Source organism: Chanodichthys erythropterus, chromosome 8 (genome assembly GCF_024489055.1).
Source record: "Chanodichthys erythropterus isolate Z2021 chromosome 8, ASM2448905v1, whole genome shotgun sequence".
In the NCBI taxonomy this organism is placed as follows: Eukaryota; Metazoa; Chordata; class Actinopteri; order Cypriniformes; family Xenocyprididae; genus Chanodichthys; species Chanodichthys erythropterus.
The window spans coordinates 41,820,622-41,942,096 of record NC_090228.1 but is presented as its reverse complement, the minus strand read 5'-3'; the positions used below and the strand labels follow the sequence as shown (position 1 = coordinate 41,942,096).

General features: G+C 37.4%; 4 protein-coding genes and 1 pseudogene across 6 annotated transcripts; 1 reads left to right on the top strand and 4 right to left on the bottom strand.

The window, feature by feature from the left end:
- Positions 1 to 10,033: 10,033 nt before the first annotated feature.
- Positions 10,034 to 19,181, bottom strand: LOC137025264 (ensconsin-like). Its single transcript, XM_067393281.1, has 3 exons — positions 18,700 to 19,181; positions 17,023 to 17,138; positions 10,034 to 10,522 (listed from the first exon to the last, which is right to left on the bottom strand). Exons 1-3 carry the CDS (start codon positions 19,106 to 19,108, stop codon positions 10,034 to 10,036), a joined length of 1,014 nt encoding a protein of 337 aa, XP_067249382.1. The 5' UTR covers positions 19,109 to 19,181.
- Positions 19,182 to 27,095: 7,914 nt separating this feature from the next.
- LOC137025262 (zinc finger protein 585A-like) lies at positions 27,096 to 42,670 on the top strand. The gene is made up of 8 exons (XM_067393280.1): positions 27,096 to 27,396; positions 28,609 to 29,445; positions 33,025 to 33,157; positions 33,202 to 33,307; positions 33,420 to 34,347; positions 34,487 to 34,635; positions 40,020 to 40,104; positions 41,439 to 42,670. Exons 1-8 carry the CDS (start codon positions 27,312 to 27,314, stop codon positions 42,623 to 42,625), a joined length of 3,510 nt encoding a protein of 1,169 aa, XP_067249381.1. The 5' UTR covers positions 27,096 to 27,311; the 3' UTR covers positions 42,626 to 42,670.
- A 946-nt stretch (positions 42,671 to 43,616) lies between these two features.
- LOC137025261 (uncharacterized) lies at positions 43,617 to 49,641 on the bottom strand (annotated as a pseudogene).
- Positions 49,642 to 54,690: 5,049 nt separating this feature from the next.
- Positions 54,691 to 110,158, bottom strand: LOC137024952 (uncharacterized). Of its 3 annotated transcripts, XR_010895801.1 has the most exons (11): positions 110,116 to 110,158; positions 109,295 to 109,662; positions 106,250 to 106,978; positions 105,691 to 106,161; positions 104,218 to 104,387; positions 103,877 to 104,131; positions 103,518 to 103,795; positions 100,832 to 101,086; positions 55,922 to 56,039; positions 54,847 to 55,166; positions 54,691 to 54,743 (listed from the first exon to the last, which is right to left on the bottom strand). XR_010895801.1 is itself a non-coding variant. In XM_067392925.1 (8 exons), the coding sequence occupies exons 2-7, from the start codon at positions 109,632 to 109,634 to the stop codon at positions 103,538 to 103,540; spliced, it is 2,223 nt and encodes a 740-aa protein (XP_067249026.1). In that variant the 5' UTR covers positions 109,635 to 109,662; positions 110,116 to 110,158; the 3' UTR covers positions 96,871 to 101,086; positions 103,518 to 103,537. The 3 variants fall into 3 exon arrangements, 1 of the variants encoding a protein (XP_067249026.1); XR_010895802.1 differs by lacking the exons at positions 54,691 to 54,743; positions 54,847 to 55,166; positions 55,922 to 56,039 and adding an exon at positions 95,521 to 96,025; XM_067392925.1 differs by lacking the exons at positions 54,691 to 54,743; positions 54,847 to 55,166; positions 55,922 to 56,039 and having other exon boundaries at positions 96,871 to 101,086.
- On the bottom strand, positions 100,599 to 101,081 carry LOC137025260 (gastrula zinc finger protein XlCGF49.1-like). The gene has a single exon (XM_067393277.1). The coding sequence runs from the start codon at positions 101,079 to 101,081 to the stop codon at positions 100,599 to 100,601; it is 483 nt and encodes a 160-aa protein (XP_067249378.1).
- Positions 110,159 to 121,475: the final 11,317 nt, after the last annotated feature.

Genomic DNA, 121,475 nt, shown 5'->3' with positions numbered 1-121,475 from the left:
ACAGCAGTGAACTCTAGAGTGGACTCATGGACTGAGGTGGACTCTGGAGTGAATTTGTGGACTGGAGTGGGCTCAGCAGATTCAAAGACTGGAGCTGTCTCTGAAGCAGATTCATGGGCATGAGCAGATTCAAGGACTGGAGTGGGCTCTGGAGTGGTAGGCAGTAACGGTAACAGGTAAACAGTCCACAAGAAAACGCTTAGAAATGATCACCAAGGCAAATCAAGACTTTGCGATGTGTAAGTGTGTGTGTGTGTCTTAAATAGTGTGAGTGTGATCCAGTGCAGGTGTATGTGCAATCAGTCCCAGGAATGAGGGCCTATGGGTAACGTAGTCCAAATGGGAAGTGATCAATATTGCGGTCATGGCTCCCTCCGGTAGTCCGGAGGAGGAGCCGCGGGAGCCACATTCGTGACAATATTTTTAAGTGTTTGGTGTTTTACAACAATACCCATAATTATAAAAATATTGAAATCAATTATATCAATTAATTATATCAGTTATTATATCAACCTCTCCAGAAGAGATGTGTGAACACATGTGTGAAATGTCTATAATTTACAGTGAATTCCTACAAATAAAATGTTTGTTCTAAAATATATTTAGAATTATTACAATTATATGTAGTCTAAAATATATGTATACACTACAAAAGATAAGCATTTTGGAGAATGGATGCTTGTTTACAGAAATGGAAATCATTCTTAAATCAATCACACATTTACATTAAAATAAATTTTATTAAAGAAATATTTTATTTTTTTGCAATAATCTCAAGAAGGCGAAGAAATCGTTCTTTCCTTGGCCTCTCTCTCTCTCCTTTCCTCTCTCTCTATTGCTTCTTGATGTCTTCTTTCTTCTCTTTCTCTGGCTTCTCGTTCCCGTTTGTCCTCTCGCTCTTGTCTTTCTCTCGCTCTTTGTCATCCATCTTCCTAGTGTTATTCCTGCTCATTTGCAGGGTCCGCTTCACACACACACACACACTTTGATTTTGCACAGGTTTTATGCCGAATGCCCTTTCTGACGACACACAAATTTCTTAAATGTTGCTGTTACTTGGCCTTTAAGGTTTTGCTCCACAAAAGCTCTGCATAAAGTGATCAGAAATCAAGAATCAAAAAGTGTTGGAATAACTCTGCACATTTTATATATTACTTATGTTAGGGCTGTCAATAGATTTAATTTTTTAATCGCGATTAATCACATGCTTCTGTGTGAAAAATAGCAATTAATTGCACTCTAAATGTGAAATTAAGCATTCACCATTTATCTTCTTTAACACGATCATTTTGTCAGCATTTGCTATATTGAGCAAAATAAACCATCAGATTGAAGGGTATTTTATTATAATTTATTTTTACAAAACTGTATTTTCTGCAAGCTTTTTAAAAAAATAAACACTTGAAGCTCCCAAAAGGACACCAAATTACCAAATTATATAAGGAGTCCATATAATTCATAGATTTATGCACACCAAAGCAAAAAAATCTTTTTTTTTTTTTTTTTTTTTAAAATTTCTCAGTGTATAGTATGTGTAAAGTGCAACAGCAAAGAGCTTGTTTACATACTAGAAAAGTTGCAATACTGAAAAGGACTATGTTTGCACATCAATATAACAGACTCGCACGTGCTTTTTGTATGACTCCTGTACATCACCGTAGTCGTCTTTATACTGATTGCAATTATATTCCATCAAAACTTCATTGGCAAGACGCTGGTTTAATTCATAATTCCCTTTCGAGTTGGTCGATTAACATCGCATAAAGGCTTAAACTTTAGTGAAAATCCTTCGCTGTAGACCTGCAATCCCCTCCTGTGATCCGGAGAATCAATGAAATGTCCATCCGAGGATGACGCGTGTCTGGCGGGCTAATAACAGTTTTTGGATTTGCACAACGGCTTCGAAGCAAACATTCGAGGATCTGATTGCCACTTCTGTAGGACCTGCTTATCAATATTCTCTGCACGAGGCTCGCTGTTGTGCTCAACGCAGAGAGGATACGAACAGCTCCTTCAAGAGGCTCTACTGATGAGATAACACCAGTCCAGCACCTGCGTTCTCATCACCCACCAGAGCCCCAGATCTCCTATACTGATGGGATATGATGTCCACCAATTACAGGGTTGAGCACTGAGGATGGTGAGCTCACAGCAGCATCCTGGAAGATGTTATGCTGCCATGGATGAGGAAGTTGGGGGCAGACCTTCCATTAGTCCGCCTACCCTTATTGCTGACATTCAACGGCGATCGTGCAGGTGTTTCAAACTAGACTCTGGAAGTTCCTAGATGAACGTCATTTCGTCAGCAGTGGATCTCACCCTGTGTGCAGCGAAGAAGGTCACCCAAGGAGTCAGGCGTAGCATGTGTAGTGCTGCAGCAACTGTGGCTCAGAAATGTTTGACTCAGATAAATCACAGCTGCTCAATGCCCAGTGGATCCCCAAGGCCTCTTTGGTTATGTCGTACCGGCGTTCTCAGAGAATATTTTGGAGGTGCAAAAACAGGCTAAAATGATGACCCACTTCCTTCCCAGGCAGGCCGACGCGCAACAGAGGGAGATTGCTCCAAGCATGAGCTTGCAATGTGATCCTGAACCAGTGATTCGTCAGAACTAACAAGAAGTCCCGTTAGGGTGCGAAACAAGTCCAGTTACCTAGTGGACCAGAAGCAGACCTCCTGAACGCCCAACGGAGAAGAAGAGAACGATGTCCATGGAGAGAGAAGGACCGCCTTCCAAGAGAGCGCGTTCGAGTTGGAGCAAGCAATGTTTAAAGGTGCCCTAGAACTTTTTTTAAAAAGATGTAATATAAGTCTAAGGTGTCCCCTGAATGTGTCTGTGAAGTTACAGCTCAAAATACCCCATAGATTTTTTTAAATAAATTTTTTTAACTGCCTATTTTGGAGCATAATTAGAAATGAGCCGATTCAGGGTGTGTGGCCCTTTAATTTTCGTGCTCCACGCCCCAAGAGCTCGCGCTTGCCTTAAACAACATAAAAAAAGTTCAAACAACTAATATAACCCTCAAAATGGATCTTTACAAAGTGTTCGTCATGCAGCATGTCTAATTGCGTAAGTACAGTGTTTATTTTGATGTTTACATTGATTCTGAATGAGTTTGAGGCTATGCTCCATGGCTAACTGCTAATGCTACACTGTTGGAGAGATTTATAAAGAATGAAGTTATGTTTATGAATTATACAGACTGCAAGTGTTTAAAAATGAAAATAGCGACGGCTCTTGTCTCCGTGAATACAGTAAGAAACGATGGTAACTTTAACCACATTTAACAGTACATTAGCAACATGCTAACGAAACATTTAGAAAGACAATTTACAAATATCACTAAAAATATCATGTTATCATGAATCATGTCAGTTATTATTGCTCCATCTGCCATTTTTTGCTATAGTCCTTGCTTGCTTACCTAGTCTGATGATTCAGCTGTGCACAGATCCAGACGTTCTGCCCTTGTGTAATGCCTCAATCATGGGCTGGCATATGCAAATATTGGGGCCGTACATATTAATGATCCCGACTGTTACGTAACAGGCGGTGTTATGTTGAGATTCGCCTGTTCTTCGGAGGTCTTTTAAACAATTGAGATTTATATAAGAAGGAGGAAACAATGGAGTTTGAGACTCACTGTATGTCATTTCCATGTACTGAACTCTTGTTATTTAACTATGCCGAGGTAAATTCAATTTTTGAATCTAGGGCACCTTTAAATGTTGTTTTACCACTGCAAAGAGTTGTAATAAACACAAAAACAAACATACCTCAATATTAGAACTTTTTTCCACCTCAAAATGCTGTCTACGGTATAAGCAAACCTCCCTCCAGGGCCACATTTTGCAGAACGAAATCTCGGTGCAGCTTGAGGTGACAGATTTGAATAACTCTGTGCCTCGAGCTGTGGATCCATTACCTGTCATATGTACTGAGGAAACACAGCCCTCACTGTGGCAGACACCGCTTAGGTATCAAGCTACCTAAGTGCATGGCACTCCCGGCAGTGTCAAATTGGGTTGTCAAGAATGCCTATACACTTCAATTTGCTCGCATAGCACCGCACTTCAGCGGCATGATCATATCAGAAGTGCTGGAGCAGAGCACTCCGCTTTTACTTGCAGAGATTCTCTCTCTCCTGGCCAAACAGTATAAATAGCAGTGTGTCCCACACATAGACTTTACTTGGGTGGGCCGCCCAGGTATATAACCACCGCCCAAGTATATTTGGAGACACATTTATGCTTTTTATTATTTTTAGGGAACTGCATGTTTCACTTTAAGATCACTTCAGGCTGCTTCAAAGTGATTCTCAATTGCTGAAAAGTGCAGATTTATGTCAAGCGATTGCTAACTGAAGTTGTTGAATTATTACAATGTCTACTTTATGACCTTTATGTAAAATGTTTTAGACAGTTGTAAGAATCTGAAGGATCAGCCTGCAATTGTGTAGACATTTCAAAATAAGAGTCCCTGTATATTTCAGGCTTGTTTATAATTAAGAGTCACACGCTAAGTTTTTTATTTTTCTTTTGGGTATTATTGGTATTTTGGTTACACAATAAATTGTATTTAGTTTGATTTCCATTTAATTCATAGTAAATTATTGTCTCCACCACAGGAAGAAAATACTAAGAACATTATTTGACACATATTGTCACAATCACTGTCAGTTCCTGTCACTTCCCGGACTCCAATTCCCATCATCCCCCTCTGCCAGTCACATGCTCATTACCACACCAATCACCTATCGCCACATACAGCTTTGCACATCACTTGGACTATAAAGGACTGTCACACACACCACCTCACAGCGAAGTCTTGTTTCCCCAGTGTACAATTCCAAGCGTTATTTCCCTGTCTGCCTGTTTGTTACTGTTTCTGCCTGATTCCTGTTTTACGACCCATTGCTGCCTGCCTCGATCCTTTGCCTGTACCCTGACTATGACTCTGCCTGTTCCTTATTGCTCCTGTTTGTTCCTGTTTGACCCTGCTTGTACGACCACGCTCACTTTTAATAAAACGCTGCATTTGGATCCTCTGCCTGAGTCCAGCATCATTACACATATATTATTCATTACATAAATTTTAAGAATAAAATCTGTCCCATTCACTGAGAGAAACACTATATGACAGCAAAGAGAACATAGGAAAAGGAGAACCATTTAAATGCTGTAATTTTGCATAATTTATAATGCATAATATTAGTATGTAATTAAATGTAATAGTATGCTATTTAATTCAAATTAATTTCAATAATTAAAAATACAGTTAAAAATCACACATTATTTGTTTGTTACATGTAGTAGACCATTTTTTGCCGTGGATAATAGGAGGATTTTTCACCCGGCTACCACCGCAAGTATATTTCAAACCTGTGGGAAGCGCTGAATAGTGCCCAAGGAACAACGGGAATGTTGTGGAAAATGGTGGTGTTATGTGCCCAATCTTGGATTTAAGACCACTGAACAGAGTGCTGGCAGAGCGCACATTCAAAAAGATCACAGATTCTCATGCTTATTCAGCCTGGGGACTATTTCATGGCAGTGGACTTGCCTACTTTCATATCCAGATTGCCCCTCATCACAGGCTCTTTCTGGGGTTTGCATTCAAAGGTTTCGCTTATCAGTCCAAAGTCCTGTTGTTCGGACAAACTTTGGCTATTCGTACTTTCACGAAGTGCATGAATGCTGCCTGATTTTGAACTCACGCTCGATGGTCGTGCATTTGACAAAAGAGAGAATTCAGACTATTCTCAATGTCCTGACCTCTTTTGCGCATTAGCTTGATCCAGCCTGAAAAATACCTTTTTGTGTCACAATTTGAGCATTTAGAAACCAAATTTATGAGACAGTTGTTGTCAGATTTCATTGGTGATTTCAAATATGAAATTTAATCGAAAGCTTGGTAAATAGCTTTGGAGAAATAGAAAATATATTTAGTTTCAACACTCACATATTGTATATTTCAAAATGTATTTTATGGGCAAGAAATTCAATCTTACAGTAGCCTACATTTAGAATAAATGCAAATGTGGATGGAATATTCAAGACATTAAAACTACATTAGTAATATTTAATAATGCTTATGTATAAAATTCAGCAAAGAACATACTTTACCACTTTAATATCTTCAAAAAAATACTAATACTAATATGACCTACTGGAATGTATTTTCTTAGATTAAAATATACAGTGCAAAATATATTTTTCAATATTCTTTTTTAATATTTCAATAAATGTATTTTAATTTTTTTGGTAGAAAATATATTTACGCAAATATATTTTTGGCCATTTTATTTTGAAATATTTCAAAAGATTTCTTATATTTTTTGGTTTCTCACATTTTAATAAAAAGTGATCAATATTTTCTTAATTTAGTATGTTTCTTCATGCTACATGCTGGGCTCTATGTTACATGGGAATAGATGTGCATCAGTGACCTGTTGAAATACATCAGTGAAATATTATTAAATGTTGTTTTAAACATTTTATTTTTTAAATAATTCGGTCATACTAATTTAAAAATTAGTCACAATATTGACACAGTAAATAAATATATGTTTTAGAAAACTAGGCTCTATCACTCATTTTTTGGGGGGTCGGCCAACTGTTAAAATAGCTTACAGTTTTTTTCAATTGCTAACATACTTTTGTCCAATCTGTAGTCACATTTTCAAAAATAATATCTGGGTGAGGGAGAGGAATTGATGAAGGAGGAGAGGAGAAGTTGGATCAGGACAAGTGAGAAGAAGAGGTAGAGGAGAGGAGGAAGAATGTGTGCTGGATTGTGCATCTCTATGGTTTTCCCCCTTACACATGATGAACCTATGAAAGCTTATTTCTGCCATAAATAGAAAATAAAAAAAAGATAATTACCTTTTATGCTTTTTTATTCTGTGGTGGAAAAAAAAACTTCCATAATAACCAAAGACCATGTATGTTGGATTTGTTGTTGATCAATGGCAGCAATTTCATGTTTTCATTTCAGTAAAAGATTTATACTACAATAATTCCACAACCATTGTTCCATATTTACAAAATATGTGGTCTGCACAGGGCACTAGCTAAGGGGCACTAAGTGGACACCATCCCACCCTCATGAGTGCACCATCAACACCACCCACCCACCCCCAGAAAGAGATTTCAACCAAGAGGGACACTATAGTTCTGCATAAGGGACTCATTTGACCAGTAGTTGCCCTGAGCAATTCTGTTACTTCTTCTTCTCTTTTTCTACTGCACATTCTATAAAATAATGACTCATTTCCTCTTGCCAAGAATGCACACATTCAACACTCAACCAAACATGTAGAATGGCTTACATGCATTATACTTTTACTGCAGGAAAAGAAAACTGAATTTTAAAAAATATGAATTTCATATTTTCTGCAGGTAAAACTGAAACATGACAGTAATGCAGTTTTCATAATTTTTACAGTTTTCAGCTGTTAGTATTTTGACAGTCATTGCACTTTGATTGACAATATGTTCATGTGGATAAAAAACTAGTGCTAGTGTTTGACAGAACGACTCGATTTTGAATCAGGTTTGCTGTGTTTTGATAGAGTTAGTATGTGTAGAAAAAGGTTTTTAGCATTTTGAAATGTAGAGTTTGTGTTTATTTAACAAAATATGATTCTGAGCAGAAAATTAACTATTTGGCTAATTGTGTGATGTAGGTGCGTTGCTGTGTTAAGAGATTAGAAAAAGTACTTTAAGTATTGGTAAACGCTTATTAGCAATTGTAAAAAACTGTAATATATAATCAGACAGATCCATGTGTCATTATTGACATTTTACCAAAAATCAAGCTGAAATGAATTTAGAAAGTTTTTCACCAGTGAATGTTGGACACGTGTTTGTCTGTCATTAGAACGGCAGCATTTGAGGCAGTAAGTTCATCACATTACTTTCATCAACTTAAAAAAGTGAGTGCCCACATAGCTACAATAAACTTTAAGCAATTCTGCCAAAATATTATTCTATAAAAGAAAATGCTGTATTTATTAAATCAACCAGTTCTTTATTTATCCTTGCATATCAAACAAGACAGACCAAAATGTGTGCGGCACTTAAAAGATATTGAAGCGGCAGTGGATTCAGAATACAATACCCTTCAATATTATATAATTATACACTGTAAAATAAATTCAGACCACTCCAACTCAACATTTTCTAGTGATTGATCACATCTAAATTTTTCAATTGGCCTAATTGAATTTACATTTGCCATTTCGTAACCATATAATTTAAACACGTTGAAAATCTACCTGAAAATCAGACAGATACTAGACATGTTTCAGACTACTGTGTGCCTAATGATGATGAAATAATGCTTTTTAATGAATGAAAGTAAACTGCAGCTAATAGAGATATTCACGCTTTTTTTTTTGTAAAGCACATTCCACAAACAATTCAATCCTACTGTTCATTTGCTAGCGATAAAACACCAAATATAAACATTTATTCACAAGACCAACACACTAATCCACAAGAAACTGATTAACATGAGCTGTAACCGACTGTCATAAAACTTTGAACGGTGGACACTGATGTCACTGCCACATGATAGGCTGAGGTGCATCACATGATCCAAGTTAACCGTTACACTTTTTCCAATGGTAAGAGATACAGACCCTCTCATCTCCCAATAATAACACAATATGCTTGTTCGGCAATATGCACAGACCGATTGGCGGCCAATGCATGCTGGTTATAAATGTTATATATTTTGAGACAGAATGCATGTCGGGGGGAAGTCGTGAAGTCAGACACTTTTTAGCTTCCCATACTGACGCCTGCATTGCGTTTGCATATTTTATCACAAAAAAAATGCAATATTTGTCAAAAATACAGATGACATTTTCATTCAATACTTTATGTACTGCTTACAGTGTCTGTTTGTACAAGAATAAAGTTCAACATAATCATATATTATTTAAATACCAAAGTGGGGTCTACAATTTTATCAGTTATAGTCGTCAGAGTTTGTGCTATGGTGAAGCTGCGCAGGATGAACCATATGCCTTAACAAGTAGAACAACTGAATTACATATAAAATTTCTATCCAGCATGCACTGCTTCAAGTCAGCCGTGATCTCTCTGCGCAGCGCTGCATGAAGTCAAACAAGCCTAATCTCTGGAGCAGCTGAACCTGACTGCAGAATCTGGTGCTGCAGCTTCACTCACTCATATTTAACTGTGATTTTCTGCTGTTACAAACACTTTAACTGGTAAAATCCTCAGAGGGGAAGTTGTGCAGCGATTATATAAGAATGGAAAGACAGTCTCTGTGAAAACTTTTCCCTTCCTTTGGTTGGATGCTGTGGTTATTCCAAGAATATTAAATAACCAAAAAATAACCTTCGCTTTAAATATTAATTTTAAAGCAGCCTACTTCAGTGTAATATTTACCATATCATCTCGCTTAACACTGAGAATTTGAATAATTGTAATGTGACGATCATGATTTTCAATGTGAAAATCATGGCTGCGGGTGGGTGGATGTTTTGCATTTAACTGCAGATTTGCGTGATGTTAGAGCAGATTCACACATCTCTAATACACATTAACAGACTGTGACTCTCACATCATCTTATCGCCACCTGAACACAGCTGTATTTTGATGAGGAAGGTGATCTCAGTGCTGAACTCTTTCTTTCTTGCTTTCTAGTAGTCAGATAAAGCAAATAATAAACATGTTTTATATTTTTAAGTGTTTGGGGTCTTACAACAATAATGTTCAGACAACACCCATAATTTTAAAAAATATTTAAATTAATGTTCTTATATCAAACTCTCAAGAAAAGACTGGAAAATGTGAAATGTCTATAATTTACAGTGAATTCCTATAAATAAAATGTTTGTTCTAAAATATATTTCTAATTATATGTGGACTATAAAATATATGTATTCACTACAAAAGATAAGCATTTTGGAGAATGGATGCTTGTTTACAGAAATGGAAACCATTCTTAAATCAATCACACATTTACATCAAAATAAATTTTATTAAAGAAATATTTTATTTTTTTGCAATAATCTCAAGAAGGTGAAGAAATCGTTCTTCTCTTTCCTTGGCCTCCCTCTCTCTCCGTTCCTCTCTCTCGATTGCTTCTTGATGTCTTCTTTCTTCTCTTTCTCTGGCTTCTCGTTCCCGTTTTTCCTCTCGCTCTTGTCTTTCTCTTTCTCTACGTTCCTCCCTCTCCTCCATTTCCTGCCATCGTCTCTCCTCCCTCTCTGTTGCTTCTCTCACTCTCTCAGCCTCCCTTTCCTCCATCTCTCGGATTATGTCCGCAAAGTCTTTTCTTTTTGTCCCAGTTCTCTCTGGCTCTGGGCTCACTGAGGCTGATGTGCTCAAAGCAACATCTGTATCAGATGAGGCAATAAGGGAAGGTGGACTAAATAAAGGTCTGCCTCCAATATCCTCATCCATGGCATCATACCACTTCCAGGATACTTCTGTGAGTTCACCATCCTCAGTGCTCTCCTCTGTCTTTGGACATTTGAGATCCTACAGAAATTTTCAAACAGAATACAAAGTCAGTCATTTTAATTACACAATTTAAATAGTCATTAACTGTTGCATTAGTACTGACAAAATTCATCCATCTCTTCCTAGTGTTATTCCTGCTCATTTGCAGGGTCCACTTCACACAAACACACACATTTTGATTTGGCACAAATTTTATGCTGAATGCCCTTCCTGATACAAACCAGCACTAACAGTGCTTGGACACATTCACACACACTCCTATATTTCCCTTTAGGATTTTCCCTTTTTTTCATAAATGTTACTGTTACTTGAGCTTTAAGGTTTTGCTCCACAAAAGCTCTGCAAAAAGTGATCAGAAATCAAGAATCAAAGTGCTGAAATAACTGCACATCTTGTATATTATTTATATTTATATGTGTTAGGGCTGTCAATAGATTAAAAATTATTAAATCACGATTAATCACATGCTTCAACATATATTCAACAAATTGAACCATGAGACTGAAGGTTGATTCTCACAAAACTATTTTCTGCAAGCTTTTTTCCTAGGTAAATTCAGGTATCTTTAAAAAAAAAAAAAAAAAAAAAAAAAAAAAAACCGAACAAAAAAAACCCAGCACAAATAACCAAATGATAAGGAGTCCATATAATTCATACATTTATGCACACCAGAGCAAAAAATCATTAAAAAAAAGTTTGTGTATTGTATGGGTACACCCAGGTGAAAAAAAGTACATCTCTATAAAGTACTTAAAGTACTCTATTTTGACACACTAATTTAGTACTTAATATACTAAAAATTCTTCTTTAGTACTTAAGATAATTAAGTGTACTCTTAAGTGTACACAACTGTAATATTTTGAGACAGCATGAAATATGAACTAAAATGTGCTTTTAATATACTATCAATGTATTTAAAAAAATGTATTTAGATACCACTTATAGTACATTTGAACCCATAGTGTACTACAAGTGGTAACTAAATATATATTTTTAAATACAGAGATAGTATATTAAAAGTACATTTTATTTAATATTTCATGGTGTCTCAAAATAGCACAGTTGAGTACATTTAGATGTTCTTAAGATTATCTTAAGTACTAAAGAAGAATTTTTAGTATATTAAGTACAAAATTAGTGTGTAAAAATAGAAGTGTACTTATTTTTCACCTTAGCAGTGCAACAGCAAATCCAGGGATGCTGCATGTCCGATGGGCCGATATGAGTTCCTGGATTCGCACAACGGCGGTGCTTGGGCCGCACCCACACCGAAGCGGAGCTAGAAGGAACTAATTGCCACTCCTTTGAGTACCTGCTTATCAATATTCTCTGTGCGAGGCTCGCTATTGTGCTCAACACCTCCCTCTCCTGCTGAGAGCAGAGATGCCACAAACAGCTCCCTCGGGATTATCTACTTATGAGATAACGCCGGCACAGTGCTCATGTTCTCATCACCCACCAGAGCCCCTGGTCTCCTATACTGATGGGATATGATGTCCACCAATTACAGGATTGAGCACTAAGGATGGTGAGCTCACAACAACATCTTGCAAGTGGTATGCTGCCATGGATGAGGCAATCGGAGCCAGACCTTCCATTAGTCCGCCTACCCTTATTGCCAACATTCAACAGCGATCCTGCAGGTGTTTCAGACTAGACTCCTGAAGTCCCTGGAACAGGAAGGCCCAGACCCGGAGTCATTTCTTTAGCAGCGGATCTCGCCCTGTGTGCAGCAAAGGAGATCACCCAAGGAGTCTGGCGCATCATGGATAGTGCTAGAGCAGCATCTGTGGCTCATGCGCACAGAAATGTGTGACTCAGATAAATCACAGCTGCTCAATGCCCAGTGAACCCCCAAGGCCTCTTTGGTGATGTCGTAGGGGCGTTCTCAAGAGAATATTGTGGAGGTGCAAAAACAGTCTAAAAATGATGACCCACTTCCTTCCCAAGTGGGCCGGGAACAGAGACCTAACAAGAAGTCCTTTTAGGGCAAGAAGCAAGTTCCCCACCAGTCCAGGCACCCAGCGGACCAGATGCAGACTTGCCCAGTGCAAGAGAATGATATCCATGGAGAGAGAAGGACCGCCTTCCAAGAGAGAGTGTTTGAGTTGCAGCAATTGGAGAGAAACGTTCAAAGGTTTTACCAATGCAAAGACTTGTAATAAACATAAAAACAAACATACCCCAATATCAGAGCCCTTTTCCACCTCAAAATGCTGTCCAGGGTATAAGCAAAACCTCTCAGGGCCACATTTTGCAGAACGAAATCTCAGAGCAACTCGAGGTGACAGATGTGAATATCCCTGTGCCTTGAGCTGTGGATTCATTACCTGTCATATCTGCTGACGGAAGCGCAGCCCTCACTGCGGCAGACACCGCTGCATCCCTTATCAAGCTACCTAAGTTGGTAGCTTGCGCTCCTGGCAGTGTCAGTTTAGGTTGTCAAGAATGCCTATACACTTCAATTTGCTTGCAGAGCGCTGCACTTTAGTGGCATGATCATATCAGAAGTGCTGGAGCAGAGCACTCCGCTTTTACTTGCAGACATTCTCTCTCTCCTGGCCAAACAAACAGTATAAATAGTGCCCAAGGAACAATGGGAATGTTGTGAAAAATGGTGGCGTTATGCGTCCAATCTTGGATTTAAGACCATTGAACAGAGCGCTAGCAAAGCACACATTCAAAAAAAAAAAAAAAATCACGATGAAATCGATCCTCGCGCTTATTCAGCAGAGACTATTTCATGGCAGTGGACTTGCCTACTTTCACATCCAGATTGCCTCTCATCACAGGCTCTTTCTCAGGTTTGCATTTGAAGGTTTCGCTTATCACTTGAAAGTCCTGTTGTTCGGACAACCTTTGGCCCCTCGTACTTTCACGTGCATGAATGCAGCCTAGAGCCCTGTCAGTCCATCATTTTCTTATGAACGATCTTGGACTCATGCTTGATGGTCGTGCATTTGTTAAAAGAGAATTCAAACTAGTGTCAATGTCCTGACCTCTTTTGCACAGGGGAGAGCCATTCCTCTGAAAACATTTCAGAGGTTACTGGGTCTGATGGCTGCTGCAGCCTCTGTTTGCTGCATATGAGGACACTGCAGCTTTGTATAGCGCCGCATCCCGCGGAGAGCGTGGAAATCAGAGCGAGCGCACACTGTAGTAACACCCACATGTCTTGACGGGCCTAAGCCCTGGCTTAACCTGAGCATGTTTGAGCAGGAAATCAGTATAAGTAGAGTGGTCAGACGAAAGGTAGCCCCTTGTGACAGCAGACCAGTGTTCAGTTCATGGACGAGTGCCCAGAGGCAGTGGCATATAAAACTGCTTAGAGCTGAAAGCTTTTCACTTAGCCTGCAGGATCTCTTGCCATTGGTAAGAAACCATGTTCTCATTCGAACAGACAATACAGCGGTGGTTGGTGCCATACATCAGTCACCAGGAAGGTGTTCATTCGTGCACAGTGCAGAGGATGGCACAACTCTTTCTACTATGGGAGATCAAAGATTCCTTTTGATCCAGGCAGTGACACTGTATTTTGAAAGTGTGCATAAATTTGAGTTACATGGACTCCTCGTATCATCTGGTTATTAGGTGTCCTTGTAGTCTTCAAGTGTCCTTTTTTGGAAAGACATCTAAATGTACCTTGAAATATGCTTGCAGAAAATAGTTTGGGAAAGGTTGTTCCACATTATTAAGCAAGTCACAGTTCTCATGCAATATGTGGAAGAAGAATAATGAAGAATAAAGATCTTTCTGAAGATGAAAAGCATGAAATGGTGCAGTGTTGTGCAAAAGGCATAAAAACAATTAATACTGTGTGAAAACTGCATGGAGATTATTGAATTATCATAAGATTTGTGAGTGATTTAGAGCACAGCAGAACTCGGTCAGATAAAGGCTTATTAATGAAGGTTTGTCAAAAAAAAATGTATTGTAATAAAAGGACAGCTATAAAAAAGCCAGTGTTGAGCAGCAAACAGATATTTGAAGCCCCTGGTCTCCATTCAGGCTGGCAGTTGTGCTTAACCCTCTGGGGTCTGAGGATTTTTGGGGCTCTGGAGAAGTTTTGACATGACCTGACATTTGTGCTTTTTTCAGTTGTTCATAAACATATTAATGGAAAAAGTGTCATTACACTGTATTCAGCACAAACTAGGCTACAATAATATGTGAGAAACATGTATGTACATGTTTGTGTTTTTGAAGGAATAACGTTTATGCATGGTTATTGAAATAAAGCCAAAAAAATATATATTAAATCTGTGTTCACAAGACTTCTGGGTATTGGAGGTTGTAGACTAGAGTTTCTGCTTCAGAATGATGTAAAAATTATGCTGCCTACTCGTTCATGTAAAACAATATAGAGATTTAAATTTTGCAAGACACTTTTTGTCAAGAAAGTATGCATGGAGGTGTGAATCATCATGAACAATGGGTCATTACAACTCGTGATTCTTTTGTCTTCTCAGGTGTAAATGACCTGCATAAATAATGAGCTCTTTCAGTCAGATAGGCTGTAATCATGTCTCAAGCTCATCATGGTGTATATCAAACATACAGAAAAAAACAGCAATATTGTGAAATATTATTACAATTTAAAATAATGGTATTCTATTATACGTTAAAATATATTGTATTTCTGTGATGCAAAGTGTCTGAACAATTATGCTACCTCTATGGCATTTCCTATAGCCTTTTAGCTTAAAAGCATGCACATTTGGAGAAATATTGATGGATTCTCATGTTTGTGTCAATTTTCTATACAGAGGAGTAATATTTATTCATTATTTACTGTCATCACTATGAATGCTGAATACTGTGTTTTCAATTCATACTTGCAGCCGGAGGGCACTCTGTACACCTTCAGCCCACAAATTAATCTAAAGAAAAACAACCATGTGACTCTCCAGGAACTAACAGAGGCTAGATATCGCTATAACATCCAGATAAACACTTTAAGACAATAAATACTCGATTGAGACGATGTATTCATGTATTGACTCAGAATTTGCGTCCGAGTAGCGCTTGCTCCGTGGGCGTGGCCGCATTAGTGGATAATGAGCTGAATCACGGACTTCTGACATGGCTCTCTTTTCATACAGATTATATAAACAGAGAATATTTGTTTTCGATTTGACTAACATGATTTAAAACCTGACATTTCAACGTTTCTTTAGACACAAGTCTAATTTTTTTTGTGATTAGTATTCACCAAGTTACAGTTCATTTTCTGAGAACTATCAGATTGGACTTCGTTCAGTGGGAGACGAGAGATCACGCATCATGTTATTTTTCTTCATTTTGCAAAAAGCACAACATTTTGTTTTTACTCTTAGTGTACACAAATAAAAGAAGATATTCCACAGTTTAAAATGGTGTATAGCAACATTGTCAGAGTATTTTGAGTCTCTTTCACACTGGTAAGAAAAAAAAACGCGGTGGTATCACCGGCTTGACCGCCGACCTGGGGGAGTTAAAGATGCATTTCAGCCACCACTAACCAAACCTCACAAAGAGAAACATTTAAAGTGGGTTTAGAAATACATAAAGACTCATTTTAAATAGTTCACTGACAAATCCCTAACTACAATAGATGGTCTAAATGGATAGATTTCTGGATGGTTGTTGAATGGCCACCACATTCCAACAAGACTGCGACGTCAGCAAGGAGCTGGCGTGTGATGACTTGGGCTTGAATATTGGGAAGTGAGATGGAAGGTCCCTTTAGGGTCTCTGAGGGTGTCAAAATGACATTTGCAAGATATGTAGAATTCATAGCAGGCTATTTTCAGCTATGGTATAAAAAGGAGGATAGTGCCTTCTGAAATACAATGCATTATGCACTATCCCATGCTGCAAAAAAAACACCACAGCAATAAAATGGTTTGAAAATGTATTTCTAAACCCACTGTAAATGTTTCTCTTTGTTAGGTTTGGAGTGGCTACAATGCATCTTTATGCACAACTGCCAGCCTGCATGGAGAGCTTCTTGAGACTCCAGAGACACCAGCAGCTTCAAATACCTGTTTGCTGCTCAACACTGGCTTTTTAATAGCTGCCCTTTTAATACAATTAATGTTTTTGACATGAACTTTCCTCAATAAGCCTTTATCTGACGGAGTTCTGCTGTTTTCTAAATCACTCACAAATCTTATGATAATTCAATAACTGCTTAATAATGTGGAACAATCTCTAAGTAGGGTTTCCATTTACCTAAGCAGACCTGGCAAATTATTTTGTCTGAGATAGATACCAGTTATCTTAAAATACATGGATAAATGAACAAACACTTTCTTAGAAAAACTAAAATTGAATGTTTATTATACTGAAATCATAGTGTCACTTGCATAATTTGGAACACAGTGTAAACACCAGGTTCTCCATTATGTCAAAGCAGACGGTGAAAGTATCGTCCACTTAGTTTGTCATAAAATTGAAGGGCACAGCGACAGTTTAGTGTGTACAGGAGAATCATAGTGGCTTGCTCTACAAGAAAAAGACTGTGTGTGTATTCAAACCTGCTCCCCCTTTGCAGTGTCCTCTTCTTGCCTGGAACCACCACGATTTTCAGGACGTGGTTTGCCGTTCTCAAACCAGTACTTTGCAATGCCTTGGACTCTATCTTTCTTGACACCTGAAATGAAAATAAAGAGGAAAATTCAAAATGTCAGAAAAACTGGGAAAGAGTAAACTACACAATCATACTTGAGATTAAAAACAGCCTATTGTGTTAAAAAAAAAAAATAAATAAATAAAAATACATAGATAACAGATACTTTTTTCTATCTATCAAATCTATTTATCTATTTATGTATCCGCTGGCTGTGAAATTTCTTAAACATGAATCAAACCAATCATGCACATATTACCAACAAATGACAAGATCAATCATGCCCATGTCTTTTTTTTTTTCTTTTTTTTTTACACTAAACTTTGTTCTTGACTAAGAATTTAAAGTCATTTAAATAAGAGTAAAATGTTTTGGAGTCAGTTTGGGGCTAAACTGCAGATATTCATCAAATTATGAGTGCTAAAAAATACCAATACTGTGCACCTATTGAAAACACACTGAACTACACTATAAAGGTCATAATAAAACTTGTAATAACTGTCAAAATAACTAATTTATTTAAATTTTTTGGGTGAACTAACCCTTTAAGATTAATAATGTCATTAATTACTCTCCCTCATGTCGTTCTACACCCATAAGATCTTCGTTCATCTTCAGAACACAAATTAAGATATTTTTGATAATCAGATGGCTCAGTGAGGCCTCTATAGACAACAATGCCTTTGAACCTCTCAAGATCCACAAAAGTTACTAAAGACATTTAAATCTGTTTGTGAGACTACAGTGATTCTAACTTAATATTATAAAGTGACGAGAATACTTTTTGTGCACCAAAAAAAAAAAAAATTCCAACAATATATAGTGATGGGCCGATTTCAAAACACTGCTTCGGAGCTTTACGAATTGAGTAGTTTAGCCGTTTGATCCGAATCACTGATTCGATTCGTAAAGCTCCAAAGCAGTGTTTTGAAATCGGCCCATCACTATATTGTCGAAAAAAGTCTTTATTTAGTTTTTTTGGCCCAAAAAAAAGTATTCTTGTCGCTTTATAATATTAAGGTAGAACCACTGAACTCACATGAACGGTTTTAAATATGTTTTTAGTACCTTTATGGATCTTGAGATTTTTAATGGCATTGTTGTCTGTAGAGGCCTCACTGAGCCATCGGATTATCAAAAATATCTTAATTTGTGTTCTGAAGATGACTGAAGGCCAACATGAGGAACAACATGAGGGTGAGTAATGACATTATTTTAATTTTTGGGTGAACTAACCCTTTAAAATGGATATTATTTTTCAATTGGGGTGATAAAACTATTAATTTCATCCTCACCAATGTCATAATATGTATTTGTTTTGCCTTTGTGATGATTCCACATTATATTCATCATCTTGTAAAGCCATAAACTCCAATAATCTTTTGGAAACGGTGTGTTTTAACCACACAAACAGCACTTAAGTGCAGTATGAACGAAGCAGAATACAGTTCCTTTCAGAGGTACAAAATTAATTTGATCAATCTGAAATTCTGCAGAAATAACACCGATTTTGAAAATGTAATTTATATAAAAAGCATGCAAAACTACAAGAAAATTGTTATGAGAAAAAAAAAATCTCACTTACAGAAAATGCTGAGGAATGAAGCTTGGCAGACGGGAACTTTGGTTTGGTCTTCTTTTAAGACGGCATACTTTACAGTCATTTCTCTCTGTCTTCTCTTGTCGGCTTCTACAGCACTCGGTCTCCTCCGCTTGCACTGCATAATGTCTAAGTGAGACAGAAGGATTGCGTCTTGTTTCACTTTGTCGTGGGTGGAATAGAGCTGGTCTTTAATGTAGGTAATGTCCGTTTCAGTGAGAGTCACAGCAGCACACGACACGCTGTTGTGTTTACACGCTATTCGCGAAATCTTCTCATTGCCACTGTAACGTTTTTCTTTAGCCAGAGAACGCGCAGAACTACGTTTTCTTTTGCCAGTGACTGAAACTAACACATGTTCATCCATTTCATCATATTCTATCTTAAACTCCATCTTGTTTAGTTAAAAATATCTTTAAACAGGATAAACACTTGCAGCTCGACGACTGAAACCGGCCCTTATGCACGCCTTGGTTCATCTTGAAATCATATGATTCGATTCGCGTCTTCTGATTGGTTGTGTTAGAGGCTTTTGCTGGCAAAGGGAAGTGACGTTTAGAGGATTCTGCCACCGAACCAGTATTTCTGAATGAACTGAGGCTGGGATTTAGCGGATTTATGCTTAAGTATTTGATAAATGTATGTTTGGTGAGCATTCTGCTTTTTTTTTTAAATTCAAAGAACAATAACATACAGTGTGTCAAGAAACAAATATCAAAAAGGAAAAGAAGAAGATAAAGAAAAAAAATAAAAGCACAAATTACAACAAATAAAACAGAATGACAGGGGGAAGTAAATATAAAAGTTCAAAACATAGATAGAAAATATATAGCCTTCAACTATGCCTACATATTCAACAAAATCATAAAATTTGTTTTCTTATTGGTAAATTTGCGACTGGTACAAATGTCTCATTCCCCCAGAAGGTAATAAAGGTTTAAAGATTTTAGAGTTATTTTGCCCTCTGTAGTGGGTGTGACCACCTTCACCAGGTCTTTCATGCAAATGGACTTCTGTACACCCGAAAAGGTGTAAACTATTCAGTCTAGGACCCTGATTAATGCAAATTTCCATTGTGAACTCATAAGAAGTTTCAGTCTTGGTCTAAGTATTTAAAGAGATGTTGCAGGAGGCTCGGGGTGCAATCCTGTAATCAGATCAGCCCATTATGCTGAGTGTCCAGGACACAATTTACTAAATGTCAGGTATGCATCTTACTCTATTTCTGAGCATTTGATGTTTTGTATTGATCATCTTTGAATTGATTATGTGATTGGCATGATACACTTACCTGACTAATAAATTGTTACATTTGGCTTTATTCTGACTTACTCTAAAATTATTGACTCTAGAAGATTACAATGTATCCGTTGTCACCACAAATCTACAACCAGGGTTAAGTACATACTAGATCTTGGGTTGTAATGGAGCATGGGGCACATCATACACTCAACGTGTATGTCTTTTCAGCGCCCCTGTGAAGTTCACTTTAATTTTTAGAATTTAGTTTAAATTTTACTTTAGCTGTGCGATTAATCTGTCTCCAGTTTCAAATGATTATTACTCTTAGATCGTGTTTCTAATTAGGAATTAATCATTGGTCATGTAGTAATTTAGATATTTGATTATTCTGGGTATCCTGTACTTTCAATTATTTGTCCATTTATGGACCCGATATTGCACAGGAAGTTACATCGTCTGATTATGTACTTCTCATGACACAAATTCACTGGTTTCTGATACTTAGTCAGAGCTTGCAGAGTTTACTAATGCATTTGATTCGAACCGACCCATGCTTGTTCATACAAAAACACAGTTTTCTTAGTCATGGCACTGCAACTTGCTAAGGGTGCGCTCACACTTGCAGTTCAGTTTGTTTGGTTCATTTGGTCTGGACCAAAAAAGAAAGAAAAAATAAAACATTTAGTCCTGGTCCGGTTAGCGTTCAGATTGGCAGTTTTATCACCAAACCAAAAGATTCCAAACCTAAAGGCATAGGGATACATTCACAACGTGATTGGTTGGATTTTATGACGTATTGCCTATTTTGAGACGGAACTTACCAAACATCCAAAACAATGTTGTGTGCTGAGGTAACTGCACTAGTGTGTGTGATAGACACTAGTATAGTCTGCATGTGATGGTATTTTGGCCAGCTGGGCCAGCTGGTCCGTGTTGCATTCGTATATCATTTGAACCACACCAGAGTTCGCTTGGAAGCGGACAGAGACCCATCTTTTCAGCGGTCTCGGTCCGCTTGTTTGTTGCGCACCAGGGTTCGAATGGCAGCGTTCACATATGTTCAAATGAAACGCACTAACCGAGCAATCGCACCAGGGTTCATTTTAATCGAACCAAACATGACAAGTGTGAACGCACCCGGTCCACCTGATGTGCAACATGCTCCTTCCATTGAGCCTACAGTTTGATCCTGACACTGATTTGCAGAAGTACGGACTCCAATAATCTACTGGTCATAATGATTTCGGAAGAATCCAGAGTAAATCAAATACAACATTTTTCAGGTAAAAATGTATCATGCCAATTACATAGTTAGACAATTAGAAGCCAATTCAGAAATAATAAATACATAACATCAATTGCTCAAAGAGGGGGGATGAGTGAGATGAGAAGTTTGGGCAAGACGGTGTCCTATTTCTTTGAGATCTTCTCTCCAGATGAGTTTTATTGCTTTATTGCAGGGTGCTTGATCTCAGCTTTTGTCTTAGGAGGAAAATCAAGTCTTACACTATTTTGTCAATTTGTAACATTTTTAACTTTTAATTATAAAATTTTTTGGTCATGAGCCGGGTTTGATTTTCTTCTTGTTTTCTCCATTTTCCCCTGCATTCATTGCTTATTTGTTTCAGCTGTTTGTCATTTCTGTCAGCGCTCGCGCTTGTTCGCGTCCGCACCTGTTGTGTGTCTTCGTTGATTGTCTTGGCTATTTCTCCCTGCTGTTTGTTCGTGTCTGTAACACAGTACGTAAATATGGGAAGAAGGAGGCAGGAACCGGCGAACATTCAAAAAAACTTTAATCTCAAAATAAACAAACAAATGAAAGTAATGCCGGCAGACCCTAGCGGACATCTGCCGGCCACACAAACATAATAAAACATAACGTAAAGTCCAGGCCTGGTCCTCTGTAGTCGCTCCTCCTTTTATGCTCCCTCCATGAGGGACTCAAGGCCGGTGCGCCTCCCAGGTGAAGCTCATTAACACTCACACCCGCGGCCTCGCGCCTTTCCCTCACGGCTATCGCCCGCCCGGGTCGCCACATACCCCCATCGCCCCTCGCAGGCCGGGGGGGTACTCCCGAGACTGTGCTCTACTCCCCCCCGGCAGCGAGTCCCCCATTCCCTGCTCCTCCCCTTTATGGCGGACGGCAGCCACCCCACCTCGTCCGAGGGGCACGGCCTCGAGCTCTACGTCCCACCTTTCACTAGGCTCCAGCACCACCGCCTCGGGCAGCCTCTTGCGGTCTTCCCACTCCCGCGCTGCCCGAACTTCGCAGCACAGTCTGACTAGGATGGCAAATGGGAACATGGTTTGTGTAACATTAGCAACACTTTATTAGCTGTTTGATAATGTAGTCAAGCAAAAGGCTAAACATATCTCAGACCCTCGCAGACGTCTGACGGCCACACAAACATAATAAAACATAACGTAAAGTCCAGGCCTGGTCCTCTCTAGTCCTTCACTGTAGTCGCTCCTCCTTTTATGCTCCCGGACGAACGCCACTCACAGGTTGTTAATCATCCGACAAAGACACTATGGCGACCAGGGCTGGCGAGAGCCATGAGGGAACGGCGTGAGGCCGGTGGCGCGAGTGTTAATGAGCTTCACCTGGGAGGCGCACCGGCCTTGAGTCCCTCACGGCTCTCGCCCGCCCTGGTCGCCACAGTGTCTTTGTCGGATGATTAACAACCTGTGAGTGGCGTTCGTCTGTGTTATCTCTCAGAAATCGTTAAACTACTGTTTTTGTATTATCACAGTCTTAGTCCCAGCTCCTGCAGCTGTCTTTTACTGCCGTCACTATGTGTAGGCAGACGTAGCTATGCAGCAAGATAAACACTCCTCCAAAAAAGACTTGAGACAGAACTGAATCCCAGTGCAATTTAATGGAAGCGGTGTAAAACTGCAAAAGACAATAGTAGAAGTATAGATAAGCATAAGCAACTTTAAATAATAAATAGCACAGCATACATAGCAATAGCGTTAACAACATTAAAGGGCACACAGCTTACATTCTCCTTAGTATGCAAATGTTCACACGAGCTTCAAAATACATCAATGAAAGATTCTTGACAATGAACACCAGATTACAACATGAATCCAACAAGCTAAGGAGTACTTTATAGCCTTGTATATACACATGTACACTCATCTAACATCTCCAAATACAACACCATGATCTAACAAAACACCAAAAAAACATTCATTTAAAAAACACTTACAGACAATGAGTTGGATGGAGATTGATATCATCTGCATGCACTCTCAAACATCTTACACAAAATGGCTGAACAGCACATGCTCTGCTTAAATATAGACGTCACCACTAAAGGTCGCTAAATTGCGAAACTGGAGCTGAGAACGGCATATGTTTCGTGGTCCGTCTATCTGAGCCCTCTGTCTGCCAGGCTTTGTGCTTCTCCATCTACAGCCTGAGGCATGCCCAGATCGGCCACCAAGCTCCGGTGCTCCGCAAGCTACCATCAGCGAGTGAATTCCCTTTATGTTTTCCTGTTTCCTCCCAGTGTGACAACGCCTGGCAGTCAGTTTTTGTTGGACTTTGAACTGTACTCTGAATCAACTCTGTTAAATCGTTCCTTTGCTTTTGGGTCTTTTGCTGACACACAACATTTTTAACATTATCTTTGATTAATGCATCCTGTTATGTTGACATAAATATAATTACTTACCATTTTACACAATATAACACATTTTAATTTTTTATTCTTTTAGCCTGGCACTCAAGCTCCATACTGTCTTGTACCTGGATGGGAGAAGTGACCTGCTTAACAGACGAACACTGACCTACCTCAGTAACACCCTCCATGAGGATCGTCACTATGGTTGAAATTCTGGTCTTCATATTCTGGCTGGAAAGTGCCACTTCTTACCAGGTTGTTTGCAGAGCATTTGATATGCCCCATTCAACAGTTCACATGATTGTCTCAAAAATGATCCTCTGTATCAAACAGAAAGTAATCCACTTCCCATCTTCAGAAGAGCTTTACGAAACCAGCACAGGCTTTGCAAAACTGGCTGACACTGTCCTGTCTTCAGTTCGGTTGCTGGTAGCATTGATGGCTGACACATTAGAATCAAGCCTCCATCTGCTGATTCTTTGTGCTAATTAAACAAAGTTATTTCAGTCCATCCAGCTACAAGCACTCTGTGACCACCAAGGTAAATACCTGGACGTATTTATGGGTTATCCCAGATCAGTCCATGACTCAAGGGTGTTCAGAAACAGGCCAGTCTACTTGTAGGCACTGTACCGTGACCACGATGGTGGTCACTTTTCTTCAAGGCCCTTGAAGTCAAGCCAGAACTTACTCCAGAGGTCAACACTTGTACTATACTGCCAACATTTGCATCACAAATGGTGACATCAAGGAGCCAGAAGAAGGAAGTTCTCAGGTTTTTTATTGGTCTGAAAGGTCAAAGGAAGTAGTCAGCCACAGGGCAGGCCTCTGGCCAATCAGTTTCTGTCCTTTTCACAGTTTCACTTTTTACAGTTTAAATGTGGTTAAAATGAGAACTGGGTGTATGTTACTTCAAGACCCATGTTTGTGGTTTCCCCAAGCCTTGCATACATGGGGAGAACGATGGAGGTTAAAGGATTAGTCCACTTTTAAATAAACTTTTCCTGATAATTTACTCACCCCCATGTCATCCAAGTTGTTCATGTCTTTCTTTTGTCAGTCGAAAAGAAATTAAGGTTTTTGAGGAAAACATTCCAGGATTTTTCTCCATATAGTGGATTCCAAAATATCGGGAAAAAACGAAACTGGCGCAGCGTTCGTTATGTAATTAGAATAGGGAAGGCGTAGAACATTCAGCATAAGTGTTTTGAAGAATGCGGAAACGGGTAGTATGTTCAAGGCGATATTTTGTGTTTATAAAACATAAACGGTTGTATTTTTTTCGAAAATAACCGATCGTTTCACTAGATAAGACCCTTATTCCTCATCTGGTATCGTTTAAAGTCCTTTGAAGCTGCACTGAAACTGTAATTTTGACCTTCAACCTGTTGGTAGCCAATGAAATCCACTATATGGAGAAAAATCCTGGAATGTTTTCCTGAAAAAAACCTTAATTTCTTTTCGACTGATGAAAGAAAGACATGAACATCTTGGATGACATGGGGGTGAATAAAAAAAATTATCAGGAAAAGTTTATTTAAAAGTGGACTAATCCTTTAATATATGCTGTGCTATTCTGCTCTGCTTTGTACTTAAATAGAAGCGTTAATGGTAACCTGTGTCATGTGGATCATTTTTAACACACTATTGGGTACAACTGCACTGCAAGCTGTCTTTAGACGTAAACAACTGCTTTTACATTTCGAAAATAATCTGGAAACAGCTCTTTTGATGTGCGGAGTGAGAGAAGAGAGGTTGCTGCAGTGTCTGTGAGAGTGTTTTTTGTGCAGTACCATTATGCAAAATATGCTCAATGTGACGGTCACAGCCCTTGCTGTCCCGAATAAAAGAGAACATCACAATCGAGTGAAATGATTTATGGAAACTGTGGTTCCTTATTATTGTGATCCAACATTTCCCTCACATCAGGTGAAGGATAATCCACTTCTTACCTCTGAGACTGTGATATGATCTATATGACCTTATTATTTATATTGTGAATTTTAGGCTTATCATTATTGCTGATCACTGTTATTGTGCTATGATATTGTAATATTTACTATTATATAATCAGAGGACAATTGAAAATTTTATGAAAATGTCACTCCAAAATACAATAGCAAAATATATAAATATGTATAGTACTTTTATATTACATTTATACCTATTGTGCGAGCTGTCTCTTTAATACTGCGTGGTTTACATACATGTTTCTGCTGATTGGACACACCTACCAAACAAGAGAAAAGGTATCTCAAACCCGTTGCACACCATTTCCAGGAAACATGTTGTTCAACCCGGAAACCGTAGCAAAATGTTGTGCACCGGTTTGAGCTTGAACATGCCCCAGTTCTTTCTCTCTGCTGCTCCTCATCCTGGTCATTAATTGCTTTTATATGACTTATTTACAAAGCCAGGGAAAAATAAATCAAGGAGGATAAACACACAGTCACAATTAATTTTGCACAATTAATACAACATATTGCAATGTTACATATTGTTGCATATTTGTCTGTTGCCCTAATAAAGGTTTGTTTTTATTGACAGCCTTGTTTATTGTATAATAATTAGTTTTTGCAAATGGAAAAATGCATCAAAACATCAATTTAAAATGTCTTGTTACTGAAAATAAAGTTACCAACTCCTGGTATAAATGGTCTATGTTTTACACAGAATCTCACGTTTAAAATGTGCCACAAACTCTTTCATTGAAAGATATTTCAGCACATCATTGTATTTTAATATGCATTTCTCTAAGAATTCAGATATAACTTTATTTATTTTTGCTATTTGTGTGTGTTTTTGCATGTACATTTCTGTACCCGTTTGTGATTGTGTGTGAACGGGACTTCTATTTTGGTCTGGCGATGTGACATCATAAGGCTACCCCGCGTCTGTTTGAGGCTGAAGAAGGTTTGTGATTTTACACATTTAAAGTGTTTAAATCAAAACATATAGTTCAGTCAGTTATAGTTTTTAGAGTCGATCTAAAATGAATTATGTATCATTGAATGAACAATTGTATCGCTTTATCTAACGTTAATAAACGTTATTTTTGTGAGTAAAGTGCATCTACTCACGAGTAACTGCAAAAGGTGCTTATTACGTTTCGTATATCGTGAATCAGTTTATCGTAAACACGAATTCGTTCACCGAAGAAATGTTATGATGATAGAAAATGAGGTTTTTGATACTCCGAGTCAATTGAATCAAATGCTTCGCAAAATGATTCAGTGATTCGAAGAGCTCGATTCACCGCACGTTGACGACACATGCTGTTCAAAACAGTGTAAACAGAAACACAAATGTGCTTTGAAAACTTTTACAAACCAACTGCAAATATTTTATGAAAGTAAAATCTATTAAATATAGATATTTACAGATATTCAATTTATTAAATAACTATGAACTCATAATTAAATATTAAGTATATGTATAATTTATGTCCTTTTAATCATTTGTACAGCTAGTTAAGTGTTTTTTTGTTTTTTGGTTAATCAGGTCAAGACCATTTAACTCTCACTCTGACTTACTTCCTTACCAATGCACTGACTACTGAACTAGGGAGCTGATTGAGACCTGATTGAGACGCACCCAGAGATTTAGTTTGGATTCATTTTCTTTCTGTTAATTATATTCATCTTAAACATGACAGTGTCCAAGCACACAGAAAAACTCCCAGTGAAGCAACAGAGATCCATGTGACATACTGTACTTATAAAGATGGTGTTTATTAAAGAGAAGTCTGAAGACATGAAGATTGAAGAAACATTCAGAGTAAAACAAGAAGATACTGAGGAACAAACAGGTTGGTTTTATTCTAAATACTGAACTCAGTCATTTGATCCTTTATTAAAATGTCCACCTCTACAGAAATGAATGATATTATCATATGAGTGTCCTAATTAAAATGGTTTTATTTGACATGGAACAGGTCGCTTCATTTGGACAGACATGTTAAAATCCAGATTATAATGCTGCCTTTAAAGTGGAAATGCAGTCATTCAAGTTATCATTATTTAAAAATGGACTTGCAGTCTAATCAAAAAATATATAACAAACATGATAAATGTAACTATTTAAAAAGGAAAAAATATGTTTTGTTATAGCATGTGTAGCCAGACCTTCAGATTGATGGCAGAAGGTCTGGACACCATAGCAGCTTTCACTGGCCAAGAACCTCCCAGAGGATATTTGACTGACATGTAAAGCAGCCAATCACAGTTTGTTTTGTTCTGCGTGAAATGTAACTTCAAAGTCCCTACAATAGACCGGTGTTTAAAACTCTTGGATGTATTTCAAAGATGCTATGCTGTGAAATTTATATACTTCACATACTTTTGAAAATCCAGCGTTTAGAAAAGATGAAATACCTCTTAGTCTCCTGGAAATCCAATAAAATGCATCAGGTGACGACTTTGAAACTCCTGAGGTGTTTCCAATTTTGTGTTTCATATGCATCAGGCGTTCATCTAACGGGCCGTGGGCGTGACATCTTGCCACTTAAGTAAATAATTATAAATGAAATATTGATCTGAGTATAAATATTTTGTTAGCTCTTAATGCGAGAGCAGTTGATTCTCATGGTGGCCAAGAGAATGTTGTGGTCTGTGTTGTCGAAAAGCTCTAATAGCACTAGAAGAAAGGTGTATCTTTAAATCAGGACAGTTTCTGTTTCTGTGCTACAATAGGTTTAAATCCTGACTGAATTTCCATTTCTTTGCCAAACTGAACATTGCGATTGGTCTATAATAAACCAATTATCCTGGGTTAACTGATAAGGGGTTTGATATTTGCCAGCTTTCTTGGACTGCAGGTTTTTAGGTGTGTCCTAAAGAAAGTGAATGGTTAACAATATTGAGAAAAGTTTCTGAGATTACAGATTCTGAAACAACTTTTTCACTTAGTGCATATAGGATCTAGCAAGCATGATGTTTAGATGCTTTTAGGTTGGTTTTGAAGTGTCTTGCCTTGTGAATATAAACCGGTGTTAACTTGTATTTGTCTCTTTTCGCTTTAGACCTGATGCCGCTGAAAGAGGAGAGTGAAGAACTAGAGGAAATAGAGAAAGATCACTATGAGAAACATCATGATTTCATGACTGGAAAAATACCCAGAGAGACTAAAAAGACCAAAACTAACTGTTACTTCACCTGCCATCAGTGTGGAAACAGTTTCACTCATAAACAAAACCTTGAAGTCCACATCAGAGTTCACACTGGGGAAAAGCCTTTCGCCTGCCAACAGTGTGGAAAAAGTTTCGCTCAAAAACAAAACCTTACGGTCCACATGAGAGTTCACACTGGAGAGAAGCCTTACACATGCCGTCAGTGTGGAAAGAGGTTCACACATAAAAAAAACCTTAATACCCACATGAGGATTCACACTGGAGAGACCGCTTTCACTTGCAAACTGTGTAGCAAGAACTTCTCACGAAAAGAAATTCTTAATTCCCACATGAGAATTCACACGGGAGAGAAGCCGTTCATATGTGCTCAGTGTGGACTGAGTTTCACACATAAAAAAAACCTTAATACTCACATGAAAATTCACACTGGAGAGAGCACTTTCACCTGCCAACAATGTGAAAAGAGTTTCACTCAAAAAGGAAGCCTTAAAAATCACATGAGAGTTCACACTGGAGAGAAGCCTTTCACATGCCCTCAATGTGGAAAGAGTTTTGCACATAAAGGAACCCTTAATTCCCACATGAGAATTCACACCGGAGAAAAACCTTTCCAATGCTCTCAGTGTGGAAAGAGTTTTACCCATAAAGGAACCCTAAATAACCACATGAGGATTCACACGGGAAAGAAGCCATTCATGTGGTCAGTGTGGAAAGAGTTTCAGATTTACAGTAATTCTTAATCACCACATGAGAACTCACTCAAGAGAGAACTGCTTACAATGCTTTTGAGAAACACAGCCCTGCACATTTCACTCTCAATAAAGGCGATTTTATTGTAATAAGTGTAAAAGAAAATATATATTTATATCATACTTACAGACACATAGGAAAAGTTATGCATATGTGAGACCCTGGCCAGAGGATTTTTTGCTCCATTTCTGTAACTGATGGAGTTTGAGTTCCTTGCCATTGTCGCCTCTGGCTTGCTTAGTACTTAATATTCAGCAAATATTATTGACAGACTTCACTGACACTAGTGAACCTACTGAGCTGGATGATGAGATCACTGTTTTCTCCAGAGCTGCTTTATAGATGAACTGAACTCATTCCATAATTGATGAACTTTTCATTTGTTATTGAATGGAACTAAATAAAATCCAATTTATTTAATCTGAATAATGACTGTTTACTTAGTGTCTTTTCATCACTGTAAATCTGCCTTCAAATAATCTGTTGTATAAAGCGCTATATAAATGAAGGTGATATGACAGCATGACTATTTCTGGAAAGAGTTTTGAATGGCTCAGCTCTTCTGAAAACGGCCTGCTGGTGGCATTTGAAAACGCTTTGGAGGCGCAGCGTTTTTCCAGCTGAGATGCTTTGGTTGATGATGAGACATGTTTATATAAAAGCTCTAGCACTGTGAATCCTCATATCAAGTTTTTTCTGATTAAATTTCTTAGACTATAAAGGTAAGAATGACACAGTGAACAGTTTCTTGATGCATTTTCCATCACACGCTGAAACGTCTGTTTATGCAATGCGCTGTCCAAAGCATGTGAATATGAGGCATTACATGCATTGGCTGTTGTTTGCAAAGCATCTGCCTTAAAGGAACACCACTTTTTTTTTTTTTTTTTTTGAAAATAGGCTCATTTTCCAACTCCCCTAGAGTTAAACTGTTTTACTGTTTTCGAATCCATTCAGCCGATCTCCGGGTCTGGCGGTACCACTGTTAGCACAGCTTAGCATTGTTCATTGAATCTGATCAGACTGTTAGCAAGAGTTTCGATATTTTTCCTATTTAAAACTTGACTCTTTTGTAGTTACATCGTGTATTTAGATGGACAGAAAATAAAAAAAAGTTGTGATTTTCTAGGCCGATAGGGCTAGGAACTATACTCTCATTCCGGCGTAATAATAATCAAGGAACTTTGCTGCCGTACGATGGGTGCAGCAGGTGCAATGATATTACGCAGCGTCTCTCACAAATGTCTTGCAAATGGTTGCAAGGCACAGTCCCTGTGCAAGCAGGGGGTCACAGCCGCTGCGTAATATCATTGCGCCTGCAGCTGGATTGAGAGTATAATTCCTGACCTGGAGATTGGCTGAATGGATTCAAAAACTGTAATACTCAACTGTTTAACACTAGGGGAGTTGGAAAATGTGCCTATTGTCAAAAAAAGTGAAGTGTTCCTTTAATTTTCTAACACTGCATTGTTCACATTGCACGTGTTTGGCACCACAGTGCAGGGTTAACAGTGCAAAAGCAGTGCTAATCCTTCTCCAGAGCAGGGTTTCATAACTTTGGTTAAAAAGTGTTGCTGACTCTTTTACGCAGTGAGAAAAGTCATAATGAGAGCTACGGACAAAACCGAGAGTGAGCGCAGTTCAGTGTTAGGCAGTAAAGGGAGAGCTGTGAGCGTACGAAGGACCAAGCACTGTCTTCCATATTTTGAGGATATAAATTAATGTTTATACGTTTTAAAATATTGAATTAATTTCGATTCATTAAATTTCACAAAGGGAATAAGAATTTTAAAGGTGCCATAGAACGTCTTTTTAAAAGATGTAATATAAGGTCTAAGGTGTCCCCTGATTGTGTCTGTGAAGTTTCAGCTCAAAATACCCCATAGATTTATTCATTTTTTTAACTGCCTATTTTGGGGCATCATTAAATATGCGCCGATTCAGGGTGCACGGCCCCATTAAATCGCGTGCTCCCCTCCCCTGGAGCTTGCACTTGCCTTAAACAGCATAAACACACAGCAAATATAACCCTCAAAATGGATCTTTACAAAGTGTTTATCATGCAGCATGTCTAATCGCGTAAGTATGGTATTTATTTGGATGTTTACATTTGATTCTGAATGAGTTTGATAGTGCTCCGTGGCTAAAGCTAACATTACACACTGTTGGAGAGATTTATAAAGAATGAAGTTGTGTTTATGAATTATACAGACTGCAAGTGTTTAAAAAATGAAAATAACGAGTCTTGTCTCCGTGAATACAGTAAGAAACTATGGTAACTTTAACCACATTTAACATTACATTAACAACATGCTAAGGAAACATTTAGAAAGACAGTTTACAAATATCACTAAAAATATCATGATATCATGGATCATGTCAGTTATTATTGCTCCATCTGCCATTTTTCGCTGTTGTCCTTGCTTGCTTACCTAGTCTGTTGATTCAGCTGTGCACAGATCCAGACGTTGACACTGCCTGCCCTTGTCTAATGTCTTGAACATGGGCTGGCATATGCAAATATTGGGGGCGTGCAAATTAATGACCCCGACTGTTACGTAACAGTCGGTGCTATGTTGAGATTCGCCTGTTCTTCGGAGGTCTTTTAAACAAATGAGAAGGAGGAAACAATGTTTGAAACTCACTGTATGTCAATTCCATGTACTGAACTCTTGTTATTACCTAATACCTAGAGAAATGAAAATGGACATCTTGGATGCCATAGCTCAAGCAATTTTTAGATTTTTAAAATTTTTAAATTTTAGCAATTTTCAAAGCTTATCCAAATAATTAAGAGTTGGAATCCGTGTCTGCTGCCTTAATTGAGAAGCATCCATGTCTCAAGGATCTGGGCTTAGGAACAGGAACAGCTGGACTATGAGCATCAAATAATAAGGTTGGCAAATACAGCCAGAAACTGCGATCAGTAGGTTGCTCTGAAGTTGCTGTAAACCAGAAAGGCACAAACAAGGATTCTAGACTCTTTAAGAAAGCAAAGAGATGCGAAATAAACTTCTGGGCAGACAGGCTATTCTCTACAAAATGCAAGAGATGCACTGCAGGAGGAATTGAAGAAGAAACAACTCAACATGGCATTTGTTGACTCAAAAATGGAACTGATATTCCTAATGAGAAGAAAGGAGATAGTCGACAAAGAACCTCTTGTGGCTGATGTCCTAAAACAATGACCAGCATTGTTTTTGGAAGATCAGGTACGTTTTTAAAGATTAATTAAGTTTGGGTGTGATTAATTACTAAGTAATCTAATTTCTGTAATTTAATTGTTTGCCCTGGGTCTTGTATTCCAGGGGGACTTGCCCTGGGTCGGGGTGTTGCTCCCCTCTAATTATGACAATATTATGGAGAACAACTATGTCAACCATGCCTGTTTATTTTCCTGAGAGTGCAGAGCAGTCCTCATCTCCTGAACTATAAGATGAGCTCATCATGACCCTTGATGCGGGGTGGTGGTGGGCAATAATGGCGGTTTCTGAGTCAGAGAATTTTGAGGGGGGAGACTCCACCTCATCTCCTGTGTCCAGTGATGCATCTGAGAAGACCCCATACTCAGGATTCTCAGATGCAACACTGAAGACCAAAAAGTAGTGGAGGCAGAAGAAGACACAGGGAACACCGTGCCTTACGAGTCCACACAAGTAGCACCAGTGCCCAACAGGAAGAACCTGTGCCTGTCAGTTCTGATATGAGGAAACTCACCTCATCCCTGGTCTTCAGTGATGCATCTAAGAAGGCCATGCACTCAGGCTTCCCAGATGCATCACTGAAGACCAAGGAGCAGCGAAAAAAACAGAGGCAGAAAAAGCCACAGGAACCAACCTGTGTCTGCTGGGTTCCCAAAGGAACCATCTGTGCCTGCTGGGACCCCACAAAGACGAAAAATAAGGATCCTTGAACATGTGATTAAGCTTCTACAAAATGCCTTTTTTGCACAGGGAGACCCTATACCTGGTGGGTCCCCACAGGGAGCACCTGTGCCCGCCAAGTCTCCACAGAGAGCACCTATGCCTGCCTCAGAAGGTGCTCACATGTTTTCCACATGGAGCACCCATACCAGACTAAGTTCCAGTAAGCAAAAATCTAAGATCCCTGGACCACTGAGGCAGGAGCTGCTGCAGCCTCAAGCTTCTTTACTTCAGGGAGCACCCTTGCTTGAACAGATTTCAAAAAGGCAAAAAAAGAAGATCCCTGAGCCGCTGAGACAGGAGCTACTGGAGCAAAAGCCACAACCTTCTTGTCTTCCGGTAGCACCCCTGCCTAACAAGATTATAAAAAGGGAAAGACTAAAGATCCCTGAGCCACTGAGGTGGGAGCTGCTACAGCAGAAGCCTGAAGCTTTTTCTCTTCAGGTAGCACTCCTGCCTAACAAGAGTTCAAAAAGGGAAAAACTAAAGATCCTTGAGCTGCTGAGAGGGGAGCTGCTGCAGCAGAAGCCTCAAGCTTTTTATCTTCAGGAAGCACTCCTGCCTAACAAGATTCCAAAAAAGGAAAAACTAAAGATCCCTGAGCTGCTGAGATGGGAGCTGCTGCAGCTGCAGCAGAAGCCTCAAGCCTCTTCTCTAAAGGGAGCACCTGTCTTTTGCACACAGGGTGTTCAGGGTGTCCCTGACAAGATCCCAGAGAGGAGAAATCTGAAGATCCCTAAGCTGCTGAGGAAGGAGCTGCTGCAGCAAAAGCCTCAAGCCTCTTTCATACAGGTAGCATCTGTGCCTACCAAGTCCCCACTGGATGCACCTTTACACAAGAGTACCCCAATGAGAGTGCCTGCGCATCTCAGGACTCCACAAGAAGCAGCAGTGCTTGTCAGATCTCCAGTCAGCAGCAGTGCTTGTCAGATCTTCAGTCAGCAGCAGTGCCCACTAGGTCAGCAGCATTGCCCGGAAAAAATTAAAAGGAAAATGGAGACTTGCTGAGCATCTGAGGGAGAATGCCTGTCACCCATTGAGCACCCATTCCATCCATAATCCCAAAAGATGTGTCTGTGCATTCTGGGCCCCCACAGACAGCACCTGTTCCACCATGTTCCACCATGTTCCCCACAGGAAGCTCCTGGGTCTCAGCATAATGTCCCCACCAGAGGTCAACAAAATCCTATACCACAGTCCCTTCCTGGATCACCCATCTCTTACCTCCAGGAAGCACCCATTTCCAGTAGGACTAAGATACAGAAGATTATCTGCTCCATGATGACAGTAAGTCCCTTCTATCTCTTGTTATTAAATATTTTCAGATTTACTCAAAAAAAAAAAAAAAAAAAAAGGAGAAAAGAAAGAAAGAAACATTGTCTTCAAACATGCTAAAATGTTTTCTAGGTCCTATTTTTGGTATTTTTATACTATATTTCAAAATGATAGAAAGACATGTCTTCAGATTTAGTCTCAGAAGCACTCATTAAACCTGACCAGCATTACATTGTTGTCTGTTATCAACAGGACAATGTAGGTGTGTCCACAGAAAAAAATTCTCACCTGAGCCAGAGCAGCCTTCAGCCCAGGTCCCAGATGACCCGGAAAAGAGCATTTGTTGGTCTCTCCATTCTCTCAATTTGACTCAGATTTAAACAATTTAACACTTTAATAATTTAATCTGGGACGAGTAACATCTTTTTTCAATTCATATAACCTTCATATAGAAATCGTAGAAGCAATATGTCTTTAGATTTTCTCTGAGAATCACTCAAATCTGCAGCATTACATGTTCCTTCAACAGGACAATGCTGGTGTGGACCTGTCCCCCAAACAAAGCAGCCGACCATCAGTCGGAACCCGTCAGCTTTGTTTGGAACCAATAGCTAAATTTGTTATTTTTGTATAAAGTTATTTTAAATGAATGTTTAATAAAATATAAACTGTGTATTATTTGCATATAACTATTATTTATTCTTTTAAAAGACAACGTTGGTCACGATAAGCAACAGATTCATGAAATATTGGTAACACAACTAAAACCAGCTGACCACCAACTTGTCCAGGCTGGAAGATCACCTTGACTACACAAACCAGGTTGGGAGATGAGCTAAACACAGCTTAAACCAGCTGAACACCAGCTAAGCCAGGTGGGACACCAATGAACACCAGTTTGTCCAGGCTGGAAGACCAGCTAAAACCAGCTACTTCCAGCTTAAAACAGCTAAGACAAGGCAACCAGCTTAGGCTGGTTTTAGCTGGATTTTTTGGCAGGGGTAAGACCTCTGTTCATCTTTGGAACACAACTTAAGATATTTTTGATGAAATCCGATGGCTCAGTGAGGCCTCTATTGCCAGCAATGTCACTGAACCTCTCAAGATCCAGAAAGGTACTAAAAAAAGACATATTTAAAACAGTTCATGCAAGTACAGTGGTTCTACCTTAATATTATAAAGCAAAGAGAATACTTTGTGCGGCAAAAAAAAAAACTAAATAGTGACTTTTCAACAGTATCTAGTAATGGGCGATTTCAAAACACTGCTTCAAAGCTTTACAAATATTTTGTTTCGAATCAGAGGTTCGTATCGCATAAACAAAGTCTTGTTTACTGAAATCACATGACTTTGGTGCTCCAAACTTTCCCACTGACTTGGGTATAACTGTTGCCACTTCGAGCCTTGCCCACAGTTTATTCTGCACATTGGCACAGAGATACACCACTCAGGAGACCCTGGAGTACGTACTTCATTCTAGCAAAAACAAAGAGAACACTGAGCCAGATGACCACTAAACCTCTGAAGAAGGTTTACAGAGGCTGAACCAGACTGTAAATCAGTGGATGAGGATTCAGAGGAAGGCCCTGAAACGTACCTCTCAAAGAATGGAGAAATACTCTGGAGTTCATCTTCTCCTACGCAGACACATGGGAGAGCACGGACAGAGGAGGTCTAAGCAGAAGATATAAAGTTCAAAACTTCTGAGTTATTTTTTCCAAGCTCAATTCAAAACATTCTGTTTGAAATGACAAATTTATAGGGGCATCTAGTGTTTGTGGAAGAATGGAGCAACATTGACTGGATTGAAATGCAAGTATTTATTGGCCTTCGGATACTTGCTGGTGTTTTAAATCAAATTATGAGGCAACACTCAGTTTATGGGATGGTGAGGGCAATTTTTAGGGCCACCATGCCACTGAAAACTTTCAACTGACTGTCAAAGGTTGTGCAATTTGATGATAAGAGGACAGGAGCTGCAAGGAGAGAAAACAACAAGCTGGCACCTTTCCATGAGATTTGTGACAACTGGGTAGAAAGAAACGTCCATTCATATACAATCCTGGTCTCAATGTCACAGCTGATGAGTGCCTGGTTGGATTCAGGGGCCGGTGTCGTTTCAAACAATACATGTCTAGCAAACCTGCAAAATATGGCAAAAAAATCTGGGCAGGCAAACCTGCAGAGTGCACTGACAAACCCAAGAGGCAGGGCTTGCTTCTCATAACTGTTTGCCTTCACAGAGACACATGCCATTGTGTCCTACAGTCTGAAAAATAAGTGCTTCTCATAAGCACCATGCACAAAGAGCCAACAGTCAGTGAACGAGAAGACAGGAAGCCTGACATTACCCCGGTAATGACCGGTAGATGTTTTCTTGATCTTTAATTTTAGATTCAACTGGGTGGGACAGTGACATCTCAGCCTTACTGTTGATCTCATATCTCCTGCCCCAACATCACAAGACCACACAAAGGAAGCAAAGATCAGTCGCCTTCAGGCAGCTTACTATCTAGTGAGATTTCTTAAGGTGTGTGTCTTAATTTATCCCTAATTTATTTGGAAATCAATCAATTTAAAAATCTAAATCTAACCAAAATAGTTTTTTGTTTGAATCACAAGATGATTGAACCTTCTTTTCCACCATAAACATTTATGTTATTTATAAAACACAAATAGCATTGTCTCGTGTTGTCTAAATGTGAACCAGCATTCCAGTATTTTTAGAGAAAGTTGGATCTGCTTCTCTTTTAAATGAGACACTGCAGGAGTTTTATGCCTCTGTTCAGTCTACCGCTGGACGCGAATACAGTGTTGCAAGTTTGATGTGTCTCAGAGCAGGTATTAACCGTCACATTACAAAATACAACATCATAAGTGATAAAGACTTCACGTCAAGCAATGCCGTCTTTAAATCAGTTTTAAAGCACTACAGGAAAAATGGAAAAGACACCAGTGTTCATCATCTGTGTATTACTGAGTTTGTCTTGGAGAAAATTAGAAATGCACCTGCACTCTCCCCTTTCACACCCACAGGACTTGTAAGAAAAGTTTGGTTTGACATACAGCTGTGTTTTGCACGGAGGGGAAGAGAAGGAAACCGTAACCTATCAAGAGTCTTTCGTTCTCCGACAAGATGAGAATGGGAGAGTACCTGACCCTGGTGCATAACCCAGAAAAAAACCACAAGGACCCCACTGCATTGGATAGAGAAAATTTACGAGGGTTTATGTTAGCGAGCCCCGGCGACCTACTTTGTCCCATGGACAGCTTTAAAAAATATCTGTCAAAGTGTCCAGAAAATGCCGGAGCATTCTATTTGCATCCGAGACGCATCCCTCTGTGCAAACTCAAGAGCACCGAAGTGTGGTTCACCAGGGTGCCAATGGGGCTCAACTACCTTGGCAATATGCTAAAAAATATTTGTGAAGAGGTTGATAATAGATATTTTGTTTTTGCCCATGAATTTAAACTGTGTTTATAGTATTTTCCAAATCTAAATTGTATACTTTAAAGGAATTTGAATTTACCTCAGCATAGTTAAATAATTAGAGTTCAGTACATGGAAATGACATACAGTGAGTCTCAAACACCATTGTTTCCTCCTTCTTATATAAATTTGATTTGTGCAAAAGACCTCTGAGGAACAGGCGAATCTCAACATAACACCGACTGTTACGTAACAGTCGGGATCATTAATATGTACGCCCCCCAATATTTGCATATGCCAGCCCATGTTCAAGCATTAGACAAGAGCAGCCAGTATTAACGTCTGGAGCAGCACAGACCAAACCAACAGACTTTATGCAGGTAAGCAAGCAAGGACAATAGCAAAAAATGGCAGATATTTTCAGTGATATTTGTTAATTGTCTTTCTGTTAGCATGTTGCTAATGTACTGTTAAATGTGGTTAAAGCTACCATCGTTTCTTACTGTATTCACGGAGACAAGAGCCATCGTTATTTTCATTATTAAACACTTGCAGTCTGTATAATTCATAAACACAATTTCATTCTTTATAAATCTCTCCAACAGTGTGTAATGTTAGCTTTAGCCCCGTTAGCCGCAGCATAGGCTACTATCAAACTTATTCAGAATCAAATGTAAACATCCAAATAAATACCATACTTACATGATCTGATGTGCTGCATGACAAACACTTTGTAAAGATTCATTTTGAGGATTATATTAGCTGTGTGAACTTTGTTTATGCAATGTATTATAGAGTCACTTATGTAATTCTGTCCGTTTCTTCTGCCACAGAAGAAGTGTTTTCTGAACACACTAATACAGCAGACAGGAAAAAACTAACAAAACAATCAAAGGGTCACTATTCAACCAAACACTAATCACATCAATTGTGATTTTAAATGTTTGTTTCTCTTTCTTTCAACTTTTTAACTGACATTTTTAAAGTTATGTTAAACTAATGTTCTTATGGTGTTGCTGAAATTTCCACAACAACATTTAAAAAAAAAATAAAAAATACAACTAACTTCAAGTAATAATATTTTAAAAACCTTAGATGAACATCCAACTAACATTCCAGAAAAAAAAAGTGATGTATAACGTTTTAAACTAACCTTTTGAGAACATTATTAAAGACCAGATAACTTTAAACAAATATTCTGACATTGCTGGAAGAAAAGTTATGTATAACCTTGAGAAAAATGAATAACCTTGAGAAAAATGAATAACCTTGCTAAAATGTTAGTCAAAGTTCTGAACATTCCCTGTTAGCTGGGTTTATTCGACATTATACTGCAAACTATAGTTGTACTCAGTTTGGCTGCAGATATACTTCTTTGTACTGCAGTTCAGTTAGTTATTTTTAGTGGGGACTACATTATGAACTAATTTACTAATGCAGATTTAACTCGTTAACTACACTATTTGCATTGTACGGTGATATCTGCAACCAAACATTTTTGCCGCGCGTTTGTTTCATGCAGTGACTTTTATTTCGATCTGGCGACATGACGTTATAAAGCTGCGCCGCGCTCCCTGCATCTGTTGTGATTCGGCTGAAAAAGGTTTGTGTTTTAAGCATTATAGGTGTTTACGTCAATACAAACTTCAGTAAATTGCATTGTTTTTAAAAGCGATGGAAAACTAATTATTTATCATTGAATGTAACATTATAATGCCTAACATTAAGGAACGTTATTTTTTGTGAGTAAAGCACATCCACACACGAGTGAGAAAAGGTGCGAAAAAGTAGATAGTAAAAAAAAAGATTTAGTTTAAAAATAATTAACAGACAGAAAAATAAATTCAATCTTAAACACAAATTGTCTAAACACACAGAAAAGCTCCTGGTGAAGGAACGGAGATCCATGTGACACTATTATAAAGATGGCGTTTATTAAAGAGGAGAGTGAAGAAATGAAGATTGAAGAAACATTCAGAGTGAAACAAGAAGATACTGACGAACAAACAGGTTGGTTTCATTATCAAAGCTGAACTCAGTCATTTGATTCTTATAAAAAATGTCCAGCTCTACAGAAATTAATGATGCACTGATACCGATAACCAATAATTCCTTAGTACAGCAGCCTAGTTTTAACCTGTATAAGTTTTAATAATCTATATTTCCTTTATAAAAAAAAAAAAAAAAAAAAAAATATATATATATATATATATATATATATATATATATATATATATATATATATAAGTGATAGTTTATATTAATGCATCAATGTTTTTGAAAGAAATATCTAAAATTAATCTGTTTCAAATAACAGCTGCATGTGCTGAGGTGCTGAATGAAACACAGAAACTGAAGCATTTTGTTAGCAAGTAAATGGAGTACCTCTGGGATGACATGTTTTTGTAGGCAAAACCCAGAAGCGAGTTAGCATTTTAAGACTTCCGGTTCCATCGCCCCGAAGTCAATGGGTTTTTTGAATGGGTTTTTGCTAAATCGCCTGAAAATAAAGAACTTCATGAACCATGCATAGACTGTAGAAATGGCTCATCATTACTTAAAGTGGATTCTCCTGATTGAAAGGAGTCCAAGATCAACATAATCCAATAAGCTAACTACGAGTTACTTCTTGTGAAAGATTTTAAAAATGTCCATTAGGGGATGCCAATGGATAAACAAAAAGGCTACCTTAGTTTCAAGTGCTGTAACTTTTGATTAATTTATGGGATCGCCATAAAATTTGATCCAGATACAGCTCACATATAGAGGAACATCACTGAAAAAGAATTGTCTTATTGGTATTGCATGGTATTGCATGTCAAATATGAAATGTACTGTATGAAAAATTTCCTTGAGCAAACTTTTTTTTTGCCTTTTTCAGCAGTTTCTCTGCATGAGAATGTCCAAATAAAAAAATAAATAAAAATGTAAAGTTTTCTTTCAAACAATACCAACTTTTGACTCTGCTTGCTAGAGATTTTAAGTTATGAGTCATTATTTTTTTGCATGTCAAATGCTGTAACTTTTGTGAAATTTGATCCAGACACCGCTCACAAATAGAGGAACATCACAAAATTTATTTGAAACTTATTTCCTTCATGAGATATTTCATTTTAAATTAGAAAGATATATAAATTTTCCTTTGTCCACTCTTCTTCTGTTTATTTGCAGTTTCTCAACATGAGAATGTCCAAATTTATATATATAAATATATATAAATGCCTCTTTTTTAGTAGCTGTTTTTCAGTAGGTTTTGGTGCTTTCTTTTGGGTTTGTTCATTCATGTTCATTGCTTTGTGCCATTAAATGTATTAACTTGTAGTTGTTTGTTTTTTTCACTTTAGACCTTATGGTACTGAAAAAGGAGAGTCAAGAACTGAATGACATGAAGGGGAAAGATCGCTATGAAAATCATCATGATTTCATGACTGGAGAAAAATCCACAGATACTCAAAAGACATCCCCAAGAAAAAGACGTCGGAACAAGTCTAACATGAGTTTCACCTGCCATGACTGTGGAAAGAGTTTCAGTCATCATGGAAACCTTAAAGTCCACATGAGAGTTCACACTGGAGAGAAGCCTTTCTCCTGCCAACAGTGTGGAAAGAGTTTCACCCAAAAACAAAACCTTAATACCCACATGAAGCTGCACACTGGAGAAAGCTCTTTCACCTGCCAACAGTGTGGAAAGAGTTTCACTCAAAAAGGAAACCTTACAGTCCATTTGAGAATTCACACCGGAGAGAAGCCTTACACATGCAAACAGTGTGGAAAGAGTTATACATATAAAAACTACTTTAATTCCCATGTGAAAAGTCACACTGTAGAGAAGCCTTTCACATGTGATCAGTGTGGAAGGGGTTTCACACGTAAAATATCTTTTAATTACCACATGAGGATTCATTCAAGAGAGAACTGTTTTATATGTCCTCACTGTGGAAAGAGTTTCACCTATAAAATAAGCCTCAAGACTCACATGAGAGTTCACACTGGAGAAAAACCTTATACATGCACTCAGTGCGGAAGGAGTTTCACATATAAAGCATCCCTTGACTCCCACATGAGAAGTCATACTGGAGAAAGGCCTTACGCTTGCAAACTGTGTGGGAAACGCTTCCCACAAAAAGGAAACCTTCAGACTCACATGCGAATTCACACTGGAGAAAAGCCTTACACGTGTCTTCAGTGTGAAAAGAGTTTCAGATATCAAAGAGACTTGAAGCATCATTTGGAACAGACTCATTGTGGAAAAAAATTGCAGTGTTCTGTGTGTAATAAGAACTTTAACAAAATGACCAATTTTAAAAATCACCTGCGCATTCACTCTGGAGGAAGACGATTGAATTGTGATCGGTGTAATAAAAAATTTATTTTGCCGTCACACTTAAAGATGCACATGAAAAGCCATGCAAATGTGAGAACTTACTTGTGTTCATTGTGTGGAAAGAGTTTTAAATGGCTTGGAAATTTAAAATGGCACCAGAAAATATGTCTCTGCGTGAAGTCAAGGCTGCATCCACACCGCAGTTAAATGTAGACCAAAAGCTGTGAAATGTCACAATGAGAATGAAAGTTTATAAATACAAGGACATAAACTGAATTAAATAATTATAATCACACTGCATTATTTGATTCCTCTTATTGAGAATACACAAGTAAACATGTTGTCAAGTAGGATTTTTCCAATATCAGATTTTTCACATTTGGACAAAATAATTAACTGTATTCAGATATCTAAAGAAACCTTGAAAAAAAAAAAAAACAATGTTATCAGTCAAATTCATCTTTAATTTGGCTAAAAAAAGAAGCAAAACACAAAATAAACAATGAATCACACCATTGCATACAACAATTGAGACTGGCTTCTTTGACACTGCCTAAGAAATGACCAGGAGAGAGAAAATACGGTAAAGTTCAACAGTATCATAAGTTAAATCTGTTAACTTGCATCCCCATTTGGAACCCAAATCCAATAAATGGCTAGTGATGGGTGATTTTGAAACACTGCTTCATGAAGTTTCAAAGCTTTATGAATCTTTTGTTTCGAATCAGTGGTTCAGTTGGCATGTATCAAACTGACAATCACAAGTCAAGTGATTTCAGTAAACTTTAGTATGTCATAACTGTTTCGAAATGTTTAAATTTCAATGGTTCACCTCTGGGGGGCGATGATCTCTGTGAACCCATGAATCAAGTGTCTATAGGTTTTACCTGATCAGATTTATACAGTTGCAATCAGAAATATTCAACCCCCAAAGAGTTTTAAGGATTCATGAATAAAAATCTTTTCTGCTTTGGATGACTTCTTTATGAGTTAAGTGATGCATAAAATCAAAACAGAAAATGTATGTAGTATTTGTGTGTAACAGTATATTTTGTTAAGATAGCCATGTCACAATTATTCAACCCCTATATAATATTATTTTTAAAGCTTTGTAAGGCTGGAAGCTTACGTTGCAATTTTGAACCAATAATCGGAAACAAAAAGCAGTTGAAGGATGACGTGTATAATTCAGTTATTTATCTGATTCCAATATAATTAATCTGACTCCATTAAAGTTGTTGTTATTTTAAACTGTTGTGTTTTTGGTCTACTCTTGTAGCGGTCAACCAGACTATTCATCCAAAAACAACTCTCTTCACCAGACTGGTCATCTTTGTTTTGGAGAACACGTAAAGGCAAACTCATCTTTACAGGGTCCATTCCGATAGGAATAAACTGGATTTTGCGAGAACATTCTTTCAAGTGCATACCCGTTAGTCGATACACTGCCTCTTGTGCAGAAATTTCTCTGTTGTGTAGATATACACTTCCCAATGCTGATCTTGCTTCAAGATTTCCATTCATACCTTCATACGTGCACGTTGCAACAACAATCCCATTTCTTGTTCTGCTTTTGTGATGTAACTAATAATATAAACCACTACTGAGTAAGCATCTGTGACATACTGGATATCCATGTTGCCCTGCCATGCACGCAATAAATGTTTGTTATATTGGTTTACCCAAACATCTTTTGGATTTCGTTTCAAGATGATACTTTTCTTCTTGGAACATTTCTTGTATGCTTTTTCAAACACAGCTTGATTAATTCCAATGGATTGAAAAAATGCATCTGTTGAATCAAAATTGACTTCAGAATCCGCCAATGCGGTTTTGATTTTCTTCAAAATTGCACTTGCGGTCTCATTTCCATCATTGCCTTTCAAATCATCTCGAATAGTCCTTGTTACAAAGGTGCGGCTAGATGGTGGTCGTGGAAAATTAAATCTACAAACTGTTTTTTTCTTCCTGCAGGTCTTAGAATGTCTGCTGCTGTGCTTCTGAACACTGTCTCATACAGTTCATACAGTTTCATCTTCACTTGGTGTCTCACAAGTGATGTAATGATCTATGAAAGCAGCAACCAAAGAATCATTGTCTTCATTTAACTTTGGAGCATTTTCAATCCAAAACAGACAATGAACATGAGGAGAGCCACGCTGTTGAAACTCTATACGATAAAAGTAGTCTTTTATCTTTCCAATAGGTTGAGCAGGCGACATAATGACATCTTTCAAAAAACAATGCCACCTATAATCAAACATCCTTGCTGCAGTAACTGGATTTCGTCTAATCAGTCCACATTTCTCAGACCAGTCGAGCTCATTAACATTGAAATTTTTCCCTTCTTGCTTCAGGATGGTGTTGATCATTTCAGGCCATCGGAGATCTGCAGAGCTAAAGGATGCAAAGAAAGTTGGAATACCTAGTTGTCTTATGAGTGCAAAAAGGTCTTTTTGAGTGGTTTGCCAATAGGGGGGTGTTCCACGGAAGGGTCTCAAAAACTTGTATCCTTCATCATAATTCAACATTTTAGCCAATGACTCTGGGTTTGTGAGCATGTCGGATGTTACTTTTAATAACCTCTTGTCCGACCCTTTTCGCAAAGCAATGGAAACATTAGATACAATTTGATCCGACTCTGACATATATTGTGCATAGAAAATGAAGTCTGTGCTCCTTGCAAAACGTCCATCTGCGTTGAGGATCCGTGCATTGAGGTAACGTGACAGTGTAATTTTTTCCTCCCTCTCATCATGGAATGTTGGACCACCAGTTGGGAAGAGAACAGGGAAACATTTTGCTTCATTGCTTTTATAGTAATTTAACTGGACTGTTACCTTCAGCTGGTGCCACATTTAACACATCTTCAAAATGCTGATCAATTATTTCTGAACCAAGATCCACAGGTTGTAAACGTGTCTGACAAAAGACCACTTTGCTCTTTGATGTAAGTCAAGTCTTCCTCTTGCTGTTCTTCAGGGTCATTTTCCTCTTCACTCTTTTCAACTACATCTTGTTCTTCCATTTCATCAGCAACATTCTCTTCCAGTTCATTCAAAGAGTTGATCCACTGCTCATTAATCACCACATCTTTGTACCACTTATTGCATCTGATCAAACATTTCAGAGCATTTCTAACACGATCAGTGCTTACATACTTGTACTCATAATGCCCTTTGTAGGTTAACTTGCGCTTCAGTTTGATCTGGATCATCATGTCATCACATTCATTCCATGGAAGAATATTAGACACATCTGCTGTATTTACAGGAACACACACTACAGGTCCATGGCAGCCATTTTGTTTTCCACGGGGAAGACAGAGCAACTTCATAAAAGCAATGCAAGATGTTGTTCCAAGGAGTTAAGACACTTCAGTTGATTTGGAATGTCCACCACATGCATATTGTTGGCAACTTTCCACAAAGGACTTTTCGATGACATGTTGGACAGATACACAATTTGCAATCTGGAGAACAACAAGAAGAATTAGCACATTTTCCACCACAAACATGCACATACCTCAGTGTGATGCATCTTCTCGCCAAAGCAGCAATTTGTTCTCCTTTGTCTTCATACCATTTTGTTCTGCATGGTCTAACCTGCTTTCTGAAAAGTAAACGGTGACAGACACAGCAAACAAACACTGGACCTCTACTCACTTCTTTACGAAATCTGGCAATAGTAACACAAATGTCTTTCTGTTCTTTCTTTCTTGCATACATTTCAGAACCCTTTTGTATTTTACTTAAACGAAAGTCCTCATTTTCATGATATTTCTTAGAATACTCACACTGCTTTGCTTTAAAGGCTGGGTCATGAAGATATTTCATCTTAGTATACTCACACAGTCTCTCTTTAAAGGCCAGGTTTTGAAGATATTTCTTCTTCGAATATTCCTGTACACTTCTCTGAAATGAGACATTATTTTTATATTTAATTTGAGAATACTGGCAAACACGTTTCTTAAATTCAATGTTGCTTGAATACTTAGCCTTAGAACGTTCACATTTGGATACCTTAACCTCACCACTTCTGTGATATTTTTCATAAAGCTTCTTAAGTTTTTTCTCCCTGTAATCAGTATCAATGCAGTATTTTGATTTAAAGTACTTCAGTTTTTTCTGTCTGTACTCACTGTCATTGTATCTGTCCCAGTCACTCTTAGTTGTGGAAGATTCTGCAGAATCGCATACCTTCCTTTTACGCAGACATGGCTTTCTCACCTCATTTAAAGTGACATTCCCACATGTTCCTGCACAAACCTCTTGATCTCTGTGCTTAACACATGTCACAACTTCATAATGATTACCATTACAGTGTTTCAGATATATTACTTTATTTGTAATTACCTCTTCAGTAGGTTTGTGTGCATTCCATCGGTCATCATTAAAAGTCATTATGGTTGTATTAAACAGATTAGAAGCAGCAAAGATATCAATTTCAGTTGCCCATGACCCAGAATAAAAGATTCTAGATTGTGTCAAGTAGTCCTCTACTGAAGTATACTCACTTCTCACATACCTCTGAAATATTGAAGTGTTTATTTTCAGGTGTTTGACCACTGCACGGCAAATCTTCAAATGTTTGTCTTCACTTCCACATATTGCATATGCCAGTGATCTGAAAAAGCAGTTACCATCTGGTTGGATACTCTTTGTCTGACAAGGACCTGCAATGGGACCAAAGTGTGTTATGCCATCACTGTCATGACCGTCAGTGAGAGTGCCCGAATTAGCCACTTGAGGGCACTCCATCCTGGACTGTTTTCACCCCAAGGACTACATATCCCATCACGTACTCCCCGGACTCATTATCTCATTATCATTGCACTCACCTGTTTGGCATCATTTCATTAGTGTTTGTGTATTTATACTGAGGTGTTTCTGTCTGTGTTTGTGGTTCGTTGTTAATGTCACCCCAGATGTCTGTTCCCAGGTTTTCTTGGTCACTGGTTTTGTTTCTAGTTTTTTGTTGGACTGCTGTTTTTGGATTTTGACCCCTGGTTGTTAACTGGATTATGCTTTTGGATTTGCCCTAAATAAACCCCTATCACTGCACTTGAATCTACCTGTTTGCTTTGTGTTCTACCATGACAATCACAGTCACTGTTACCATCATTTGTCAGAAGCACAAGTTCACATAAAGCTTGCTGATCTTTATTGGTTAAAGGAGAAAAATATACTTCTGGAATGGAAACGTCAGTAGTTATTATGTCGTCTGCTACAACATTTTCAACCCATTTCTCAGTGACCTGTCCATCCTGATTTTCTCATCTCACCCTTTTTCCTTTACTAGGCAACACATTACACACTGGCTGTGGCATTGAAAAGTTTGTGCTTGCACTTGCAGCTTCAGGTACTTCAAATTCAGATGACCTTACCTCAGTCGTCACAGATTTACAGACCTTGTGTGTGCTTTTTAAGACTTCGCTGTAAAGTGCTTTACCAGAAGAGCATGGAAAACTGCTGCCATCTGCTTCCAGCAAGTGTGAATATTCACCTGCATGAACCAAAACTCCATCCTGCTTTTTTCTTCTCCCCATTTTTCCTATACTTGACAACACATTACACACTGGCTGTGGCATTGGAAGGTTAGTGCTTGCATTTGCAGCTTCAGGTACTTCAAATTCTGATGACCTAACCACAGTCGTCACAGAGTCACATACCTTGTGAGTGCCTTTAAGGACTTCACTGTAAAGCGCTTTACCAGAAGAGCATGGAAAACTGCTGCGGTCTGCCTTCAGGAAGTGAGAAACTTCAGCATCTGTATGAACCAAAACTCCAGTTATCTCAAATCGTGGTCCATGTACCCAAAATAACTGTGCAATCTCATTAATGTAGTTGTACAAAGATTCTATGGTGCTGTGATAAGCAACACAACTTGTCTCTGTTTTGTTAGCATGAGAATCAACAAAGGCATACCATGAGCCCTCCTTAATAACTGCGCATGTGTTGGCACAAATAGTTAAAAGGAAAGCATCAGCACTCAGTAGAGCTTGCTGAAGAGCTACATCAAGTGGCATGGCCACATTGATTAAGGTTTCATCATAGTCATCAACATTAACAAATCCAGTGAGAGACTCTGCATACTCTATGGAAAATACAGTATTACCCAGCACATGTCTCGTTGGTAATTCATGGACTGCAATGTAATGCCTACCCATGACTTCCTGGTCATTTATGTTACCCTGGTTTCTCAGAGACTTATAAAGGTTTGTTCCTGCCACCAAAACATTATCAAGATCTTGTGTTGTCCAGGTCAGTACATTCTTCATCTTGCTTGTCAACACTTCAGTCAGATTGATGGCACCACACTGTCTGTTGCGGAAATCTCCAAAGCGGACATCACCTTGATGGAATGAACCTTTTAGCACTGGTTTCTGTGGATATTCAACACATGTAGGAAAAGTATTCAAAGCATTTTCATGTACATTTCTAGAAATTTCACAGTTCAGAGTTCATTTATTTGTTCATTGGGTTTGGATGGGTTATTGATTGGGTTATTGATTTGGTTTTCCACAGCTTGCCTGCATCAGGCAAGCCTACCATTTTTTTACGAGGAAGTGGCGAAACCTCGGCTTCACTTGTTTTAAGAGGGAGCGGTGCAGCCTCTACCCGTTTTAATGCAGGACGGAGTGGAACCTGCTGGGGTTTTGCACAATGGCACTTGCCAGCAATTCCTGACAAGTCTACCTTAGTTTTACGAGGAAGTGGCGATACCTCGGCTCTACTTATTTTAAGAGGAAGCGGTGCAACCTCTGCTTGACTTGTTTTAAGAGGAAGCGGTGCAGCCTCTGTCGCACATCGTTCTGCATATAGCCTCTTGGCTATTGCAGACCTCTTCTTTGGCCGTGGCATCTGTAAAAAGCAAACCCAAAAAATTACATATAAATATGAGATAAGACAACACAGGTGGGTAACGCTTGCCATTCAAACACTACAAATGATTTTTTAAAATAAAAATCTGACATCAAGAAATAACTGAATTATAGGACTGTCAACCTCAATTTTTACATTAATTTACTACTTTTTAATAATACATAAAAAATGACTTGCCTCAGTGTGCAGTCTTTTAAACAATGCACCAGCACACATGAAACAGAAGTCTTGTTAGCCATGCATGGCTAAACGTTTTAATAAGAAATAAATTATAAATTTCTCACTTACCTCAACTTGCAGTCTTTTACCAATACACCACCACACAAAGAAATAAAGCATAGTTAGGTATGCACTAACTTTTCATTTCATATAATATTCATTTATCACCACTTACAAATCTGTCATATTTTGTGGTCTGTATACCCTCAGCTTTAATAAAAGTAAAGGTCAGGTATGTATTACCATTTCCATTTTCATATAACTGAACAGTACCATTTTATATATGGGTCAAAGACATTCAGATGGCCACATTAATAGAAATATACAAAAGTGATTTTATATACATATAAAGCACAGTAAATGCAAGTGAAACATCTACTTTAATGTTTAAAATACGTTCCGGAAGAAAAAAATGTACAAACTGAAACATCTATTTTAACCTTTATGTATTGAGTAATTAGCATTTGGGAGTTAATGTAATTAGTCTTTCATATGGCATTAATCTTTTTGTTGTTGTTGTTCTAAACATCTCTGAAAATACTGTTACACTGAATTACATTTTAGTGGGTGCCTTATGTAAAACGTTGTAAACATGTATGATTTAATTTTTGCTAAGAAACAAACTCATTAAACATGACCAATTCAGATGCATTTAAAAACAACAACAACTCAAAATAGTAGTACACATATTGTTTTGATGCTTGAAAGCCCTTATTCATATTTGAATATTTGAATAAAGTTTAATTTGTTAATTAAATTAATTAAAATGACCTAACAATTAACAATAGCTCTACAGCTTTTTTTAAACTTAGCAAATGTTAATCTCAACGTGCATTAAATATTTTTCAAAATGTAAAACTGTAAAGAAGCACAATAAACATCAACATTATCTAACATTACATAAAAACTGTCAATTAATGTTAATCTAAACCTTAATCTAAACAGTTACTGTCACAACATACAATCAATTTGAATAAAAAATAAAAAAAAAGATTTACCAACAAGATTAACAAATGCTAAACTACATGGATTTACTATACACATTTAGTTATCAAAAAATTAGCAGAATTGGTACAAAGACATGAGCATAAAAAAACTTGGTAACACTTTAGATTACAGCCCGGAAAGTACTGCGTAATTACAACAAATTTACAGCGTAACTTTCAATAATTATAGTGTAACTATACAGTAAGTATGTGTAAGTATAGGGGAACAATATGTGAAGTATTGGGAATAAAGGGGTAACAACCAGGAAAAATAACAAATTATTCATACTTTTAATATTTTATAACTAAGGGTTACGTATGACATAACTAAGGGGTAAATATGACATTACGGGCCGTAAATTAAAGTGGAGCTTGTTACCCTCTTATTTCATGTAGTTACAGGGTAAGTAATTAATAAAAAAATAAAAAAATAAAAACGCAAACAGTCATATCACTTGGAAAACTTTATTTGAAAAACAACTAATTTCAAAACAGATTTAAAGTTAAAACACTTCTTATTTGTTTCTCTTGCTTGGCTTCCTCCTCCTCTTGTTCCTCTTTTTCTTTTTTTCCACTGATGAATCTTAAGAGGGAATCCCATTTGCTATTCTGTATTTAAAAAATACAGAACACTCGGAAATGTGCTCATCATTTACCCTCATGCCATCTGAGATGTATACGACTTTCCTTCTTAAGATGAACACAAAAAGGATTTTAGGAAAAAAATAAATCATCTGGGAACGCTTTATAATGCAAGCTCACGTGTTCCTAAAGGTCGAAGCATCAAACAGCACAAGCAGCAATAACTACAGTAATCCATACGACCCTAATGGATAAATCGATGTCTTCTGAAGTGAAACGATACGTATTTGTAAGAAAAATACCAAATATTTGAATATCTTAAAAAATTTCGACCAGGTGTCTCCTTGCGCGTGCATACGAGGGTTGAGAGTTCATGCTTGCCGTAACTTCGAGCGTGACGTAGGCGTGCCGAGAAACTCACGCAGATGTTGGATGCTGTCAGTTTTTTATTTTTTTATTATTTTTTTTTTTAGTAATGCTCACAACAAAATACACAGAATAACAGATAATGAGAATGAGAAACAAACGACAGAATAACAGACGGCAGTTCTCGCGCGAGTTTCACACGAATCTCATTTCAATGTGCTTCATCGAACGCGAAGTCGACTCTCATGCAGGCGCTGGTGACAGCTGGTCGGAAGCGAAAAGATGAATAGCCTAAACCATGAGAAAATTTCGGGGTGTAACTTACTGTATTTTCTTATAATACAGAATAGCAACGGGATTCCTTCTTAAGATTCATCAGCTGAGAAACAAGAGCAGGTGGAAGCCAAGTGAGAAACAACAACAACCAAAAAACAGACAAAACTTGTTACTTTCTGTCAGGACTTTAGAGTTTGAAATGAAAAGTTGATAAAAAAAAAAAATGAATATTAAGTGTTGTAGACCTGTTTTTAATAAAGTTGTTTTTCAAATAAAGGTTTTGGAGTCAGTGATATCAGATTGTTTGCATTTTATTAATTACTTACCCTGTAACTACATGAAATAAGAGGCTAACAAGCACCACTTTAATTTACGGCCCGTAATGTCATACTTACCCTGTAACTACATGAAATAAGAGGGTAACAAGCACCACTTTAATTTACGGCCCGTAATGTCATACTTACCCTGTAACTACATGAAATAAGAGGGTAACAAGCACCACTTTAATTTACGGCCCGTAATGTCATACTTACCCTGTAACTACATGAAATAAGAGGGTAACAAGCTCCACTTTAATTTACGGCCCGTAATGTCATACTTACCCCTTAGTTATATGTCATAAGTACCCCTTAGATATAAAATATTTACAGTATAAATAATTTGTTATTTTCCTGGTTGTTACCCCTTTATTCCCAATACTTTACATATTGTTCCCCTATACTTACACATACTTACTGTATAGTTACACTATAATTATTGAAAGTTATGCTGTAAATTCCTCGTAATTATGCAGTACTTTCCGGGCTGTAATCTAAAGTGTTACCCAAAACTTTCAAAAACTTTCAATGTTTGTGTTTAAAACACAAACATTTCAAAGCAGCCATTGTCACTAAATGTTCATTGCAAACAACACTCAAAATTTAGATGTTTTAAACTCTTTTGTAACACAACTACTTTATTTTATATATTAAATGATATTAAGAAAAACAAATAAATAAAGTGAATTTAAAAACAAGTTGTGACACAATCTTACCTGCTGTAGGAAGACAAAAGTAACACAATACCCTTTCCTCTCCCTTAGTTACTGCTAATTGAGATCAGGTGCTGATTGATTATTATTAATTGGCAGGCATATGAACTAATCCTTGTGTGTGAACATTCTCACCTTTGATCTGAGGTCCTGTAAGTGTTTCAGTGTGGTGAAAAACAAACCCTGGACTTTTCAGGTGATGGGTTAGAGTCCAGTGTGGCACATCCCAGGTACAAAAAAAAAAAAAAAAAAAGTGTAGTGACAAGGTTGCAGTTATCTATTAGTAGAAGGGGGGAAAGCAGTAAAATAAAGTTATCAAATCACAAAATTAGAAAATGTTTTCAGTAACAACTTAGAATAAATTCAATGTACATTACCTTAATCAGTCTTACATTTCTTTATAAGAGTTTGTGGAGCAATCTCATGATGGGTATCTGGAGGAAGTAATGACTTCATTGCATTTCAAGAATCTGTAAATATTGCATTCATCGAACAAAGTGCTTGATAAGTCAGGGCTTTAAAGAATTGCATTGAAAGCCATAGAATGAGCCTATTACAGAGTCACTTGTTGTACTTTGTTTGTTCTTATCTGTTTCTTACCATTCACTTTTATTGAGTTATTGTTAGATGTATCCTTACCTGTTTTGTGTTTATTAATTTGATTTGATTAAAATAATTCAAATTTGAAATATATATTACAAGAATGGTTTATAGATTTCAGACTATATGCAGACATCGAGTACTATAATCTACACCATTGACATTTTTTCCATTTTATTTTGATGGACATAATACAATGCCATATGTTTTTGAAACAAAAAGCATGTTGAATTGCACAAAAAAATTTGCATTGCATTAACCATGCTTGTATTTTTGGAGCTTGCATTTTAATGGGCTGAAATTAAACATGGTTGTATATTTAAGCTGTTTCAGAGAAACCTCACAGCTGAACATGATGCAGCTTTTACTTTTTAAACTGTATATGAAGAAATGTATAAGACTACATTAAATTGTTTAATATTTACTGTATAATTTTATATATGGATTATAGGTTATTTAATGCTACATATTAGTTGTGTAAGGATGGAATGTATCTTAACATAAGGCCATAGAGTGTGATTTTTGCATACAATTGGTTCTGTGTGATCTTATATTTGTTCATTTAGAATACATTTAAACTAATGAAACATATGAACTAATGAACCATGATTTGTCTTTAAAATCATTCAAATTTCTGCATACATGACTTGTGTGAATGAGACCAATGGTTTATTACTGCTTTAGCAAATGCTAACATCAAACCTTAATATAAAGCGTTGCAATCAATCTGAAGCAGAAGTTTTAAATGCACAGACAAGTTGACATACTAACTTAGATGGAATTACATACTTCATAATTTTAAGTAAAAACAGCTTAACATTACAAAACTTAATTTGTATATGATACAAATCAAGTCAGTGCATAGAGAAACAAAGATATATATATTTTTTTTATTATTATTTCATTACCTCTAAAAAGTTGTTTAAACAGCCCAATTAAGCCATGACTTAACATTAGTGCAGAGTCCTCTCTGTGAAACTGAGCCATTGAGTACTGTATAGTGTCAACAGACAAGAGGATTAAGGGACACTGTTTGATAGTCAAAGCTTTGAAAGAAATTGAGAAGTTAACATTCCTTATAGAGCTTTACTTTAATGTACTATGGGAATTTTGTAAAGTACACAATTCTATAATATTAAAATTCCCTATGTTTTAACTCTTCATATTTTTAAAGATACAAGGAAATGTGACAACAGCAACAAGAACACTGGAATAATTACCAGTATAAGATTTAAAATGTGTTGTGCTCAAGATTTTAGAGAAATAAAGGACATAAAAGCAGAAAGCAGATCATCTCTTGTTGCGTTGGAAAGGAGCCGTCCATCTTGAATAAAGTTGTATCCTTGACTTTCAGTATTGATAATCTGCACCTTAACATTCACCTACAATTGGGAAATTAAAAAAAAAAAAAAAAAAAGGTTAGTACAGCAGCTGCAAATAGTGGACCGGTAACATCAGCTCCCATATCGATCTTAAAACTAACACCTTTTTTCAATTTTTAGGACATCACAGAGTGGAAGCACTTTGGGACTTTCTGTCAGTCAATTTTGTGTTCTAGCTGTAGTCCAGCTCCTTGATGCAGGTCATTCTTGATCTGAAGGACTTCATGAGCTTGATCGGTTCTTGACTTTTGCACAGATGTCATGCAAGTGCACTGGGGTCCTGTTTTTAAGGTAAGGGGGACAAAGAAAGTTATCATCAAGTGTATTTCAACAGTAAATATTACTCTTACCTTATGGCACTTTGCACCCAGTTTTAGGCTTGAAACATTGTGCATATATCATTTTATAGATTGTCATCCACGTCTGTAAAGGAGAATCAAAGTGTTAAAAAGAAGAATTAAGGTTAAAATTAAATTAAGCATTGGAACCATAAAGACACTGCCTTGCATATACATGTTATGTTTAAGCTGTGGTTATTGCACTTAAAATTAATTATCACAACTTTCTCTTTTAACAAAACTTCAATATTGTAGTTCAAATTACCAGTTTAGATTTTTTTTTTAAAAGTTTGTATAAGTATTTTTTAAGAATTACATTTTCAAATTACTGAATGACAATATAAGACAGTCATTTAATAAACATTCATTTTTGTGTCAACAAAAAACACTTAAAAAACACTAAAAAATTAAGTTTGGACATATCTTTCTGCACATTGTTACATATATAAATAAATATATATAAATAAATATAGTAAGTATCTAAATAGTATAACAATGCAAATGACCTTTCTACTTTTCAGAAGTGCTACAAAACTAGGACAATATCTAGTTATATTATTTATATGTTATTTTTAAATTTGTTTCACCTTTAATTAAAGTAGTGATAATGAGTTCATAGAGGAGAGTGTGTGTCTGTGTGTGTGTGTGTGTGTGAACTGGCATATGTGGTTTACAATGACAAAATGTCAGGTTACTCACCAGCATTACGAGGACACTGAGGCCATATATGTTCTTTTCAGGCATAAATTGATGCCCATATGAAGTTTTTAAAATTTTCAGAAAATGATCTTACAAACCATGTTGTGTATGTGTATACATTTAAAAAATGACCTTACATACCATGATGTGTATGTGTAAATTGTCCTCGCAAACCAGGTTATGATTTGTATGTTTTTTTTTCACCAGCCATCATAGTCACAAAATAAAACTGATATCACTTTGACAGACATATATGAGCCTAGAAAAGAGAAAGAAAAAAAAAGTAGTACAACTTTACAATATGGGTACACAATATACATGCTTAACTAATGCATAGATAATCATGAGTTAATGTATGACCAATAAATAACTAAACAATTTATTAATGATTACTATCAGCAGCTAATATAGAATCTGATGAACAGATTAAGTCTATATACATTGCTATGAATTAAATGTAATCATGGATTACTTCCCTATCAGCATAGTACTAACTAATAAATTAATGTGTTAATTACCACTATGGGTTGAAGCCATGCATTTCAACTTCCAGCTGCCTGTTTTAACCCTTGCACTATAAAAAGTAATAAGTTATATCTACTCAATGAAATTGTGGCATTATTAATATTGAACCACTGTACTCACATGAACTGATTTAGATGTGTTTTTAGTACATTAATGGATCTTGAGAGAGGAAATGTCATTGCTCAGGCCTCACTGAGCCATCGGATTTCAACTAAAATATCTTAATTTGTGTTCCGAAGATGAATGAAGGTCTTACGGGTGTGGAACGGCATGAGAGTAAGAAATGACGTTTTTTTTTTTTTCATTTTTGGGTGAACTAACTCTTTAATTACTCACCCTCGTGTCGTTCCACACCCGTAAGATCTTCGTTCATCTTTGGAACACAAATTAAGATATTTTTGATAAAATCCGATGGCTCAGTGAGGCCTCCATAGACAGCAATAACACTCCCTTTTCCAATGCCCAGAAAGCTGCTAAAAATGTATTTAAAACAGTTCATGTGACTATTCCACAAAATCCAGTGAATGGCAATTTCAAGACACTTCTTCATCAAGCTTTGATTCTCATAGGTTTCAAATCAGTGGTTCAGGAAAGCATACTGCAAGCTTTTTAAACTTCTCATGATGACCACATTTACTAGAATTTATTCTATTGTATTTATTGTGGCAAATTTTGAGTTGTAGAATTTATAATAGATATTAAGGGAATAGATTTTTCACTAAAGATTTATATTACAACTGTTCCATTTTGTAGCTATAGTTTCTAACTGTGTTTCTATTTTTCATAACAAATGCTATAAAAAGAAAAGAAAGAAAAAATTGTCTTACCTGTAATTATCTTTATTGTAATAAATGCTCAGGCCAAGTACAAGTTAGAAAGAGCTTTAAAATATGGACCTACTTGAATTTTTGACTAAACAATTGTTTTTTTTTAAGAATGTATGAATATGAATATTTGATTACTGTACTGTATTTTTATATTACATTTACATTTGCATAATAAATAATAATAATCTGCTAGTGCTAGCTACAGCCAGAGGCAGACTGGGACAAAAATTCAGCCCTGGCACTGTAGCCACACCAGCCCACATTAAAGTGCTCTATTTTCACACACTAATTTTGTACTTTAAGAGACTAAAAATTCTTTGTTAGTACTTCTTAAGATAATGTTAAGAACATCTTGGTGTACTCAACTGGGCTATTTTGAGACACGATTTAGTTACCATTTTATTATCTTCATTATCTTAAGAAGTACTAAAGCACTGGAGCAAAGTAGTGTGAATTGCATGAAAATGACTTGAGCCAGCTGTTTTTCTGTTGTTGTTTTTTTGTTTGTTTGTTTTACCTCAGCACTGTTCTCCACTGCCGCAGCCGAATTTAAACCCTTTGAAAGAAGGTAGACCCACTTTCACCCTTTGAAATTTTAGTCCAATACACGTGTGGTATAGGAGGACTCGTGTATGTAGTTATATAGTCGACAGTTCCTCTGTCTCAAACGTGTTTGTGTATAAACAATCATGGTGTTCAAGGACGTGTGGTATAGGATTATTAATTATTATTATGAGGATGATGGTGATGTTATTATTATTATTATTATTATTAATATTAATACTTTAAATAGTATAACAAAATGTTGGCTTTCTCAAGCCAGCCTAATAACCTTTTTGTGAGAGAGAAATACATTCATCACATAGAATACCAAAAAAGTAATCTCATCTATAATTATTAACTAAAATATTTTTCACATAAGTGATCCTATTAATATCAATAATTATTTTTCATAAATGTAATTAATATTAGCCTACTCCTTGAACTTGTTCACGTGATCATTTTTGCCACACATTGGAGGGTGCCTCAGAATTTTTGCGGGCAAAATCCTGTCAGCAGTTCATCTAGGTCTTCTGAAGAAGTGACAGAGGGAGCACAACAAATAAAAGTAAGTAGTTATCTTATAACGTTAATTATTAACTTACGTTAAATTATTTTTCACATAAGTGATCATATTAATATCAATAATTAAATTTTCATAAATTTAATTAATATTACTCCTTAAACTTGTTCACGTGATCACTTTCCCGCCACACATTGGCGGGTGCCTCAGAATTTTCGCGGGCAAAATCCTGTCAGCAGTTCATCTAGGTCTTCAGAAAAAGTGACAGAGGGAGCACAACAAATAAAAGTAAGTAGTTATCTTATATATAACGTTAATTATTAACTTACGTTAAATTATTTTTCACATAAGTGATCATTAATATCAATAACTTAATTTGCATTAAGTTAGTGAAGTGTTTGGGTGAGAGGAAATGGAGACCGTTAAACCCTTTAGTAAAATATCGCTGGTATTTTGGTTTTTATATGTATTAATTTTAATTTACATCGATAATATTGTGAGTTAATGTTGTGTTAGTGGATATTATGTAACTTTAATTCTCACTATTGAGCGATCATAATCGCTTTTGAATCAAGCAGTTTAACGTTATAGTGGCATATTGTCTTATGCTATAATGTGATACAAACATTCTTTATGAATTATTGGTGAGAGTTATGATATTGTTGTCGTTTAAGAACGATCACACTGCTATGTAATAAAAGCAAGGCACTTTACTCGGGGGAGAAACCTGAAAGAAATATCATTAGAACGCATCGACGCGCTGATTCCGGAGCACCCACGGAAATGGCCGAGAGCTTACGGAAATACACGAGAAGTTCTCAATTTATATTAAATAAAGTGCCCCAGTTATGCTATTTTAAAGTTTAATAATTTTGGCTTTGATAACTCATCTCCGACCAAAGAGGGGTTTCCGTGTTCTAACTGCGGATGGAGCTATTATTTTTATGCATCGTCGGAATAACCACAGAATCCCAGGAAGAAACAATCGATCCCAGGGCAGAGTTGTAGACGCAGTCATTAGGTGGAAACGATCAAACGTGATCATCAAACATTAATAAGCATATAAATCAAAAGCCCTCGTGTTATTGCACGAAATTTGTAAGCTGTCGAGGTGTATAATACCATCTGCGTTTTGATCTTCATTTTGATATATATGCAGATACAAAAATATTTTGTTCAACAAAATATTCTGGAACCAAAAAATTATGGAAAACGCTGGAGTTAATACAACCTAATCTCTCAATGATTCTCAAACTATTTGTTCGAAGTAGTTCGAAGAGTCATCAGTGATGTCCGTTGTCTAAAAAAGATCTGCATTTCCCATCACTACTAAACCCCTCCTCCGTCACAGTGAATCATAAAAATAATTTAATCATATTACTATAGTTTTGCAATAAGTACAGTTACTAATAATGCTACATGTTTATTTGTTGGAAATTTGACAGTAAAGCACTGATCTTTAATTGAGATGCAGATTTTTTTTTTTCATCTAAAATGAATATCTTTAATTTACAACTGTAACATGCAAAAAACCCCCACATTTTTATATTTATTTTTTTTTAAGTTTTTGTTGGACATCATGTAGCTTTAGATGTTCATCTTCAGTGTTTTGTTCATTTAGTGAGAAGGAGCATTACGAGATCAAAGGGCGGACGCACCCCCATTGAAGAGGCTGTGTTTTATATAAAGGAGAGTACGGACAAGATCTGTATTCGAGCTAATTTTATAAATGATTTCAAAGGTAAGTAGTTTTATTTATTTTAATGTATGTTTATCAATTAACACTCTAATTAAAATCCAGAATTGTTGTTTGTGTTCTAGATCCTATTTATTCCTGGTATTAATTTGTCTTTAAAGGATTAGTTCACTTTTAAATAAAAATTAGCCCAAACTTTACTCACCCTCAAGCAATCCAAGTTTTATAATGGCAGTGAATGGGGGTCACGGGTATGAGCTGAAGAAAAAGCTTCCATCAACATCCACCCATCATAAACATACTCCACACGGCTCCAGGGGGTTAATAAGAGTTATTAAATATTTAAATAAGTTATGAAGTCATATATTGAGCTTCCACCACACCGCCTTCCGTATTCAACGTACAAAGAAAGTGTAAAATTCTTGCAGTTCACAAAGCTTACACTACATCCTACGCTTTCCTACTTCAACTTATGTAAAAGTTGTTGTAAACTGTCGTTGTGTCAGTTACTTCTAGGCAGGTGAGCTTGAGTGGGTTGCAGCTAAATTCTGCAGGGGCCACTCCTAGAACCTTATGAGGACATCAGCCATCTTGGCTGAGTTTACTGGAGTTCAAGGACACAAAAGCCAGACAGTTTGCACCTGCGAGGCCTTGAGAAGTGTCTGGAAACTTTGGGAAAGTTACAACGTACGTCAATCAAGAAGATAACCCAACGTCTGCAATAAACAGCACGAGTATAAAAGACTGATGAGTTGATTGCCTCTTCGGATACTGATACGTCAGTACCCCCGACGCCTAGAAGCCCAGAGCTGAGGACAAGAAACCCCAAGCTGAAGATGGGAGGCCCAGAGCTGACTACACCTTTGACTCAAGAGTGATTACTGTATTTTATACTTTAATGATGAAGTTTTATTTGCCTTTACATTTTTGTTTATTATAAAAGTAACCAATTAAAAGAAATTTAATTGATTACAAAAGCTGCCTACCTTAGCTTATTCTTTGAATAAGAATGTACCATAGAGGAGTCTTCTGACCAAATTGTAAGTAATTTAAAATGCTTATAATTTAGGCCAGACTTGACTTACTTTACCTAACCTGAGAATAATAAATAATAAGGTTAAAAGGTGTTAAGATCAAAATACACACCGCAAAACATATGCTTGAAATGAAGTTCTTCGTTTAGGGGTAAAATAAAGTTCGAAATACGTGAGCAGGGAATACTGTTATCGAACATCCGACACCGCCCACACTGCTTAGTGACTTTTAGATAAATATGTAAATGTGCTGCCCTCTTTCCTCTCAGTACGAAAAAAAAACCAGCATTTTTTTTTCATAGAATGCATTAGAAAAGCATCTGATCATAATAACATAGGTGTGTTAGCACAAACTCTGCAAATTAGCATTCCAGTAAAGTCGAGTCACATTTGTTTACATAGCACTTTATTCAATAGATTGCTTAAGCAGGGGGGTAGTCCAGAAAGCAGGTTATGTGACATACCTGGGTATGTTTAAGAGTAAGCAGATAACCTCAACTTTCGGTTCCAAAAACAGAGGTAACTTTTAGGGTATGTAAGTAGCCATAGCAACTTGCTCTCTGAACATAACCTGCTCTGGAGCAGGTTACGTTCAAGGATTAGTTAGCTTAAAGGGATAGTTCACCCAAAAATGAAAATTTGATGTTTATCTGCTTACCCCCAGTGCATCCAAGATGTAGGTGACTTTTTTTCTTCAGTCGAACGCAAATTATGATTTTTAACTGCAACCGCTGCCGTCTGTCAGTCAAATAATAGCAGTGATTGGGAACTTGAACAATAAGAGTCGAAAAAACTTCCATAGACAAATCCAAATTAAACCCTGCGGCTCGTGACGACACATTGATGTCCTAAGACATGAAACGATTGGTTTGTGCGAGAAACCGAACAGTATTTATATCATTTTTTACCTCTAATACACCACTATGTCCAACTTCGTTCAGCTTCCGGTTAGTGAGGTCTGATCGCGCTCTGACAACGGAAGTGATGTCTCGCGCTCATTGAAGTATATGGGCGAGACATCACTTCCGTCATCAGAATGCGTTTTTTATATTGAAAGGGACTTAATCATTCATATATATCGAGGGCTTGGAACCAGAGGGGCGTAAGTGGCATTTTGGGCGAAAATGAGTTCTATATATCAAATTAAAGGTCTTGATGAGCTCTATCTAGTTGTGCCAAAAAGACACATCAGAAATCAACCTATATTGAATAAAGCAACAAAACAACAAAGACCTAACACAAAAGTTTCAGCATTGTTTGGAGCCAGAGGGGCGTATGTCCACTTACGCCCTTCTGGCTCTAAAAAATACATGTATGGCCTACACATTGTTTGGAGCCAGAAGGGCGCAAGTCCACTTACGCCCTTCTAGCTCTGAACAATACAAGAGCCTACAGTATTTTTCAGAGCCATAAGGGCGTAAGTGGGTGGTGCCCCTAAACAGCACTAGCTAAAATGGCTGACACGCATGCTGCACACATGGAACTGTCTGACGCAGAACAAATTTTGATGAATATAATGAAGCAAATGGATGAATCTTGTGAAGAAGTGACAGATGAAGAGATGTTTTTGTATGCTGCTCCTCACTTGAGTGTTGGATGTAAGACACATGCATTGATAGTCTAGCCTTGTTAGCCTAGCCTAGCATGCTAATACCTTTGTCTTGGTCTAATCTGGCTAACTGTGATTTAAAGTAGCATAATATTCTTGCATATATTATTTGGTAACACTTTATACTTGATTTACAAGCATATCTATAATGTGTTTAATAAATGTATTTTCATACTTTATTAATCATCAATTTATCATTTCTAAATGAAGTATAGCATTATTTACACACCAATAATTTAGGAGTTGTCAGATAAGATCACTTAGAAATTGTAAGTAAATGACTAATAAACTATTTAAATGTACATTCATACATCTTATTATTCAGACATATAGTAATAGTTGCTTGGTGTGTTAATAATGATTTATTATGTATTTCTAGTGTAATTAAGGGTTAATTCAGGTAGTTATAAAGCATTTAGTAGTGGTCAGTGAACTATTTTGTGAGCTCATCTAAAGTGAGGACTAGTTATGCCTTGTCATTAATCACTATTAATGATTAATAGTGTGCAGTTATTATAAAGTGTTACCGAATATTCTTTTAAACATTCACTGTCAACTTAACTCTAACCCTGAACTACTAGATTCAGGGAATTCATGTAGGATTTTAATACATACTGTATGTAAATCATAAAGGGACAGAGCCGAATGAGGTGAGGGAGAGAGATCAGCTTAAGGGAAACATGGAGACAGCACATGATGGAGAAAGTGAGTTCTGACTTGCACTTTTTGAACATTAAGCATAACCTAATTTAACCCTAAATCATTCAGTTCATGTAGGATAATGGTATGTTATGTTATCAAGAATCTGTTGCAGGCCCAGGCTCAGTAGGCCTATATAATATATATATATATATATATATCATATTTTATAAACAGTACTACCAATATAGGATAATGGTAAATATTAATGATTAATCGTTTAGGGACACAACCACATGAGATGAGGGAGAGAGATGAGGAGATTGGAGAGAGAGACACACACATGGAAACAGCACAAGATGGAGGGAGAGAGACAGACAGGGCGAGAAATCATGCAATTGATGAGGGACACACAGAGACAGAAGAAGCTCTAGGGAGTGAGACAGTTATTGTGCTTGAAGTTGTTCAGGAGGGAGAGGCAGACAATGGACAGGAGGAGGATGCCAACACACAAAGAGGGAGAAAAAGACAGAGAAATGTTGACAACTGGAAAAAGAACAAACGCAAGAGGTTAAGAAATTCTGGCCAAAGCTACATGAATTCACATGGCATTCAGGTCCCAAGAAGGAGGATGAGGGAGAAGAACTGTGCCTCCTGTCACTACAAATGCAATGAAAACTTCCCTGAGGAAGTGAGGGAAAAAGTATTTGAATATTATTGGGAGATGGGAGATGCAGCGAGGCAGAAAGACTTCATTGTCAATCATGTTGTCAAAAGAGAGAAAATAAACAGGAAAACAATCTCAAGAAGAAATCATACATTTGAGTATTATTTAACCTCAGAGAGAAGACAGATTAGGGTATGCAAGGACTTTTTTTTGAAGACCCTTGATGTGTCAGAGAAATTTGCACGGTCTGCAGGCGGCCATACCTCTAGTGAATTGGGAATTACCCCTTCAAGCAAGAAAGGGCGGCATGCACCTCAAAACAAAGTCCCTGAGAGTAGCAAAGATAAAATACGAGAGCATATCGATTCTTTCCCAAAACTTGAACCCCACTACTCCAGGAAAGATAAAAACAAGCTCTACTTGGAAGGATCTCTGAATCTGCCAAAAATGTATGCACTGTATAAAGAGAAATGCGAACAGGAGTGGAAGATTATACCAGAAAAACAAAGTCTTTATAGAACAGTGTTTGACAGTGAGTTCGATCTTGCCTTTCAAACTCCGAAGAAAGATGCATGTAAATACTGTGAGTGGTACCAACGTTTAGAAGACAGTGAGAAGACAACTCACAAGAATGAGTATGATACTCACCAGTTAAGAAAGCGCAGGCCAGAGAACAAAAAGAAAATGATAAAAAGAAAGCAAAAGAGAATGAGTCATACAAGGCTGTCACTTTTGACCTAGAACAAGTGTTGACCACTCCCTGGAGCAACGTAAGTTGCCTGTTCTACTCACGCAAGCTAAGTACGTACAACCTCACTGTGTACGAATTAGACAGTAAAGATGTCAAGTGTTACATGTGGCATGAGGGGGAAGGCGGCCGTGGATCTTCAGAGATTAGCACATGTGTTTACAAGTACCTTAAAGAACTTAGTCCACATGTAAAACATGCAGTTCTTTATTCAGATACTTGTGGTGGACAGAACAGGAATGCTGCCTTTAGCACGATGTGCCTGCGTGCTGTCAGCTCACTGCCCCTCTCCACTATTGACCATAAATACATGGAGTCTGGTCACAGCCAGATGGAGTGTGATAGTGTGCATGCTGCAGTGGAAACTGCAAGAAGAAAAGTTTCTATTTACTCCCCTGATGGCTACTACACACTTGTGAGAATGGCAAGAAGGAACGACCCATACAGTGTACATGAACTTGAACACAAGGACTTTCTGGACTTCAAGACCCTCTCCAACCACATACTCAAAAACAGAACAAAAGATGAGGAGGGACAATCAGTTCATTGGCAGAAGATTAAATGGTTCCGCTACACGAAAGATGAACCAAACACAATCTTCTTCAAGTATGATTTCACCGCCTCAAACTTCCGAAAACTGACGGTGGCACAACAGGCAACAAGAGGCACCAGAACCACACACCCTAGCTCATTGTATGAAAGTCCTCCAGGGATCAGTGCCTTAAAGAAAAAAGACCTTCTCACCCTGTGCACCAATGGGAGTATTCCCCACTGTTATGCAGAGTTCTATAACACTCTGACAGTGGGCAGTGAGTGAACTTTTTAGTTCAACTAAAGTGAACTAAAAAGTGAAATGTGTAATAGACAAGAGAAAAGTTTGTCAAATGCCACTTACGCCCCTCTGGTTCCAAGCCCTCGATATATTATATTATATAATCTTGGAGTTTTAGGAAATATTAAGATTATTGTTAAAAGGAGATTGTAATTAATTGAAAGATTATTATTTTTAACCAGTACTATTATTCAGGAATAATGTAAGAAGCAGCCTATTTATTTATATATTTATTTTATTTACTCCTTTTCAGTATTGATGCTTCGTTGGACGATGGGTCCCTAGGAAGGCTCATTAATGATGATTCGAACCCCAACGCTAAAAAATTGTACTTCATGACATCCCCCATTTATGTTTGTTTGCCATTAAAGACATTTAAAAAAATGAAGAAATTACATACGATTATGGAGGAACTGGTTTGCCGTGGCGTACTTGTACAAAGAAAAGGTCAAAAAACAAGGTATGTTTACAAAAGTTTTTGGAGAGATCAAGGACTTTTTGGATGTCATTTACAGCATAGCTGTTAAACTCAGGGATTAAGTGATACTTTTAAAAATATTTTTAAATATATTTTGAAAACAGTCCTCTACGGGGCCCACTCCTGCCAATGAATCAGCTCCCACTCCCACCCAAGAACATGCTGTAGAATCTGCTCCAACCCATGAGGCTTCTGCACATACATTAGGTAAGAGTATCGCTTTTCTTATTTTCCTGATGTTGGGTTGCAGCCCTCTTTTGAATTTAGTCAAAATCATTTGATGCAACTTCCAATAACATAACAAAATCTATTCCAGAGTCCACTGTAGCCCACGAGGCCACTCCAGAGCGTGATCCAGCCCATTGGCACCCTACAGAATTCACTCAAGCCCAAGAGCCTGCTCTAAGTACTTCAGGTAAGAGGACTGATTTTCTTGTTTTCCCCCTCTGATGTTGGGTTGCAGCCCTCTTTTGAATTTAGTCAAAATCATTTTTTTTATATTATTGTACATATTAGGCTTGCTGCGATCATCGGTGTTCAGCCGAAAAAACATTTATATCACTTGCCCACCGTGACCGCAGCACCGGCCCCACCATTGTTTGGATTTTTTATAGTAATAAAAATAATTTAGTTTATTTAGAGAACAGTTAAAAACTTAAGTCGTCTGCTCAATTCAGTGAGAGCTGAGCGAGAGTCGCAGCAGGAGTCAGATTTCACCTCCCTTCTCTGAATGACAAATGGATGAAGATTTGGTTGCAAAGCGAAATTTAAAAACATATTTAAGTGAGTTTGTCATTGTACAGTTTTTTTTTCTCTCTCTCTTTTTTTGAATTATAATGAACCCACCAACCATTTAAGCAGTTGCAGCCTCCGAATTGCTGCTACTTTAAAAAAAGAAAGTAAAATGTTTTGTTAGTTGTTGGTGACATTTTTGCCCTCAAGCCCCCTTAATTTCCGCACACAGTTATTTTCAGGCGAGTAAGCAGTTATTTTCAGGCAAAAAAGTGAAAAGCTCGCACTATAGAGCCCTTTAAATAATACTATATTTGTATGCTTTATTTGCTTCTTGTCTTTTAGAGTGTAAAAAACATTGTGTCACTCTGGAGGAGATGTCATCTATGGAAAAATGCTTTACCTGCCAGGGTCCATTCTCTCCATTGAAATGGTTTGGCCTACGATGCAAGGGTATGTTAGATTTTCAAATGCTTTCTTGAAACATCTATTTCATGAAATTAAACAAGTGTAAAATTCTATTTTGTATATGCTAAATTCTGTTATTTATGGGAGTGACAACTTCTTTTTACAACCAAATTCAATTTTGAAAAATTAGTAGTAATAAACAAATTTGAATCATAATCCATGATGTCAGGGCCTGAAATTCATGTAGAAAAATTAGGTGATTTTATTTATGTATTTATTTTTAGGCAGGTCATGATCACAAGACTTTTTATTGTTTTCTTGTTTTTAGGACTATTTTGAAAGTTACTGGAAAGTAAAAACTAGAGGTCGACCGATACAATGCAAAATTTTACCGATATGTTGACTAGATTGGGCCATACTTGCTGATTAACCGATTAATCAACCGCTAGTTGATTAACTAGAGAAAACGGATATTTGCGAAAACCGATTGTTCCACTAATCAACTATCTGTGCCGATTAATCGGTCGACCTCTAGTAGAAACGTCTCTGGTTAAGCATGTAACTGTGTTTTCCTGAATAGGGAACAAGATGCTGCATCTTTGCAACCTGTGCAGTATTAATGTCCCTAATGTTTAGTTCTGGTTAGTTGTAGTTTCAAGTTCCCTAATTACTTAGGTAGACTAAATAAATTCTATCAATCCTGCAATCATTATAAAGGCTGTTTTTGTAAAAAAAAAAAAAAAAAAAAAAATATATATATATATATAATTTATTTATTTATTTATTTTTTAAACTAAACATTTTTTTTATAGTGTGCTCTGCTGTGTGGCATTCACCCTGTTTCTACAAAGAGAGCGTGTATGTAAGTAGCCTTTAAAGTATTACCCTACCAACTGATAAGTTTATGATGTCATGTGGGTTTAGAGAGCCTTAAAGAAGGTTTCTGTGACATGTTATTAAGTGATAGTAGGGTTGTAATAGTGTGGGATTTTTACAGTGCAGATCAAATCAATAAAATATCATGGTTTCACTTTATACAGTATTAAATAACAGGGTTCCAGATTGCGCCTAAAATGGTCGCAATGTTGTAAAAAATTTATGTTGATGTCCATAGCATTGCCATTGAAATGCATAAATCCGAACCGGTGAACATAAACTGCTTTTGTCACTGGTTTCCATCTCTTAATTATGTTATATCATGAATGCAGCATAAACTCATTGTTTGGGTTCTGGAGGGGCTGTAAAATTTTACATTATTTCATCTTTCTGAATATGTAATGTAATCTTTGATAATGTGAACAGGTAAGACAGGCAGAATAGATAAAAAAAAAAATGTAAAACTAAAATGCAGTCACACTTGTACATTTACTGTCACTAATAGTACATGAAGAAACTAATAATGCTGCCTTTTATTTTATACAGGATTTATCTGAAAGCAGTGGCGGGGCATTATCATCGGGTGAAGAATTTATCCCTGATTCTGAATCTACATCCGAATCTCTGTCTGAAACTAACTCGACCATAGAGCCTGAATTCGAATACCCTATCAGCAACATCTCTCTGGAACATTGCATGATCATTAACAAAAAATCAAATGAAGCTATGGAAGTGTGCATGACACATAAAATAGATGAGAGAAATACGTCTCATTTTCACATGACAAAACCACTGTATCCAAATGTGGTGGTAATTTCTGTTTTGTTTGTGGAAAAGCGCAAACTAAAATAGCACGACATTTTAAAGTTCACGAAAAAGAAAATTCTGAAATTGCTAGAGCACTTAGTTTCCCAGCGCACTCAAAAAAAAGGAAAGAGTTGCTTCATGCATTACGATGCTCTGCCAAAAAGGAAAAACACGAAAACAGTCAGGGGAGAAATAGAGTGCTGGGCCTTGCTGGAGTGGCAAAGGCTGCATTTTCAGGTACTGTTTCAGATGGTGTCTTAAAACTCCTTGGAAGTATGAGAGATGATGAAATTGCAAGTGTGGTTCGAAGTGACCCATGTCTTTTACAGTTTGCACAATCGCTCTTCAATAAACATGGCCGTGAATTATCAAGGCATGCACATATACGGCAAAAAATTCGTGACCTTGCCAGATTTTTGATAACCATTCGAAAGAACTTGTCAATTACCACACTGGAGGATGTAATTAAGCCTTCAAATTTCATGAGTACAATTAAAGCTGCCAAAGAACTTGCTAGATTTAGCAAGGATGAAAAGACAGCTGAAGCACCAAGTTTAGCGTTAAAGATTGGACAGCACTTACTGCAAGTAAGCTCAATCATCCAGTGCAATGCAATCATTGCAGGTGATAAGGAAGTCAGAGAATGTGCAGAAGAATTCCAGACATTGTACAGGACAAAGTGGACAGAGTGTGTATCTTACGCTGCACAAATGTCTGCCAAAGAAAAGAAGTACAACAAAGCAGTGAATTTACCACGGACAGAGGACATCCAGATGTTGCACAAACATCTTGAAAAGGTTTCAGAATCAGCCTACAACAAACTGAAAAAATCTTGCCTCAATTCAGAATTATTCTGACCTTGCCAGAGTCTGTCTCACAAGAGTAATTATCTTCAACCGACGATGTTCTGGAGAAGTTTCTAGAATGCAACTGAAGAATTTTCTTGAAAGGGATGCCTCATCTACTCTTCCAGAATTCGGACTATTGAACTATGAAAAACGTCTTTGTTCCTATTTGAGTAGGGTTGAAATCAAGGGAAAGAAAGACCGGAAAGTTGCTGTTTTGCTAACCCCAGATCTTGTGAACGCACTCAAATTGCTGGTAGAAAAAAGAAAGGATTGCGATGTCCTGGATGAAAATGGATACCTGTTCGCAGTTCCAAAATGTCTGATGCATTTCAGAGGACATGACTGTGTTAGAAAGTTTGCAGAAGAATCTGGAGCAAAGCAGCCTGAGTACTTAAGATCCACTCAGTTGAGAAAACAGGTTGCAACAACATCACAAATACTCAACCTGAAAAATAATGAGATGGACCAACTTGCTGATTTTCTGGGACACGATATAAGGGTTCACAGGGATTATTACAGACTCCCTGATGCAACAGTCCAGGTCGCAAAAATTTCAAAAATGCTTTTAGCATTAGAAAAAGGAAATGTTGCAGAACTTCAGGGAAAATCTCTCGATGAAATCCAAGGTATGTGCATTTTTGTAATTTTTAAGCGGGTCAAGTCAATATTATTTGTATAGTGCTTTTTACAATTTCAAAGAACCTTTAAAGACATTCATAGTGTAAGTGTTCATGATACCTTAGTGCAGGGTTCAGCAGAGTTTAGCTCAAACCCTGACCAAACTCATCTACATGTACATTTCAGTAACTGTAGTGAACTTAATTAGTTTTATTTCAGTTGTCTTTGATTTAAAGGTATTAATCATCCATTTTTCTCAATACTATGGAAGTCAATGGCTTCCATGTGTGGTTAAGCACATTCTTCAAAATATTGTCTGTGTTTAGCAGAAGAAAAAGAAATGAACACAGGTTCTCTCATTTTTGGGTAAACTATCACTTTAAAGGATTAGTTCACTTTTAAATAAACTTTTGCTGATAATTTACTCACCCCCATGTCATCCAAGATGTCCATGTCCTTCAATGGGCACCAGACGGTTCAAGGTCCAAATGATAGTTTCAGTGCAGCTTTAAACAATACCAGGCGAGTCTTATCTAGTGAAAGGCCTCTGACGTTAGTAATAAGTAGTAGTAGAAGAAGACCGTCGTCAGTTTAGTTCTCGCGCATACGTCATGGAGCTCTCGTGAACTAACGTCGGAGGCCTACAAAAGAGAAAATGAATAGTTGAATAAAGTCGTTCTTTTGTTTGTTTTTTTCGCACGAAAAGTATTATCATCGCTTGAGAAACATACGGTTGAGCTACTGTAGTGGCATGGACTATTTAAACATTTTCTTCACTGACTTTCTGGACAGACAAGTTTGGGCCCCCTTAAAGCCAATGGAGGAGTATTCCACCGCTCATATTTAATCACAAAAATATTAATTTGTGATCCTAAGATGAAAGAAAGACTTACATGGTTGTATCAACATGAGGGTGAGTAATTACTGACAGAATTTTCATTTTTGGGTGAGCTAACCCTTTAATTTTGAATCGACTCCTGATAGAAGAGCTGCACAATATGAGTGTTTTACTTCAACAGGGAAACATTACATATGCTTTAATATTTTGCACTGAGGATAGTGTACATGGAAAATGGCACAACAAAGCAAAGGGAAGAAAGGCTACATTTATTATACATTTTTAGACTTTATTCAAGCTGTTAAACTAAGAATGTACAACTTATGTATCTTGCAGCACAGGATGAAGTCAGTAAGTACATTAATGATGATTTGAGAGAAGTATAATATACATTTAAAGGTGCTAAAGAGGATCTTTTCGTCGACTGAGAAACCAGACTGTTACTGAGTTTTTGAAATGAGTGCATGTGTAAGAACAACCCCCCTCCTTCACAGCTCATTTCAAGGGAACGCCTCCCAAAACTCATGCACGAGTATTGGAACACAAGTGTTTACCACCGGCATTCGCCGTGTCGTGTTCGTGGATTCATTATGTCGGACTCATGATGATCGCGTAAACGATTGGCTGATGTTTTTAAGGCCCTATCTCGTGCACAGATGATGTATATTAATATTATTCCTTTCAGTGCACCTAATAAATAGTCTTTTATTAGTTAGTAAAGACAGTTTCAAGTAATATTGCAAAAATGTGTAAAACAAAACTTCCTCTTTAGCACCTTTAATGTAAAACAATGTACATGGTGCTCTGTGGCGTGGCAGGATTTTGAACAACTTCCTGGGCGCCGAATGTCACTGCCGGTGTGCGGACACTCATAGAAAACATGCAAATATTGTTAAGCCCAGAATACAATTTGTGGGTGTGTTGTAACAAACTATATAATTTAGTAAATAAGCCACACAATCAGACCTATGTTTTTATAACCATTTTATTTTTTTTCTCTACTCTAGAATTTGCAGAAGTCAATGACAAAGAGAGTGACAGTGAAGACGAGAGTGACATTGAAGATGAGCAACATCTTGAGCATGACACTTCTGGTGTGTAATGAAAGTTAAAGTCTGAAATGATATTTAATTCAATGTGCTTAATTTAAAAAACACATTTCATTTGAAAAATACAAAAGCTTGCTACTCTTTAAAATACACTGCTCAAAAAAATTAAAGGAACACTGTGACGAGCAGGGCGGGCGAGAGCCGTGAGGGAACGGCGCGAGGCCTGTGAGGCGTGCCGGCCTCAAGTCTCTCACGGAGGAGCTCCGGAGGCATAAAAGGAGGAGCGACGTCAGTGAAGGACGAGAGAGGACCAGGCCTGGACTTTATTTTATGTTTTATTATGTTTGTGTGGCCGGCAGACGTCCGCGAGGGTATTGTTCTCAGACCTGGTCTCTCTCCAAGACGGACCTCCATTTGAGATTCCGATCAGGAAGGACCTTCTCTCTCAGGAGGACAGTCTAATATTGCATCACCGCCCAGAGTTATACGGACTGTGGGCGTGACTTCTGAGGGGGCACATCTCATAGACTCCGGTCTCTCAACTGAGGTTGTTGAGACCATACTCCAGCGTCCTGCACTGTTCCATTTTTGGAGACCCGCCCCCGCCCGTACCAGCAAAGTTCAGCACCAGATCCGACCCGTCACCCGTGATAATATCAAAATTAAATCCACACCCGCCCAGACCCATTGCAGGACTCTGCCATACTCTAGTCCAGACCTCCCTCCACGAGGAAACGATATGCACTAAAGTGGAGATTATTCACTTCTTGGGGTGAAAATCACCAGTGGGATCCAGTAAACTGGAGTTCCTGCAGGACAGATTCCTATTTCGTCTCTCAACAGATTTGGAGACATTCAAGCCCTGTCGGTTTCTCCATCGTGCCTTGAAAGGGATACATTCCTAGGTTCTCACTAATACTGCGAGACCTATTGTACTGCAGGCCTTCTGTCCTCCTCCTTTACGTCATCGGACCAGGAAAAGCTTAATCTGCTGTGTCCAGTACGGGCACTAGACTCATATGTTTTGGTGCACCTAGCTAAGGTCTCCTAGAGTCTAAGCAGAGAATGAGCAAGTGGGTGGTCGAGGCCTTCTCACTTGCTTATGAGTTGGTTGGACAGCCTTAGCCATTGGCTGTTAGGGCTCACTTTACTTGGAGTATGGCTGCCTCGAAGGCTTTAATCTCAGGGGTTTCCCTATCTGACATTTGTGATGCGGCAGGCTGGTCCTCTCCGCACACATTTATAAAGTTCTATGAACTTGACCTCAGCTCCACTCCAGGGGCACAGGTGCTACTGTGAGTTTTGCGCTTCGGCTTCACACGATCGGTCACTTGATCATATGGCGACGTTGGGATTAGCGTTCCCATAGCAGCTTACGCAACGCGAGTTCTCTTGAAAAGGAACGTCTCGATTATGTATATAGCCTTAGTTCCCTGAATAGGGAACAAGACACTGCGTCGCCCTGCCATACTCCCTGCATGCCAGTTAGCGACTTGCTTCAGATTTTTCAGAAGCTGAATGAGAGTGTTTTCGGGCTGGCTTTATGGTTCCTGGTCAGTGACGTCACCCGCCTATGACGTACCGTCTCCCTATTGGACAAATTTCATATGTGCTTCACGACGACATCACGCAGAGGCGTTCCCATAGCGGCTTACGCAGCGTCTCGTTCCCTATTCAGGGAACTAATGTTATATACATAATCGAGATGTTTTGTTTGGTGATGGTTATCTGGATTAGATGACATAAGGTGCATCAGAGGATGTAGAAATTGATGACTAGCTTACATATGGAACACTTTACCAGCACTGAATGCAGAGTTCTTGTAGATGAGTAGTTATGTAACAGGCGTAATTTGCAGGTAGGACATGTGATGTACCCACTACATATATACCTAATGCAAATTAAACGCATCCAGTTGACATTAATTTGTGTTAAAAAGAGGCGATCTGGCGCAGGGATGTGTTGATTTTGATATAGATTTGATATATACGATAACTTTTGAACGTCTGTATCCTAAAGGGGACCCGATTCCTGGGAGGGACTCGATTTCTTATCATACCGGATTATTGTAACTGTACATGCGACCTGTGAAGTATGCTTTGCAAGGCTGTGCGTTTGACTCTGCGTGTACAATAACGTACATGTAAAACACAAAGTATACCCAGGGTTCTATTTTAAATTGTAAAAATATTTTACAATATTGCTGTTTTTCTGTTTTAATGTCAATATTGTCCCTACCACTTCCCTACAAAATTGATTTTCGTTCGCTCAAGACACTTTTATTTGCAACATTTTTCCGCAAAACTCAGTTCACGCACGTGCGAAATGCCCTTTAGCGCTCAAAATATGATCTTGTGGAATTGTGGCACAAATGTAATTCCATACGGTTCGGCATGTCAAATAAAGAAAATAAGAACATTTAATATAGTTCAATAAAGAAGGTAATAAAATGTAAAACGACATTGCATGCAATCTTCACTGTATAAATTAAATAAAGATCAATCATTGTTAATTAATAAGTTACTATTCAGTCATGAGCAATGAGTGATTTCCTTGTCTTTTGTTGTCTGATTAACATTAAAAACACATTCAGACAGCAGAAATGCAAGGGCTGCTGTCTCTTTAAGACACAACACGGATCAGTACACTGATACTGAACACATGCGTTCTTTCTCAGGTGTATAAGACATAACCGACTATGCTTGCTATGATACTTGCCAAGACAGCCATGTTGACATAATTTTGTCCGTTCAAACACGACTTGACAGAGACCTTAATATTTGCGCGCTGTACACGCGCTTCGGATGAATGGACAAATCTTCTCACAGTGCACGCGTAAGATATCTTTCACGCCTTGCACTCAAATGTTTAAATTGGCAAGGCTTAAAAGAGTTTAGTTTAAGCGCAGATAGCAGTGTGTGCCGTTTAGGTCTCACCTGCGCTCGTGCGCTATCAACACTCGAGTAATGATGGCGTAAATGACTGCTCATATATAGGCCTAGAGCATGTGGCATTCGCATTGAACAAAGTTTGGGGAAGCCAGAATGCATATCCATCGACAGAAACATACATTAGCCTAACTCTGTTTTATTTAACCATATTATAGACGTATATGCGTCATCAGATAGAGATTAACTGTGGTGCAAGTGTGTGCCGAACCAAGCGTGCAGAACAGTAGTTTATTTTTTTTATTTTACTGAGAACCGTTTCACCCCTAGTATATATACCTAATGCAAATTAAACATATCCAGTTGACATTCATTTGTGTTAAAAAGAGGCAATCTGGTGCAGGGATGTGTTGATTTTGATATCATGTCGAGTGTTCGTTGCTGCTGTTATCAGTGGCGGAACATTCTATTTCGGCTCGTGCAGTCTTCACACAGACGAGAGCGTGCGTCAATCTATAGCTAATGCCGCTGCGGAGGGTCTATTCTTTCCGGTGTAGTCACAAAACAAAATGCACACAAACGTGTCCCCGCTCTTGATATACAATCATTGCTGATCATTTGATATTAATGAGAGAAAAAAAACTTCATGAGGGTGGAACATGGTGTTCCGTGACTAATGTCACCAACCACATGAAGATCGTTTTGTCGTGTCTATCCGCTCTCCAACTTGAAACCAATTAGCTCCAAGCATTGCCCACTGCCTGTAGATTGGCATTTGTGAAATGTCCTCAATTATTATGAAAAAAATCTTTGGTAAAACCATGCTTTGGAAATACATGATTCATCAAATAGGCGTCATTCGTCAAAAATGCAGCATATTATTATGAAAAACAGCTTTCTGAAAAAGCACATTTAATTATGAAAAAATATATATTTGAACTAGGGGTGCAACGGTTCTCGGTAAAAATTTGAAACGTATCGTTCTCCACTTACGTTTCGGCACGCACTTGCACTGCAGTTCATCTCGAATGACGAAGCATCTATAGTAGGGCTGCACGATATATCGCATGAGATTGTCACGCGCATTTCATCAGTAAAGCCGGTTCCCTGATTACCGCTAAATCGCCATCACCTGCTTTCAAATGGAGCGGCATTTAATAGACAGAGCCGTAGATCACTGAAAAGCCACACAATATCGCGTTCATTATCGAAGGCGATTCATCTGTGATATGAACGCGATATTGCGTGGCTTTTCAGTGATCTACGGCTCTGTCTATTAAATGTCGCTTCATTTGAAAGCAGGTGATGGCGATTTAGCGGTACTCAGGGAACCGGCTTTACTGACGAAATGCACGTGACAATCGCATGCGATATATCGTGCAGCCCTAATCTATAGTCCATTATGGTTTGTTGAAAATAGCAACAGACAGAGTTCAGATAATGTATGTTTCAGTCGATGGATGCGCATTCTGGCTTCCCAAAACGTTACAGCAGCGATCATCAAAAAGGGTGAAAATAAAACAGTCACTCTTTGTAAGCTTTGTTGAGTGTGAGTGCCGTATCCTCTAATCTCCAGTCACTTACACCGTCAATCTCCCGGGTGTTGACAGACCTGAAAAGCACACGTTGCTATCTGTGTTTAAACTAAACTCATTTAAGCCTTGCTGATTTAAACATTTAAGAACAAGACGCAAAAGAGAATTTGTGCGCGCTGTGAGGAGATTTGTGCGCTTATCCGAAGCACAAATACTGAGTTCTCTTTCAAGTTTTGCACTTCAGCGAACAAATTCATGTCAGCATGCCCGTCTTGGCGAATATCCTAGCAAACATAGTCGGTTATGTCTTAAGTGAACGTATAATAGTCGAGAAAGATATTGCATGTGTAACAGTAGGCTTTTATGTACTGGATGGTGCATGTCTTAAAGGGGGGAAAAACTATTCTTGCTGCCTGTTTTTAATGTTAAATCAAACAACAAATGACAAATCACTGCTCGTGACTGAATTGTTTTTGTAACTTCAATAATGATTAATCTTTTATTGCATACAGTGAAGATGATATGCAGTGTTATTTTATATTTGCTTACTTTATCAATTTTCTGTACCTGAAAACTACTGTAAGATACCTGAAAAACCTGAAAAGCACTGTTTATTTTATTTGAATATTTGCTCTATTGTATTTATTTGTGATGTTGCTTGTAGTTTGATTATTTGTTCTTATTTTCTTTATTTTTAGACGATAGTCCTATTTTCCCGGAACATAGCACATACAAAACCGTGACCCTAAAACCGTGATACGTACTTAACCGTGAGCAATTTGAACCATTGCACCCCTAATTTGAACACAATAATAGTGTGTGAAAGAGGATATTGTGAAATATATCAATATTAATTGTTGTTTTATTGAATTAATTATTTATTTAATTATTTCATTTTAAACAATTTGGTCCTCCATATGTAAGAGGCCAGTTATTTCCATGCTGCTTATAAATGGTAATGTAAGAGGTTATTTGGCTGGTCATTGTTTGGTTGAACTATTTTAAAATGCATGCAATAAGCCATTTTTTTCCCCCTCCAAATTCTTATTTACAGGTGAACCTATGGAAACAAATGCAGATGCAGTTAACCATAGGGTGATCACTGCAAACAAAGGTATGAGCTGAATTTGTAAGATCATTTAGAATAAATGGTTTAAATTTAAGTAAAACAGGAATATCACAATGCAACCAATTTGAGGTGAAGGTAAAAGTACCAACATATTTTTCTAATAATTCATATAATTTCTCTTTTGACATGGAATTAACAAAATCTTCTAACAAAGTCATCTTTAAACAAGTTCCAAAGTAGCACAGTAACTGATAAATATACTACATCATTATCAAACATCAGACACGATAAAACAATCCGGCTCATAACCAAATCTTCCCCTAAATATCCCACCCCCACAACTAACTCAATCCTAACACTTCAGTGTTTTCCCAAGAGTCAAGCCTTTTTAAGCAACTAATACCGCTGGCGCAGAGCTGAACAATCAGTCCAGACCTGCAACCACAGCCATGCACCCAACCCAGGAATACACACACAAACAAAAAAAAAACTATAAACTATCTGGGGAGCATAACAAATCATCATTTATGAGCCACATAGACTTCTAAGCCAAACACGAACAAACTCATTACCACAAGCACACCTGAATCTTTTCTCTAATTACCACGCCATGTGCCTCTTGAGAAAAAGAAAAAAAAAGGACAAGCCCCCATATGTTACAACCAGCTCTTAATTGTGACATGAACAAGAGGCAACATGGATGGGCAAGTAGAGAAAAGGAATGATATAACAAAATAACATATTTAACAAAAGTATTAAAACAATCCGTAGTCAGTATGTGAACGTCAGTAGTGAAGAGTGCATGGAAGAGGACTGCAAGCTCAAGGTCTGCATGCTTGTTAACTAGGTGTGTAACGATATATCGCAGTACAATATTTCGCGATGCAAAAATATTACAATATGTTTTGCAGAGTGATGTCAATACTTTTACGATATGACGGCAGTCTATTCATCGGTTGAGCTACCAACGTGACCTACTCTGCATCATGGAAGTAGCAGTGAGAGAAGCCGGGTTGTCACCGCATATTAAGGGTGTGTCTCAATTAGCTCTCTAGTTCAGTAAGTGTTTCGCACACACATAGAATCTTGCGCATCGAATCTTGCAAGCAGGTAGGTTTAAATGTTTCTCATGTCAGTCTCCTGCTTGGTCGCACGAGAAGTCGTGGCTTTCTTTAATCTTTAAGCGCAGTGCCACAGCAACAGCTGTGCTCTCAGAAAAGCAAAAGATGCTTGCGAGTTCTGGGGCCATTCACATATTGCATTTTTTTCCGCGTGCAAGTTATTTCAAATGTAGCCATGCAACAGGCGCACTCGCGATGGAAGAAACGCAGATGTACCGTATCGTGACCTGAGCATATCGTTACACCCCTAATGTTAACACAAAATCAACAGAAAAACAGTCGGAGTCGCTCAGTCGTGTTCTGTCATCGTAACGCACTCTCCCTCCAATCCACCGCGCTGGAGTTCTTATAGCCCCAATAATGAGCCTCAGGTGGAAAAAAAACACCCCCCCATGAACGTCATGCCAACAAACCAAATCAAGATAAAAACAGGCCCAGCACTGACTGGAACAGACTATCTGTGAAATAGTGAATGTGTATACATACTTTTATGAGTGATTTAAAAAAAAAAAAAGTTAAATTATGTGTTAAATTATTTGCAAGTAAGCAATTAGCCAAAAATACTGTTGTATTCAAGATTTTAGATATTCCTTGAAAGACAATACATGTTGTCTGATATGTTGTTTTGCATTTGAATTTATCCATGCAACCGATTAAATACAAAAGATCTCACATTAAGATGACATTTAAAAATGTATTAGAATATCACTATTTAAAATGTTAAAAACTATTTACATCTTAAATGTATTATTTATATTCATTCAGTATTAACTTGATCATTTATGTCCTCATAAACCAGCAAGTGGTCAAATGTGTGTATTATAGACCTCATAAACCACGATGTCCCTTTAAACCATGATTGTATTGTGACCTTATAAACCTGTGGAATTTCTGTAGCAAGTCTCCTTGATAATGTACATTATATGCTAAATATAAAGTCAGATGTATCTTAATAATCAAAAAATAACCATTTTGCATAACTGAATTGATACCCTGATGCTGGGAAAGGTGTGTCCTTGTAAACCATAATTAATGCTAACTGTCCTCATAAGTACTATATGCCAGTGTGTGTGTGTGTGTGTGTGTGTGTGTGTGTGTGTGTGTGTGTGAGAGAGAGAGAGAGAGAGAGAATTAACCAATTTAAACCAGGTGAAAATAATTTAAAATTTAAATAGTGCCTATTGGACCCACTTAATATATTTTAATTATACTATATTAAGTGTATATTGAATTTATTATTTTGAAACAGCTTTAAGTATATTATATATTCTATATCTTTACTTAAAGAACAAGAATTTAATGTATATTTTGAAAAAGAGTGGGCATCCTTTATAGAATTAAACAACACACATAACATATCCGCAACAACACTTTGGGAAACCGCAAAGGTAGTAATGAGAGGGAAGATAATATCTTACTCCACATACAAACAAAGAGAAACAAAAGATCTAGAAAAAAAACTTGAAGATAAATTAAAAAGGTTGCACCAGGCATACTTGCAACAACCAAATGAAGCCATATTAACAGAGATAAATCAAATTAAAAGTCAACATGATAATATTACATATAAAAAAATAGAATTTCAAAAACAACGCCTTAGACTCAAACACTTTGAACATAATGACAAAGCGGGAAAATATTTAGCTAACTTGCTTAAAAGAAATAAGGAAAAAACCCTGATACCTGTCATCAAAAATGTTGAAAATAAGATAGTTCATTCTTCACAAGAAATAAATGAAACCTTTCAAACATTTTATAAAAACTTATATAGCAATAATAGAGAAAATTACAATATAGATACCCACCAATTCTTAAATGATATAAATTTACCAAAATTGAATCAAAAGCAGAAAGAAGATTTAGATAAACCACTAACTAGTGACGATTACAAGAAAGCCCTATTATCCCTATCAAACAACAAAGCTCCAGGTATAGATGGTTACCCACCTGAATTCTATAAGCATTTCTGGTCTACCATATCACCACTGTTCATAAAAATGACAGACGAAATCCAAAATAAAACTTTTATTCCATATCACATGAATACCGCATTAATTTCCGTATTGCTCAAACCTAATAAAGATCCCTCATTATGCACAAGTTACAGGCCATTATCACTTATTAATACAGACATCAAAATAATTAGCAAAGCTTTAGCTACACGCTTAGAAACCATTATTTCCGATATCATTCACCCAGACCAAACAGGCTTTATAAAGGGACGCCATGCAGCTAATAATACACGCCGCTTATTTAACATTATGAATATCAGTAAAAAACAAAGCTCCACAATTATTGTTTCACTAGATGCGGAAAAAGCTTTCGATAAAGTAAATTGGAACTTTCTCTTTACAGTACTGCAAAAATTTGGATTTGGAGAATCATTTATTCAATGGATCAAAACATTATACAGCAACCCCAAAGCGTCCGTAATCACAAACGACATTATCTCTCCATCATTCACATTACAACGCGGGACCAGACAGGGATGCCCACTCTCTCCATTACTTTTTGCCATATTTATAGAACCTTTGGCAGCGGCAATAAGACAAAATAATAGTATTTCTGGTTTCACAATAAACACAACTACCCATAAAATATCATTGTATGCAGACGATATTTTACTATATTTACAAAACCCAGAAAAATCACTAACAGAAGTTATCACCCTTATTAATAGATTTTCGAAAATATCGGATTATACTATAAATTGGTCCAAATCTAGTATCTTACCAATAAATAAATCTTTTCAAAGAACAGGGTCTATTAAAAATAATTTCGAAGTGGGTAATATCACTTACTTAGGAATACATATATCCCCTCACTTATCTGAATTATTTAACCTTAACTTTATCCCGTTACTTAAAGCAATCGAGGAAGACTTAAATCGCTGGATGAATCTACCGCTATCTCTCATAGGACGAATTGCAACAGTGAAAATGTCTGTATTACCCAGAATCAATTACTTGTTCACCATGATTCCGATTCAACCTACTAAAAAATGGTTTCAAAAGTTAAATAGCACAATTAACAAATTCTATTGGAAAAATAAGAACCCCAGAATAAGCATTAATACTATCCAAAAAAGTAAGGCAATGGGTGGATTAGGTGCTCCAAATTTTTATCTTTACCATATAGCAGCACAATTACAATACCTCTGCAAATGGATCAATGGTAATCACTTTCATAACACTTGGCTACAATTAGAACAGTCCGAATGTAAAAACATCTTATTAGCCGATTTGCCCCTTATGACAAACTCAATTAAACATCATGACTTATACAAAAATACAGTAATTCGTAATACCTTAGATGCATGGTGGAGTGTAAATAAAATAACCCAGAATCAGCTAATACCAAATTATTTTTCTCCTTTATGGCATAATCCAGACTTTACCATCAATAAATCACCGATTAGAAATAAAAAATGGAGTAACGCAGGAATTACACATTTACATCATTTGGTAACAGACAACAGACTGCTCAATTTTCCAGAATTAATGCAGAAATATAACTTGGGCAAAGATCAATATTTGTTCTATTTACAAATTAAAAATGTAATTGAAACTAAAATTGGTAAGAATTATCAAAAATCACCATTCTTTATCGAGAAAATAAATACAATAAGCAATTCAAGACAGCTATTATCTAAACTATACACCTTAATTTTATCTATAGATACAATATACACAATTCCAATTAAGCAATGGGACAAGGACCTAAACATAAACACAGATAATAATCTCTGGCGACAGGTTTGCAATAACACATTTAATACAAGTCGAAATACCAAAATTCAACTAATTCAGTACAAGATTATACATAGAACACACTTAACACAGTATAAAATGTTTAAAATGGGTATAGCGGAGTCTGACCAATGCATCCACTGCACTCTCAATACCCAAGATAATTATTTTCATGCACTCTGGACGTGTCCAACAGTCATTCCATTCTGGAAAGACGTTACTGCCAATCTCTCTATTTTTTTTAACTGTGAAATTCCAACAACCCCCTTATTGTGTCTTTTAGGTGATCACTCACAAATAAAAACCTCACCGGAATATATCCAACCTATACTTTTGTCTCTAGTTATCGCTAAGAAAACAATATTAATCAACTGGAAAAACAAAAACAAAATCTCAATTACACAATGGGTACAACTATTAAAGGACTACATTAATAATGAAAACCAGATAGCCATACTCAAATATAAAGTATCAGAATTCACGCGACAATATGGCACTATTGCCTATCACTTGAACATCCAACTAGCCTGACTGGTGAACAAATGCCCCTCATATAATATATTTCTTTACTATGTATGAAAGAGGGGGAAATATGTATGAATATTTGTGTATGAATATATAAATATGTATATAAATATGTATGCACACTCAATCTTATTTATTTTATATCACCTGTTTATATTCCTATACCCCTCCATATCTCAAATATTGCACTACTATTACAATAATTGTTTTCCTTTTTTCAACCCGTTATCTCCTCTCGTAACTATGTAAAAAGGATAGAATGCTCTTTTGTTGAATATTATAACTATTACTATAATCACTACTACAGTATACTACATATAATCATTCCTAATTATTATTATAATCATTATAATAATATCTTGTTCCTTTACCATTGAGTGTACTATGTTGCTTTTCAAGCATATTCTGCTAATTCCTTTCTTACTTCCCCTCCAAAGTTTCTACCTGTATCTATAAACTAGTAGAGGTGCAAGCACTGCTGTCACTAATTTCTTAATTTTATTTATTTATTTATTTTAGTTTATTTATCTATTTTTTTTTTTTTTTTTTTTTTTTTTTCCTCTTCTCTCTCTCTCCTCTTTCTCTCCCTCTCATAACCTTCTTTATCTCTCTCTATCTTTGTCTCTTTCTCTCTTTTTCAATCTCCTTATTTATCTTTTTGTCTCTTCTACCTTTTCCTCTCATCTGTATGTTGCTATTCCTTCTTATTATTTCGAATCGAAGAGAGAAAAAAGTATACTAAAGTGCCTTGCCATGTGCAGAAGTTATTAAGATCTGATTGGTCAAAAGATGACACCTAGCTGAAGCTTAGACTTCAGTATCATTTCTATTGAGCACCATGTGGTAAGGTCAATCAACGAAGGCGAGGCCGTGACTACGTCATGTACCAGTGGCTTAGAAAGGGCCTGCCATTGACCCACGAACTGTTAAAAAATTAACTAAGGTGTTGTAGTGTCAACCAACTAAGGCGAGGCCGTAACCAGGTAATACTCCAGTGGCTTAGAAAGGGCCTGCCAATGACCTACAAATGAGTAAGAACGGTGCTCAAGTGATATATCGCAGTGACTTTCTATTTTTAGAATGAAACAACTCTTTCTCTCTCTCTCTCTCTCTCTCTCTCTCTCTCTCTCTCTCTTTAATTTTCTCTATTTCACTCCTACTTTTCTTTCTATCTTCTCCCTTAGTACTTCTCTCTCCTCCGCTCCCACCCAAAGTTTTTTTTTTTTTTTTTTTTTAATTATTTAATTAGTTTATTTATTTAATTATTTTTTCCCTCTTCTTCTTTTTCACCTCTCTTCTCTTCTTATATAATTCTCAATATAATGAGAAAATATCTTAATAGTATTTGATATTAATAGGAATTTGCATATTAATAGATATCCTTTGTAAATAGATATGTAAAAAGAAATATATGGAAGTATATACACATTTTTTCTTATTCTTATTACATTATTATATCAGTAAATAGCCTATATCTTCAATTTTGTCTATTATATTCAAAAAGAAAGCTGACTGAATGTACCATGTTAATAACAATAGATGTTATAAAGAAGACATATATACCGTATCCCTGCATATTGGCATATATGTATGTATGAGTCTAATATATGTTTGTATGTGTATATATATGTATATTGGTGTATATGTATGTATTTTTGTATGTTATAGTTATACATTTACCATTTCTATATTCTGTGGAATAACCTCCACACTTCAGTATGTGATATATGACATTTATACTAGATATACTTACCAGATCATTTTTCATTGTCATTATTTTTTTTTTTTTTTCTTTTTTTTCCTTTTCTTTTCTTTTTCTCAATATGTTTGTTCTGTTATCTTTTCTCTATATCTTCCATCTCTCTCTGTATGTAGACTTCTTATGTTATGTCACCTTGTTATGTTATGTCACCTTTTCAATCATTAAAAAAAAAAAAAAAAAAAAAAAAAAGTATATTATATATTGGTTTAAATTTAAGAAAACTTTTATATATACATACATAAACACATTTCTAATAAGCTAATAATATAAAATATATATTTTTAAAGTAATTGTAAACAAATACACTTAAATTGTAGTAAATATATTTAAGATGGTACCACCTCAAATATATTTAGTACAATTTAAATTATTTCTTTTTCAATTATTTTAAAATATACTTTCATATTACAGTTAGAATATTTGAAAATTGCAATGGCATTTCAGTTTATTAGAAATGTATGCATTACTTTCACATTAGATTTTTAAGTATTGTATATTAAAATTTGTATATTAAAAAGTGGAAAAACTATTCAATATAAATGTTAAGACACGTACAAGTTTAAATTTAGAAAACATATATATATATATATATATATACATAAACACATTTCTAATAAGATTAAATGCTATTGAAATGTTCAAATATTCTAACTGTAATATAAAGTATATTTTTTAAAGTAATTGTAAAGTAATACACTTAAATTGTAGTAAATATATTTAAGGTGGAACCAATTTAATACAATATAATATTTTAAAATATATTGCAAATAACTTAAATTTTTTTAAATGACTTAAATACATTCTATTATTTTCACCTGGTTAATTCCACAATTAACTCTCTCTCTCTCTCTCTCTCACACACACACACACACACACACACACACACACACACACACACACACACACACACACCTCTAAGAACCATGTAATTACTACTTTAATTAAAGCAGGTTAAACAAGTTAAAAAATATCATATAAATGCAACTAGATACCATGTCATAGTTTTGTGGTACTTTTGAAAAACTGAAGAAGAAAGGTAATTTGCATTATTATAATATTCAGGTACTTGTTTTTTTTATCATATACTGCAAAAATAATTATTCAAACCTAATTTTCAATTAACTTAGTAAAAGTATTTCTAAACAATAACTTGATAGTTTTTAACCTTAAGCATGTCTTGACTAAGAAAGGTCATGTGGTGTTTTTTTGTTTTTTTTTACACGAGTATTGTTTTTATTAAATATCCACCTTTATCTTCTATATTGTTCTTCAGTAACTTGACCAAACTTCACCAGAAAAAGCTATCCCAATTTTACACCATCCAAACCAGCCTCAAAAACAATACTAAAGTATAAGGTGACTATTCAAATTGCTGAGGTTCAAAATGTTAATCTAGTCTTAAATGCAGTCCTTTGTTTAATGTATCTCTTAACATCTCTAATAGAAAAAGGAGGCCTCATAAACCAGGCTAATCTTCCGGAGCTACAAACAGTGCTAAGGTAACACTCAGTTTTCAACTCCTAAAAATATTAAAAGTCTGTTATTTGTCTTGTTTTCTAAATGACTAAATCCCCAAATTCTAGATCCTAGTGACTCAAGGTCTTGCCTGGTATACAGCCACCTCAATTAAAGGTAATACAAACACTGTAAATGGTTATTGGTATAACTTGGTTGCCTTAATAGAAAGTTGTGATAAATCTATTTTTTATTAGTGCAATAACCACAGCATAACCTCACGTGTATATCCAAGGCAGTGTCTGTTTCCAATGCTTAACTTTAAACTTGAGATTTTTCTTTTTTAACATTGATTCTCCTTTACAGACATGGATGACAAAAAAACTGAATCTGTAAAAGGATATATACACAATGTTTCAAGCCTGAAACGGGGTGCAAAGTGTCCTTATTTTGAGGCAGAAATCCAGGAGAAACACAAAATAAGAAGAGTGGTTGTTTAAACCAGAGCTTCACCCTGAATTCAAATCCGTCAATGCACAAAAGTAAGATTGATTTTTACTCATTTGTGTTGAAATGCACTTGAGATAAACTTTCTTTGTCCCCCTTACCTTAAAAACAGGACCCCAGTGCACTTGCATCACATCACTGTGCAACAGTCAAGAACCGATCAAGCTCAAGAAGTCCTCTTCAGTTTCAGATCAAGAATGACCTGCATCAAGGAGCTGGACTACAGCTACAATGCAACATTGACCGTCACAGAAAGTCCCAAAGTGCTTCCACTCTGTGATGTCCTAAAAATTGAGAAAGACTTTCAAAGAGTAAGTACTTGCATTCATTTTAACTTTACTTTCCATGATAACTCCACTATTTGCAGCTGCTGTACTAATTTTTTTATTTTAACTTCCCAATTGTAGGTGAATGTAAAGGTGCAGATTATCAGTATTGAAAGTCAAGGATACAACTATTCAAGATGGACGCCTCCTTCCCAACACAACATACAGAGTTGCTGACCACACTGGTCACATTGACTTTACTAATTAGGGTGAGAAGACCTTGACCATTGGCTCTTGGTATAGCATAAGCAATGTGTCAGTGCGACATTTTGAAGGTAAACCGCTAATCACTAGTACCAGAGACAGCGCTTTAAAAGAAGACCCTGAGCCTAACATGACTTGCACTGTACAGCACACCACCACCTCCACAAACATCACCACAGAAATCATCGGAGCAACAATCAATGTTCACCATATCTGCCCACGACAACACAAAATCACCAATATGCCCATGTCCGTGTCACGTGTTCACTGCCCCAAATGTAATACACATTACAAATTCACCTGCATCACCATGTACTCATACGGGAACATTACATTTAAAACTGCAAATAACATTCAAACGGCAACAATTGAGAACCACCTCATAAATTCCATAATTAATCTTCCAGAACAACCAACTGTAGACACCATAATTGATTTACTTTTAGCACTACCCCCAGTCAACATGACCATACACAATGGCAGAGTCACGCACATTTCAAAAACACTTGCACCATCACCACCTGCCACACAATCCTCCACCACACTGTTCCTTACAGACCTTGAATTGGAGCAGTTTGTTAGAGGACTTTTCTGATTCATCCTCATCCACATCCATCCCTCCAGCCACACTGCCACCCACATCCACTCCACCTACCATACCACCCTCATTTACCATTCCACCTACCATGCCACCCACAAAAGGCCAAAAACTCACCAAATGAAACCCACTCCCACCCAAAAAATAGGCTCCTTTGGCCAGCTGTCTGTTGAGGTGTGCATGCTCATTTATTGTAAATGCTACATGTGTGCTATATGCAAGGCTGTTTAAAGTATACAAATGTTTCCAAGTTTTAGTTGAAGGGGGAGGGAGTTGCTGGAGTGTGATGGCAAAAGTTAAATTATTTAATGTGTTTTTTTTTTTTTTTTTGTCTAATTAACTAAATATTCTTGTTTAGCCTTGATCCAGCATTTTGTTTGCTGAATTAAAGAATATATCCTCACTCATGTCCCTTGTTTCTACTTGTACCTGTGGTTCTCTACTTGAGTACTACGTATCTTTCAGGACTGTTGCTCTAATTTGCTAGATGAATTTTATGTATTTTTAAATGCATGTACTTGGGGTAGAAAACCCCAAAACAGACTTTTAAAGACAACCTTTTAGCTAAAATGTATGCTGCTTAAAGTGTGGTAATGATACCAAAACCAAATTGTCCATAAGTTTAATGAAATTGGAATTGACTCAAGAATGTTGAATCTTAAAGGGGCAAAACATTCTACAATTGCAAACAATATCTGGAAAGTTTTTTTTTTTTTTTTTTTTTTTTGCATGATACTGAAAGCTGCCCTTAACATCTTTCTCAATGTGGATTCCAAGTTGGTAACTGAGTAAAGCTACCACCAGTTTAAAATATTCACTTTTCCAAAGAACTTTAGAACCCTTTTCTATCACATGAAACTGAATTCACCTGATTCTTTTTGTGCTGATCACATTCAACATTTTACATTAAGACTCCCATTACAGTAGTTGCCATTTTGCAAAAGTACAATTTTCAGTTTTACTATACTCCTCTGACCTGCACATAAATGATTGAACATATTTTTGATTTTCATTGATATTCCCAAGATATTACTCTCCTAATGTGACCTTGCTTGTGTTTGTCTTATGTGAGTTAGCTTTAGCATATTAACTTCATTAGCATTAAGTTAGCTTAGCATGCTAATCTGGTTAACATGCCATTTTTTTGTATATTCTCTCACACTAAAACTTCTCTTCAGTAGCTTGGTAGATGTGCATCCTCAAGTAGCTCAGTGTATAAAGCCAAATACTTGAAAAGCACCTTACAGTTGTGGGTTTGAATCCAGGTTGGTGTGATTTAATGAAATTGTGTTTTGATTTCTTTATTGCCTCTGGGGTTAGAAATGTTTATTCATGCTGTTTTTTTTTTTTTTCTTCTTTTTTAATCTAAGCTTCTGTACGTTGAGTTAATTCTCACCCATAATTCTGAAATGGCTGTTTTTCATATTAATTCGTTTTTGCTTTTCCTGTTCCATATTGAGCTAGAGCATGATGACAGCATGATGCAGAATGATCTAAAGTAAAGTTATTAAATATAACATGCAGTGAATATTTATATTAATTCATTTTGAGTTCATTTTTACATGAACTACTGAACCTTGGCAGTTGCATGATTCTACACCTGAGTAACACCCAGAGGCTGTGGGTTTGAATCCCATGTGAGGCATCTTTATACAATTGTGTGTAATGAGTCATTTTCATTCATTTATTATCCAAATAAGCATTGTAATAATCTTTATTGCTCTTATATTAGTCTTTGCAGTTCATTCTGTGATCATTCTCATCTGAACTTCTATTGATTTTCATTTAATTTCCACCTGTCCTTCTGAACCAGCTGTTTTGCATGTACATTCAATTTCTGCTGTTTTTGCTCTTCCTGCTCCGTATTGCGCTACTGCCCCTTCCGGGGCTTGGCCCCGAATTGCTGCTTGCAGCTATATTTCTGATTGCAACTGTACATTTGTAGACGTTTGAAAATAGACAATAATAGGCCTATAATTAAAGGTGCAATGTGTACATTTTAGGAGGATCTATTGACAGAAATGCAATATAATATACATAATTATGTTTTCAGTGGTGTATAAAGACCATATATATAATAAACCATTATGTTTTTATTACCTTAGAATGAGCCATTTCTGTCTACATACACCACGGGTCCCCTTACATGTTAAATCACCATTTTGCGCCGACATGTTTCTACAGTAGCCCTAAATGGACAAACTGCTCTATAGAGTGTGTTTGATTGAATAGCTACTCTCTGCTGTCTCAGACGACGACATAAGAGTATCAAAGAGCACACCCAGGTTCCTAACTGATGACGAAGACTTGACAGAACATCCATCAAGTGTTAGACAATATTCTAGGTTATTACCTACAGAGGTTTTTGGTCTGTTTTTTCTGAATTTAGTAGTAGGAAATTACAAGTCATCCATTTTTTATATCAGCTATCTCCCAAGGGTAGCATGTACAGAGTGAAAACCTACGGTCCTAGTACTGAGCCTTGAGGTACTCCATATTGAACTTGTGATCGGTATGACATCTCTGTTTACTGCTACAAACTGATAACAGTCAGATATGTATGATTTGAACCATGCCAATGCAGATCCACTAATGCCAACATAATTATCTTGCTGGAGTCATTATTTATATGAAGGCTTCAAGCAAAAAAAAAAAAAAAAAATCATTGCTGTACACTTTCGTTTAAATATCAGCTCATTAAACCTTTGCTGAGCAGGAAAAAGAATGCACCATACCTGCATATTGTGGCTGTCTGCAAATTTAAGTCATGCTCTGCCAAATACACCTTCAAATTAAAAACAAACCAGCCAAATCTCTGAATAAAGTTAAAATCTGGGTCACCCAGAAAGGTAAAATCCAACACAAAATGGGTGAATCACTGACCCATGGACCAAGTCAGTTTTTTTACAGCAAGTTTACGTCAACACCCACAGAAGAGCTACTAGATGGAAATATGAGCAGCTGCCTTAAAGGTGGGGTAAGTAGATTTTGAAAAATGCTGTTGGACATTCTTGATATCTGAAGTCAACCCAAACAAACCCACCACTAACCACCCTGGCCTGCTCCGAGTTCTCGAGGTCTCGAACCCCATCCTGATCGCTGCTGGCAGGTGAGACGAGTGCACTAACAATGACACTAAACACTGCATTCTCTAGCGGCTGTAAATACAAACAAGAGTTCGTTGTAAGCCTCTTTTCAGGTCTTCCTGCTTAGCTCTCTCCAGCGCTGGAAAGCATTTCTAATAAATTATGTGGGACCTAAAGCACTTGCCTAAACCACTTGCACTCATTTCAGTGATAGTCTTTTGAGCTCTTTTGTATTGTCTCATCATCTTTCTTTCTTGAGTTTTTTTTTCTTCAAATCTCCCTCTTTCTTGTTCCGTTTCCTCGACTGTTATAGCTACGCCCCCTAATGCTGATTGGTTAGATGTTTGTTGTTGGTGTTGGCCCGACTAACTTCCAAACATTTTTTTCAAAATCTACTTACACCACATTTAAGAAAAATGTGCTCAAAGTAATATGTTCAGAGGTAAGAATAAACCAGAAGCTCCACAGAGACATTGATTGATGTGCACCTCACACAAACGATTCAAAGAGAGTGTGAAACATCACATTTCAAAATGCCAGGATACATACAGCATGGACCCTTTTGGGGTCCATTTGTTCACAGATATGGGCACCAGTATTCTCACTGAACACCTGAGAAGTACGTGTCCTGTGACCCTCTACCTTGACACCACTGGGTGACTCGTTTCAAAAATTTCGATTCAAGATAGAAGAGTGCTGTACTACTCCTTAGGGCTGGGCGGTATATCGAGTTTGTACGATATATCGATATATTTTTTGTATATGATACGGAATGAGGCAACACCATTTATATCGATATAGGCTAGTAGTTTTATACAAGCACATCTTAAACATAGCGGTGGATGTCACAAAGTGCAGCTGCGGGGAAAAAGAATAATATATTTTTTGTCCTAAACATGAGACATGCTTAATATTAAGGGCTTTAAAAGTAGCCTAACTCATAAGATATATTTAACATGTAAGTTATAGTTTAAAGTGGCTTGCCCCGTCAGATGGTCTGAGTCTGACAGATTCATGTGCTGACAGATAGACTACTTGCACTGTTTAATGCGTTTGTGATGTGTTGTTTTCCTCAGCGCCTAACGTACATTTCACAAGTATATTCTCCATCTGTAAATGGTAGAACGTCATACAAATATTTCCATTTTGCTTTCAGGAGTGGATGAGCCTTCTGCCAGCAAATCCCCTCTAAACTTGATAGACTTCCGTGAAAGAGCGCCGCCGCGTACATTCGCGTCAAACAGATGGAGCTCAGTAGAATAGGATCGCCATAATTCGGACTAAAATATACATTTTGCTAAAATGTTTGTTGTTGAACAATAAATGTGCCATATATAGAATTTGTAATAGCAGTAACTGTATAGCCTATAGCTAATCAGCGATATTTAGGGCTAATCAGCCCTACTACTCCCTGTCCTAACTACACGTGATGCGACATGCGATAAAAGGTATCTTTTCCATGTTAATCTGTGTTTTTATCCTAACCAGCCTTGAAGGTGATGTGCAACGATTCTGTTTTAGAAACGGTTTCTATTTCTCTGCGACTTCGCTACTGGAACAGCAACACAAAATATGGCAATGATAATCCCAGGTACTGTTTATGCGCTTTATTTAATGTGTCTAAAGTGTCTAATGCGAGTTTGAATATCATTTTGTTCAGTAGCCGTACTGAAAGCAACAATTTCAACCTCAGATCTTCAAAATAAATGAAAGGAAACAAGAACGTTCAAACGGTCAACTCATTGTGAACAGAAAAGTGTATTCTATGACAAAGATTGTTGTCAGTATGTAAAAATGGTGTAATATTCGTGAATTTGATTATGTACTTATCCATTTTATTCCCAGATAGCTCACGTACGTCTGCAAGATGTCTGTTAAAGATCACTTCATATGGAAAGCATCTGCTGTTTACAAACATCTGATAGACATCTTTAAGATGTCAGTTTTACATACATTCTAAATCATAAACATTTTAAAGACATCTTCTAATTGACATCTGACAGGAAACGTCCTATAGACGTATTGCAGATGAGCAAACGCTCTAAAAAATACGCCTTTCAGACGTAAACACAGACATCAAATAAACGTCTCCGAGATATACGTGTGCTATCAGGGTTGCGAGTGCTCTTGGAGCTTGCCGAGAGAGCCCGCCCACATGCTCTACTGATTGGCTGTAATTTTTGATTGACATTAGCACATATCATAATCGCGTCTGATGTGGAACAGGCAAATTGTTTGTCGCTGGAATCTTATCGCATCACGTCTTGTTAGGACACAGTACACTTCCAGGAGGGGGTTGTGATGCACCACCTCTCCTGGTCTCTGAAATGCTTTTGAATGAACTTTCAGTTTCCCCATTACATTTTACAATTCATTCTCGCAGGTGGAAACTGATTATAGCTGGGCACTGATGCACAGTGTTTTACTTGCATTTAACAAGGAGAATGTAAACTCATATCTTGACAGAGCATGTGATATTTGTCAGGGGAAAAGTTTGCTATTTAAAGCCATTCACTATTCTGTATATGTGCTCTGCCTTTGTTTTTAAAGCAGTCCGTCAGGCAATGCTCAGCCAGACAGAAGACAAGGGCCTGGCAGAGTTTGCAACATTTTGCTTTTCCAGACTGCTAAATTCAAGCACCATTCCTGAAGCCACACAGATCTTCCGGGCATTTTGTACCATCCAAAATACACAAGAAAGTGTTGAGGAAAGTGTTCGTCTTTTGGATTCTATTATCAAAAAATCCAAAGAAAAACAACCCAAGAGGAACGTTGAAGAAAAAAACAATTAAGTTCACGTTTCACTGAGTATTTTCAAAAGGTGTTGGAAGAGGCTAGTGAGCAGGGCACACATGACATCTCTGAAGATAACCCATACTTCTGTCCAGGGATCATCAGCTTGCTTTTCAAAACATTTATTGAATTTTTTTCAATGTGGAGTGGCTTGCTATTAGGGGAAAACACATGCCTCAAGTGTGAAAAGACAAGTGACAACAACTGTCATGTGGAGAAATGGTTTGGGATTGTCAAACACAAAATGTACCCATCCTTGAAGGCCAGGTACAAAGAACATGTGATCCAACATAACCTGGCCCAAGGTTTATTGCTCAAGCCTGCGCCACCAGTGAATGTTGGGGAACCCGTTGAGGCATGGAAGAGGATAGAGGCAAGGTTTTTGGCTAGGAAATCGAAATTCTACTTTGCTCCACACTCAGTGCCAGTCCACCACAAAAAAACAAACAAAAAAGGCACAATTCCTCTTGCTCCAGCAAGAGGAACAAGGGACACATGATCCATGTAATGTTCCTTTGGAAGTTCCTCCAATATTAAGAATAATAATATTACATACATTAAAAAACAACCCAAAAAAAATCACTCTGGGCCATTACAGAAGCAGGAAGAAAATTAAATATTACAAATAAAATTTAAATTAAGAAAAAAATATTCAAGTTTGTCATTGTAGGTTGACATGATGTGAACAAAAAGACCGACAAAGCTACTTGTAGCTATTGTGTAGGACTCAAATGAAAAGAACTAGTACCTGCTCCATTATTGAACATTCCAGACATTAAAGCCCTTGAATGGGTATTTGGAAAGGTATGCTCATTATGAAAATAGTTATTTTATGTACAAGTAAGACAGTATAGCATTTAGGACATAATCTGAATAATTTCTGAATAATTTTTTCTGCTTGATGATTCAGTCTATAGAGTTACATCTGGGCCATTCTTAATACAAAGGGTTCAACGACTCCCCTATACCAGCTGAGCAATTTTACCACAGATGTAATCCTGCATGGTAAAAAGGAGCAGATGGAAACAAAGTTTACGAAAAGTAAAAGTAAAAGTAAACTACTTTTTTTTTCTTTTTTTTGAGTCTTTACATCTATGCAAAAATAACTTTGAATTTCTATCTTTTTATGATACAGGTCAGCTTTGAGAAATATGATTGGTTCGAAGCTTAACAAATATTTTGTTTCGAATCAGTGGTTCGGAGGGTGTATCAAACTGGCAAAGTCACGCAGAGGGTGAGTAATTAATGACAGAATTTTCATTTTTGGGTGAACTAACCCTTTACACACTGCAAATGTCAAAAAAATGTCTCGTATCATATTTCCGATTTTCTTCTTAGATAAAATGTGAATTATGCAGTAGGTGGTTTCACATTAAAATGCCTGAAAATAGTGGTCCCACCAGAAGATCAATCATGGTCCTGTGCTTTAAGCTTGTAAATAATTTATCTATCATTTATTTTCGGTTTTGTAGCAGATGTAATGTTTTGTTCACTTTGTTACCATGTACGGGTTTATATAAATATATAAAATTTAAGTGTTTTGTAAGTGCCTTTTTTTGTATTTTACTGAATTCAACACTATTCTCCAGAGAGCATGTCCAGAATTCAACACCACCAAAATCTAGAAGAAAAGAACAATGAAAATTTTAAATCTGTAGTCTGTTTGAGTTCACATAAATATGTCCAGCTTGTGGAACAAAATCAAGTTAACTTTGTGACTTTGTAGAGCAAACAAGGCATAGCAAACGCACACCTAAAGAGGTGCAAGTTGAAGAAAAATGCAGTATGGTAAAATGGAAATAACTGCACACTCACTGACGCATAGGCTTAGTATTTATTCACCAAAATTTCAGCTAGTAGCCTTTGTTAAGGTATAGTTTCACAAGAATGGAGAATAGTATAAGTAAGGATGGTAATTGTACACAGCTGAGAGCAATGAGATCATAACATCCAATGAGAGACTAATTGACAATTAGGTTCTAACATGAGAAGTAACAACCTCAACAAATTAAACTATAAAAACAAGGTATAAAAATGAATAAAATTACAATCAAACAAAAATTAATTTATAACATCCACAAAAAAAAAAATAGCTAAAAACAAAACCACATCAGAATAATCACTAAAACATTAAACAGTTAAGCGATTAAAAATAAAATACTGACATGAAAAAACTACTGACATAAGGACAACAAAAAAACAACTTAAATCAAAATCAACATATAAACCATGTGGAGTCAAGGTTTTTAGTTTATGAATTGAGAAAGACTCCCAGTTGAGTAGAATTTGGTCCAAATCACCACCTCTCCTCTGTGAAGATATTTTCTGGATTCCTATATATCGTAATGAAGTAAGAAGATGATTAAAATCAGTGAAATGTTTGGCCAATGGATAATTCATATTTTTACATCTTATAATACTACGGTATTCAGCAATGTGAGTTTTAAGTTCTCTACTGGTTTGTCCTACGTATGATTTACCACAAGGGCAAGTTACAGGATAAATGACTGCTTTGGTTTTACAACTGATTATTCCTTTAATAGGGATCGATTTACCGGTGTGTAGGTGTTTAAACAATGTACAACAATACGTATAATTACATTGATTACACAAACCACAACGATGATTTCGATCTGGAATAGATGTCAGTGTCATTTGAGTTGTTGTGGTTGGGGGAAATAAATCTGATCTCACTAAATAATTTCTTAAGTTTCGTCCACGTTTAAAGGATTAGTTCACTTTCAAATAAAATTTTCCTGATAATTTACTCACCCCCATGTCATCCAAGATGTTCATATCTTTCTTTTGTCAGTCAAAAAGAAATGAAGGTTTTTGATGAAAACATTCCAGGATTTTTCTCCTTATAGTGGACTTCAATGGCATCCAAACAGTTGAAGGTTAAAATTACAGTTTCAAAGGGCTTTAACGATACCAGACGAGGAATAAGGGTCTTATCTAGTGAAACGATCGGTCATTTTCGTTTAATTCAGTTATTATCATTTAAAGCCCTTTGAAGCTGCACTAAAACTAATTTTGACCTTCAACCATTTGGAGGCCATTGAAGTCCATTATAAGGAGAATAATCCTGGAATGTTTTCATCAAAAACCTTCATTTCTTTTTGAATTTGATTAGCCTTATATCTTCTATAATAAGAAGATTCTTTAATATCAATAAGATTCTTATTGAAATCATCCTGTTTACTACATATTCTTTTTAATCGACACAGGCTATTCTTTAAAGGTAATGGATGGTAAGAATCCACTCTCAATAACATGTTACGAGCTGTTGTTTCTTATAAAGATCGGTATATAAGCAAATATCATCAAGAACTATCCATAAGTCCAAGAAACTAATTTTATTAGGGTCATAGTCCATAGTAAATGATAAAAAAATCAAAGTAAAAAAACAAAAAAACACATTCTACTCAAACAGTTCCAGAGTTCCAAAAAATCCAGAGTCTTTCTGGATTCATGGTTTAAATGTTGATTTTGATTTAAGTTGTTTTTTGTAGTCCTCTGGAGTTTTTTTCATGTCAGTATTTTATTTTTAATCGCTTAACTGTTTAATGTTTTAGTGATTATTCTGATGTGGTTTTGTTTTTAGCTATTTTTTTTTGTGGATGTTATAAATTCATTTTTGTTTGATTGATTTCATTCATTTTTATACTTTGTTTTTATATTTTAATTTGTTGAGGTTGTTACTTCTCATGTTAGAACCCAATTGTCAATTAGTCTCTCATTGGATGTTCTGATGTCATTGCTCTCAGCTGTGTACAGTTACCATCTTTACTTATACTATTCTCTATTCTTGTGAAACTATACCTTGATGACAGGCTACTAGCCGAAATGTTGGTCAATAAACACTAAGCCTATGCTTCAGTGAGTGTGCAGTTGTTTCCATTTTACTATGTGACTTTACCACTTTTCCCAAGTTTTGATTCAATTTGTGCAACAATTGAAGAAATATATTTGGAGTTTTACAACAGGTAGGTGTCTAAGATATATAAGGTTTAAGTATATTTTTACAAGGGAAAATCGAAAGATTCAAAACATGTTGTATTTGTTCCCTTTTAGCCTACAGAACATACTACAGGCCAATGTTTCACCCAGTTCAAGTTTGAAAATTCTCATTTTTATGAAGACTGACATGGTACAGTTTCACTTTACAACTTCAATATTCTTTATGATTACAAAAATTGCCCTTGAACAACTTTCGAATGATGAAAAATACCGTAAAGTACACACAACACTTCACAGTTTGATTGCTGACATATGTACACCGATATATTGATATTGTGACTATTGGGCATATAGGCAGACAGACAGGGCTTAGGCTAAACCAGGATTAGACTGTAGTTCAATTAGGATATTTAAGTAGTTTTTATAAACATATCCTAGAAAAAGACATTGCTGGTGTGTATCTTAATACAAAACAGTGGCAATGACATATTTTAAGATATGTCAGTACAAGTTGCTTTCAGTTAAAACAGCTTAAACATGCATTTTAGTCCAGGACTAGCTTAAGCCTTGTCTGTGAAACCGGGGGATAAAGCTCAATACATTTTACATGGTGAAACAGATTGTTTTACGGTTGTTTGAACTGTATTTCTTTCACCTCACTGAATGTAATACTGCCAAATCAAACTTGGCAGGTTAATTTTTTTTACAAAGAGTTTGTATGGCACGGTCGCTGTCCATGGTGCTGAAAGCTAATCCTTCATCTGTGGACCAGTGTATTAAAATAACTGTTAAAGTACTTGGATTGTTTTATATATACACATACACACAAGCCTGGATTTATGTTTCAATATTTTTCAAAGGATTTCTCAGAAACAACATTACAGTCCTTATGTGCAAAATAGAATAATACTAACATCTCGAAGTTGCACTACCTGCACCTTTAAGTTTCAATATCTTTTAAGTCGCTGCATAGATTGACCTAAAATCACTAAATTATTATCAAGCGCCCTCTAAAGGACACACAACATCTCAAAGTTTGGGGATTGTCCTATTTGTTGAAGTCTGCTGACTTGATATACAGTAACATACAGCACTCAATTTCACAAGATGGAACAGAAATGTTCAGAACATGCTGGAATGTCTTCCTTGTAGTCTACTGAACATCATACAGGCCAATGTTTCACATCAGATGAAGTTTGGAGATGCACATTTTTATAAAGACCCGGCATCTCAGCATCTGACATGGTACAGTTTCACCTTACAACCTATATATTTTTAATGATTACAAAAATTACCCTTAATTGACTTGTAAAAAATGTAACATACTCTACACCAAAAAGTACACACTACACCTTATAGCTTGGGTATGGCCATATTTATTGAGTTCACTAGACCTGGTAATGCTACATCATATAAAGCTCAGTAAATTTTGTATAGTTCAAGAAGTTTTTGTTTTCTGTAATGTCTATCTTTTTAACAGGATATACTGTAGCTAAACATTTAATCTCAAACGAACTTGACAATGTTCATTAAAAAAAAAACTTTTTTCAAAGTTTTTATGAGATGTCGCTGTCCATGCACATGGTGCTGAAATAACTGTTTGTTTTAATGAATCAAAATTTAGGTTTCTATAGTTTTTGACTTACACAAAAACAATTTCAAAATGTAAGCATTATCTGGAGGATGCATAAAATCTCCTAGATGTTCTTACCTACACCTTGACAAAGTGGCGAAGCACTTTTAACAGTTATTTCAGTTCATTGCCACACAGCTGAAATGTTAGCATTCAGCACAATGGAAGCATCATGACAAACTATCAAGGTCAATAGTCAAACTGACCCCAGGATGATCACCAAATAGTGATGAGAAACTGAGGCTTTCTGAAGCATTCAAAGCTTTCATCAAATTGTGCTGAAAAATTACTCAAAGCTTTTAACACAGTGCATATTAGCGACATCTGGTGGTCAGACTTGTTTTCTCCATATCTAACAAATCATCATGGAGCAAATCTCCGGTTTGAAGCAGCTCCAATTTTTTCAAACCAGCTGTCCCGACTTTTCGATACTGCATGATGTTCGAAGCTTCAAACGTCATCAATCACGTGGTATTGTCATCTCGATACAAGCATCGGTATAGTGTGTGATAAAATAGTGCTTTGAACACTGCATCGGAACAACAGAGCCTTGGCATCAACCGTCCCATGACTACCAAATAGCTGAATGAGGAGTGTTTTTTAAGGACTTACCTTTCCAGCCAAGCATTTCACTTTTTTGCACACCAGTTGACACATTCACATTAAGACTTTCAGCACACTAGGAATCGGTCACCTTGATTTTGGCAAGTAAGATATGTTCCTAGATCAACATCTTTGTTGATCCTGGAACAACATTCCAATCAACCAATCAGTTTATGTCAAGTTTAGGCTTGAAACCAGGGTTAGTTGCTTCTACATCAATGTTATTCACCTATCTCTCCCCTCTGATTTTAGGGATAAGTTACGGGTAGGTTTAGGGGTTGGAATAGGGTTAAGACTAAATTTTCAGACTGGAATGTTGTTCCAGGATCAACAAAATATGTTGATCCAGGAACATGTCTTATTTGGCAAAATCAGTGACCATAGGACTCTTAAGGACTGATTTATGGTATAGAACCAATGGGACCTATGCTTTTAACAGCTTAAATTTTCTAGTTTTATTGTGTTGTTTCAGGCTCATATATTGTAAATACATATGATTTGAATTCATACTTCAAAATGGTTGCATCTATTTAAGCACTTCAAACTCACACACAGTATAATCTGACGCCATTTTAATCGACCCCACTGACACTGACCACAAGTAAATCATCTGTGAAGGTGATTTTTGAAATTGCTCCTTTTCCTGCAATTTCTTCCCAGAAAGAATTTGCAAATAACATTTCAGGTTGGTTTGATATTTGAAACTCTTCTCACACTAAAGACACTTTCAAAGGCTTCTCTCCAGTGTGAACTCTCATGTGGACTTTAAGGCTTTCTTTTTGAATGAAACATTTTCCACAGTGTTGGCAGGTGAAAAGGTTCTCTCCATTGTGAATTCTCATGTGGGCTTTAAGGCTGTATTTTAGAGTAAAACTTTTCTCACACTCTTGGCAGGGGAAAGGGCCCTCTAAAGTGTGAACTCTCATATGTTTTTTAAGATTACCTTTTTCAGCAAAACTTTTCCCACACTGATGGCAGGTAAAAGGCTTCTCTCCAGTATGAACTCTCATGTGGGCTTTAAGGTGTCCATGATGATTGAAACCCTTTCCACACTCTTGGCAGGTGAAATGACTTCTAGCTCTTGCCTTTTTGGAGTAAGTATTTTCAGTCTGAGAGCAGCTAAAAAAAATGTCTCCAGTTATGAAATCATGGTGATTTTCATTGGGTTTTTGGCTCTCCTCTTTCAGCACCATCAGGTCTAAGGTGAAAAAAGAAATACAAATATATAATTATAAATTAGATTATAAATTAGCCTCAGTTTAATAGCACAAAGCAACAGACATCAAAAGATTTAGACATGTAAAGCATTAACGGCAACATAAAGCATCCAAACCAACAACAAGTATGCTAAATCCTACACCAACTAAGCTATCGAGAGTGTCGTTACCTGAAATCTCAGAACAATTTTTCCACATATTCAACTCTTCGCTTTCTTTAGGACACATCTAAAAAAAAAAATTCAACCAGCTCCTCAAAAAAACAACAAAAAAAGTGTTACCAAGGAGAATTGGGTTTATTATAGACAATCTCAATTCTCTCATTTATGTCTAAAATATTAGAAACACAATGTCCTCTCAACTATGTTCATATTAGCAGAAAACAGTATGGATCCCCGTCATACCAGGGAACTTTTGGCATCTGGTTGCATTATTAAATCTTTTGACAACATTACTAAAACATTCTCTTCGGTAAATGTCTCAAATGTTAAAATGGAGCTCTACCAACAGAAGAGGTGCAACCAAAAACCATTGTTCTTTTAATCCAGCCAAGGGGGTCACGTCATGACATATCGATCTACTCTGACCTGCAAATTCGCATCATGTGAAGACAGAGTTCGCAAAACTTGAAAATGTTCACCAAAAAATCTCAAAGATATGGCTTATACTTTTTTGGGGTTGGAAAAAAGTTTCTTTAATCTTCTTGAAACTGCATTCTAATAGAGGGAACTGAGACTTAGACAGGAGAGCAAGTTTGGAGGCTCTAGGTCCTTCCACAGCTGAGATCCCACATGTCATGGTATTTATGCCCTACAAAATAACGGCTTTGTGGGCAGTAGAAATGGGATGAAACCTTGGTGCTACAGACTCAGGGGGCACTGCTGAGTGCTGATAAATAGGTTTTATCAAAATATTTCATAAGGAAAGCTAAAAAACCATCCATAACATCCATAAAGCTACTACCTTGGCCCCAGTAAATACATTGGAAATGGATGTGTCCTTTTCCAATCTATTCAGTGGGCTCCAGATAACCTGCCAACATGACTATTGCTCCTACATAACAGCTCATTTTTATTAGATCTTTTATTTTTAGGTATTCAGAATGAGCATGAAATATAAATAATATAGAGAATACTAATATTAACTCTAACTGGCAGCGTCTCTCTGCATTAGTGAAGCTGTGGATTTTAGTTACCAATAATATATGTTAGAAATTTTCAGTTTATAAGCTATTTTATTGAGAAATCACAAAATAGTGTGAACAATATATTTTCACGCTTCTGAATGATTCTGTGCATGTGATATACAAATCTACGAGCTATACTGTATGCATTACAGAGCAGAGCGCATTAGTTTAGAAGGACGATTATCTTACCTGTATCGCTGTTTAAAACATGCATTCTCCTGTTTGTCATTTTGGAAACATTTTGGAGTGTAAATGTGGACCAATTTTTGATGCTGTTGCGCTCTCTATAGGACCAGCGACTAGTCAACATCAAGCTTAAAGCGTCATGGCAGAGCATGGCAGTCAAGTGCAACCCCTAGTGGACACTGCATTTATAGGTAATACTTCATTATTTTTCATTAATTATTATTATCCCAAAATTCCCCTGTCCACAAATCAGATATGTGTCCACTTGCAATTTATTCAATGGAAATAGTTTCCAGGTTTGTGGACTATCATCCTACTGACCTATAAAATACTTTTACTATATTATTATTATATTATCCAACTTCGTTCAGCTTCCTGTTAGTGAGGTCAAAAAACGCGTTGTGACAACGGAAGTGATGTCTCGCCCATATACTTCAATGAGCGCGAGACATCACTTCCGTTGTCAGAGCGCGATCAGACCTCACTAGCCGGAAGCTGAACGAAGTTGGACATAGTGGTGTTTTAGAGGTAAAAAATTATATAAATACTGTTCGGTTTCTCGCACAAACCGATCGTTTCGTGTCTTAGGACATCAACGTTCCGTCACGAGCCGCAGGGTTTAATTTGGATTTGTCTATGGAAGTTTTTTCGACTCTTATTGTTCAAGTTCCCAATCACTGCTATTATTTGACTGACAGACGGCAGCGGTTGCAGTTAAAAATCATAATTTGCGTTCGACTGAAGAAAAAAAGTCATCTACATCTTGGATGCCCTGGGGGTAAGCAGATAAACATCAAATTTTCATTTTTGGGTGAACTATCCCTTTAAATTGAACATACACAAATTTTTTTTTCTTTACAAAAGGTGCTTTTAATTAATCCCTTAAACCAACTTTTGAGTTGCCTGGAATTTTTGGGAGGAATTCATGGGGGAGAGCTGCACCACTGGCATAAGGTTTATCTTTTTTGGGGGGCTGAAAAAGGCACTGGGCTTGGTTCCTCCTGAAAAGAATGAGAAAGGCAAAGAGTCAGCGAACCCACCTACTCTACTCCAGGCCTTCTTACGTCTGCAAGGAGGACAGTCTGGCTGCCCGCTTGCAGGCCCTCTTTTGCCTGGAGGTGATGGGACGCTTCCGGGTCTCCACTTTTTTTACTGGTGTGGTTTCCTCACCCCTGACAACTATCTCAAACAAACGACGGTGTTCTGCTGTCTGCTTTGCATTTAAGTTCAATGCATAAAATCGGTCAGCTGTGGAGGTGTCGTAGCACATGAATTTTGCCACTTTATACCAGTCGTCGGGGCAGTGTGTGTTCTTTGCCTGTATGGAGAGAGAAAAGCATTGGTGAAAAGTTAGTAACAAACAAACACACACACCAGAAAAAAGAACAGGAATGCTTACATGGGTGGCGATGGAGTTCCTGACATCAGTGAATGTGGGCGTCCCAGGCAAGCCCATGCCAGCCCATGCCTCCTGGAAATATTGGTTCAAATTTTTGCAGATGCTGGGCTTGGATGTAAAAAAAAAGTAGTGGGCATCCTTCCCGCCCACCAAGATGGATCTCATTGATAAAAATTCCTCAAGCCACTCATACTCCTGAGCATCCATGGCCAGCTGGGCTGCCCCAAAGGCCTGGTTGGTCTTGTGAGCTGATATCTGCAGAGACAGTTACAAGCAGTGTAAGCATTTAAGGAGTTTTATGAGAAAACTGTGCAGAGAGAGAGAGAAATAAAACCACTCACAGTGATAACATAGGTGCCTTCTCTGGCAGTCTGCTGGGCTTCCTCCACCTCCTTTATAGTCATGTTCTGGAACACCGCTCCGCGATGGCCATAGAGGCAGGCCAGGTATGCAGTGAGGTGTCCGTAAAATGACCACTGGTTCTTCTTGTCCCCCGACTTCCTGAGGCAAGCTGCACAAAAGAAAAAGCATTAAAGGGATAGTTCTAGGGCTGTCAAAAAAAAAATTTGAATTTCGAATATTTGTCGAAAAAAAAAAAAAAAAGGCATATTCGAATATAAAACCCGTGCATTTGACTTTTTGCAGTGTCAAGAGGAGCGCAAGCCATGATGACGTAACTGACACGGCTTATTTGTTATGTTATCCAGTACAGCACAGTGCAGGGTGCATTAATGTGATAAATATAATGGAGTCAAAAAGTGAGCGCGCTGATTTTGTCGCATTAAAAAAAAGACTGCGCTGTCTGCTATGGCCAACTAGTTCGACGGCATATGCAGTAAGCAGTGCTGAAGAAGGCATCAGGCCTTTGGAGCAGACGGATATGTATGAAAGAGAAGCTACGCTACCTGCTGACGAAAACCCTCTCAGTTGGTGGCAAACACCGCGCGGTATGTTTGTTTCCACATATTGCGCAGCTGGCAAAGACATACTTGACCATGCCTGCCACATCGGTCAGGGGTGCGTTTCCCAAAGCGAACTATGGTCGCAAGTTCCGTCGTTACCAAGAGAGTTCAGTGGGACTTAAGGCCATAGTTGACTAACGATGCTTTCGGGAAACACACCCCAGAGCTGAGCGTGTGTTTTCATCAGCTGGAAACATTGTCAAAAAACAAAACACTTCCTGGTGTTTTGACGAGCATTATGTGTAGTGAGCGGATTGTTTCTGAATGGCAGGTCGCTATTTTGTGTTCATGTAGTACAAACATTACGCTGTCTGTTGAAGCTTGTTTTTCAGGTTAGTGATGTACTTACATTTATGCACATTTTGTTACCTTTCATGCACATTAATGACATCTTTTGTTTAAAAACAGTTGTTTGAAAAAAAAAACAAAAAAACCTGAATGTCTTTCATTACAATAAAAGATGCGATGCTTAATTTGGTGTATATTTGCGCTCGCTTGCGCTCTCTTGTGGGCATAGCAGACAATAAAGTACTTTTTTCCTCTAACATTTAGTATTGCCTTTAGAATTCGAATATAATTCGAATTTTACAAATATTTCAGAAAGAATTTCGAGTTTAGCTTTTCAGACATTTTGACAGCCCTAGATAGTACACACAAAAATGATAATTTTGGAAGAATGTTTGTAAGCAAGCAGATCTCGTACCCCATGATAGTTAGCAGAACAAAGAAATACAGGCTTGGAACATCTTGAGGGTGAGTAAATGACAACATTTTTGTTTTAGGTGAACTATTCCTTTAAGGAGTGCTTTGGGAACACCACAGTTTTATAGTTAAAGGGAGGCAAAAACTTACCCAGAATCTCTGGAATCATCCGTTTGGCACAGGAGAGGCATTCTTTTAACATTGCCTTCGGAATGAGGTTGTCATCCTTGGCCTGTTTGAAGGCAGCCCCAGGCACCACTTCTTTCCTCCAAAACAATTTTAACATTGCCCTGGCCTCCCTCCTGATGCCCACCAGCACCAATTTTGAGAGCTGACAAGTGGGTGGTGGGGTCTCAGCCAGGTAATCAAGGAAGTGGACAATGTTTTTCAGGTATTGGTGGATAGTTGTCTTGTTGATTTTAGCCTCGGTCAGTGAGTTGAGCCAGGACCCCATCCGGTTGGTTTGGTTGAGGAAGGTCAGACTGGCCAGGTCTGATCTCCCTGCCGCCATGTAGGCAATGAACTGTCGGATGTGGAAAACCTTTGAGGCTACATTGTTTTTGACCTTCGGAGTGAGGTTGGCGCCATCATGGTGGCCCCAGTACTCTTCCAGGAGGACATCTGTGAAAAAAAACAACACAAGAACAATTGGGCCAGTCAGGGCAAGGGCGCAGAGCAAGAGTAAGAAGCAACAGAGTGTGGTACTCACTTAGTGCCACCACGTGGTCCGGGAAAGGGTATTCCTCACACTGCTGTGATGACGGCTGGGTGATGGGGGGCTTGTTCGGTAGGCCCTGGCTGCCCAATTTCCCCGAGGGCTTGGTGTGGAGCTTGCCTTCCTCCTTCTCCACTTCCTTCTCAGGGGAGCGAAGAGCCATTAAATGTTTGCTCGTGACCTGGGCAACCTGGGTGGAAGGGATGGACCGTGATCTCCTCCTTAACAGACTGTTGCGACGGGTCATGACTCTAATAACACTTTTCAGTGTTTTCACCCGTCTTTTGAGGTTCACCACCTGATCCTGGAGCCGTTTGCTGGCCTGCTGGCAGCAGGGGTTGTCGCAGGTCCCCTCCTCCTCCTCTGGAGAGAGGGCGGCATCCTCCAAATCTTGAGCCTCCTCCTGATCTAGAGTCGAGGCCATAGGCACAGCTGGGTTGCTTGCTCGCAGCTCTGCGAGGTCATGAATAATCTTCTTTCTCTTCAGCACCTGTATGGTCTCTTGCTGGGCTTCCCTCGTTAACTCGCTATGGCCCTTTAGGTGGCGGTCAATGCGGGTGGTGTACTTGCTGCAGCCGGGCACGGGGCAGGTGCCCTTGCGGACGTCGACCCTCCCCGAGGAAATGGCAAGCAGCAACTTGCGCTCTTGGCTGTTGATGACCTTGTGGGACACCCTCAGATGCTGGCTGAGCTGGTGGTACCCACGAAGGCACAGCGGGCATTCTTCAAGATTCAAATACAAATGACAAAGACTGTGTCAGGGGTTATTTATGTCCTTTACAGGTCCAATTTGCAGTCTATTTGATCCAACTTCAAGTTTAATTACAAAAAAAAATCAAAAGTGAAGTTTTTAAATCACTGAAATAAGGCCATAAAACCCATACTGAATATTTGTTCAAAAAACTTTTGAAAACTGGATCTTGTAGCCTAGAATTTTTGCTTAGTAACAATGTGAAAATAATCTTGCCTACTCATTCACATAAAACAATATATTGATTTAAACTTTGTAAGACATGTTTTGTGTCACTAATGCATGCTGTGTTTCACACCTGGGAAGACAAAGACCCCACTCTTACTGACCCTGTCAAGTGAGTGGGACTAAAAGAAAGAATCTAAGGAGATTAAAAGAATAGCTTTTTTGGATTGTTTTTATTTTATTTACAACACAATCCAAATATACATAACAAAAGACATCTTTGAGCACACTGATTGGAAGAGCACACAGTTACAAACCTTTGTGCCATTCCTGAAACAATTCTAGTTCAACATTTGTCATTTACCCTGTCATCTAAGGAAAACAGTTTGAAGAGACTTGTGAAAGTTTGAGTCAGTAGGACTCATTAGTGGCATATGGTCCCTGTAAAAAAAACATCAAAACAACAGTGAACATGCTTATATCAGGAACAACTAGGGCTGCATGATTTAGGGGGAAACTAATCGAAATGCAATCTTTCTGGATAAAATTGTGTTTTGCAATTTAAGAACATCAGGTTTGCTGTGCCTACTTGTAGGGCTGCACAATTTGGCCCAAAATATTTTTGCTAATAGATCAATTTGATTAATAATAATTATTATGACTCTTATTAAAGTACTAATAATAATCATCACAACACTTCAGGAGAGAAAATATATGGATTATAGTATGTTTACTTACTTATGTTCACCCAAAATAGAGTGGAGTGTGATCATTACAGAGCACAAAAAACATGTTATGTCGGTTTCATTCATACTGGAATGAATGCCTCCCTGCCCATATTGCCCATTTCATATTTCAACGTTTCAGTTAATTCTGGCAATGCTCAACTAGTAAACTGTTTACAAGCTTATGTTACAATAACACGTTAACTAATGTAAGTGAGAATAAATGACTTACTGATGATGTCTTCCTTCGGATCAAGCCACGCATCGTGTTCTTCTGAGGTAAATTCAAGACTTATTCCTCACAGCGGATCTTCCCAACTCAATGAAAAGCATAGAAATCTGATAAAGCTTGATGCTTTGTTTAGCGAGATGATGAGGTGTTTACAGGTTCACATGGACGATTACCGTGTGAATAGCAAAGACTAGATGGCGAGCCCGAACATAGTCCAAGGATAATTTAAATTAATTGATGAAAAATAGTCGTCCTGAGTTGTCTTTTCATTCAGTAACATCAGGCAGTTTTGATTAACATACTGTTTAAAGTTGATGATCATGTTATTTTACATATGTGTCTGCTAACATATGTTATGGCTTGTTTCTGCATGCGGGAGAGTGCATGTTTTAAACAGCTTACTATACAGGTAAGTTAATCGTCATTCTAAACTGATGCTTTCCGCAATGTAACGCACATGCACACAGTATAGCTCGTAGACTTGTACATCACGTGCATGAACCATTCAATGGCGCGTAAATGTTTTGTCCACAGTTCTGTGATTTCTCAATAAAATGATTTAGAAACTTAAAAGTTCTAGCACATATTTCTTAGTAACTAAAACCCACAGCTTCACGAATGTAAAGAGACGCTGCAATGTAAAATGTATTCACACTTGTAATCACTTAAATGTAATCTTTACTGTACTACTTTCTGTATCTGATTTAGAACAAGCAGAAATCTGTGCAAAACATAACGACCCAAAGACAAAAGAATGGATAAAAATGAGCTGTTATGTAGGAGCAATAAGCATGTGGACAGTGCTGTCATATGCCATAGCTGTGCACAATGCAACGCGTTTAAGTCTCAGCTGTCAGCTAAGGGTTCAGAGTATTTGTTAAACTTAAGTTTAACTCTTTAGCCCAAAGTATAGTTCACTTTTAATTCAAAAGTATTTTATGTTACACAAATATTCATTTTGTTTAGGCTGCTTCCATATAATGTGTGGCATGTTGTAGTAACTTTGAAGGAGCAGCTTCCCAGGTGCATTAGAGGCAAGTGTACTGCTTAGCTGGTCATGTGATCCTCAACATGTCTTAACATCTTCCAAAAATATTAATGTCTGCAGAGTTGGACATTTTAATAAGGATCAAATGACTAAGTTCAATTTTGAGAATGAAACCAACCTGTTTGTTCCTCAGTGTCATGTTTTACACTGAATGCTTCTTCAGTCTTTTTGTCTTCACTCACTTTTTTAATAACCGCCATATTTTTTTGTGTCTCAGTATCTCCTTGATTCACACTGAATACTTCTTCAATCCTCAAATTTCCACTCTCCTCTTTAATAAACTCCATATTTGTTTGTTCCTCAGTATCTTCTATTTTCACACCGATTACTTCACTGTTCATGTCTTCACTCTCCTCTTTAATAAATTCCATCTTTGTTTGTTCCTCGTTATCTTCTTGTTTCAGACTGAATACTTCTACAATCTTCATTTCTTCATTTTCCTCTTTCATAAACTCCATCTTTACAGTCGATTCCCCAGTCGTTTTTCTGTGTGTTTGAACAGTTTGACACGGTTAAGATGAGAATAACTGACAGAGAGAAAAATAAATCCAAACTAAATCTCTAAATGGGTCTCAATCAGCTCCCTAATTCAGTAGTCAGTGCACTGGTAAGGGAGTCAGAGTGAGGTAATGACTTTAACTGACTAGAGTAAACAAAAACTTTAAATTAGTACTTAAAGTGAATACAAAAACACATCATACAGACACTTAATATTTAAACACGAAAATGATTTGTAGATTACACTGCTTTGAACAGCACGTGCGGGTGTGGATGTACTTTACTCACACATATAACGTTTATTAATGTTAGATGAAGATAGACAAAGATAAAGCAATACAATATTAAATTCAATAACAATTATACCATGTTACGTCGTGTTAAAAAATTGCCGGGACATGTTACATTGATTTAAACACTTTAAATGTTTTAAACACAAACCTTTCTTCAGCCGAATCACAACATACGCAGGAGCGCGGCGCAGTCTTATGACGTCACACCTCCAGACCAAAATAAAAGTCTAGTGCTGTCTAAATTCACAAAAGTGCAATAATAAAATACATGGTAAAGAGAGTTGAATTCTTGGAGAAATACACATTTAAATACAAGATTCGATCCTGTTATAGTGACTATTCTGTCTCTATGATTTACTTATATTTCGAATGAGTCACATATTTATAAGAAATGGCTTAAATTATATATTTAAGACTTCTTTATCATTTAAACAGAGCTAATAGACATTAAAAATACTATTTTGTAATTTTGTATCCTCAATAATGTTATAGACTAGCTCACTATTGTTTAACATTTATATTATTAACATTTTGTGATAACTGTGGAATACCTTTATGGCGAGTGTCTGAACAATCTACCCAGAATTATTATTTTTTTGAGTTCCCGAGCTTGACCAATATGTATTCCTAATAGTTAAACATATCAATATTTTTGTTGAATGCTAAAAACATACCTTGTACCTTTTTTCCAATAATTATGAAGCCATAATGTTACTGGATAACAGAATGTCCGACATGAAAGTGGGTTCACTTTCAGGCAGCATTATTTGTCTGGTCATGTGATCTCAACAGGTCACATGGGGCCTGTTCCATGTCAAAACAACTTTAATTATGAAACTCGTATGACATTCTTAAAAAATAATCATTTCTGTAGATATGACTGGTTTCTTTCTTGAAGCTGAACTCAACCTGTTTGTTCCTCAGTATCTTCTTGTTTCACTCCGAATGTTTCTTCAATCTTCATGTCTTCACTCTCCTCTTTAATAAACGCCATCTTTATAATAGTGTGTCACATGGATCTCAGTTGTTTCACCAGGAGTTTTTCTCTATTTGGACAATTTGTCATGATTAAGATAAGAATAATCCAAACTAAATCTCTGGGTGTGTCTCAATCAGCTCCCTAGTTCAGTAGTCAGTGCACTTGTAAGGGATTCAGAGTGATAGTTAATGGCCTTAACCTTATTTTAAAAAAAAAATCACTTTAAACTAGTACACAAATTATACAGACACTTAATATTTTATATATAGGATTTAAATTTGCCTCTATGGATTTTAGATTATATTTAATAGATTAGCAAAATTTTGATTAAAGTGTAATGGTAAGTAAAAAGCTTTCATTGCATGTTTGTTTGTTTTCTTGTCATTTACACCATTTTGACCAGCAGGTGACGTTAGCATGCAGCGATTCAGACAATTTGACACAGTTCATCATTTTGTGTAGTAGTTGATTCTGGTTGAGTTTCAAAAAGCTCAGTTTCTCTCACCACTACTTGACCAAATTCATTTTTAGGATAAATTGAATTACGATATACGAAGTAAAAATGAGACACAACTTTTCTGTTTCTCACAAATGGTTGCACTTTAATTGCTAATAAATAAATAAATAAAATTCATAAAACATATATCAGCAGAGTTCTTGGTGAAATGCATGTTTAAAGGTGCTAAAGAGGATGTTTTGTTTTATACATTTTTGCAATATTACTTGAAACTGTGTTTACTAACTGATAAAAGACTATTTATTAGGTGCACTGAAAGGAATAATATTAATATACATCATCTGTGCACGAGGTAGGGCCTTAAAAACATCAGCCAATCGTTTACGCGATCATCGCATAAGTTCCTTTGAAATGAGCTGTGAAGGAGGGGGGCTGTTCTTACGCATGCGCTCATTTAAAAAACTCAGTAACAGTCTGATGAAAAATTCCTCTCTATCACCTTTAAATGCAATTTGGTTGATAATGTGCTGAGAATTTCTACCATTGAAATCCTTTGAAACTCGTCTAATATGTAATTATGTGCAGAAACCATGTACAAGTGAACGGAAACTTCCTTCAGTAGCAAATTAATTTTGTTTGATGCTCTTTTTTTATTTAAGCAAACAAACAAGCAAATAAAAATAAAAATAAAAATATAAAACAAATATGGACAAATATAGATATAGAAAAATGACAGGTAGAAAAATGACAGGTAGAAAAATGACAGGTAGTTTACGACAAACTTAAGAATACATAATATGAGATAGAACCAAAGTGTCAACAAACAAACAATGAAAGAAGATAAATGAAAATTGGATAATAAAAGAAAAAATAGGAAAAAGAAAAAAAGGAAAGAAAAATAATAAAATAAAGTTAAACTAAGGTAAATCGAAAATAGAAAACGAACTAAAATAAGGGTTAGATACAGAGAGGGAGGAAGATAGATAGAAAAGATAAGACAGATAGAAAAGTAATGAGAAGAAAGTAATGAAGGGGGGAAGGGTTTAAATGGCCGTTGACTGGTTTAGTCAGTTTCCTGTTGTATATACACATTACAGTGGAATATGGACATGCACATTCCCTTTCCAAGATGTCTTGAGAAAGCACATCCAAATACATTGGCAGGACCTTCCGGATCATTAGTGCATAACCCGGTCGTCTCTACCTGTGTTTGAATATAACTGTTTAAAAAGATGCCCTGGAGGGGCCCACCAAAACACAATGGCTGGACCTTCCGGATCATTGGCGCATGACCCGGTCGTGTCTGTGCCTGCGCTTGGATATATCCATTTTAAAAGTCACCATCAGATATAATCTTAAGGTATGTGCTTTTAATCAGGCATCAAATATTATATATAAATATATGTTTGATGCACTTATCTGAGCGAGAACTTAGTAAATATATATTTTTATATATGTTATTTTACAATAAACAAGGCTTGTCAGTAAAATTAAAACTTTATTAGGGCCATGGACAAAAAAAAAGGGGAAAAAAAGGCCAAAACATGCAACAATCAAAATTTAAATTTAAATATTCATAAAAGTTCTGCCATCACAACACAGTAATTTCCACACTTTAAAGGGTTAGTTCACTCAACCATTCGCCTCCGTGTGACTGGTATGTGAAGCAACTGTAAAATTACAGCAATCCTATTGGCCGGCACCAGCCTATGATGTCATACTAGTGCGACAAGAAAGTATGCATTCCTGCATCCCGATGTCCATACTATCCATCCTAAATAGTATGTGAGATTAAAATAAGTGTGTCCCAAAGCATAGTATGTTGAAAAGATTGTGCCAAAAGTCCCCGGATAGTCTACTATTTCTGGTAGATTTTCGAAGTGTGGATCCGTGCACACTATAAAGGCTAATATTGCCCACAACCCATTGCGCTTTGGACATGGATTCAGTTTAGAATTACAAACATGAGTAAAAAGTGTTAAAAAAACTACAAAACATGGCAAATATGCACAATCAATGCTGAGAGGTTTGAGTAATAATAAGTTCAACTGTTACAACCACCGGTTCCTGCACTACACTTCCCAGCATCCCCTCTGCCCTGCACCTGCACGTCATCATCATCACACGCACCTGAGGACAATCATCATCATTAGCACTCATTGGGACTTGTATATATTCACTCACCCTTCACTCTTGTGTTTGTCGGTTATACGTTGTATGTTAGTGTGTGTATATCTCCTGTGTTCCTGTATGCTCCTTTGGATTATCTAGTAAAGTTGGACTTTGATCCTATTCTCCTTGTCGTGCGTGTTCCTACACACCAGAGAACGTAACAGAATAACCGACCGCCCTAAATGGATGAATGGGCTAAATTCATCGCCTTGGCTCAGGAGAGCCATGACTTTTTTGTTTTTTCTTCACGTTTTTTCCTTTTTGCCGTCAACAGTCAGCTGGAGGATGAGGAATTGAGGAAGTTATACCGGATCGGGGCGAGCTACAATGGACCTTGTGTGCTGCCTGATACCACCAGCTTGAACTGGAGGGAAGCCATGCTTAAATGCGTGGAGTTCAAGCGGCCCCGATCCGGAACCCCTCCGTACCCAGTTCCCAACCAGAGACCCACCGCCGATGGAAATGACGACCCCACTGTGACGTCAGAGCCCACGCCAGGAGGAGCGACCGAGCCTGACATCACTCCGGAGCCTGAGGTATTTCCAACTGAGGAGAAGTTCGAGTCAGGGGTCCCTGTCAGCGACGAGGGAGTAGGTGTTGAGGACGTCGAGCTGGAGAAAAGCCCCGCCCACCCGCCCGTCACTGAGAGTGAGTCCACCGACAACAATACTACTTCTCCGCTGTTTGAAAGCTCTCTACTGGACTTATCTATTCCTACCAGCTTCTCTCTGCCACATCCTCTACTGGAATCTCCATCTCTGCCATCTTCCCTGACCACAACCAAGTCTGCTGTTCTTCCCGAGCTGTCTCCCATCAGTCCCGCTACACCACCATCACCTCCTCTCAGTGACGTGGTGACACCGCGGGACCACGGTGAGCCATCTCCTCCGAGGCCTGAAGTTCCCGTGGCTCCGCCTCCAACATCTGTTCCCGTCTCTCTTCCTCAACCCATCGACCTGACTCCTTCGCCTACGCTCCTCCCTCCCTCGTCGTCTGCTGGGACCTTCGAGCCATCGGCTTCGCGGAGCTGCCTCGGACCGTCAACTGCACCTGGGTCAGACGTCACACCGCCTACGCAATGGACTTACGGGCCGTCCTTTACACTCCGGCCCTCCACCCCTAATGCTCCAGCTAGCTCCGCCCTCCCTCAGGCTCTGTCTCCGCCCTCGGTCGCTCCAGCTACACCTCAGCCCTCAGGATCCCTGGATCCTCCTCGGATCGTCGTTGCTGTGGCTCCGTCGCGGTCGCCTGGGTCGTCGTCATCGAGCCGCTCCATCTGTCGTCCATCTGCGCCGTGGGTTCCTCCTCCATCGCCGCGGCCGCCTTCGGTCATCCCCAAGGTGCTGATGCCTTCACCACCATGGCTCCTCCCTTCAGCGCCACCGCCGCCGATGTACAGCATCCTGGTTGGGGACTGGGCCTCCATCAGGCTCATCCTCCAGCCTCACCGTCCACCTCCTGAACCCCCTCCGGCCTGCCCCCTTGGATGTTCCTCTACGGCGCGAGGACGCGCCTTGCCGGAGGGGGGCGGTACTGTTACAACCACCGGTTCCTGCACTACACTTCCCAGCATCCCCTCTGCCCTGCACCTGCACGTCATCATCATCACACGCACCTGAGGACAATCATCATCATTAGCACTCATTGGGACTTGTATATATTCACTCACCCTTCACTCTTGTGTTTGTCGGTTATACGTTGTATGTTAGTGTGTGTGTATATCTCCTGTGTTCCTGTATGCTCCTTTGGATTATCTAGTAAAGTTGGACTTTGATCCTATTCTCCTTGTCGTGCGTGTTCCTACACACCAGAGAACGTAACATCAACCTGATAGAAAATATTTATTTAATGTTATTTTTCATCTACAAATACCAATGTGGACTTTTATAAAGATCCGATTGGCTATTAACTTTTAAATGCATCGTTATGCAATAATATGAGGAGAGTTCTCCAAATGAAAGACTCACGACTGCAGATCAACGTGCTGCATTTCTCTCCGATACGGTAGGAAATTAACTAAATGAAATGTGGAGGATGTAAGATGATTGACAGGCCAGTTTACGGTGACAGGATGCAACAGAGAGAAAAGACGCAATTGTATGACGTGATAGTATGTCCCAAAGCTTGTCTACTCTTTTGCTACACACTCAAAACTAAGTACTTTTTGTTCACAAAAAGAGTACATACTTTTAGGGCATAGTATAAGTAGGCGAATTGGGACGCAGCATTTGATTTTTTTTCCCCCAAACCAGTTCAGTGGAAATCCCACCCTGGAGCCGATTCTAAAGACTTCATTGGCCATATAAGGGGTGCCTCAACATCCTCTTATTCGTCTTCAGGGACTGTTTTATTTAAAGAGTGCTGTTCAAATCAAAGTAAAAATAGCTTGTTAAAGCAAACATTTCAAGCTATGTGCATGATCCATGTCATAAATATTTGATACTCGATAACACACGACTTGTGCGTTCTCTGTTAGAGCATATTCACTCAGTTCCTGAGGGAGCTGTTGTTGTGCACTGTGAGCATTTCCCATTGAGGAATCTCCACTCTCATTTGTGCTTCTATGCCCGTTGGCTTGGGTCCCACTCGCGCTGAAGCAGAGAGGAGACCGAGACCATAGGGCTCACATAGGGAGCTTGGTGAAGAGTTTGAGACGTGCATGCCGCGTATGACGATTTGTTGAGTGTTATGGAGCACATGTCACGCAGCCATCAGCTTTTATGAGAGCGTGTTAGGGTAGAGACCGCTCGTGCAAGATTAGAAAACACAAATGGTTTCTTTCCGGCCATAACCCCTCAGCATCAGTGAGCTCTCGAGAGAAACTATCTTGAGGTTAATCCGATATCCTGAGCTCCAGATAAGGTCAAGATTTCAAGTGTTTCACGATTTTAGGCCTACTTGATAAACCGCCCTAGGCTGAGTGGAGTGGTTTTCTCTCACTTAGGGAGTATGAGGCACTATGCTGAAGCCTCCACTCCCTGGAGCTCCAGTTAGATCATGACTTCAAGCTCTCGACCCTCTGACAACCAGCCTGTGGTGAGTGAGCTGGCTTCCTCTCATCTGAGAGTCACTACGTCAAAGCTGCCGCTCCATTGAGCTCTAGGTAGATAATATCCTAAGCATTGGCATATCGTAAGGCCACCCAGACAATCACCGTGTGGTGAGTGTGTGGGCTTCCTTTCATTTGTGATGTGATCTACGAAAACCCATAACATGGTGGAATTGTACCTATCACAGGTTTCGGTACCATATGAAAGCTGAATTCGAGCTCTTTCCCAATCTGTTTATTTCTTTCATAGCTTGTCTGTAAGTAAGTAAGTAAGTAAATTTTATTTATATAGCATATTGAAAAACAGCAAAGCTGACCAAAGTGCTGCACAGAGTATAGAAAGATAATAATAATAATAATACATAAAATAAAATAATAAAATAAAAACAGAATAAAACAACATAGTAGACAATATACTACAATAACACAGAACTAAGACTAAATAAAAAAATTCCTGGGAGAAAAGATACTTTAAAGTCTCTTCTTAAAAATGATAATAGAAGGTGCAAGACGAATATCCAGTGGCAACTGATTCCATAAGCGAGGTGCAGCAACTGAAAAAGCTCTGTCACCCTTGGTTTTCAAACGTGATCGAGGGACATATAAGAGATACTGATCTGCAGACCTTAAGGATCTACTAGATGAATGTGGAATAATAAGATCTTTTAAATAAGAGGGGGCTTGATCATTAAGAGCTTTAAAAACAAACAACAGAACTTTGAACTGAATCCTTAAATGGACTGTAAGCCAATGGAGCGATGCCAAGATTTCTTTGCTCTGGTTAACATCCTTGCAGCTGCATTTTGAACCATCTGGAGGCGAGCAATGGATGAATGAGGAAGGCCCAAATACAATGAGTACTGCAATAATCTAAACGCGATGTGATAAAAGCATGAATGACCTTCTCCAAATCTTGAAAAGACAAGAACGATTTAAGTTTAGAAATAATCCGTAATTGATAAAAACTATTCTTAACAACTGAATTTATTTGCTTGGTTAAGCATAATTCAGAGTCTAAGATGACACCAAGGTTCCGAACCTGAGAAGAAATTGAGGGGAAATGATTTCTAAGTTCATTAATGAGTCCATTTCTCACTTTTGGGGGACCAAAAACAATGATTTCAGTTTTGTCTGAAATTTGTCAGTTTTGGAGAAAGTTATTCTTTAACCATTTCTTGACCTCATCAAGACAGTCTAACATCGGTTGAATGGAATCAGCAGCTTTCAATGGAATGTACAACTGGGTATCATCAGCATATAAATGAAACGAAACATTGTGTCCTCTAATAATATTCCCTAATGGACGCATATATAAGTTAAAAAGAAGCGGGCCCAGGATGGAACCCTGAGGTACACCACTAATAATAGGAGCTGAAGAAGAGGAAAATTTGCCCAAAGATACAGAAAAGGACCTGTCTCTAAGATATGAAGTGAACCACTGTAAGGTGGTATCCTTGATACCAATCAAATGCTCTAAACGCCAAAGAAGTACATTATGATCTACAGTATCAAAGGCGGCTTTAAGATCTAGTAGCATTAAAACAGCATTTTTACCAGCATCAACTGCAAGTAAAATATCATTAGATACCTTTAACAAAGCAGACTCTGTGCTATGATGAGCAGTGAAGCCAGACTGGAAAGGTTCCAATAACTTAGCTGAATTTAAAAACAAGATCAATTGTGACTGCACAACTTTCTCTAACAACTTTGACAAGAACGATAGCTTAGAGACAGGGCGATAATTATTTAAAGAACCCTCATCCAAACCCTTTTTCTTCAGCAAAGGTTGAACAACCGCATGTTTAAAACAATTAGGGACTAACCCAGCATCCAAAGATGAATTAATCAACGCTTGGATACTGGGGCCAATTTAAGAGAAAGATGCTTTAATAATCTCTGAGGGGAGAACATCAAGTGAGGTGGAAGTTATTTTTATTTGGTTAACCAGATCACCCAGATCCTTTAACGAAACATGCTGAAAACGATAAAAGCATACCAGAGTAGCCAGTGAACTCAGAGTCAGATCTGCAAACTGTAAAGTGAAGGAAGAACAAATGGCTATCACTTTGTCAGAAAAAAAAGGTTAAAAATTTCGCACAAAGTTCAACCGAGGGTTCCCCATGAAATTGGCAACTAGGGTTAATTATTGAATTAATCGTGGTAAATAAAATCTTAGGCCTATGTTGATGTGTAGCAATTAAATCAGAAAAATACATTGATCTTGCTAAATTTGCAGCATGCTGAAACTTGAACAGACAGTCTTTAAAAATCTCAAAGGACACAGTTAAACGATCATGCTTCCATCTCCGCTCCACTTTAGGACAGGCCTGTCTGAGAGAACGAGTATTATCGTCCAGCCAGTAATAAGATTTTTAAATTTTTGTTTTTGTGTTTGTTTTTTAACATTATCAATACGCGTCCCATATGACAATATAAGGTCGAGAGTATGACCAAGGACATGTGTAGCTTGATTTATGTGTTGACTAAGACCAAAGGAATCCAAGACATTACAAAATTCAGCAACAAAGGGTCGACCTGGGCAGCATACATGTACATTAAAGTCACCCAAAATTAACATACGATCATACAAAGGCAGGATAAAAGTTAAAAAATCAGAAAAGTCGCTTATAAAAGCACTGTTCAGGATAGGTGGTCTATAGATCAATGCACAGAATAGAGTGGAAGAAGTGGATTCTAACGTTAGACCCTATACTAAGACTAAGCTATTGAAAGAGATGCTTCCAGAGGTCATAGATCCTCTTCTTAATATATTTAATTTGTCTTTATCACTAGGATACGTACCAAAAAATTAAGCTGGCTATTATTAAACCTCTTATTAAAAAAACACTACTTGGTCCTAGAGAATTAGTCAATTACAGGCCGATCTTGAATCTACCTTTTCTGTCAAAAATGCTAGAAAAAGCAGTATCATCGCAACTATGTTCCTTTTTAGAAAGAAATGGTATTGTGAGGATTTCCAGTCAGGATTAGACTGTACCATAGTACTGAGACTGCTTTCATTAGAGTTACTAATGATTTGCTCTTATCAGATCAGTGGTTGTATCTCTCTATTAGCGTTACTGGATCTTCTTTTAAATAGACTCGAAAACTGTTGGCATTAGTGAAATTGCATTGTCATGGTTCAAATCATACATATCTGACCATTATCAGTTTGTATCGGTAAACGAAGAGATGTCATATCAATCACAAGTTCAATATGGAGTACCGCAAGGCTCAGTACTAGGACCGTTGCTTTTCACTCTGTACATGCTACCCTTGGGAGATATCATTATAAGCATGGCATTAGTTTTCATTGTTACGCTGATGATACTCAGCTCTATATTTCTTCGCGACCTGACAAAACTTACCAATTCACAAAATTAACAGAATGCATAGCTGACATAAAAAATTGGATGACCAGTAATTTGCTACTACTAAATTCAGAAAAAAATGATTTCCTGTAACACCAGATGTACTTGTTGCATCAGAAGAAGAATGGCATCTACGCTAAGATTAGTCTCTCTGTTTATCCCAAGGTTTACCGTAGTCAGCCATATCCGGACCATATCCAGATCAGATGGAGGACTTGTGCCTAGACACGATGACAACGTCAGCCCTGAAGTATCAGCAGAGATTGAGTCAACTAGATCATTTGATGATCAATCGATCATCCCCTGTGAAGGCCTCATCGACACGACAGCCAGTGGCACAGATTCCCAACAAACATTCCCATACCGGCGTGATGAACACGATCCTTAACTAGATGGAACTGGATTAAATATTTTGACTGTTGCGATCCTATCAGACTTATGACCTGTAACAGTGCCTGAATCATAATCAAGCAAAGTTTGCTGTTAGCCAGAGGAGAACTGGCCCCCTGACTGAGCCTGGTTTCTCCCAAGATTTTTTGGAGTTTGGGTTCCTTGCCGCTGGCTTGCTTAGTTGGGGACACTTGACATTCAACAATGTTTTTGATCTGCCTGCACTAACACCATTAATGGTATGCGAACAGAACTGAGCTGGATGATGACATCACTGTTTTCTCCAGTGCTGATATATAAATAAATTATCTAAATTAATATCTATTGATTTTTACAACAGAATGGATCAATCAATACTGTTGATCAGTATTGTTATCACTGTAAAACTGCGTCGACACAATCTGCATTGTAAAAAGTGTTATATAAATAAAGGTGACTTGACTTAAATTATTAATTCAAGAGATTTGTTCAAAAATGCTGACTCCATTATTGAGTTCATTGATAAGATTTCAGAGGAGTTCATTGATTATATAGTAATCAATTTAAAAAAAAAAAAAAATCAAAGTTGAGTAATCTTTGAACTACTTTATTTACTTAATTTTTTAGAAAACAAGAAAAAATATCTCATGTCATTTTACTTATCTAATAAAAGCAGCAGGATTTTTAAGAATTGTTTCACACTTGCGGTCTTGGCCACTTGGAAGTAAGTGTGCAAAAAATATCCCAGGTAACAGGTCTGAAAATTGGCAAAGCACAGTGCACTTAAAGGATTAGTTTACTTTCAAATGAAAGTTACCCCAAGCTTTACTCACCCTCAAGCCATCCTAGGTGTATATGACTTTCTTCTTTCTGATGAACACAATCGGTGAAATATTAAATATCCTGACGCATCCGAGCTTTATAATAGCAGTGAACGAGACCCTCGAGTATGAAGCTTGCATGATGCGTTTGCATCCAACATCCTGCGTCATACCTTGCATCATGGGTTACTCATTTGGTGCAAGTTGACTTGTGCAGTATTCGTATAGTCGTCCGCCAGAGTTTTAAATATGGATATTTTTCTTACAAAAAGCCATCGCTTCGCTTCAGA

Bases quoted from the DNA above. Each gene is read 5' to 3' on its own strand.
- LOC137024952 (XM_067392925.1), bottom strand. From the start codon at position 109,634: ATGGAGTTTATGAAAGAGGAAAATGAAGAAATGAAGATTGTAGAAGTA. The intron at 106,162-106,249 runs GTGAGTACCACA...TTTTTTTCACAG, and splicing joins GGACCACGTGGTGGCACTAA to ATGTCCTCCTGGAAGAGTAC. The intron at 103,796-103,876 runs GTAAGCATTCCT...CTCTCCATACAG, and splicing joins GGAACTCCATCGCCACCCAT to GCAAAGAACACACACTGCCC.
- LOC137025262 (XM_067393280.1), top strand. From the start codon at position 27,312: ATGGTGTTTATTAAAGAGAAGTCTGAAGACATGAAGATTGAAGAAACA. The intron at 33,308-33,419 runs GTCTGCTGGGTT...TTTTTTGCACAG, and splicing joins AGCCACAGGAACCAACCTGT to GGAGACCCTATACCTGGTGG. The intron at 34,636-40,019 runs GTAGGACTAAGA...ACTATTATAAAG, and splicing joins CCAGGAAGCACCCATTTCCA to ATGGCGTTTATTAAAGAGGA.
- LOC137025260 (XM_067393277.1), bottom strand. From the start codon at position 101,081: ATGGTGCTGAAAGAGGAGAGCCAAAAACCCAATGAAAATCACCATGAT.
- LOC137025264 (XM_067393281.1), bottom strand. From the start codon at position 19,108: ATGGAGTTTAAGATAGAATATGATGAAATGGATGAACATGTGTTAGTT. The intron at 17,139-18,699 runs GTAAGTGAGATT...TTTTCATTTCAG, and splicing joins TTCATTCCTCAGCATTTTCT to GTGTCAAGAAAGATAGAGTC. The intron at 10,523-17,022 runs GTTTGAATACAC...AAATTTCTGTAG, and splicing joins ACACTGCAAAGGGGGAGCAG to GATCTCAAATGTCCAAAGAC.